This window comes from Archocentrus centrarchus, chromosome 22, assembly GCF_007364275.1.
Source record: "Archocentrus centrarchus isolate MPI-CPG fArcCen1 chromosome 22, fArcCen1, whole genome shotgun sequence".
NCBI lineage: Eukaryota > Metazoa > Chordata > Actinopteri > Cichliformes > Cichlidae > Archocentrus > Archocentrus centrarchus.
The window spans coordinates 16,771,311-16,881,625 of record NC_044367.1 but is presented as its reverse complement, the minus strand read 5'-3'; the positions used below and the strand labels follow the sequence as shown (position 1 = coordinate 16,881,625).

Genomic DNA, 110,315 nt, shown 5'->3' with positions numbered 1-110,315 from the left:
GGGGAACCAGCACCAGAGGGGGAACCAGAGGGGGAACCGGCCAGACGGGGAACCGGCACAAGAGGAACAGAGGGGGAACGGCACCAGAGGGGGAACCGGCACCAGACGGGGAACCAGAGGGGGAACCAGAGGGAGAACCGGCACCAGAAGAAGAGGAACCAGAGGGGAACCGGCACCAGAGGGGGAACCGGCACCAGAGGAACCAAAGGGGGAACCGGCACCAGACGGGGAACCAGAGGGGAACCGGCACCAGAGGAACCAGAGGGGGAACCGGCACCAGAAGAAGAGGAACCAGAAGGGGAACCAGAGGGGGAAACCGGCACCAGAGGGGGAACCAGAGGGGGAACCGGCACCAGAGGGGGAACCGGCACCAGAGGAACCAGAAGGGGAACCGGCACCAGAAGAAGAGGAACCAGAGGGGAACCGGCACCAGAAGAAGAGGAACCAGAAGGGGAACCAGAGGGGGAACCGGCACCAGAGGGGGAACCGGCACAGAGGAACCAGAGGGGGAACCGGCACCAGAAGAAGAGGAACCAGAGGGGGAACCAGCACCAGAAGAAGAGGAACCAGAAGGGGAACCAGAGGGGGAACCAGCACCAGAGGGGGAACCAGCACCGAAGGGAACCAGAGGGGAACCCAAGCACCAGAGGAGGGAACCAGAGGGGGAAACCAGAACGAGAGAGGGAACCAGAGGGGGAACCGGCACCAGAGGAACCAGAGGGGGAACCGGCACCAGAGGAACCAGAAGGGGAACCGGGCAACAGAAGAAGAGGAACCAGAGGGGAACGGCACCAGAAGAAGAACCGGCACCAGAGGAACAGAGGGGGAACCAGAAGGGGAACCGGCACCAGAAGAAGAGGAACCAGAAGGGGAACCGGCACCAGAACCAGAAGGACTGGAACCAGAAGAAGAACCGGCACCAGAAGAAGAACCGGCACCAGAAGAGGAACCAGCACCAGAGGAACCAAGGGGGAACCGGCACCAAAGGGGGAACCGGCACCAGAGGGGGAACCGGCACCAGAGGAACCAGAGGGGGAACTGGCACCAGAGGAACCAGAGGGGGAACCGGCACCAGAGGAACCAGAAGGGGAACCGGCACCAGAAGAAGAGGAACCAGAAGGGGAACCGGCACCAGAACCAGAAGGACTGTAACCAGAAGAAGAACCGGCACCAGAAGAGGAACCGGCACCAGAGGAACCAGAAGGGGAAACCGGCACCAGAACCAGAAGGACTGGAACCAGAAGAAGAACCAGCACCAGAACCAGAAGGACTGGCACTAGAAGAACCGGCACCAGAACAAGAACCAGCACCAGAACCAGAAGGACTGGCACCAGAAGAACCGGCACCAGAACAAGAACCAGCACCAGAACCAGAAGAACAGGCACCAGAACAAGAACCAGCACCAGAACCAGAAGAACAGAACCAGAAGAACCAGAAGAAGAACCAGCACTAGAACCAGAAGAACCAGAAGAAGAACCAGCACTAGAACCAGAAAGGAACCAGAAGAACTTTCCTTGGTTTGTAAAATGGAGCCATGGGTCAGGTCATGTCCCAAAGGGGGAATGCTATGAATGGTACCTTGAAAAACAAACTGGCCAAATGTCGTGAAGAGATGGGACTTTCCTGGGTCAAAGCTTTGTCACTAGTACTCATGTACATCCGAAGAAGAGCAAGAACAAATCTTTCTCCTTACGAGTCTCCTTTTGGGAGACTGCCGTGGATGGGGGGAAAAGCCCATCCACAATCAAAATCTTACTACAGAGTTGTATGAGCATGATATGTTAACATACTGTCAAACTTTGTCAAAAGCTGTTTTTCAGAACCAGGAGAACACAGAAGGAAGTGCTGGAGAGCTCTGAGGTGCAAGGCCTGTTCTTGGTCTCATTGACTATATACACTGCAGTGAAGGTCGCTGAAAGAGGCAATGTGGGTTCATGCCAGCCACTGCAAACCCTTCTTTGGACAGCCCCCAAATGAGAAGGGAAACAACTCAGAACATCGTTGAGGACGACAATGGCTTATCACTGTGCTGAGAAACACTTCACTTGCACTATCTTCACCATCACCTTTGTTTCCTTGGCCATTGCCTTGTGGTGGTCTCTTGCGGGAGACCCATGCTGAAGTATTCCACATCAGGAAAGAGAGACACATACACCACCTAGAGCACACTTCTCCAGATAGTGAGAGATGGTTCAGCTATTGTACAGTGGAGACTGAAACGGAGCTGGAAGGGGAGTAATACTGTGATATTACTACATATGGACAGTAAAGTGAATTTGTCAACTTTTTGTGAGGCTCTTTCTACTTTGGGTGTTAGGTTTATGGAAAAGTTATTTTATGGGTTCATGTCATTTTCTTATTGGGGTACTATTTAACAACAGTAGTTGCCCTCATTTGAATTGTGCATCTTTTGCATTTTTGTTTAATTAACCAAGAAATGGATATTAGACGTTACACATGAAACACATTGTAAAGGGCATAACTAGTTATTCTGAGTCCGTTCATGTTTGTTTCTACAGATGTTTGAAGCTTAGCAGGTACTTCAGTTCACCTTCAGTAATTGCTTGAGAGCACTCTGAGTTTGGAAATGGTAATCTAATCTTCTGTCAAGTGAGTTGAGATCTTGATTGCCCAATAGCCTCAGGCCTGGTATTGCGTGGACAATCATAATTCAGATTTATAGAATTGTTAGAAATGAATTGTATGATTTAGGATCAAATAATGAGTGTATGTGTAACACAGAAATGACAGTTAAAGAAATGTATTGAGGAAATTGTGAAATCAGAGCTAAGGGTAAAATGAGGAACTCGAAACTGTTGCTGAGAGACGAACAAGAGCAAAGTTAAAAACATGTAGAGACATGTCCTAAAATGGTAAAGAGCCTGAAAGACCCATATGTTAAATAGAATGGAGTGATGATTAAGTGTGACACCCCAGTTGGATAAAGGCGATGGGGTGATGGTCCTGTCATGGTGATGTATGGAAGCTAGGATGTGTCTTAGATGTAGACTATAAAAGGTGATGTGCAGAAGCATCAAATGAGAATTGCAGGAGTTTCTTCCCCGGACAAGAACTGCGCTTTAGAGAGGACCGAGCCAAACCCTCTGTGGATTCTAATTTGACTTAGGACAGATCTGCCGGTATTCTCCCTGCTTCTCAGTTGAAGTTGGATGTGACCTTGCTGTTGGATTTCTATCTTTTGGACTTTATACTGAGTCAGAGAAGATTTCTGGATTGCAGCGTGAGGATTATAAAAAGGACAGTTGACAGAAGGACAGAAACGTCTTCCTTTTGGACTTCTCCTTTTTCCCCACTTCACGGAGGCAGCTTTCAACAGACTGGATTTGGGTGTGGTCGCTTCGGCCGAGCGGCTCACTCGAAGCCTTTCCTTTCCTAAAAGGATTATTGAACAAAATTGGACATTTCCATCCCCCTTTCTTCAGCAACACAGCTCATAAGTAATTCTTTTCTGATTGAAATTTAATTGTTTTAATATTAACCATGATTGGTTTAAATTGATTTTGAATTATGAATTTTGAGTTAATTACTGGATTTTAAGGATTAAGAATTGATTTTGATTTATTGCTAATTGCTTGAGCTGAACCTGCATAATAAAATTTGACTCTAAAAAGTCAGAAGAGCTCTTTTGATAGTTATTTCTCTCCTTACCGGTACACTCAGAGCTAGATGTTAAAGCTAACTTACCTAGAGTTTTACTATCATGAGACTATTTGATCACACTAGTCTACAAATCCACTTAAAACTAATATATGTCCTTAGGGCTTTCTGCCTAGCCTTTAAATTTTAACCTGGCACATAACAAGTGCACGGATCCATAGGGGTAAGCCACCACATCTGACGGGACTGAACTTCGGGTCCAGCTGCAGGACGCCTCCTTGACTGGTCATTCCGAAGAATCAGAGGGAGCAGGGCAGATGTCAGGATTAACGGTGGTAAGAAGCCAGGCGAGTTACCCCGCCACAGCTTTAAGTAGTGCTACATTGAATCATTTGGGGTAATACTCCACTGAAAGTGTAGCCAGGACCCTGTTAAATGGAGAAACTGTCACAACTGAACCTGTGGGATCTAACACTTGGTAATGGTTTTTTAGTATTCATTTTGGGGATATGCATAAACTATTCATACATTTTTCAGTTTGTAAGTACTGATAAGCTTTTTGTTTCATGGGTTTTTACACTGAACAGTTCATTAGGTTATGTGATGTGCAAGTGTTCATGTTCTACAATAATTAGTTGAGTGTACAGTTTGTTACAGTTTGTCTAATGTGCTTATGAAATGTGTTTAAAAGGTAAAATTTTTATATACTGTAGTGTGATTAGTAAATCAAAAGGGTGGAACTGTGATGGAAAATTTTACTTTACCCTCTGTGTTAATGGGGTCACATTCTTTAATTTTATTGTCCTTTTGATTAGTCTTTCTGTCATGATCTGCTGTGGCTGGCAGGAGTGAGGACCTCAAAGCAGACACCAAAGACACGGGAATAAACTCAAAAACACAGCTTTAATGCTGGAGACAGGAATGCGGACACACAAGGAAGCAAACTAAAACTGACTGAAGACCGCAGGACAAGCACAAAAGACAAACACTGACGACAATGACGCGACAGGGACTGCCTGAAACACAGACCATATAAACACACTAGGTAACGAGGGGATAAGGAACACCTGGGAGGGAGACACAGGAAGGAAAGCTAAACACACTACACTAGAAATCAGACAGTACCAAAATAAGACAGGAACTACATGAATGAACAAAACCCAATACAAACTGGAAAACATAACAAGGACTCAATAAAAACAGAAACCAAAAGAACTAAACACAAAATACTGGGCACACAGCCCAGGATTCAATTCAGTTCAATTCAATTTTATTTATATAGCGCCAAATCACAACAAACAGTTGCCTCAAGGCGCTTTGTATTGCGGGTAAAGACCCTACAATAATACAGAGAAAACCCAACAGTCAAAAACCACCCCCTATGAGCAAGCACTTGGCAACAGTGGGAAGGAAAAACTCCCTTTTAACAGGAAGAAACCTCCAGCAGAAGCAGGCTCAGGGAGGGGCAGTCATCTGCCGCGACCGGTTGGGCTGAGGGGAGAGAAAAGACATGCTGTGGAAGAGAGCCAGAGATTAATAACAATTAATGATTAAATGCAGAGTGGAGTATAAACAAAGTAAATAAGGTGAATGAGAAGAAACAGTGCATTATGGGAACCCCCCCAGCAGACTATGCCTATAGCAGCATAACTAAGGGGTGGTTCAGGGTCACCTGATCCAGCCCTAACTATAAGCTTGATCAAAAAGGAACGTTTTAAGTCTAATCTTAAAAACAGAGAGGGTGTCTGTCTCCCGAATCCAAGCTGGGAGCTGGTTCCACAGAAGAGGGGCCTGAAAGCTGAAGGCTCTGCCTCCCATTCTACTCTTAAGTATCCTAGGAACCAGAAGTAAGCCAGCAGTCTGAGAGCGAAGTGCTCTGTTGGGGTGATATGGTACTATGAGGTCTTTGAGATAAGATGGGGCTTGATTATTCAAGACCTTGTATGTGAGGAGAAGGATTTTAAATTCTATTCTAGATTTAACAGGAAGCCAATGAAGAGAAGCCAATATGGGAGAAATATGCTCTCTCTTTCTAGTCCCTGTCAGTACTCTAGCTGCAGCATTTTGGATCAGCTGAAGACTTTTCAGGGAGCGTTTAGGACAGCCTGATAATAACGAATTACAGTAGTCCACCCTAGAAGTAATAAATGCATGGATTAGCTTTTCAGCATCACTGAGAAAGGATGTTTCTAATTTTAGAAATATTGCGCAAATGCAAAAAAGCGGTCCTACATATTTGTTTAATATGTGCATTGAAGGACATATCCTGGTCAAAAATGACTCCAAGATTTCTCACAGTGTTACTGGAGGCCAAAGTAATGCCATCCAGAGTAAGTATCTGGTTAGACACCATGTTAGTCCCTACTGCTGTGTAATTCATTAAAGTAAATGTAAATGTTACTAAGAAATGATCAGACAGGAGGGGCTTTCAGGGAATACTGTTAAGTCTTCAGTTTCTATGCCATATGTCAGGACAAGATCCACAGTATGATTAAAGTGGTGGGTGGGCTCCTTTATATTTTGAGAGAAGCCAATTGAATCTAACAATAGGTTAAATGCAGTGTTGAGGCTGTCATTTTCAGCATCTGCATGGATGTTAAAATCACCCACTATAATGATTTTATCTGAACTGAGCACTAAATCAGATAAAAAGTTTGAGAAATCAGACAGAAACTCTGAGTAGGGACCAGGTGGACGATAGATAATAACAAATAAAACAGCTTTTTGATTTTCCCAATTAGGATGGACAAGACTAAGAGTCAGGCTTTCAAAAGAATGAAAACTTTGTCTGGGTCTCTGATTAATTAATAAGCTGGAATTGAAGATTGCAGCTAATCCTCCTCCTCGACCTGTGCTTCGAGCATTCTGACAGTTACTGTGACTCGGGGGTGTTTATTCATTTAAACTAACATATTCATCCTGCTGTAACCAGGTTTCTGTAAGACAGAATAAATCAATACGTTGATCAATTATTAAATCATTTACTAATAGGGACTTGGAAGAGAGAGACCTAATGTTTAACAATCCACATTTAATTGTTTTATTCTTTGGTGCAGTTGATGAAGCTGTATTATTTATTGTTTTTGAATTTTTATGCTTAAATAGCTTTTTGCTTATTTTAGCTTTGGTGTTTGGTGGTCTGGGAGCAGGCACCGACTCTATGGGGATGGGGTTTTGGGGGGATGGCAGGAGGAGAGAAGCTGCAGAGAGGCGTGTAAGACTGCAACTCTGCTTCCTGGTCTCAACCCTGGGTAGTCAGTTTTTAGGAGGGTTAATAAATTTGGCCAGATTTCTAGAAATGAGAGCTGCTCCATCCAAAGTGGGATGGATGCCGTCTCTCCTAACAAGACCAGGTTTTCCCCAGAAACTTTGCCAATTATCTATGAAGCCCACGTCATTTTTTGGACACCACTCAGACAGCCAGCGATTCAAGGAGAACATGCGGCTAAACATGTCGCTCCTGGTCTGATTGGGGAGGGGCCCAGAGAAAACTACAGAGTCCGACATCGTTTTTGCAAAGTTACACACCGAGTCAATATTAATTTTAGTGACCTCCGATTGGCGTAACCGGGTGTCATTACTGCCGACGTGAATAACGATCTTACCAAATCTACGATTAGCCTTAGCCAGCAGTTTCAAATTTCCATGAATGTCGCCTGCTCTGGCCCCTGGAAGACATTTGACTATGGTCGCCGGTGTCTCTAGCTTCACGTTTCTCAAAACAGAGTCACCAATAACCAGAGTTTGTTCCTCGGCGGGTGTGTCGCCGAGTGGAGAAAAACGGTTAGAGACGTGAACAGGTTGGTGGTGTACCCGGGGCTTCTGCTTAGGACTACGCTTCCTCCTCACCGTCACCCAGCTGGCCTGTTTTCCCTGCTGCTCGGGATCTGCTGGGGGGGAGCTAACGGCGGCTAAGCTACCACGGTCCGCACCCGCTACAGGGGCCTGGCTAGATGTAGGATTTTCCAGGGTGCGGAGCCGAGTCTCCAGTTCAAAAAGCCTGGCCTCCAGAGCTACAAACAGACTACATTTATTACAAGTACCGTTACTGCTAAAGGAGGCCGAGGAGTAACTAAACATGTGACACCCAGAGCAGGAAAGTGCAGGAGAGACAGGAGAAGAAGCCATGCTGGTAGTGAGTCGGCTAAGGGCTAAGCTACTAGCTGAGCTAAGCTAGCGAATTTCTAAAAACAAATAAAGTGAGTAATGTGAATACAGGTGATTCAGCAAAGAGTATGCTATTTAAAGTAGGTGAAGATTACACTAAAATATGTTATTATCCAGATAAATCGAGTTATACAGATATAACAGCTAACAGACAGCAAAACACTGTGCTCCGGAACAGGAAGTGATACAATACCGCAGTGAGAGCCAACACCATACAGGTAGAGAGCTCCTGAATTCTCAGGCAGCAAAAGCCAGAGGTAGCCAGAAGTAATAACTTGGTCAGAAGGAAGTTTTGCATCATCCAGATTTTTGCATACAGGTGCTCAGAAACCTCTCCCAAACTATAAACAGGTGTCACTTACGTGGAATACATTTTTCCTGCTCAGGAAAGAGTAAACATGTAGCTTTCCACACAGTCTCTGTATCTGAGGCTGTCACACTGAATCTCACTGATATAGGCCGGTCCACCTTATGTGGGCGGGCACTTGCACCATATTAATTGTGGTGAGGTTTGGTGGTGTTTTACTCGGACAGGTGCCGAGATGGGTACCCACTCCTCAGTCCCAGCAGGTGAAGTTGGAATATTTTATATACCAATATACCAATCAGGTTGAAGTGGTTTCATTATTGGAATTTCATGTCGTTTCTTTTCACAGGGGCTCCTCTGAGAATTGTGATGGTTGGGAAAACTGGAGTGGGGAAAAGCGCAGTGGGTAACACCATACTGGGCCGGAGGTATTTCAAGTCGTTGTCGAGTCCCCAGTCTGTGACAGAGACATGTGAGAGAGAACGGGTCCACTGCCACAGACAGATGCATATAATCGACACGCCCGGCATTTTGGATACATCTAAAAGTGCTGAGAACATAAAGAAAGAGATTGCAAAATGCATCCACGTGTGCACTCCGGGACCTCACGTCTTCATCCTGGTCCTTCAGATTGGCAGGTTCACCAAAGAAGAAGAAAACTGCGTGCAAGCCCTGGAACCCGAGTTTTCTAAGTACGTGATTGTCCTGTTCACGCGTGGCGACGAGCTGAAGAAGAAAACCATACAGCAGTATCTGCAAACCGGGCACCCCAAACTTCAAGAGGTGATAAACAAGTGTGGTAACCGTTACCACGTCTTCAACAACAAGAAAATGAGGAACAGAGCTCAGGTGGCCAAGCTGATCAGGAAGATTGAGATGGTGTCAGCGAATGGGGGAAAGTGCTGTGCTGTGATGAGCTGTTTGAGCAGTCCTTTCAGCAGCAGCTGGATAACAGTGATGCAGTGAGGCAGCCGGATAACACCGCCTCCATGTATGACCTGCTGCAGAGGGTGATACTGTTTCAGGCAGCTCTGGCCACCTCCTCCCAGAACAGCGCCTGCAGCCCGGAGCAGTGTGACACCGCTCCAGCGTACTCGCTGATCGGATAAGATTCTGATTCTTTTCTCGGGCTTCGGCTCCTCTTATAAAAAAACAGCTCAGTCAGATTAGCTGCTGGTTTTTATCAGCACGTTCATTCTTAGTTCTTCAGTGGGAGGCTTTACTGCTTTTCTCTGATTCATGCCTTTAATCACTGAATCTCCTACAGTTACCAAATGATTAAGCTAATAATACATCTACTGTAATACCTAATCAATACCCAATGTTATTTTATAATGAAAATGATCCTGGTAATGCAAATGAGTCAAACCTCTTTATTTATCTGTGTTGTCTCTGAATTCAGCTCCTGTTAATTAGACTAATTATTAATTAGTCTGCTCTTTAAAATAAAACTGCTGTCACGCTGTCTGTTCATTCAAAACATCAGCAATAAAGTTACCACTGCTAAAAACGTGCTCTCTGTGGTTCTTTACTGTCACAGAAGGCATTAAATAAATCAATAGCAGTTGCAGCACATTGTAATACAAGTACTGATAATTGGCTAATATGATACTGCTGTATAATATAATGCATGTGGCTGTGGCTCAGGAGGATTTGCCCCTTTTGATGTATACCCTCCTGTTTTTACCCCTTATGAGTTTCTCCAGATTTTCAATCAATAGCTGACTCTACTAATTGGAAGGCTGGTGGTTCAATTCCTGGCTGCTCCAGTCTCAAACTATCTTTGGGCAAGATGCTGAACCCCAAGTTGCTCTGCGACGCAACCGTCGGAGTATGAATGTGTGACTGTCAGTAAGTAAGCTTGTGTGAATGTGTGTTGGTGGGTAAATGCAAACATGTATAAAGTAGAGTTACAGTAGAAAAGCGCTGTATAGGAACGAGTCCGTTTACCATGTGTTGTGATTGACAGTCTGTTGTAAGGTGAAGCCACCACACCTGAAGCCTTTAGAGTCCCTCTACAGATTTTAGGGCTGCTGGAAAATCTTGACTTGAGGAATTTTGCGAACTCACTGAGAGATTTCCTGATGATCGTCTAAGTGGTGCAGGGCTGTCGAGGCTAGAATAAAGAACATTCATACATGCCTTTGCTTTTCAAATACAAACGGTTACATTATATTTGGTATGCAAAGGTTGTAGTGACACATTGTCCACAAAAACAGACCAGACTGCTATTAATGCATGGTAAGGTTTTAAAGAGAAATAAATACTTTGACACCATATATGTGGGTTAGGTCTCACTGTCTGTTACATGATGAACTTGTTAAACAAAAACTACAGATTGAGGTGGTGCTGTACTTACTAATGTCGCCTGAAGCATGAAGGGTTTGATTGTTTCCAGAGATGCTGAGGAGGAAAAAAAACCTCTAGGTATAAAATGTTGTTTGCATGTTGGGGGTGATTGCACTGGGCTCCAAATAGATTATTGAAGGTGTTTGGAGGCAGAGATGTCACTGAATTATTATTGTATCTATTTTTTTTTTTTTTATCGTAATCACGATCGAGTGGTTGTTTGGCGATGCTGAAGTCGATGACGATGGCGATCGTGATCGCGATCCCCGGGTTCGCGTCGTCGAGTCCTCGACCTGCGATTGCAGCGGCCTTTGCGTAGCCTCGCTTTCGGTCCGGTCTGGTCCGGTCTCGTGTGCTTGAGTGTGTCTGTGTCTGTGTGTGTGAGTGTCCGTGTCCGTGTGTGTGTGTGTGTGTGTGTGTGTGTATCTGTGTGAGTGTGTGCGTTTGTGTGTGCGAGTGTGTGTCTGTGTGCGCGCGCGTGCGTGCATGCGTGTGCGCGCGAGTGTCCCTGTCACACGCGGTGCAATGACTATCACTGGCCACTGGGGGGCGGGGGCAATAGCACACATGCAATGAATGTCACCGGCCACAGGGGGTCCCGTTGAGCTGGGAGACCTGGGGTCACCTTGACCCCCACCCCGCCGCCGCCATTGGGAGACCTGGGGTCTCCTTGACCCCCACCCCACCGCCGCCATTGGGAGACCTGGGGTCACCAACCCTAATCCAGCCAAAAAAAAAAAAAATAGGCTCATTGTTAGGTTGTTGCTAGGCAGCATGACATTACGATATCTGATATAGATAAGAACCTCCAGGCCCCTAATATACCTGTGTGCCACGTTTGGTTACTGAAATCCTGATTGTGTAGGAGGTGTTCGCGGACAGACAGACAGAGATTTGGTGTATTAAAGTAAGATTTGTCTCGATATGCTTTAGTTAGAGATCCTAAGAGGGTCACACCACAATGCCCAGAAAAAGGAAAGGTTCTTCATTATCCCGCAGCACGAAGGATGCCATGCGGAAGAAGAAAAACAGGGCCAGTGAATCCCAGCATCAAAGAGAATCTAGACTGGAAAATGCCAGATTAGCTCAAGCTTCACGGAAACAGCGAGAAACCAGCGAAGAAAGACAGCGTCGTTTGGAAACTGCCAGATTAACTCAAGCTTCGCGAAGACGACGAGAAACCAGCGAAAAAAGACGGCTTAGGTTGGAAAATGCCAAACTGGCTCAAGCTTCGCGAAGACAGCGAGAAACCAGCGAAGAAAGGCAGCGTCGGCTGGACCATGCCCGGTCAGCTCAAGCTTCACGAAGACAGCGAGAAAGCAGCGCGGAGAGGCAGTACCGGCTGCAACACGACCGGCTGGCCCAGGCTTCGCGAAGACGCCGAGAAAGCAGTGAAGAAAGGCAACTTCGCTTGGAAAATGACAGATTGGCTCATGCTTCACGAAGACGGCGAGAGACAGGCGTGGAGAGAGAGAGGCGGCTTGAAAATGACAGACAACGGCACCGTGAACATTATAGATTTGAAGTGCAGAATGGTTCCCGAAACAGAAATAGACTTGGCTGTCCGGCACCTGTATGGGATTTCCGCGAGTCAGCTTTTGAGGAGGGGCAGGTGCACTCTGAATCACCATCACTCTTCACAGTAAACATCCACAGTTTTGTCTGCGCTTGATTCTGGTTTTTAATGTTTATATGCATGCTTCTCCATCCACGTTGAAGCCTCTCGATTCTGTGTATCACAGTGCCTTGCGATTTATCACAGGTGAATCTCCACTTACTCGCCATTGTATCTTATATGAAGAAGTGGGATTGTCCTTAGCTGATAGAAGGGAGCAGCATTGTTTGATGTTTATTTACAAGGTTCAACTGCAAAGATTACCTGCTTATATCAGGACATTTTAGCTGTATCTCTTATTCACACAGAGCTTGGAAAAACTGGATTGCTGCCTATAAATGAAATGAGCTACAAAAAAATATGAAACTACATTCTCTGATTTCATGTGTCCTTGTGTTATGTGGCTGTTTGAATGTTTGTATGTTTTTTGTTTACCTCTATAAATAAAGGATTTATTAGTAATATAACTACCAAGCATATAAGTGGGCTGAAGTAAGGCCAGGATTTTGCTATCAAAAGGGATTATTATACTGTAGCATGGGCATGCACTAGTTAACACAAAATCCCATAAATAGGTTGGCTCTTAAGTAAGTGCAGCTCATAAAGAGATGTACTGATGGATGCATCAATACTGAAACCTAATAAGATTAGCAGAGAGCAAATTGGCTGAAATGAGAGTTAAAGTTTAAGAGCATAAAAATAAAGTTTAGTTTCTATTTATGTATATTGTATTTACTTTGTGAGGGATCTGTGAGTCAATGCCAGACTAGTAAGCGATTTGCATAGTTGTTTATTTACTTTTTTTTTTTTTTCAATGTCAAACACATTAAAATTGGTTTATCAGCATTAGCAATGTGTCCCACACAAACATACCCTTTTTTCCACATTGGCCACCTTTATACAGCTGTGGTCAGAAGTTTACAAGCATTCATCATGGGCAGGAATGTCATGGTAATTTGGGGCTTTTAATGATTTCTTTGAACTGTTCTTTTTCAGGGTGGAATGATTGTACAGCATACATCTTTAATGACTTTAAAAAAACAACAATTGGGCACACAAGTTTGAATTTATTTTAGATTTTCTGTAATCCAAACAGGGTCAAAAGTATACACAGGCAAAAATATATGCATGCACCCCCACTAATATTTGGTGAAATGTCCCTTAGCAAGTTGGATCTTGAGCAGGCGTTTTGGGTAGCCATCAACAAGCTTCTGGCATAATTCTGGCTGGATATTTGACCACTCTTCTTGGCAGAATTCATTTAAATTGTTTGGTTTCCTGGCACGAACCCAGTCTTTTAGCATAGTTCACAAATTTTCATTAGGCTTGAGGTCAAGGCTTTGGAAAAAAAAACATTCCAGAAGCTTAATGTTAGTCTCTTTTATCCATTCCAAAGCTAGTTTTGTGTGTATGCGGTCAGTGTCCAGTTGGAACACCCAGTTTTGTCCAAGTTTCAACTGTCTAGCTGTTGAGTTGAGGTGGTCCTCCTTTATTTTTCCATCTGCTTTGTGCAATATACCAGTACCACTGGCAGCAAAATAGCACTAGTGTATGATGTTGCCACCACAATACTTGACACTATGCATAGCATCATGCTCTGGGGCTGTTTTGCTGCCAGTGGTACTGGTACTTTGCTGGTTGGTACAGTGTTCTTAGGCCTGAAAGCCTCACCACTACTCCTCCAATCATACCTCTTGTCATTGTGGCCAAACAGCTCAATCTTTCTCATCTGACCATGAAACTTTTCTCCAGAAGGCATTTGGCTTGTCCATGCGGCCAACTGGAAATTTCAGTCAAGCTCAAAGGTGGTGATTTTGGAGCAGGGGCTTTTTTTTTTGGTCGGCACCCTCTCAGTCATGATGTAAAACTCACTTTCACTGTGAACGGCGATGCTTGTGTTCTAGCAGTTTCCAGTTCAGGGCAGGCTGGAGCCTTGGTGGTTTTTAGCTTGTTACTGAACATCCTAACCGATTTCCTGTCATCTGAGGGTGACAGTTTGGGTCTTCTTCCAGACTTTGGCAAAGTGGTGACACAGTTGTTTGAACTGATGATCTTGGAATCTGCGGCTGTTTAGAAATTGCTCCAAGAGACCTTCCCAACTTATGTAAATGTATAATTCTCCTTCTTAGATCTTCACTGAGTTCCTTGAACTTTCCAGTTGTTCTGAATATTAGTCAATCCAATGAGTGCTGTTAAACAAATCCATTTTATGCTGGCAAAGTGAGACTACCATTTATAGTTAATCATGATCACTAACGAGAAACTAATAGGTCTTAGGTTTTATTGTCAAATTAATATACAATTCAGCACCACTTATTAAAAGATTTTAGTGTGTGTATGTATGTATTTGAGCATGTATGTATACTTCTGACTCTGTGTGGATTAGACAAAGTCTAATATAAATTCTAAATTGGGCATCCAATTCTTATTTTTTGAAGTAATTAAAGATGTATGCTGTACAATCATTCCACCCTGGAAAAAGAACAGTTCAAAGAAATTATCCAAAAGTCTACCATGGCATTCACGTCTATCACCAGTGTATGTAAACGTCTGACGACTACTGAACGTCTGACTTTCTTAAGACAAATAAGTTAAAAGAGTCCAAGCTATTTCTAATAATAATAATAAATTAAAATCCAACTGAGCATTACATTTAAACCCATTCTGGAAACTAAGTCAAACTATACTAAACTGAAAAAACATTTAAAATGAATGCCAGTTAGAACTACAGAACTACAATAGCTGCGACTTACAGGTGGTTTGTTATTGGGTTTCTTTTGCGCGCACATCAAGAGGTTTCGCGTGATCGAGTATTTTGCAGAGATGCGCGCTCCCGCGATTTCCCAAACCACGTGGTCTTTTAAGGTCCAATGGCTTATTTGCAGCAGCGGTCTATGGCGCGTACTCGTCAGTAGGGGAGAGGAGAGGACAGAAGGCGGCAGAAAGACAAATAAAGCCGAACTAGCAGATTTTTCAGAAAACCGCAACACGAAACCCAGTCGAGATGTCAGAGGAAAAGCCAAAGGTAATATATTTAGATTCATAGAGCTGCTTGTTTGTTATGATGGCTGATTCGAGCTCCTGCGAAACCGTCGCTCAGATGTGCAATCTAAAAATGGCCTGGTTTTGCACGTTTCTGTAAATCGGCGCAGTGTTTGTTTCGCAAATGAATGAGTACCCGCATATCCATATCTGCGTTTATATGCGCTCACACAGGCCACTGTAGGTATAAAACGGAAGAGATGTTTTCCCACTAATTATGAGTTAAAGGGTTGTGAACATAAATGTCAATTACACCATGATTGCTATTTGCGGATTTTTTTTTCTTTGTCGAAACGGGACCACGCTACGTCCGCAACGCCGCAAATGCCGCAATTGCAGTAGTGGCCGAAGAGCGCAAATTGAGGTGACGCACCGCCTTAAAAACTGATGTGACCACGGTATACTGGCAGGTTTTTTTTTTCTTTCTTTCTTTCTTTCCGTTGTGGTGCTCGTTTTACTTCAGTACAACAAAACAAAACTGCTAGCAGCGTTAGCCGGCAGCTAAACTCAACACTGGTTCTGAGCCTAGCCTGGAGCTAATCATGCTAACATTAGCGCCTGTGAGTGCCCGGTAAGCACAGACGGTAACCTGCCTGCATTATCCAGCTCAATGCACGTTTGTTTCGGTCAAAGCATTTGCTGAATAGTATGGGGTTAATTCAACACAAGTCACACCGGTATTTTCTGAAAAAAGCTATTAAAATTGGAGGCTATATGTGGCTTACATTTTACTTTGTATATATGCCTTAGCTAGCTGGGCTGCTAACTGTATTGTGTATGTCGCTTAAAGAAAACATGTATTTCTGTGATTGTTAACCCACTGGTTTTTCTACGCTGCAGGAAGGAGTAAAGACTGAGAATGACCACATCAACCTCAAGGTTGCAGGGCAAGATGGGTCGGTGGTTCAGTTCAAAATAAAAAGACACACACCTCTCAGTAAGCTAATGAAGGCGTACTGTGAACGACAGGTAAGCAAGCCGCTGTACGTCCTTAAGCAGCATCATTAGTTGCACACTTAATTTTCTTTTAATTAAAATTCTGCATCTTATTCTGCAGGGACTCTCAATAAGGCAGATCAGGTTCAGGTTCGATGGCCAGCCGATCAATGAGACGGATACACCTGCACAGGTATGTTATTGCCACCATTATAAAACTTATTTAAATTAACTTGGAGAAGTCTGCCACAATTATCAAGATGCTTTCAGTTTCTTTTTTTCTTCAAAACATGACCAGCACACTTTGTAACTCCCTGAAATCACTTGAATATGTTTGCACCACTAAAAAAGTGTGAATATTCACTATATGGGACATCTTTTCCCCCTATTTTCTCAGCTGGAAATGGAAGATGAAGACACCATAGATGTTTTCCAGCAGCAGACAGGCGGGCATTGCTAAGCCCTACCCACCTCATTGATGGCCACCCTCAGACAACGCCCTCAACCACCTTCACTGTTCATCCCTTCCCCACCACTCCTCTCAGCTTATTATTATTATTATTATTATTATTATTATTATTATTATTATTATTATTATTATTATTATTATTATTATTATTATTCCTTAAGTTTAAAGATGTCTGTCATGGTTTTCGTCAGGTGTGGGCGGGGGCCTCGTCAGCTGTTTATGTGCTGTCTCAGTCAGGACTGAACATTTGTGTGTGTCAACAGTCTCTCTGCTGGCCAGTCAGGACACCGATTTTGTTCTGGCACCGCAGGCTGTGATTGGACCAACAGCTCATCACAGCTGTTCCTGGTTTGTCACTGCTTTTGGTTCACAGTGCAGTGAAAGCTTAGTATCCAGTAGTTTCACTGTTTTCATCCATCAGGGTTGAACGCGAGGCTCTGCGAGTATTTTGTCAGTGGGCATGAAAATGGTTTGAAGTGGAAGCACTATCTGAACTTAATACACACATGCTTTCCATTTCACTTTATTTTTGTGTGTGTGTTTGTTGTCTGAATGGTGACTCCTGCTTTTTTCTCAAATGCATTTTAATTCTCTTTGCATTTTAGGTGCTTCTGCAATTTTTCTTCTTTTGTAATTTTTTTTTTTTTTTTTTTTGGTCAGTTATTTTAAGTGTAACACCCATGGGGCATATGATCGGCATCTTTTTTTTTTTTTTTTTTTTTTTTTACTTTTCCACCCCCTCCTATACAGCAGTATCAGAATGGGTGTTAGATAAATGTTGTGGGGCTTGGACCAATACTCCAAAAAACTGAACGTCTGCTTCATATTTGACGTGCTTCTCTCTAAAAGCAAACTTCAAGGTGAAAACTGTCATATTTAAAGGCGTTTATATTGCATCAGTGTTTGCTTCCTCCTAGATGGCTACTAACTGAACGATTGTATCTGCGGTACACAGATAAATGCTTATTCAGAAAAATGCTTGTTTCAGGGGAGAGAATTCATTAATACCACATAAGTGCAGCCACAGGTGGAGTTATTTGGCATTTGATTTGGTAAAGAGTCTCTTGGTGCAAAATATGTAACTTTTTAAAAAAAAAAATTTATTTTTTTGTTCTGTTTTTCAAAGTGGGCCAGTGACCAGTCTATGATAATTTTAAAAGGTCTGCTTGTGGTAGAGGGCGGGATGTGGGTGGGAATAACTGAAAGGTTCTTCCTCAGTGCTATTTTGAGTTCAGGTGTCTCATCCCCTGTATTGCCCTTGGACAAGTAGGCTGACGAGAAAAGGGATTTTTAGATATTTGAGGATGAACAGCTTCAAATTCGAGCAACGCCCAACAAAAGTTGAAATGTTTTTGTTAAGACACCAACACTTTCCACTGCTACGCCAGCTGCTGAGATGCTGTCTGCCTGTGTGTTTTGCTGCAGTGTTACAGTGGCAGTCTTTCAAGTGGTGATGAGTGTCTCACTATTTTTACATTCTGGAGAGTGAAGCATGCAGTTTGTTGCATATCAGGTCAGGGAGGTCAGCCAATGGAGTTTGGGAGATAAGTCTTCTATACCCACAGGGCCCCGTTCTTCGTATGTGGGTAACCAAATTAGCCCAAATTAGCTTTGAATGTAAATAGTCTGAAATGAGCTTAATTTTTTTTTTTCCAGTTCAGCCACGATTCCTGCAAAAAACACCCAGCTTTCTTGAAGTTAGTTCAGAACTAAGTTTATTTAAAATGGTTATTAGGAAAGGCTGTATCTTTCAGAGTTAAGTACATGTTAAAATACATCAAAATAAAATCAATACAGCTAATATTAAAACCTACAGTCTATATTTTGTGTCAAAAGCTATATCTGAATATTTTCAGCAGCTACAATACATGTTTTTCATCTTTTATTTGAATAGTTACGAGTCAGTGCCAGTACCGAGACGTTTCTTTTTAGTGAGGAAGTAAAAGAAATCTTATTTCCTTACACGGCCATCAGCAAGCATCTGTCAATATTGTGTGGCACAGCGACATGTTGAGTTTTTGTGTGACCTGCATCTGCACAAGCTAGTCACAAGCAGCGATCATGACTTCAGCTTTTGTCACACAAAGTAAGAGCACACTTTACAACACCAACAAGTCAGCCCTCCGCTCGCATTTTAAGAACTGAGTGAGCTGGACGAAGATCAGCTGAGCTTAACTGTAAAGTACGAAGAACGGGGACCAGGTCTTGTCATGTTATGTTTTCTCTACTGATTTGTACATTATTTGTGGTCTTTTACTACTGTATACAATAAATATAGTTTGGTACTCAGATTTTATCTTGCAAGCTTTTTCTTTTTTGTGTGTGTTTGACCAATAAATCTCAGTGTTTTTAGATGCTTTACAATTAAGTCCTTTCAGCTGCAACCCTGTGGATTTAATTCATATTTGTTCCTCTTGGCTGTGCCTTTTCAATTAGCTTTTTTGTGCTGCAGCCAACTCTGAGATGGGCCATATTTGTGTCACTATTATACATTTTCACTTGTCAGAATATGTATATAATTTATATTTGGTAGGAATGTGGCTTGTTTTAGCAAAAAAGGTTTAGTTTTTATTGAGGCCTTGCGTTCTAATGCTCAAAAGTAACCATTAGGTGGCACCACTGGTCCATAACAATCCTGCATCTTAAATGTGTTCAAGAATACATGAAACAGCAACCTGTAGCAGTATATTAGAAAAAAACAAATAAAACTGAAGCATGATTCAGAAAATACAACAAAAAACTTTTTTTTTTTTTTTTTTTTTTTTTTTTTTTTTTTCTGGAGTGGTCCATTTCTTCCTGTAGTAGACAAAAGATCACTAAGGTAAATGAGAAAAAAAAAGATGTCAAACGCTGATTATCATCTCGAACTTCTTTATTACCCAAGTCTGAATTTAGAACTCAAGATCTCATCTGATAGTCTGAGTGAATAGTTGCGTTTAGTACAACCGGAACAGTGATAAGATTAATCGCAGTGGTTGATGAGTCAAACCAGGAATAAGGAAAATCGGGCACCAGTGGACAATCTACATCTACTTTTTCTTCATCTAAACAGCTCCAGGAGTATAACAACCATTCAGTGTTGTGCCTGGCAGTAAGAGAGATTGATGAATGGATAAAGAAAAACATGTTCATATAAATTTTGCATTCTTGATAAATGTGGCACCCATGATCTTAATGTGGGCGTGAAGAAGAAAGAGTCATTTGCCTTGTAAATGTGCCGCTTTGGTGGATGAGATGATTCTGTGAGATCTGACACAAGCTGAAATGCCGCTGTTCCTCATGAGCACCCGGTGACCATCAAAATAAGATCAAACAGACCTGAGAAAAATCAATCACTGTAGTTTCTGAGTGACTAAGAACACTTTATACTCCTCTGTAGAGACTGTGTATAGTAAATTTGCAGACACTCCGCCGTGATTGACTTGGTCCAGTCAGGTTAAGATACATGCAAATATGCATTATTTGCAAATACTATTTGACCAACCTGCTCTCAGTACAGTGTCCATTACAGTCTTCACTTAATTTAATACTATTTTCCTAATTCAAAACATATATTTGGTTCTGTATACTGTATAATTTTACTATCCTGAAACATACTTTTTTCAATATTTGCACAGCTTTCAGGAAACACCCAGATGTCATGCACATACCTCGTTTCAGGCAGTAATGTGGGATAGCAACTAATATGATAAAAGCTCAGCTTATATGGACTGGTGGACCAAAGCTCACAAGGGTTGTGTAGTTTTCTTTCGATGGCCTTTTAATTTTTTTTTAAAAACAGCCTTTAGACACACATTTTCCATATATAATCACTTTCAGATATTGTGTCTGTCTGCTTGTCTGTGAGCGCACACACGCATAGATTCACAAAGTGGAGCAGCTCACCCCTCTGGCAGGTCTGTGTCATCAGATCTGTGTGGTTGAGGGAGGATGACTGACAGGCTGGTTAGTGATTTGCATGGATCGGTGTTTAAAAGGAGCTGCAGGTGCAGGTTTTTCCACACTTGTGAATGGATCTCTCTCCAAGCACAGATGCTGTGGGACTTTACATCTAATGCGAATCTTAGGTAGCCAGTTTAACTTTAATGATTTTCAGCAGAGTTTCTTCATAGACATTTTTGGTTTAGAAGCTGGATTTCTAGGTAGGCTCAGCATGAAGAGCACACAGCTTTCTGGTGTGTATTGTCATTTAAGATAGACAAAGCAATACCTTCAATATGGAGACATTCCTATCAGCTGGCAACTGAAGCAAACCAACTTTCTGCAATGTCAACGCTGATATTTGTGCAGCTCCTTCTCCTGGGGTTAAGGGTAACTGACACAGCCACAGACACATGGAGGCAATGTAAAGGTATTACACCATTTTTATTCCATTTCATCTCTCTGAGTCTCAGCTCAGTTTAACATATCTAATGTTTAGTTAATTATTATACAGTGAATGACTTACTGTCTCATCTAAAACCCAGGAAACCCCTCTAGCTAAAATACTTTTTGGTAATTCCAGCTGTCTGCATCTGCTTACAGTGCAGTGGGAGTGCTTGTCTGTGTGGATGTGCATGCCACTTTAACCTAAATTAACATCCATAAACAAGTACAGGCATTGGGTGTGGTTGGGATTCCACAACAATCCCATACACATCGAAATATCAGGCTGTACACAGCGCATGTTTACGTGATGTCTCATCAGTGTGGGAGTATTTCTTTTTCACCTTTCACATTAGGAAAGAGTATCTTTAAGGAACAAAACAAAACAATAACAACCCCGTCGAAAACTCATAAAACTCCACCACCACCTAGGGCTATTTCTCACACTCCAGGGTGTGGTGGTGGCAGTGGTGCTGGGGCATTAAGGAATTTATTAGTTTCTAGCGGTTCCTGACCTTTTTGGCTTGTGTCCCCTTAAAACAAAGCTGTGGCTACATTTTAATGGAAGCACAGTGGTTGAAGATGCTCTACCATACTAAGTATCTGAGTATAATCAGAAAAAAAACCCAGCTGAAGTATTAAAATGTTACATGTTATATGAATAAATACTAATCGTGGATACATTAAAAATATTTGCCATTTTAGTTTATGCTGATGCACTAATCATTTCAGCTCAACTTTTACATACTGTTAGATTAATTTTTTTGAAGAAAGCATCATGTTTTATGATCTTTTCATTGCAAAAACTAAAGTTATCAAATAATTCCAGTGTACTGAAGTTGAGTGAAAATGTGAAATTAGGATGAATACCTCAAAATTACTTCCACTGCAACCTGAGAGTGATTTTGTATGAAAACACTTTAAAAAACCTGGGGTTTTGATTCTTCTCTATCCCATTAATCATCCCAGAAGTCCTGCAGATTTACTTTTATGACTCCAGGAAGTTTAAAGTGTGGTAATAAAAGTCACTGCCATCCTCTTTATTTGCTTATTGTGTTCAGATTCACTTCCCCTGGATCTTCTGTCTTTTGTCCTCGAGCGAGACCCCTCCAAACTTGTGCCAGGGGTGCACATGAAGCAGGCTGATGGGGTGAGGGGCATTCATTTCTCAAGCCCTGATACCTCACTGAGCTTTCCTTCCTCCCAGCTGCTGGTGAACTGTGACCTCTTCCCGAAAGAATTCTCCATTGTTCTGACATTAAAAGTCACTGACGGTGCACGCAAGGTAAGCATCTGACTGAAACATCTCAGTGCTGGATGACTGCTGGAGTGTGAAAATATGTAGAAATGTGTTGCAAGTAACAACAGTGGATTACTTAAGTAAAACACATGTTCTACCACTTCACCCTGCTCTGCACATTGGCTTAAGGAGCTGTTGTCTGTTATATACCTGTAAAAACTGTCTTGGAGCCCCTTTCTGTTTCCGTGCCATGTTGCCCCTGATAGAAAAGATCTAGATTTTATTTTGTTACACAGTTGTCTGTATTGCTCATTGCTTACTGCTTTTTGATTTGCAATTAAGCTTATGTGTACATAAGTTTTTCATAACTATATTTTCTTTTAGTGTAACTTAGTGTGTGCAAATGCAATGTAATTCATCAGCCAGAAACTACAGCTAAAAAACACCTTTCTGAAGTGCCATTTCTTTGTCTCTACATTACTCGAGTATATTTCCTTTGTTACTTTTGACTGCTGCCAAATTCAGTGTGTCTGAAACTTTTTCTTGTCTCTCAAACAGGGGAATGAATATGTTTTTTCTTTGATGGGGCCGAAAAGAAGACCAGTGGAGCAGAATGAAGAGGAGAACGATGGAGGAGACAGTTTGAAGAGGAATAAAGAGAAGAGCATCACTGGAGGAGAGCAACACAGGCAGAAGAAGAGAGTCAAAAGTAATGGGAAACATGGCCGGCTCATTCTTGGACTAAAATCCTCTGGAAAACACCTGCACTTCCTTTTCAAAGGTCACGGAGAGGTCATAGAGCACTGGGTGTTTCGAAGCACCCAGCTGGCTGATAGCCAGTGGCACACTCTTGTTTTAACCATTGGTAGTCATCATGTGAAGCTCACAGTGGATTGCAGCTCACCAGTGGAAATGTAAGCACAACTTCTCTCCCCTATTGCTCCTCTCTGTTCTCTGGGTGGATACATCTGTCTCTCACTTTCCTCTGTTCCTGTTCCCTCTAAATTCACCTTGAGGCATAGTAGATCCTTCACCACAATAAAATCGTCCTGTTCGAAATCTGCTCATGCCCTGCAGCTATATAATAGTAGCCTGACAGTACGTGATAGATGTTTTTTTTAGTGGAAACTCCCTCTGGCACCCAGAATGGAGGAATATCAACACCCACACAGCACTTAAATGTGTAATATAATTCATGCTTCACATTGGGTCCTGAAAAGAGAAGAACAGAGTGAACTACTTTAATTGTAGAGAATTTAGCTCATTTAGAGAGGAATAACAAGTTACTTCAGCTATTAGAAATAATTATACATATCTTTTATGGCAAACAGTGTTCCCTCCAGGCCTTTCCCTTCAGACCTCAACATACAGGGATCCAGATTCCACATTGGCAGTCGGGGGATATGGAAGGGCTTGTTTTCAGTAAGATGCCTCTCTTCATGTCAGACTATAGTAGGATTTGTAAAGCAGATTTGCCATGACCTTGGAAATGATTGCCTCTTCTGTGACCCCATATCCAGGGTCTGCTGCGACAGCTGGTTCTGGTGCCAGGTTCAGATGCTACCCATCAGATCTGCCCGTCTTCTGACCCGCAGCTAGCAGCTCTGTCAGTACCACCACTTCTTTTTGACCTGCCAGTCGTAGGGACAGAAGGTGATAGACATGTGACTACCTATGGTAATTTGCGCATGGATGTATTTTTAATAAGTCTAAGTAAGACATTACGTGTTTGCTTGCATCTTTGATTGCTTTCTGGGTTTAATATAATTGTCAGAAACCGAAGCTCGAGTGTCTGTGGGGTTGGAGAAATCATGCTCGGAGCAGCTACGAGGCCAGTTGTGGTTTAACCCGCTCAGGAAGGGCCTCTACCTCTGCGATGGCACAGTTTGGATCACTGTGTTAGAGGGTGAGAATACAGCATCCACTTATGTTTCTGTTCTTGTTAGTTAAAAAAAAAAAACACATAACTCATTCTTTTCTGTCAACACAGATCACAAAAGGCTGGACTATTTGTTGGAACATCAGGTGCTCACCACCAGCTCAGAAACCCATGATGTAGAGGTATTTATTCACCATTTGTTGCTAATAATTTTGTTAAAGAAACTTACTTAGGCCTAACTGTCTAATGCAAAACACTTACTTTTGTTGCTACTTTGTTACTGCATTTTAATTTGAGATTTCCTATACATAAACCCACTGTAATTATGCTTTGTCTTAATTGTCAGCTGATATTTTTTTTTAATCCATTGTCCAGGTGTTCCAGGTACCTGGCATGGGTCTGATGGCTGCTATGGCCCATCGGTCCACAGCATCCGGCTCTGCTGTGTATCTCTGGACCCACACAGGTTTCCAGCTGTACCAGAATATCAGCACGTATGGAGCCCTGGCTTGGAGACATTTCACCATGGGAGAGAAGGTATGACAAGTTAGTGGAGAGATCACACTCTATTCTTATTGAAGCTTTGAACCTATACTCTGTCTCTTTTGCTGTTTTAATGTAGATATATCTGGTGGTGTCTAATTCTGGGGCAGACAAGCGATTTAGCAAGGAGTCAGAGGCAGACTTTTCTGTGGTTTACAAGTGGAGCAAAAGGAGAAAACGATTTGTGCAGTTCCAGACTCTGCAGACTCACTGTGCACGAGACTGGGAGGCATTTAACATTAATGGACATACTTATCTCGCTGTGGCCAATCATAGACAAGGTAAAAGCTAAATATACAGTAAGTGACTGCCTGTTAACTTCCTCAGCTCCTGGCATGGCATCTTTTGCTTGTTTGTCTTTCAGGTGACAATAATCACACTATAGACAGTGTGATATACAGATGGAGCAGATTATCAAAGTCTTTTGAGGTCCACCAGATGCTCAAGACTTCAGGGGCGTATGACTGGGAGTTCTTCACTGTCGGACCTTACTATTTCCTGGTAGTCGCGAATGCTTTTGATGGAGTGACCACCTCTGTAGACTCTGTCATCTACGTTTGGGTCAATGGAAGCTTCCAGGTGTTCCAGAAAATTAAGGTCTGTGGTAAGAATAAAATACCCCCAAAAAAGACTAAAAATATTTTCATATCAGCTCTTTGATACCCCACTACAACACCCTCAAATTTTTGAGGGTGTTTGAGGATGACTTTGTAGTACTTTAATCGTAGTGTTTTGCTGGATTTCCATACCATTCATCTTCTTACCATCTGGGCTTTGGTTTCTCCTGATGAGATCTGTATCTGTATCTGACATGATTATGAAAAACTGCCTTGTCTCTAATCACACTGTGAAAGGAATACAAATGGGGAAAGATAAAAGGCTAATGAACGAGAGATGGGGTCCAAGGGGTTGGTGTGTCTATGCATTCAAGACAGGGCCAAAAATAGAATGTGGTTTGCTATGATTTGCTTGCGCGATAACAGTGCTTTGACATGTAACTGATAGTGAATCGTATATTTGAATCAAACCACATCTGATGTGAAGGTGTTGACACATTGATGCTCACACAAGAAAACAGAAAGAGATTTGTAATTAAGGGGAACACCACAGTGAGATGTGAAGATGTACAAGAACACCTCAGGGCCGGTCCAAATTAATTAACTGAAATCATATAGAAAGCTGTGAGAAAACATATTATCTATTTGAGTCTCGTGTGGACCAGACCAAAAACCTTTACTTTTGATGAAAAGAAGAACAACACTCTGAAAGTCTTGACATTTAATAAACCATCTATCTACAAACTGATGAAAGGCTTGACATGTCTTCAGAAAAAGGTGTTTTAACAATATCTTAGTTTTTTCTTCAGTTTAATGCCATTTACTTTAATTACAAAGAAAAGCTACAGTCGTAAATCAAAACCCATCGGCGCAGCTCCTTGGCTTAACCATCTTCAGTGTAGGATGGCAGCTCATGGGTAATGTCTGCGATTAATAAGTCTGCAGAGCCAGTGATGATTTAGAAATCTCTCACGGGGTGATCCATGCTTAATGAGTAGCACCATTACATTTCCTGGTATAAAATACAGTGAAAAGTCCTTGTTCTCTGAAGCTGTCCAGTGGGCCTGGATGTTTGACATCCCCATTTGATACTGTCAAATTCTGGACATTTAAGATCCCAAGACCATGACATCTAATGGTATTGGTGACCTCTGGAGGTCACCAATACCATTAGATATTAGTATTGGTGACCTCTGGAGGTTCCCTCTAGCTCATTATTAGGTTGACATGGTGTGGTTTTTCAGTGACAAGTTAGATTGTGCTAAAATCCTAATAATCCTCTGACTTTTCATCTAGCACTGTCCTTAAAGGCAAAGGTTTCACCTATAAGATGGTACAATGCTGTGTAGAAATATTAGTAGTTTCCAGATGATGAACTCTATGGTCTTGTAATAATGTCAAAAACCAAGCACGCCCTTATTGCTTCCAAAGGAATTAAGAGGGTAAGTAGCAGCCAGGTGCTGCTAATCAAATGCACTTGATTAACTGATTATCAGCAAGTGTGAGCATCTCTATTAAATCGAGCAAAAGTAGTTTTGGAAGTATTTTGCTCTGGAGCATTCAGGTGTCTTTTTAACACAATGACATAATCGTCTCAGGAGTGCATGTCCCAGCAAATTCACCCCAAGGTCAGACTGTGCAGTGCTCAGAGAAACTGCACAAAAAACAAAACAAACAAACAAAAGTTACATCTCAGTTGCTGTGTTGAATTTTAAAGTTCATGACAGTACATTCATAAAAAGACTGAACAAGTATAGCTTGTTTGGAAGACTTCTGGAACAAAGTCCTCTGGAAAGACAAGACCAAAGTGTTGAGGTCTGACCATAATGCATAGCACCATACTTGAAGAAAACCAGCACATCAGCACAAATACCTCATAACAAATGTCAAGCACAGTGGTGGAGGGATGATGATTTGGGCTTGTTTTGCAGCCAAATTTATCAGCAAATTTACAACAGAATGGCTAAAAAAGACAACAATCAAAGTGTTGCAATGGCCCAGTTAAAGTTTGAACCTCAACCTGATTGAAATGCTGTGGCTGGATCTTAAGAAAGCTGTCCATAAATGAATGCCCACAAACCTCAATGAGCAGGCCACAACAATGTGAGAAACTGATAAAGTCATGATTTTCTGCAGTTTCATCATTCAGCATTGTTAAGATGTTTTTTTTTTTTTTTTTTTTATGCCAGCAGAACTATTCTCAGCAGCAATGTGCAAAATAACTTCTAACTGTACGGCATGAGTTGCCCCTTTGGGGGATGAAGTATTTGATTGATTTATTGGTTACTGGTTCTTTCAGACATTCTGTGCCACAGACTGGGAAATGTTCCAGATTGACAGCAGGGTTTTCTTGGTTGTTGCCAATGGACACAGACTCCACGGTAATGGACCGAGTCAGTACACCATTAACTCCACTATCTACGAACTGGACATGAGTGCACAGATGTTTGTCCGCTTCCAGGACATTGTCACTTACAGGTATAGGTGTTCAGTTACAAGATAACATTTTCCAAGTGCACGTGCTGAAACTGAAACATGAAACTTTGAAGACATTTTCTGGCTGTGTCTGCTGCCAGTTTATCTGTTCATCGTCTCCACATACCTTCTTCTTTCTTTCCAGTGCAGTGGATTGGGAGTTCTTCAGCCTCAGGCAGGAATATTTTCTGGTTGTCGCCAACTCCTTTAATGGAGTATCCTACTCTCTCAACAGCATTCTATACAGGTATTCAACTTGTCAACAACACCCCTCCCAGTGCAAAATAATTCCACCTGATTGCCTTTTGGTATCTGTCATGAAACCATTTCAGAAGTCATATACACCCACACACTGTTGTAATATAGATTTATTTTCTTTCTGTGAGAGCAGATACTGCACTAATGGGATTAAACTTTTCTGTTTTGTTTTTAGGTGGCAGGGATATGAAGGATTTGTTCCTGTTCACTGGCTCCCAACGATTGGGTGCAGTGACTGGGAGTTTTTCAGTGCTAACGGAGAATCATATTTAATCTACTCTAGTGCTAAGGCACCTCTCTCCAAAGTGTTCATGCTGAAAACCTACTAGAAAAACAAACGAAAAAAAATGTGTGGCTTTGTGTCTTGCATTTATGTATTTGCACATTTGTCCTTCACTGTAAGTGTCCTGTATGCATCTCTCTAACCTTTTTGGAGCCATCGTGTATAGAAATAATTTGCAAAAGTTAAATGAATTATTTACATTTTATTGAATTATTAAATTATTGACTGCTTGGAAATTCCCCCAGGATGTTGGCTGGGGTACCTGTTCAGTGATCAGCCCTGCAGACAGTCTCCCGCTACACAGTGCTATATTAACAACTGATGTACCTCATTTTAACTCAAAACTCACATGGACCAGAGAAAGTGTGTTTTAAATATCTATTTGTGTGTATCTTGTAACAGAACTTAACGCAAATTTTATCTTTCTGCAAGAGCATTGATATTTTAATGATATTCTTTTCACTAACCGGAATATCACTTCTTTAATGTTTATTATTATATTTTGCTTCTGACTTCATAAATTGTATTTGAAAAGTGACAGTAAATTATTTAAATTTAAATAAACCATACATGTTATGCTTATTTGATAAGAGTTGTTTATGCAATAAATAATGTTGTTTAGAGCTTGAGGAGAAATCCTGTGGGGCAGCAAGAGTGCCCCACAGGATTAAAAGAACACAATATTTTATTCCAGGTCTTTTTTCTTTTCTTTTCTTTTCTTTTCTTTTCTTTTCTTTTCTTTTCTTTTCTTAATCATTTATATGGTGCAGTTTACACACGACCTTATGCACGTAACTGCACATTGATCGCTACAAAAAACTGACCACATCCATGTGTTTGTTCATAAACGACTACAAGTCCCACAATGAATTCTTAACGTTGACCCGCAGATTTACCGGAAATGTAGTTTTTTGCACAGAATTGTTGTTTCTGTAAAGAAAATGTAGATACAAAACGTAACCGTTCTCCGTACCCGTATCATAAAATTACAGAAAATTACAGAAATTCGACTGGTTAATTATGGAAAATAGGTTACGTTACTTTTATTTCAGTGTGCGCCTTAACCAAGTTTGGTACTACAAGAACCATAATGCATCATTTCAGTCTTTGCCAGGAAGAAACATGGCTGCTCACTGTTCAACGACGGTATTTTTTATTTACGTTTCGTTTGTTTTCTGCTTTAAGACAAATAGAGGAAGACATGGCCTGTATCCGTAGGGATTTTGAGTAATAGTTCAATAAAATAAACTGTTAGAGTTTCGGTAAGACGGCGCTGTTTTCCCAGTCACTGACCGTCTATGTTACCGACAGTGTGATTTTTTTTTTTTTTTTTCCTTTCTTTTAATTTTCGCTGAGCTGTCAAGCTGCTCATTGGTGTCGGGCTGCGACTGATTTGCCTTTGTTTGCGTGCTAAGCTACCCCAAAAAGACTTCAAATTCCATCCGGTGCTAGCCGCAATGTTTAGTCCCGTGAAGTCTTCTTACTTCAGAGTCAGCCCGGCCATTGTCAATAGAGAACTCGGCAAAACCAAGATGAGATAGCAAGAGGGCACGTCGGAGTGCGAACACACGATTTGCTGCGAGGCATAACCGAAATACAACGGAGTAATAGCAAAACAAACCCCCAACACAGCATGTTTGGGAATCTTTTTGAAGAGGAGGAGGAGGAAGGCTTCTCTTCGACTTCCTCCAAGGGAAGAGTTTCAAAGGTGGGAGATGAGCCACCTCCACCTCGAGGAAGAAGCAATCTGTGCGGCATTAAAAACCAGGGAGGGACCTGCTATCTGAACTCTCTGCTCCAGACCCTGATGTTCACCCCCGAGTTCAGAGGTGAGGACAGGTGACCTTCCCCCCTTTACAGCACATAATCAGAGGACAGTTTTGATTCTTCTTAACATATTTGTTCTTTGGTGTGTGTGTGTGTGTGTGTGTGTGTTTCAGAGGAGCTTTTCAGTTTGGGCCCAGAAGAATTAGGATGCCTGGAAGACAAAGAGAAACCAGAGGCTAAAGTATGTGTATGCATGGTTGATGTAGGTGTAAGCATGATCTTGATGGGTCTTGGTAATGAGGTTTGCTGTTTTCCTCAGGTCAGAGTGATCCCACTGGAACTTCAGAGACTCTTTGCCCATCTGTTGCTTGTGGACCAACAGAGTGCCTCCACTGCCAGCCTCACTGACAGCTTTGGCTGGAACAGCAGTGAGGTCTGTGCCCTTTATTTGCTTCACCGCGGATGAGAAACAGAGGCTCAAGTTACATTTCTAAATTTAGTGATGGATTTACCTACCCATATTGTCAAATGCTAGAGAACGGGCAACCGCGGTTCCAAGAAATGGAACTCATGACACACCAAAATTTGTACTTTTCATGTCTTTATTGAACACATTGAATAAGTCCTCACAGTGCAGGCCAGACTTGTTCCACAACATTTCTGGCGCTCATGGTTCAGGGCTTCTGCACTACCTGGAGGCCAGGATGCCTTGCAAGTAGTTGAGGAAAGGGCAGTGCATGATCTGGAACTTAGGAGATGTTGTTTGATGCAACAAGACAATGACTCATCATACATAAACATTAACAACAGAATTCTGTGGCACAGTTTTTTGGGAGCATCGATCTAAAATTCTTCCTCAGCTACAAGAAAAATGTTGTTTTTCATGCTTCTTACCTAGTGTATAAAGTAAAGACATGACAAGGCCACCACCAACTACTTTGTTAGATGCATCTGTTCACCTGTTCTTTAACTCAAGTATCTAATCAAGCAGCCAATTCAGCTCAGTTCAGGTATATTTATATAGCACCAAATCACATAACAGTTGCTTCAAGGTGCTTTATATTGTAAGGTAAAGACCCTACAGATATCATGAAAAAACCCCAACAATCAAATGACCCCCCTATGAGCAAGCACTTTGCAACAGTGGGAAGGAAAACCTCCCTTTTAACAGGAAGAAACCTTTGGCAGAACAATGCTCAGGGAGGGGCAGCCGTCTGCCATAACTAATTGGTGGGTGAGGGGAAAGAGAAGAGGAAAAAGATCAAAGATGGGGCAATCGCATGGCAGCAACTCAATACATTTAGGCATGTAGTTAAAACTAAGCATCAGAATGAGGAAGAAAGGTGGCTTAAGTGACTGCTGATTTACTGGGATTTTCCCACATAACCATCTCTAGGGTTTACACAGAATGGTCAGAAAAAGAGTAAATATCCAGCGAGTGGCAGATCTCTGGGTGAAAATGCCTTGTTTGGTGCCAGGGATCAGCAAGGCAGCGGTAACTCAAATAACCACTTTTTGCAATCAAGGTAGGCAGAAAAGCATCTCTGAATGTATAGCACATCAAACCTTGAAGCACATGGACTACAACAGTAGAAGACCACACCGGGTGCCACTCCGCAGCTAAGAACAGGAAACTAAGGCTACAGTTTGCACGAGCTCACCAAAATTAGACAATGGAAGACTGGAAAAATGTCTGGTCCGATTATTTTTTTTTTTTTTTTAATTTCTGCTGCATCATTCGGATGGTAGGGTCAGAATTTGCTGTAAACAACATGAAAGCATGGATCCACACTGCTTTGTATCAATCGTTCAGGCTGGTGGTGGTATAATGCTGTTGGGTATATTTTCTTGGCAAACTTTGGGTCCCTTAGTATCCAAACCCTGCTTGAGTATTGTTATTAATTCCATCCTTTTGTGACAGCAATGTACCCATCATCTGATGGCTGCTTCTAGCAGGATAAAATGTCCTGTCACAAAGCCCTAATCATTCCAAATTGGTTTCTTGAACATGACAAGATCTCAATCCAATAGAGCACCTTTGGGATGTGGGGGAACAGGAGATTTGCATAATGGATGTGCAGCTGACAGATCTACAGCAACTTTGTGATGCTGTCATGCTAACATGGACCGAAATTTCTGATCAGTGTTTCCAGTGTGTTGTTGAATCTGTGCTTGAAGAATGAAGGCAGTTCTGAAGGCAAAAGCTAGTCCAACCTGGCACCAACAAGGTGTACCTAATAAGGTGGCCACAGTGTATATGGGTACTAGGCGTTAAGCTGTGGGAGTTAACAGACAAGAGTGCAGATTTTACTTTCTTTTGTTTGTCTCTAGTTACTTGGCAAAAAACTGTAGCTAGCCAGGCATTAGTGTAAATTGGACAGGAGTCCAATTTGTTATTTTTTTTTAAATTATTTATTTATTTTTTAAAATTTGGAATACTTAAAGAAACGGCTCAGTTCCCTCAAACTACTCACGTGTTTCCATGGTGCATGGGAAAGATGATAAGATCTGAAGAAGTTAAACTCCAGCATCACTTGCAACATTAAGAACATCTTTAATTTTGTTACAGGCTTTCAGGTAATGGAGATATTTCAGTAGTGTAGCTCAAACACTCTTAAGTGTTAATATTTCATAACATGAACACCACCCTCTGCCTCCAGTAAGAGCACTACTCAGTCTATGCTGTAGCTTTGGTGTCTTCAAATCCAGCATTGCCTTTTGTTGTTTATTTCTGCTGACCCAACAATCTAATTCTGTATGCATATCAAAGTTAACAAAAACTTGATTTCAGACACACTAACTTTAGTCAACCCATTACTGGAATTCCGTTTTGTCTGGAGCCTGTTCAGCCACCTAGAAGCAAAATTAATACAATAAGAAAGAAACAGAATTTGCCACAGGGCATGCACACATGTTCCAAGTCAAAACTCTACATTCTGTGATATGTTTAAACTTGAAGCAGCATTCTAAAACCATCAAAATGCAAAGTACAGGAGAGATTATGAACTGTTGAAGAAAAAAAAGTTGCTGTGTGAAAATTGCTGATTTAAAGTAAAGAGTGACATGCTGTTTTCCTTACTACATACCATTTTTACTGTAGTTAAAAAATATACTGTATGTAGCGAAGTAACTGATAAAGTAAAAGATTTAAATGAGTCCAACTGATATATAAATTTGCCTTATTATTTGGCTGTCATAGATATATTGGCATTTTTTAAAATTTATAAAACATGATGCACTAAAGGTTCCTTGGGATAATTTAGAAATGGTGTCATCACATAGTTTGATCAGAAGAACTGCTGACATTACTGTTTACAGCACCTATCACTGTCTGCAGCACACGTAGCAGAGTAGCATCACACCTGAGGACGGTGTACAGTCAAGCAGTGTATTCACGTTAAGTTGAAACCTATATGAAATACACTGCTGTTAAAGTTAATGAAAAAATCACCCCATCGTTTTTCTTTTCATTTCTTAGCATTACCTCTCAAAAATCCAGCTCGATTCATGTTCTCCATACTTTTGTCCCACATTGGATTGAACAAAATAAATTAATACGGAACAAAAAAATATTAAACAAAAAATAAAAATAATACAAGCCAATTAAAAAAAATGGCAGGGGGGCAGAAATGTAAGCAGCGAATTGATTATACTTTTTAGTAAGGTTAGATTGAGTTTCATCTATTTATCCATGATATGGAACTGTGACACATTTCTTTTTGTCCCTGAATTGACCCTTTTTCTGTTATAATTCTTTTTTTTTTTCTTTAAGGGAACAAATCAGCATGATGTGCAGGAGCTGAACAGGATTCTGTTCAGTGCATTGGAGCACTCTCTTGTGGGCACCAGTGGCAGTACATTTATTCACCGTCTCTACCATGGAACCATTGTCAACAGTATTGTGTGCAAGGAGTGTGGAAATGTCAGCCAGAGACAGGTGTGTGCAATCCCTGATCATTCCTTTTGTGACATGATGCAACAGAATACATCTTAAATGCAAAGACAGCAATAATCAATTAACCTTGTTCCATTGTGAACATGTGCTTATCTTCTACAGGAGGACTTCCTGGACTTGACGGTGTGCGTTTGTGGTGTGTCCAGCCTGGAGGAGGCTTTATGGAACATGTTCGTGGAGGAAGAGCTATTTGAGGGCAATAACCTGTACCGCTGTGCACAGTGTAACAGATTGGTCACTGCTGCCAAGGTCAGCGCCAGCTTTCAGACCGTACAAACACAGTTGTGAAAATGATAACACAGTTAACATTTTTACTTTTTGAACAAGTTCTAAATTACATGATTTCAAAAAGATGCTTTATTTATATATATTAAAAAATATGTAATTTGTTGTTTATTGCCTTTCTTTATTATTCAGTCTGCCAAGTTGAGGAAGCTCCCTCCGTTCATGACTATGTCTTTACTGAGATTCAGCTTTGACTTTGCTAAATGTGAGCGATACAAGGAGACAGGACGGTACAGCTTCCCCCTCACCATCAGCCTACGACCCTTTTGTGAACAAGTACTTGAGAAATTTTAACTTTAGCTTACACAAAACACTTTGTTGTACCAAAATGGCTTGTAGACAGTTATATTTCTCCCTCACAGGCTGATGGAGATGATTCTGATTATTCCTACGAGCTCTTCTCTGTGATCATCCATAAGGGTGGCTGCTATGGTGGTCATTACCATGTTTACATCAAGGACATTGATAAACTTGGTCGATGGGAGCCACCGGTGAGAAAAAGAGACAAGCAAAAAAAGAAAAAAAAAAAAGCACACCCTCTTTTAATTCAAAGGTTTTCACATATCAGAACATAATAAAAATCGTCTGGTCCTTACCAGGTCTTAAAATTAGGTAAATGCAATCTCAGATGAACAGCAACACATGAAATATTACACTGTGTCATTATTTAGGTAACAAAAGATCTTAAGGTCTATTGCTGCTATGCTTGGGATCATTGTCCTGTTCCATGACCCAGTTTCAGCCAAGCTTTAGCTGTCAAACAGATGGCCTCACATTTTGGTTGACTCACTGACTGCAAGGTGTTCAGGTCCTGTGGCTGCAAATCCAAATCATCACCTCTTCAGCATAATATGGTGCATTTGGTTTTTGACAAACATGGCGCTGCACATTATAGCCAAATGTCTCCACTTTGGTCTCGTCTGTGCAAAGAACTTTGGTCCAGAAGTCTTGTGGTTTGTGGTTTGACTAGGACTAGATGATTTTTATTATGTTTTTATATGTAAAACCTTTGAATTGAAAGTGTGTACTTTCTTCTTACCACGATTGCATACTAAGCACCTGTTACTAGTATTTTAGAATATAATACACATTGGTAACATTTTCTTTGTATATTATTATCAGCAATGTAAGAAAAGCTTCTCGTTGTCAGGAGGAGGACTGTAAACCGAAAACTCAGAAGAAAGCGAAAGTGGAGGTCAAGGAAGTGCTGGAGCCAAAACTTCAGGAAGATGACCCTTTGTCCATCCTTACTACTATTATTGCCCAGGTACAGCATGAACAATCCTAATTTTGATTTTCCTTTCCCTTTTTGTCTGTTACATTTTCTTTTTGCATTGAGACACTGGGCTAATAATAATTAATGAATAACTATTGTTTCTTTGCTGTCCACTAGGAGTCATCAAAGAGTGTCCTGCTGGACCAGTTGGGCCAGAAACTCATGGATAAGATTGGTTCATCATGGAGCAAAAAGTTCAGAAAACACTATGGTCCTATTGGCAAGGTATTATTAGTTTGTATTTCTGGCTCTTTCACTAAGCTTCCCTCATATAAATCTTGTTACAATGCTTTTCCTTTTACGATTTAGTTCCTGCAGTCCCACAATGATGTTTTCATGTTGGTGTCCAATGGTACTCGAGTGGCACTGAAGGCAAACCCACCAAGCCCAGTGACTGAGCCCCCCAGCCCCGCAGAGCATGCCACAAACCCTGATCCTTCACCAGTTCCAGGCTCAGGAGCTTCTGAGCCTCAGCTTGCACTAAACCAGAAGCCAGAACTGGAACCAGAGGTACTAGAGCAACAAGCTTTGTCTTTGTCAAGCTTTGAGTTTATATTACAGTCCAGTCTCGAGTCTTTTGAACCCTCAAGTTTATTTTTATTCAGATTCCTGGTAGACATCTTGTGATTACTTTGATGCCTGTTTTCTCACGGAGCATCCTCCTGTCTGTCAGCAGGGTAGCCACTGGTTTGACCTCAATGACTCCACTGTGACCTCCATCAGGGAGTCGGACATAGAGAAGCAGTTCCAGGGCAAAGAGAGTGCCTACATGCTGTTTTACAGAAAAACACAGCTGCACAGGCCCAGTGAAGGTAATGAATACCATGTTTTGCATTTGTAATGGAAACATTATATCCGCCTAGTTGGAGTGGACAAGGAAATGGGGGAGAGGTGAAGTTAAAGAGTTCAGGGGGTTCTTGTTAACATAAGGATCAGTTAATTGTTGATTTGATTTCATTTAAATGGCTAAATACAAGATGCAGCAGTAAGAGTAATAATAAAAAGACTGGCTAATTTTTATATTTTCTTTTCCAGCTCTGAACAATCCCCAATATAAAGCTCCTTCTCACCTTATCCAGATGGCTCAGGAGGAGAATATCAGACTGCAGCAGATGCGGTATAGCAATTAATAAATTAACAGGATACTCTCATCAGTTCACCTAAAGCTGTGCAGTATCTGACTCACAATCATCATAGTCAGGCTGTCTCTTAAATCCTTAAATTTAAACCAACCAACCAACACATAGAAAAAAAGAAGAAATGTGTCTTTAAAAATGTTAGTTATACAAGTTATTCATAAGAGTTTGTTTGTTTTTATAACAGTGAAGCATTTGAAGCCACTAATAACACAGTGGAGCTGCATCTGCACCTGGTTCCCTGCTATAGGCTAGAAAATGGAGCCCTTCAACCAGTCAGTAAAGAGCCAAATGGGAGCACTGCTCTGAGTTTTGACCGTAGGAAGACTGTGGGAGACCTGCGATTAGCTATTTATCAGGTATTGTCACTTTGAAAAATTACTGCTGTTGCATTTTGAAATCCTGAAGGAAATAATAAGCATAAGCTGTTTGTTTAGATGCAGGAATTCTGGGAAGGAGATATGGCTCTGACTGTGGCCAAGAGTCTTCCAGCAGGTTTACACCTCTACAATACTCTTACAGGTTAGACCCTTAAATAAAGGCTTAAATAGAGGGTAGAAGTGCTCAGTGATTTATTTATTTTTGTAACTACAATCCGTTTTCTTCTCTGTACAGATGACAGTGTTTCCCTGTACAGTGCAGGCATCTGCTCAAACACAGAACTGTTTGTATGGAATGGCAGAGAGGTGAGGGGAGGCATAATACATCACATCACTGGTACCCGCTTTGTTGTCAGATAACTGACATCTGAAATGTTTTTTTTTAATGATTTTTTTCAGGTGTGCGGTGCAACTGTCCTAACTGGAGCTGAGTGGGAGCCTGTCTTGCTGACCGTAGTGCGTCCCTTTTTGAGCGATGATGTGGATCAAGAGGTGAAGGATGGTGTAGAGAGTGAGGAAAGCAGAAAAGGTTTTGAAAATGGGGGTCCAGGGCTTAAGAGGGAAGCAAGAGGTTTTGCCGGTGGTGTGACTCTTGGGGAGGTGAGGGAGGCACTGGGGGAACCGAAGGAAAGTCTGCTGTGCCAGGAGCATAAGGGAGGCAAAAAAAAGGAGGAGGGGGCAGGGGAGGGTGGAGGTTCAAGCGGATGGAGAGTTATCCCCCCTCATGACATGCAGCGGACACTGAAGGAGCTGTCGCTAAAAGATGGAGATGCACTGTTGGTGTTGGAGCCACAGTCATTTGACAGCAGGTACGTTTCCTGGGATGTATTACACACATGGAGGGTTTTCTTTATGTGTTTGTTTTAAAACCTTCTTCTTAACTGTCTTTAGCATGTTCACCCTAAATGGAGATGTTGTCACTGTGACTACACCATCTGACTGCCGCTGGCTCCAGGTGGAGTTCCGGCCTCATGCAAAAGGAGGTGAAGGGGAGAAGGAAGAGGAGGAGATTAAGAAAATCAAGGTTCCTGCCACAGGAAACATGGTCAGTAATTTTTTTTTTGGATTGCTCTTTTCTGGATGTCTCTACTTCCTTTGTATCTCTGTTTAAGTGTCATGTCGTTTCCTAAAATGACTTGATGTCTCTTTCCTACAGCTGCTGTCTAAGGTAAAACAGAGGGCCATAGAGGAGCTGCAGTTACAGGATCAACCCCCAGGCAAGATGCTTAGTGTTACGGATAACTGCAACACTGCAAGAGCACATGAGTAATTAAAAACTGAAAGTATATAAAATGTAATTTAAATTAGGAGCCTAACACAAAGTTTTATATGCTTTTGCCTCTTTATATTTTTGTATTTAACAACTAAATACACAGAAAACAGTTAGGGTCATGGATTTTTCAAAGCAGAAAAGGCGCAGGTGCAATAAATACCATTAATGTTGGATGTATTACATATATGTAGGTGAGTTAGACTTTGTGCTTTTTGCCTTTTGGCTCTCTAGTGAGGCTTTCTGGCACTTAATGCAATAGATCCTTTGTTAATTTAAGGAGTTCAACCTCTATGCTTTGAAAAAGGTCTATTAAATTAATGCAAAAGAAGACCTGTGTTTCATTTAAAAACTATATCATTAATCTGAAACCATGGGGCAGTAAACTGGAACAATTTAGTGACTTGAGGTCATCCTTCTTCAGGTGTTTAATAATGCCTGTGTTTTGTAGATACACACCCTGTGGTGACTATATTTAGTATACACAATTCAGTAATGCATTTCAATAAAGTTGTAGTTTCTGGGTATATACTGGATCTGTGGATCCATTAAAATATACCTACAGCTGACTATGAGAAGTGGTTTGGGACTGGTTTTCAGTTTCTTCAAGTAATATTTGTCTCCAAGTTTCTATTCAGGCAGTGACAGAATGTATTTTTGTGTTTAGTTTTTTAAATGTAGGCTCCTAACCCAGCCATTATTTCTGTTTCACTGACCAGGTGCAGAGTACTGTTTGAGGCAGACTGACTGTAGTGGGAAACTCCTTCCTCCAGGTACTGTGTCATTTGTTACCTGGGGATAATTTTAATAGTGCAGATCACTTAGAGCTGGAAATCCCCCTCATTTCCCCAAAATATTTATATTCACTTTCCTTTACAGTGTTCCCTTATTAAAAGTTGAAGTGGTACTCCCCCTGCTTTTAATCTTCTTCTCATCATGTGTCTTTGAAATCTTAAAACACATTTATGAATTGCACTTGTGTCGTCTCATTCTGGTTTGTCTGACAGTATGTGAGGAGTTGAGCGTTCGGGATGCAGGGGTGCGACTCATGACCACACTGACTCTCTGTCCGGGTACTAGCCCCAAGGCATCGCAGGTGTGTCTTTTATTTGAAATCTTCAGCAACGTCTCTTTTACTTGCAGGTGCACTGAACAAACTTGCAGAACCTTTAATCAAGACTTACATTTTAAAATGACTAAAACAAAACACGGAGCATTTAAAACGCTTGTTTGAAGTTTGGAAATTTTCACTTTGGTTTGCAGCTTTTCTTGCACTTTACTGTGGGTGAAGCTCCCTCTGCTGGCATGGAGATGGCCATAATTGTGGAGAAAACTAGCACTGTTAAAGAGGTATAAAAAAAAAAAAATGAAAATGCACATCTACTTCTTAAAATCTGTACAAAATAAAAAATATATAATATTTTCTTGCAGTGTCTAAAGGCAATGCTGGATGCAGTTGGGCTTGATGGTAAAACCTTTTTTCCTGTAGTTTTCCTAATGTACTGCATGCATTTGTGTTAGACTCAGGTTTTGTGAATTTCACAATGATTTTCTCCACCTTCATAGGATTATATGCTAAGATATATTTACCATAGTACTTTGGTTTTTATCCTCTTTTATAAATGTGTAGGCACATGTTGGCACTTGAGGAGGCTTGACTGGTGTGAGGAGGTTGGAGAGCCGCTTACAGATGAGGTAAAGGAGTGAGTTAACTGTTGTAAATAATATGGTGCGCTTAAATCAAAAAGCTCCTTTTGCCCTGCTTCCCAGAAGCAGGGCACTTGGTACTTTCTAAGTACCAAGTCAAAGAGCCTTATCTGAAAGATACCAAAACACTAAATTCTTAGATTATTTAAAATTTAAATGTTTTTAGACAAAAATAAAATATAGCTTTGTAGGTTGACAGATGAGGTCAGGCAGGAGTGTCTGTGGACTATGTTGTTTGTAGATGACATTGTAATCTGTAGGGAGCAGTTGGAAGAGAGCCTGGAAAAGTGGAGGGAGAGGAGAAATGAAAATCAGTAGAAGTGTGACAGAATACATGTGTGTGAATGATAGGGAGACCAATGTAATACTGAAGCTGCAAAGAACAGACATCATGAAGGTAGATGAGTTTAAATACCTGGGGTCCAAAGTAACAGACATTGCACAAGAGATGTGAACAAGAGAGTGCAGAGTGCAGTGGGGGGAGACGAGTGTCTGGGTTAATTTGTGACAGAAGTTTAACAGGAACATTTGCAAGATGGTAGCGAAACCTGTTGTGATGCATGGTTTGGAGACTTTGGCACTAAGAAAAAGACAGGAGCTCAAGCTGGAGGTGGGAGAGTTGAAGATGCAAAGATTTTTGTTGGGAGTGACCAGAATGGACAAGAAATGACATAATCAGAGGGACAGTTCAGATTGAGCCATTAGGAGACAAAGTTAGAGAGGCAAGGCTGAGGTGGATTGGACAGAGGAGGAATAGTGGATACATTGGACAAAGGATGTTGCAGGCTGCCAGGCAGGAGGAAGAGAGGAAGACCAATTCAATTCAATTCAATTCAATTCAATTCAATTTTATTTATATTGCGCCAAATCACAACAAACTGTCGCCTCAAGGCGCTTTGTATTGTGGGTAAAGACCCTACAATAATACAGAGAAAACCCAACAGTCAAAACGACCCCCTATGAGCAAGCACTTGGCGACAGTGGAAAGGAAAAACTCCCTTTTAACAGGAAGAAACCTCCAGCAGAACCAGGCTCAGGGAGGGGCAGTCATCTGCCGCGACCGGTTGGGCTGAGGGGAGAGAAAGACCACAGAGAAGGTTCATTGATATTGTGAAGAAGGACATGCAGAGGAGGATAGGGTGAGCACCAAGAAGAAGATGATGATTATCTAATTCATTGTTTAAAGGGAAATTTCTTTACATAACATTAAAACAGTTTCATTATTTGTCTCATATTTTGTACTCAGCAGAAGTTATCCACATATGTTCCCAGAGCAAATAACCTATAAATCTTTATGACCTTTTATCCTCAGGATGCTACTCTGTCAGAGTTGAAGATCAGCAATGGAGAGACATTAGTTGTCACAGAAGGGCATTTGCCTTCGAAGGTACTTCAGTGTTTTGAGTGTATTTGTGAGGTTAATGATATGTTTATAGATTTATGTAGCGCTGTAGCCTTTGTTGTATTTTTTTTTTTTTCCGCCCATCAGGGTTTCCTCAAGATATCTATATGGCTGTTTTGGGATCCAAAAAACATGGAAAGAGATTTTAATCACACTGAGAATGGCCCTGCTGAGGGGCAGATGCTCGAGGTTGTGCCTGCAGGAGCAACACACAGTCAGTCACCTCCTCTCTGTAATGGAAACACTGCAGAGCTGAGACATGCGGGGCAGATAGAGATATCAGATGAGGTCACTCTGGAGGATCTCAAAACTCAGGTAAAACATTTTGGTTTTGTGTGTCCAAAACAAGTGCTGGCTGTGTCTTGTAGCCATTAGTTAGTTGTCATTTTCAGATGATGATATGAAAAGGTGCTCCCTTTGCTGTTTTAGGTTTTGACGCTGCCTGCCCTTCAGGAGGTGTGTGTGCCCACCACTGGGTTCATGCGTGTGTGGCAGCTGGAGGGACGGAAGCTGGCACGTATCCTCAGAGGACAGCAAGTCACACTCAGGTTTGAACACTGTGGTCTCAGAAGTTTTGTTTCTACATTAATGGTTACCAAATTATTTGAATTATCAACAGATGAAGAACACTAAGTAATTTCTTCTTGTTCAGGAAGTTGAAGCTGACCAGTGGTACAGAACTTGGTGTGCAGCCACTTCTGAAAGAGGAAGATCTTTTGTAAGTTTAAGGTTACAGCTCTGTTGTCACAACACATAACCCAATATAATATCTAAATAATTCAGGATTAAGTCCATCTGTTGGACACATTTTCTACTTTTAGTTAAATTTTTAAAGACTTTTCCTTCTTTAACTGTTTCTTCATCACAAGGCCAAAAGAAGTGCTGCTGTATGTTAAAATGGGAATACCAGGAGAGAGGTGTTACTACCCTTCAGAGGAGCTGGTTTGGAATGCAACCCATGATTCCTCTCCTCGCTCTTTACGCACTTGCCTGGCTGCGCACTACGGCCTCTCTCCAGACTCTCTGCTGCTGGCCAAACACCAGCCAGACAAACACATCTGGGAGGAAATCTCCAACTGGGTACGATTAAAAAGAGGGAGGTTTCTTGAGAAGGAACCTGGTTGGTGTTGATCCATGTACTGTATATACTTGCACTGTCTTGCAGAATATAAAGGATGGTAAATTTGATAATAAAAGGAATGTTTAGTGCATTAAATTAGATTTGACCTCCAGTAAATAATTTGCCTGTTACTGTCAGACGCAACAGGTTTCCAAAAAGAAAAAGAAGAAAAAAACAGAATCACTCATGGGAACACCATTCCACCTCAAAGATGGTGACACGATTGGCATCAAGGTAAACCTCTGTTTAATAAACTCTATTTTGTTTTAGTGTCACATATACTCAGCCTGTTCTCAATGTTTTTTCAGAATCTTTTGATCGACAACAACAGGGACTTCATCACCCTGGAGGACGAGCAGGGCCAGCAGAGGCTCAGAGCACAGGCTGAGCAACGCAGGAAAGGGTGAGAGCATGTGGACATATGTAGCAGTTGGGAAAAAAAATTTCTTATTTCATAATAAAGTAGTATTAGTTTTTACATTAAAGGGAAAATCATCAGTAGTTTTACAGCAATGATGCAGTCCATACAGACTGTTCCCATCTACTTGCTTATTTTCAGAGGACAGGCTACAGGTGCTGATGAATCACAGAAGAAAGCTGGACAGACCAAATCCAGGAAACCAGAGGTGGCACTCTCAATCAGTGTTGGGGAATTTAGATAGCATCCTTCTTCTACTGGTGCAGCTCAAGAGGAGCTGCAACACTACGTGCACACACAGTGAGATGCCACGTTGCATTTCGGACAATACAACTGACATCAGCTTTGTGCCATTTGTTTTTCGAGTACTGTTTGCATACTGACTCTCCACAAATCTAAATCAAACCTTAAATTGCTTCCTGCTTCTCATCTTTCTGACGGACAAAGAGAAGGAATTTTATTTTCGGCACTTTGATTTGCTGTTTTGTGATATTTGTGATAACTGACTTTGATTTGAATTGTTTCCACGCAGCATTTCTGTTTTTATTAGATTACCCTTGTTTGTCTTGATTCCACCCTCTACAAGCTTCCAAAATTTCAGCTGGTGTTTATGAAGAAATTCCTGTCAAGAAAGCACTCTTTTTTTTTTTTTGTTTTTGGTGTGTGGATCATATTTTATATTCTGATACTGTTAGTGTCTTAGAGGGAAATTGTTGAGTCCTTTGTCTGCTCTGGGTTGGCGGTTATCAACTGATGCCTGTGCTAGCTAGAGCTCCTGTTAACCATGAGGCGGTCCAGGTCAAAATTCATACTTAAGCCACAGGCCAGTGAGCTAAATTCTGGTGTTATGTTGTCCTGTGTGACTAGCCAGTGCAGTAGGCAATTGCCTTCATTATGTCATAATATTCTTCATTAGGTAACCTGTTGTATAGTAAATGACTATTTTTTAGTTTTTATAACAAACCAGTCACTGTGCAGCATGAGCAAAAATGTTTCTCTGGATCAGCCGCTGTATTGATTTTTAGGTTGATAAGGGAGAGGAGAGACGGGCCTTAATGTGGAGAAGCCTCAGTGCTGCTCTGTCCTCCCTACCTCACTCTCTGCCTCTCTCACTGTACCTCCTCTGCCCTGTCATTTTTCTTCACCCTCTAATCTTTCTGGTTTTTAATCATTTTATTTGTTTAACCTTAAACTGTTGCCCTGCTCTATTACTGCAAAGTACCACTAAGTATTTAGGCAATAATGCATTGGTTACATTTTTGACTCTCTGTGACTTGATGCATCAACTTGAGTATAATGGGAAAATAAGTAAGAATTGGACATTATCTAGTCTTTTATAGTTGAAGATTAAAACAGGATGACCCCCCCCCCCCCCTTTTTTTTTTTTTTTTCTTTTTAACCATTTTATTTCAAATTCAAATGAGCTGTATGGAGCAGATACATAATTTTGTTATGGAACTGTTTAAGACACCAGTGATCCAGATATATACTGTTAAACTGCTCTCCTTGATTGTGTAGATGTGAACACTCATGAAGTGTCTTTGTGGAACATTTATTGTTTTTGTTGCATGCACTATATGTAAACTTCAGGGAATTAAAAATAATTCTTTAGATAGGTTATTTGAAAAAAGTAACAAATAGATACATTACTGTATGAACTATGATGTTTTGGGTGTGGGGGGGCTTAATTTTGGCATAAAAGATTTTCTAAGCTGCTTTGTACATTAATCTGGCCTTGACTAGTGCCAAGAATTTTCAAGTAGAAATGTTTTTTTTTTTTACTGTTTGAAGCAGATGCATAAAACTGTTCTACAGTATACTCAGCAATACATGGATTTCATTTTGTATTGTGGTATAATTTACTAGGGTTAATGAATGCATCTTTGGTGTTATTGATAAGGACTGATCTGCTGCATTGTACCAGTGGACAACTGTTTGTATCCATGTCAGACTGTATTTGCAGAAAGTATTTTATGAACAATAAAGGTATACAATCATTATTGTCAGTCATGCCATGTTAATTACAAAGAATAGAATAGAATGCCTTCATTGTTATTATACACTTTTCATTATACACATTATACACTATACTCTGTGAATGAATATTGCACTAGTGAATGAATATTGGATATTGCACATTATAGGAGTGATAGATATTGTTCAGTATGAATGATATAAATATTGCACAGAGATGTGGGTATTGCAGTTAGAGTAGGTGTGTGTGAGTTCAGGCTAAGAAACTGTTCTTAAGCCTGTTTGTTCTGGCTTTGATGCACCTGTAGCTTTTGTATATCAAAAGTTAATGTTGAAACTGATTCTCATGAAATTGTGTTATAGACATTAACAAATCAATTATGTTTCTGAAAATGGTTATTCAACATAGTGCATACATTTACTTTGGATACTTTAAATATATTTTGATTTTACAACTTTTGTTGGCTTCTAAGCTCCTTAAATAGGCTTATAACTTTTACTTAAGCTGCTTCATTTTCTTTCAGCTGCTCCCTTTGGGGTCGCCATTGTGGATCTCACCTTATCCCTAGCATCCTCCTCTCTCACACCAACCCTCTGCGTGTCCTTCATTGCATCCATCGATCTTCTCTGCGGTCTTCCTCTTTTCATTCTGTGTGACAGCTGAATCTATAATCTAAATATTTGTTTTGCCACATTGCAAACAGCTGAACAGGGCAGAACATGAGTATGAAAATAATGCACAGTGTTTTCTATGCTATTTTCTACACAGGATTTACTTCTGATGGAATATTGTAGTTTCCTGTGCACCATGTGCCACACCATTTAAAGTCATGTAAATATCTATTGAACTGATTGCCATGAGGTTTAGTAGCCTACTCCACGGGAAGAATTTAGGAGATCCCTCAATTTTTGAGATTTTGTTTTGTGACTACAATTTTGTCAGTAGAAGCAAGACAGAATACATGTGTGCGAATGAGAGGGAGCCAGGTGTAACAGTGAAGGTAAAAGAGTGCTGGCTGGGTGGAGTGGATGTAGTAGTGAGACCTGCTATGATGCATGGATGCAGATGATCTGCTGTGGGGAAAGGGAGCAGCTGAAAGAAGAAGAAGAAGAGATAAAAATGGTCAGAGTTTTGTTGCATCGTCAGTGATTGTTACATATATATAACATCTGAGTGCCCCTGGTTCTCCCAGGAGGAGACACAAATCCCTCTGGGGTTGCGTCAGAAAGGACATCCGGCGTAAAAAATCTCCCAAATCAGCGCAATCACCCGCTGTTGCGACCCCTGCTCCCCGAAAGCAGCTCTACAATATTTGAACGTCCCATCTTTATCCTAGATATGTTAAGAGCACAGTCCATTTCGACCAATCACAGGCTTCGAACGTTCAGGAACACCCAATCAGCTTTTCGCGCCACTGCTGACGTCCCTGCGCTCAGTTACTGAATTTATTCAGAGAGGCGGGCTCGTTTCTGCGGCTGCTGGATTTAATCCACGGAAAGTAAAGAGACTGTCTGACAGCGTGACACCGAAGTGGACCAACAACATCTGCAAAAATGGTTGAGGCTTTCTGCGCTACATGGAAACTGGTCGACAGCCAGAACTTTGATGAATACATGAAGGCACTCGGTGAGCAAAAATATGTTTTCTCTCTGTCAGTTTTACAGTTAAAGTGATGTTTTAATATTTTAACTTTAAAGAGAGAGAGAGCAAAAAAAATATTATTTTTTTTTTTTTTTTTTCAGGTGTTGGCTTTGCCACAAGACAAGTGGGCAATGTCACCAAACCAACAGTAGTGATCAGCCAGGATGGAGACAAGGTGGTGGTGAAAACTCTGAGCACCTTCAGGAACACTGAGCTCTCCGCCAAACTGGGAGAGGAGTTTGATGAGACCACGCCTGATGACCGGCATGTCAAAGTAAGCGGAGCAAAACTTCAGGGTCTAACTCTTCACTGGTGCTCACTGATGACCTTCTTGTGCTGGTTATAAATAAAGTTTTGTTTCTGCCCTGCAGTCTACCTTCTCCATGGAAGGAGACACATTTGTTCACGTGCAGAAGTGGGATGGCAAAGAGACCAAATTTGTCAGAGAAATCAAGGATGGCAAGATGGTGATGGTAAGATCACATGTTCTTTTGTACTTTGGTGATTACTTTTATCAGTTTAAGGGGACTGTTACAAACATCTTCTCCAGGGTGGCTGGTTTATTTGCTATCCAAATAACCCAGCCTTGCTTTGTCTTTGCATATATGCAGTAGCTCATAACCTGTGACCTCCAATAGACTGAAAAAATATCTGAATAATCAGATGCTAATAGTAACTGCCAGTGTGTCTTTTTTGTTTTCTCTTCTCTGCCTCCAGACGTTAAACTTTGAAGGAGTCCAGGCTGTCCGCACATATGAGAAAGCCTAACTTTTACCATCCACTTGAAAGAGCAAGTCATTCCAGCTATCAGTGAAGGTGTTTTCCTTATTATTATTTTTTTTTAAGAAAAAAAAGTTTTTAGAGTTTGCTGTGATTCGCACTTGTTCAAACATGAGAAGTATTTTGGGGGTTATTTTTTTGTAAGACCTTTTGTGAATGGCCTCAATAAAAGGGAAAATAAACTTCTGGACTAAACTTTCTCAGTGTCTCAAAGCCCCATCAGTACTGCTTTATCTCAACAGACTATTCACTTTTATTCAGGGCATATTTCTTTCTTTGCAAATTTGAATGCAGTCCCACATTTCTGCTCAGACATGTCCGCATCAATCGTGGGAACAGCCCGGTCCCTGTTAGGGTCTCTTCCAGGTGACAGCTGCAGGGTGACAGTGCAGGCCGGAGCCGACCGTGCAGCAGCAGCCACTCTGACCGTTGAACTTGCTGTGTGAATGTCCTTTAGTAACCCCCAGATGGTCAGAGATGGCAAGGAGCTGGAGGGGAGGTGGGGGTGGTGATGTCACTCGCCTCAGGATAATCCGGTTAAACTTGTGGTGTCATTACGTAGAAGCATCTTTCGATGCTGTGTGGACCAACCATGACTGAATCCTGCCACTGGCGTGATGATGACAAGAAACCATGCAGGATTTAGACAGTTTGCAGTTTTCAGTGGTTAGCATTTTTAAAGTCTACAGTTAGTTTGTCTGTCAACCTTTGTCCAGCTGTGGGTTTTTATATCTTTAATCCAAACAGTATTCCACACAGTTTTAATGCTGCTCTTTCCCACTGTTTAAGATGCTAAAGCCTCCCTTTTCAGCTCTGTGCTGTGTTCAGCCTACTGAACACTGACTACAAGTGGCCATTCTTCTCATCTCAACACACATGCTGTTCAGTTTCTGGCCACCTTTGAATAGCCCGTGACACAAAGAAGCTGTGGTAACTGGAGTGGAACTCATTTGGCAGTTGCCAGATGAATTAATTTAACTTAAAGTCTGTCTTTATGCTCCAGTTATAAAACACTGAAAAGTATTTAGGCTGCATGTAGTGAAAAGACAAGTTCAGCGGAGTTAATTTCACAATTTTCACAGTGTCACAATCGCATATAAAGGGGAACTTGCAACATTGTCTGTAGCAGAAACAAAGAGGGATAACAGTGGCGTGTAGCTTCTTCTGTACTCAGTGTTTGCTGTACTCTCCCTGGGAGATCAGCAGGGGTTTCCTCTTTGTGAGGAATCTGTGTCAGTGGTGTTAGCTGACCTGCAGTAACCCTTCTCTGGCCTGATTAGGGAAACAGAGTGTATAGTCCTGACCATCTACTGTATATCCTCTTTGGTTCAGTTGTCTAACTGCTACAGTCTTTCATTTAAACACACTCATCAGGGGTATAGATACCATTGAGACCACAGGTCATGTCCTTTGCTAATAATTAGCATTTGTGATGCTTAATAACATTACAAATTTAGGTTAAAAACAGATTTTTTTAAATTAATAAGATAAAATAGATTAACACTCAGTGCCCACTTCATGCAAATACAGTAATTTATGTTCTTTAAAGGCCTTAAAACCATGCTTTTTTTTTTTTAAACTGCTGATACTAAAAAGATCTTTAATCAGTAGCAGCATTCAGGGGATTTAAAAGAGACTCAGCTCAGTGTCCTCATGCAGTTTAGAGATTAGCAGGTGAAAAATGTTTTGACATCAACTTTCTGAAATCACATGGGCAGTCCTGCAGGGAATTCATCACACCAGGATCAGTGGGTTTAACAGGGAAGTACATCTGAGTATCACCAGCATGACAATGAAAAGAAACACTGTGATGTCCCATCTTTCTCATGTGTTTCATTGCTCCAGTGTTTAGTCTCCTGGTGAATTTGATCTCTGCTTGCTTGTTTTCCTGGACCTTACCTTTGTCTCCTACATGTCAGATACAGTTGCCTGATCCTGAAATGACTCCTGGTTCGTACAGGAAAAAATAAAATTGGTCCCAGAGCCGAACCCTCTTGTACAACGGAGTACTTTCTAGATGTGAATGCTCTGAGGTATTTTCTTTATACCTTTCTTGATATGTGGACAAAAGACTTTTACATTCAGATAGATTTTTTTTATCCTTTATGCACTACACATAAAATATGTACTATAACATACAGTATAAAACTCTTCAGCCAGGAAGAAAAGCTCCTTTTTGTGTTAGAAATGTTGGCACCTTTAAAGAAAAGTCAAACACTTGCTTTGCAGTGTTTTAATGCCAATTCGCTCTGTTCACAAGGGTTTAAGTGACAAATGATACATATTATGGTTTTACTGCAGACAAAGAGCAGTTTCAGGAATAATGAATCATGGATAAAACAATCTGTTTTTCTATATATTCAACTATTTACATCAAGATCTTTTTAACACAACTTGTATGAAGTTACCAACACCATACAGAGACACATGTCAGCTTTTGGTACCAAAGTCACTGATTCCTGTGTTCAAGTGTTTACACTGTCGGGGACAATTTCACATAAAAACATTTAAGAGCATAAAACAAAAGCACACACATCATGCATACTTCATTAAAAGACTATCAGACAAATATAATGTGCCTTGATCTCGACTCTGAGTATTGCACTTATTTACCTGCTAAATGTGAGGCATTTATATACATTTAGATTTTGTCACCGTGAATAATGATAATAATAAAAATCAAATAAATTTTGGAACAAAGTGTCCACAACTTCATCAGTGACACTGAAGCACTGCCATAAGTCTCTGAGCTCACCGAGCGCTGCAGAGGGTTTGCTTTCATCATCCCTGGACTGGCAAAGAGAGCAGTGTTATTACTTTAATTTAAGAGATAAACAGATTTACACTTAAATAGCTCCAGCATTAGTGCCACAAGCTGTAATAACTTCCCTCTGTGCAATATATGGAGCAAATACAACAAACTATACGTAGCTGCTATGAGAAATGTTTTACATCTGAGATCATCTGCCCAAACATGTGACACCCTTTGTAGGGACTTACAGTGTGATCACATGATGTGCCAGTATAATCAACAATGTAAAGTTTGACATTAGACTTTACAGAGGCTACACCAACATTGCTTTTACGTCATTAGAGTTTATCAAGTAGAGATAACAGATAACAGTTCAGATAACAGAAATCTTGTTTGTATTTTGCTGCATTTTAGCAGCATAAATCTGAGTTGTCCTTATACAATAGTCATTAATATGCCTGTAGAATATTTAGGCTATATTACTTGCTTTCTTTTTATAAGAAACTGCTCAATAGGTTTCTAAAACATGTCAAGTTTCTACTTTGTGCACACAGTGCAACAGTAGCGACCAAAGTCAGCAACAGTGTGTTTTTGGTCAGTCAAGGAATTACAGAATTAATCTGATACTTGATTTATTGATGTTTTTGATTGAGTGAAACAATCAAAAAAAGAAATCCAATTGAACTCAAACCTCACTCTGAGAGTTCAGGCGACTGTTCTCGTTATTAACACCAGCATCAAAATAAGGAGCTGGTGCAGATATCCAGATGGTACGATTTGATAAGACTTTACACCTTTCAGGTACTGTTCCATCAGTAAGTTTGGGAGCTCTCATATACAGTGCGTGGTCATTCCTTTGGATGCATAAAAAGAAAATAAAAGACAAAAAAAAAAAATTGCATTCATTAATGTGATATCCTTTGTGTCCCCATTTGAGAAGAAAAACAGGAAACTGAGAGAGAATCATGAACAAGCGCTATAAATTTCCAGCCATTTACCATGTGGTAAAAAAAGAAGCCGCACAAATGTACAATTACTATACAAACCACTTTTCAAGTAAATGTGGGCTAAGAGGAACTTAATTCCTGTCTGTCTTGGAGTAGCAACTGTGACAATTGTGTACCCTTTTAACCTCATAGTGTAACTTATTCTAGACTTTGTAGCCACTTCTGGACCTATTATAAGAAAATAAACTATAAATATGTAAGGGTTTTAATCCACATAAGTCAATAAAGTAGACTGTTCCATTTAAAATATTCAAAGGAAGTAAATACATAAAACAAAAATTAAAAAAAAAAGGAATGACACTGACTGCATGTATTTGGTATGAGAGCTCAACCAATTCTGGAAAAAAAAAAGTAACGGTCCATCTCATAAAATAACCCATCATCCCCTGCTGTGCAGGGTTTTCTGCTGAAGGCGAACAGCAGCACCCATGTTTCAGCAGCGCAGGGTGTGAGGTGACCTTGTCCTTATCAGTAATTTGACTAAATTGTAAACATCAGACTACAGATTGAAGTGTCAAATCTGCAGCGGCGAGAAGGCGTAAAATGGAAACTGGGCCTCGTCCTCATCCACGAAGAAGCACTGAAAATAGGGCAGCTCATCTGTGAAGGGAGCGAAACAATAAAGAACAGGATGTTTGTTCCCCTTTCTTTAGCATCTGGAGAGAAAAGTGCCTGCAATATGTGACAATTTAGTCTGTACGTACCTTCCATAAGAAAGCTGTCTGATAGAGAAGGCTCCACTGTTGAAATGGGAACATAATGTTAACTAAAATCTCAATACAGTGTTACATGACTGTAAATTGCAGCAGCTACATGGTACCTTTAACTTTCTCCTCCTTGTCAGCTTTCTTCTCGACAGTTTTTCCTGCAGCAGTTTTGAATGCAGTAAATAAAAGCTACACACATATATATGACATATTTTGAATACTCAGAAATGTGTCGCTTCATAAATACCTTTCTTTGCAGACTCCTGTATCTCCTTGAGAACCCTGTCTTCTGTGAATGACAGCAAGACATAAAAAAAAAAATCAAACACTGAAACGGTTTCTCTACAGTGTTTAATTTTGATATATTTTTCATAAACATTGTATTATTTGAATAATTTAAAAATTAGGTTGCTTTTTTCTCTACAGTTTTCTTTAAAAAACAAAAAACAAAACCCAAAATGAAATATTTTGTGAATATTTTATGTATATCTCACTCATACTTGAGAGGCTAAATCTTTTTGCATGAGACATGGCCTGAAACACCCGAATATTTACAGAGTTGTAAATTAATTTCCACTAACTGAGTAATTAATTGAATAGTGGTTTGACTCTAGTTTGGTTATTAATAGTCAGTAATAGCGAGAATATGCTTTATACTTTATGTTGGTTTCTCCATGTTGACTGCATACCTTTCTTTACTGCAGTGGGCTTGCTCTTTTCTTTTAAAACATGAGGCTCTATTTCACAAACACGAAGAAAACACAAATAGGCAAAAACATATACAACAATTATATATATGAATATATTATTGCAGGGAAGAAAAAGGTGATGCTTTAGAATAAGTGATTTTAAAGATCAAGTAAAGGTAAAGAGGCTGTTTGTTTTACAGATGCAATCTAAGGGAAATTCACATTTTAGTTTTAGGATGACTTAAAACCTCTTATGAAAAAACATACACCCGGGGCAAAGCGTAAAATAAAGCAACGCTTCCTAATAAGGTACCATTTACAGTAAGACTTATAAGTCATAGTTTTTTCATTATGTGCTAATGCTTGATATACACAGTCTCACTTCATTAGGTACACCAGTTCAACTGCTCATTAAGGCAAATATCTAATCAACCAATCACAAGGCAGGATTGGATTGTTAGCTTGCGAAAACTTGGCTTTTTAACGTCTTTAAATAATAATAATAAAAAAGCTACACTTGATTTAGACCAAACTCTGTTTGTTTTTATAGCTTAACTACAAATTTGATGATTTATATATAAAAAAAAAAGTTACAAAGCACATTAACAGTTAACTAAATACATAACTGAAAGCCAAATTTCTCAGACTCTAAATTTGTTCTGCAAGCTTAGTTCATAATTCATTGATAAGGAAATAGCACATTTATTAATGATTAATTTACGCCTTCTGACTTATATATTCTTTATGTAAGGGGCCTTATTAGAAAGTAGCAGTATGTTCTCAAGGTTGTACTAAATACCAGCATGCGTGTTTCACATACAAATTACTGTGAAAATGTTAAGCTAAGCAGCATTTGTTATACATTAACTTATAAAAAAAGATTGATAACAGATTGAAATACTTCTACTGTAATTAACTGTGAGTTCATTTTCTTGCTGGCTGTAAAACTGCCTATAATCTTTGGTAATTTTGAATTTTATCCTTAAACTCTTCATTTAGAGGACCGGTTGATCATTTCACACCCAGCAGGAAAATCTTCTCAACCATCAGCAGCAGCCTGTTTAACAGTATTACTTATAAGCAAAATAACTGTTTCCCCTCGAGTAACCTAATATCTACAGGAGCTTTCACACTGTAATCAGATTACCACTGCTGCACTGAAGCATTACGTGTACCTTTCTTCACGTGGATTGGTTTGGTCTTTTCCCTCAAAATGGCTGTGCCATCAGGGACAAAAGTGCAATTGATAAAACATACAGTTTGTGCATTTGCAGAAGTATTTCAGCATATTTAAGAGATCACAAAATCTTAAATTTGCACCAATGTCCTTACATGTAACTTCTTAAATAAATTCTAGAACTTTGTACTGTACCCTTCTTTGCTGCAACAGGTTTGTACTTTTCTTTAGGAGTTTCCAGTTCTGTAAAAGGAAAACTTCGGTCAGACTTTAGCAATCAGCATGCAGAATTTTACAGAAGAAGCCACAATTAGTTTACTCAAACAATACTTAGTGCAGCTTGAACCAATTTCTGCAGTGTGGAAGCTGCAATTATTTTTTTTAAACTACTGAGTTGGTCTATTCTGCACATTTTTATTTGTTTTTGTCCTCTCTTCATATATGAAATGGGCATATGATGTTATTTTAATTATAAAAAAATGTTACTTTTCCTTAGTAGAAACTACTTTTCTCTGGTTTGACCACGTTTGATGTTTTTGGCTTTGTGCAGTGCTTGTTTCATGGGTCCAATTCAGATTTCCAGAAATCTAAGTTAATGGTAGGATAGCAGTTATAATCAGGTACCAGACCACTTTTCTTTCTTTATAGTTAGTTATTTATTACATTCTATTTTCTTAAATTATTGTAATTATTTACAAATGTAGACTGTACATAGTTTCTTTTGCAACTTGCACCGGCGGGACCTCAGAATCTGAATTTAATTTGTCATGTTTTATATGAGAAGAATGACAGTAAAGTCTTTGAATCAGTGCAATGTGTTGCATATCTGTCAGTCCACCTATGGACAAACTGCTTATCACAGGAGATCCATATAAGCATAATCATAATGATAAGGAGGATATTAGGATCTCTGGAGCTTGAAAAAGGCGACTGGACTTCTTTTTGTTTCTTGAAGACGTTTCACCTCTCATCCGAAAGGCTTCTTCAGTTCTCAACCAAATGGTGGAGAGACCCAGGTATTTAAACCCCTGTGGGCGTAGTCCCCTGGAGGTGGTTATGACCCTCTATTGATCATGTGCGTGAACACATGTGCCCAGGTGTGAAGGGGGCGTGGGTCATATTAGATCAGCGATGTAGTGTATGCTGTTCAGTGCAGTGAAGAGTGCTCGGACCTCTACATTGGTGAAACCAAACAGCCTCTTCACAAACGAATGGCACAACATAGAAGAGCCACCTCGACAGGACAAGACTCAGCAGTACATCTGCATCTGAAGGAAAAAGGGCACTCTTTTGAGGATGCCAATGTTCACATTTTGGACAGGGAAAACAGATGGTTTGAAAGAGGAGTGAAAGAAGCCATCTATGTCCACTGTGAACAACCATCATTGAACAGAGGAGGTGGATTACGTCACCAACTTTCCCCCGCTTACAGTGCTGTCCTGAGCTCCCTTCCCAGACGTCTCAACCCCCATTCACACCTTTGTTCCAGTGACCTCAATAGGCCACAGGAAACAATGGAGCGGAGTCCTAAATTGGTTTCAACTGAAACCACTGATTAAATATGACCCACGCCCCCTTCACACCTGGGCACATGTGTTCACGCACATGATCAATAGAGGGTCATAACCACCTCCAGGGGACTACGCCCACAGGGGTTTAAATACCTGGGTCTCTCCACCATTTGGTTGAGAACTGAAGAAGCCTTTCGGATGAGAGGTGAAACGTCTTCAAGAAACAAAAAGAAGTCCAGTCGCCTTTTTCAAGCTCCAGAGACTACTATGACCTGGATGACTGAGAATCTACACAGACAGGATATTAGGATATTACAAATCACAACTGTTGCCAACTACAGCAGAAATCCTCCGATAGATTTTATCTACTGAGGACTGACCCAAGAAAAGCACTGTTTTTGTGGGTGTAAATCTACAGTTTACTCAGTATGTAAAGAATAAAATAATCACACCAAGTTTTAATTATTTACTTTTATTGGTTTGACTTTTTCATCTGATACTTTTGACTCTAAGTAAATATAAAAAGGTATGATTTTTGCGAGTAGCTTCAGTGAGTAGCTTTGTTTTTGTCTACAATATTGTCATTACAAGTTATTTTGGAGTAGTTTTCTACTGCTACTACTACTACTGAATAATATACTAAATGATAACTACAGAAACAAAAATATGTACTATGTACTACGAAGTATGTGCAAATGGCAGTCTACCTTTTGTCTTTAAAAGTGATTTAATCTTGTCCTTCTTTGCTTCAGGCTCTGCTTTAGGAGCTAAATCAAAAGAAAAACAGCAATTTAAATTTAAATAAAATAACTAATTGAACAGTATAGGGTAGAGATGACATGACACCTAATAAATGACCTGTGAGGAAATGGAATATGAATTGAAAGGTATAGAATATCTAGCTCGTGACTATTTATATAGTTTAAATCAAACATATACCTTTCTTTTCAAGAGCTGGTTTCAATTTTTCCTTTATAACCTCTGGTTCTGAGGAAAAAAAAGATGAAAGTGATTTTAGTTGTGTTAATTATAATTAATTTAATAAATAATGATGTATTATAACTGAATACCTTTTTTGGCAGGGACCGGCTTGGCCTCAGCTTCTAAGGAGGAAGAAAAAAAAGAGGAAATATGAGAAAAGTGATGAGTGGCATCACGGGTGGCTAATCGCAAAACTAAAGCAAAACAGTCTTTGAGCTTAGTCTATAAATCAGCACACAGTGAAGAATGCTGAAACATGAAAATGACCAACTTGAAAAGGACCAAATTCAGTGGGAATATATTGAGAAAAATAAAAGACTTGATATTTTGAGCATTTTTAGTTGGGTCATTATCACGTGTCATCGAAGCATATCCTCAGCAGCTGCATGGCAGTGAATCCGTTGTAATGTGGCTTGGCTTGAACGTGACTGGTTTAGTATCAGCACAGTACTGCTTATAATGTATCTACAGCAAAACGACAAACGATGTTGCTATATACCTTTCTTCTTTTTAGCAGGTGATGGTTTTGCCTTGGTAACAGGTGCTAGAATAACACACGCTCCAATTAATTTAAATTATATCTACAGAAAGGTTAGAAACCACTGAAATACTACTGTTGTATATATTATATGGGTAGGAATAAAAGAGGAAAAAAGTGAACAAATGAAAGGATGCAAACCTTTTTTGTGACTCACTGGCTCAGCCGCCTTCTTTTTAAGAACCTCAGGTTCTAAAGCAAATAAGAACAACAAAAAACACTTCAGGTTTTTGTAGAATTTGTCATAGGACAACAATCTGATTTTTACTGTTACATCACAACTGATTATTCCAAACTATGATGCTGTGAAAAATTAAAAATCTGCAAAAAGATTTACTCGTGATTAAAAAACATGCATAAAAAATACAAAAACTTCACACACAATCAAATTAATAAAATTTATAATAGTATTTGACTAGTAAAATTTTCAGTCACTGTTTCTACCTTTTTTGGTTGGTTCTGGTTTGACTCTTTCTTTCAGTGTCACAGGCACTAAGGTGGAAAAAATGTTGCCAGTATGAATTTGGAAACATTCAGAAAGTATTCAAAATTTATATTAAAAATTGTTGAACAGTTCTCATAATAAGGGTGTGTGGTGGTGAACACACAAACTCAGCTGCTTAAACAAAGAGATGTACCTTTCTTCAGTGGCACCACCTTCACCTTCTCCTTTGTTAGAGTAACATTTTTATGTGGTACTTCTGCCTCTGTAAGAGATCAATGAGTATGACAATCAAAAGCTTGATTACATTTTTAAACTATTTACAGCAAACTTTAACATCCTCTTACCTTTAACTGGTGCTGGTTTAGTCTTAATTGGAGCTGGTTCTAAGTAAAGAAATTTTAGGTTTAGTGATACAGAAAACAAGAGGCAATGAAACTCAACAATAACTATTTTTTACCTCTCTTGGTTAGAACTGGCTTGAGCTTCTGTTTTGAAACCTCAGCTGATAATAAAAACACAGAACATGATGTTCAGTATAAAAATCTAAACCTCTTCCGTGTTATTAAAATTACGAGTTGGCTATTGTTGTGATTTGGTGCTATATAAATAAAACTGAATTAAACTGAATCTTTAACATCCAGACAACTGTGCTGACTGTGTTGTTTTTGGCATATTTTACAGATTCAGCTAAAGAAACGGGAACAAATTTTAAGTTTTAGCAACAGGCTGCTACAAAGTTTCCAGCACTGCTACAGGTCCCCTGGTTGATCAAATAGGCCGTATACCAAAGGCTAGCATACGGGCCCGGGTTCAAGTCTGCCCTGGGTTGTTTCTTCAATGTCTCATTTCTCTACTTGCTTTCTTTCTTGTCTCTGTACTGACCTCCTGTCTAATAATGTTTAATATTGTCAAAACAAAAAACAAACAAAAAAGTACCTAAAGATTTTATCTTCTTTGTTTTTACAAATTATCTGTTATGTGCTGCTACAACACTGGTTCATCCCTTCAGTGAGGTGCCATTTTTAATGCTTGAATGAGTCATAGGTCAGTGATAAGTGGCTCAACAAACAAACAAACATTCCTCTGAGCATCATCTGGTACAAGGGCTGGACTGAAAGTGAGTGAAAAAGCAGCAAATGTCCAAAGAAAAACTTTGAAAGACCTTCAGAAAGTCTGGAGAGCTATTGTTCAAGACCACTTTAGAAAAATTAGTCTGGCTCATTCAAAGAAAAATATGAAGAAATGAGAGAGGCACAACACTTTTGCACAGTACTGTAGATAAATTATTAACACATAATGCCCTCATATATGATGTTAGTACCTTTTTTGGTTGGTTCTGGTTTGATTCTTTCTTTCAGTGTCACAGGCACTAAGGTGGAAAAAATGTTGCCAGTATCAATTTGGAAACATTCAGAAAGTATTCAAAATTTATATTAAAAATTGTTGAACAGTTCTCATAATAAGGGTGTGTGGTGGTGAAGACACAAAATCAGCTGCTTAAACAAAGAGATGTACCTTTCTTCAGTGGCACCACCTTCACCTTCTCCTTTGTTAGAGTAACGTTTTTATGTGGTACTTCTGCCTCTGTAAGAGATCAATGAGTATGACAATCAAAAGCTTGATTACATTTTTAAACTATTTACAGCAAACTTTAACATCCTCTTACCTTTAACTGGTGCTGGTTTAGTCTTAATTGGAGCTGGTTCTAAGTAAAGAAATTTTAGGTTTAGTGATACAAAAAATAAGAGACAATGAAACTCAACAATAACTATTTTTACCTCTCTTGGTTAGAACTGGCTTGAGCTTCTCTTTTGAAACCTCAGCTGATAATAAAAACACAGAACATCTGAAATCACTCATTTGCTTACTTTCCCAGTTTGGCTGTTTCTCTATTTTACATCACTTCCACTTTTCCATGCTGTCAAACTGAATGCTGACTTCATCACTTCTAGTCCAATCATCTTTCTGTCCACCTTCCTTGAGCCAATCAGCCTTTGCTCAGTGTGCTTTAAATATCACTGCTCATCTGTCATTCTCCCTTTCAGACTTGTTAGTGCAACTCTCCTCCTCCCCTTCTGCACCACCCACGAGCTGCTTCCAAACCTCCATACTGGTCTCCAACACCACCAGTATCTAGACTCTCTTCTCTAGATTTTCTTCTGCTTCGATGGGCCATCATAGTCTAATCACCATATAGCTAATCATTTTTCTTATCAATAAATTATGTTCAATTTGTCTTAATGATCTCTCCTTATTCAAATTTCTTTAAGCAGCCTTCAGGAATAGTTCGCTAGGCTTCTTGAAGGATATTCAAAGCTTTTCTTTGGATGCTGACTGCTTTTTCTCACATTGCTTCAATGATGCTGATGTTTGGGCTCTGGGGAGGCCAGTCCATGGCTGATAGTTTTCCATTGTGTATTTTTCTATGCAAGTATGCTTTTACTGCATTGGTAGTGTATTTGGGATCATTGTCATGCTGAAAAATTAAGTTGCTGCCAATCAAAAGCTTTCAAGATGGTATTGCATGTCAGATTGGAATCTGATGATACTTCTGCTTCATATTTCATAGATTTTGTGAAGATCTCCAACTCCACTGGGTGAAATGCAGCCGCAAACCATGAAGGAGCCTTTGGTATATGAACTGTTTGATCAAACATTCCTCTGAACATGGTCAGGTGCAAGGACTGGACTCAAAGTGAGTGAAAAAGCAGCCAAAGAACATTTTTGAAAGATCTCCAGAAAGTCTGGAGAACTCTTGAACAAAACCACTTAAAAAAATATTAACACATATATATACGACTATTTCTACCTTTTTTGGTTGGTTCTGGTTTGATTCTTTCTTTTGGGGTCACAGGCACTAAGATGGAAAAAAATGTTCCCAGTATGAGTTTGGAAACATTCAGAAAGTATTCAAAATTTATAATAAAAATGTTAAACAGTTCTCATAATAAGGGTGTGTGGTGGTGAACACACAAACTCAGCTGCTTAAACAAAGAGATGTACCTTTCTTCAGTGGCACCACCTTCACCTTCTCCTTTGTTAGAGTAACATTTTTATGTGGTACTTCTGCCTCTGTAAGAGATCAATGAGTATGACAATCAAAAGCTTGATTACATTTTTAAACTATTTACAGCAATTTTAACATCCTCTTACCTTTAACTGGTGCTGGTTTAGTCTTAATTGGAGCTGGTTCTAAGTAAAGAAATTTTAGGTTCAGTGTTGCAGAAAATAAGAGACAATGAAACTCAACAATAACTATTTCTTACCTCTCTTGGTTAGAACTGGCTTGAGCTTCTGTTTTGAAACCTCAGCTGATTTAAAACACAGAACATGATGTTCAGTATAAAAACCAAACCTTTTTCATGTTATTAAAATTATGATCTCTAACATCTAGAGTGGAAAAGTCTTGAGGTGCCCACCAGTTCTTTCTATTTTGCTAGAAAAATTAGAAATAGGTGCAGCAGTTTACTGAATCATCTGCAAACACACTTGGAATTACAGTATATAAGGCAAAAACAGATTTTGTACAGTTCTAATGAGCTTAAAAGTCAATATTTGGTATGATCACCTTGATTCTTCAACACAATCTGAACTTTCTTAGGTAAACCTTCTTGTAAAGTTTCTTTAAGTAGTTTACAGGAATAGTTCTCCAGGCTTCTTGAAGGATGTTCAAAGTTCTTCTTTGGATGTTGGCTGCCTTTTGTTTTGTTCTGTCAAAATGATCGCACACTGTTTCAATAATGCTGAGGTCTGATGGTGCGCCATTGTATGTTTTTCCAGCCATGTGCTTTGACTGCATTGACAGTGTGTTTGGGATCATTGTCATGCTGAAAAATGAAGCTGTTGCCAAATAGAAGCTTTCCAGATGGTACTTCTAGATGGTATTGAATGATGGATCAACTGAAGTGCCAGATGCATCTCATAGGTCCTGTGTCAGGAGATACTGGAGATACTGCACACCATGCTGAGATATGCCAGCATTTCAGCTAACAGCTCCTTAGAAATCACCTTGCTGGTGCAATAATACTATTTTATGCCTGTCAAACTGTATTATCTTTGACATTTTTCAGATTCAACTAAGGAAATGCAAACAGATTACATGTTTTTGCAACAGGCTACTTGTAACAAAGTGCTCAGCACCACTACCATATGCTATTTTCTGTCAAATAAAAGTTAAAATGCTAAAAAAAGAAACCCCCAAAGTGTCTGAAGATTTTTTTTTTGCCAAGTTGTCTGTTATGTTTAGTCATTTCCTGTTTTACTTTGTTAGCTCTTGTGTTTTGTATTCAGTTTTACTTCCCTTGTCCTGTTGGTTAGATTGGGTTCAGCTGTGCTCCCTGGTGAGTCCGATGGCCCTGATTTCCTCTGTGTGAGTATATATTGTCCGCGTCTCCCTTGGTTCCTTGTCACGCCGTACTATCATGTGTTCTGCGGTGTTCTGTTCCTGCTCCTCACCTTGATTCTACTTCCTGTCAGCCCTGTTTGTATTTTGTTTGAAGAATAATACTTAAAGTAGCCTTCCTATCACATTTGTCTCCTGGACACTGCATTTTCACTGTGAGCTTGCCTGCATTCACTGCATGTTATGACACATCCCTTCAGTTAGGTGCCATTTTTATGCTTGAATGAATCATAGATCAGTGATAAACAAAAACAAAAAAAAACCACTCCTCTGCAAATAGTCAGCGACAAGGACTGGACTCAAAGAGAGTAAAAAAGCAGCCACTGCTCAAAGAAAAACTTTGAAAGACCATCAGAAAACCTGGAGAGCTATTGGACAAGACCACTTTAAAAAATAACAATTTGGGCGCACTGGAAGCAAAATTTAAAGAAATGAGGCTTGGCTTCACACTTTTGCACAGTACTGTAGATACATTATTCAGACTGAAAACATAATGCTCTCATATGTGACTGTTTCTACCTTTTTTGGTTGGTTCTGGTTTGACTCTTTCTTTCAGTGTCACAGGCACTAAGATGGAAAAAATGTTCCCAGTTTGAATTTTGAAACATTCAGAAAGTATTCAAAATTTACTTTTTAAAAAAGTCAAAATCAGCTGCTTAAACAAAGAGATGTACCTTTCTTCAGTGGCACCACCTTCACCTTCTCCTTTGTTAGAGTAACATTTCTATGTGGCACTTCTGCCTCTGTAAGAGATAAATGAGGATGACAATCAAAAGCTTGATTACATTTTTAAACTATTTACATCAAAGTTTAATAACTGGTGCTGGTTTAGTCTTAACTGGAGCTGGTTCTAAGTAAAGAAATTTTAGGTTCAGGGATAGAGAAAATAAGAGACAATGAAACTCAACAATAATTATTTCTTACCTCTCTTGGTTAGAATTGGCTTGAGCTTCTGTTTTGAAACCTCAGCTGATTTAAAACACAGAACATGATGTTCAGTATAAAAAAACAAACCTTTCATTTTATGAGAATTCTGATCTGTGACATCTATATCATATACTGTATTTACTTGTCTTTGTAGAGACAGCTCTGATTTTCTCTTCTGGCACCTTGACCACTGATAAACAAAGAGCAGATTAAGGAGGATATTATTAGGAAAAGAGGGCTGTAATAATCTGAAATCAATGCATCATAAAATAAAATTAGATTACCTTTCTTTATGGGCACAATTTTAACCCTCTCTTTCACCAGTGAGGCATTTCTAGCAGTTCCTTCTTGTTCTGTTAAGAAAAATCTAAGAGTGAGATATGCATGCTCCCTGAGCCTGGTTCTGCTGGAGTTTTTCCTTCCCACTGTTGCCAGGTGCTTGCTCATAAGGGGTTGTCTGTTTGTTGGAGTTTTCTCTCTAATATTGTAGGGTCTTTACCCTACAATATAAAGCGTCTTGAGGCAACAGTTGTTGTGATTTGAAGCTATATAAATGAAATTTAATTGAATTGAAATATGTGCAGTTAGTTGGGTGTTTCTTTGCGTATTAGGACATGCACAACTCTTACCTTTTTTCAAGATGACTGGTTTGGCCTTTTCTTTTGGAGCAGCAGCTTCTGTGTGTCAAAGAACAAAAAAAAACCCCAAACCCCTTTTTAACAGCATGATAATGCAGTTCCCTCAGTAACAAACATTTTGCCCTTTGTTGATCATAAGATTATCAGTGTAACTTACAGTAAAGTATAATGCAATATAATATAAATGCTACCTTTCTTTGCAGGAGGTGCTTTAGCCTTTTTCTTTGGTGCTTCTGTTTCACAAGACAAGTGCATACAATTACAATAACTCTGGCTTTGATTGGTTATTTTTATAGTTTAGATTAAAAAACATCTGCAGTGTAATCATTATTGATGTTCATACAACTGATGCACAGGAACGCTCTTCATAAGAGGTAGCAGGTGTCAGTAGTTGTGTCCACTTATTTTGATATACCTTATATATATTATTATATTTGATATAACTCTTCTGCTTTAAAGTCTTTATTTATAATGCTTATATGATGTTAATTTTTTATAAAGGTCATTAGTAAATTTACCCTTCTCTGAAGGAGCTTGTTTTACTTTTTCCTTAGTAACCTCAGCATCTAAAAAGAGAAAATAACACAGGAATTGTTAGGAACATGAAAGTTGCTTGTAATAAAGTATGCTAGATACATAAATACTGCATATAATTTATTAAACTCAACAGTAGACAGATAATCTCAATTAGTACTGCAGTGAATGTAAAAAGATCTTGACCTTTCTGAAGCAGTGTAGGATTTGGTTTAGTAACTTTACCAAAACAAACAAACAACAACAAAACAAAATGTGATTTACAGTTTATTACTATCAATTTCCACATTATGAAAAACTTTTGAGATTAATCTTACCCTTCTTAAAAGGGGTTATTTTCTCCTTCGCTGCATCAGTATCTGTAGGATCACAAAAAAATCTTAGCTTGATGTCTTTATGTTATCAGTTAATCAGTATAATACCTCAACAGCATTACCTTTTTAATTACTATTAACTTTATGCCCTAATACAAGAATGTGTTCAGATTTTGGGTGTCAATGGAGTTTCATGTTCAGTATTTCAATTCCATTTCCCAACTCTACCAACAGATCTGCATTACCTGGTTTTATAGGTTTAGACTTTATTTTTAGCGCTGGCTCCTTCTTGGGCTCCTTGGGAGCTGCTTCTAATGGAAAATGAGATATTGATTTATAAAGATCAGCGCTCATAAATTGACACTTTCTTCTAATTTTTATGTTCCGCACATGAAAATCTTATCTCATTAACTAATCTTTGGCATTATAGAGTCACTATCAGTAAACACAGTATGAATTTTCTCTAATTAGAACATGCTTAAATTTATTTCTTGAACTGCTTTTAAAGATAAGTGAGGCACTAAGTCTTTAATCATCTAAACAGCTTTAAAAAAACAAAATAAACACTGGTGAGACTATAAGCATGCTCATACCATTTCTTTTAACTGACACATTGCAGAGAAAATGCAGCGATTGATATTTTACATACGAGGTGTGTCAGAAAAGTTCCAGGACTGAGTGTGCTGTGTTAGCTGTGAGTGGGGAAGGGATTGGCAGGTTGTTTCGCCGTGTCCAGGGAGCATACATTTGTCATCTCAGTTCTCTGTAGCCATTGAATTTTAACATGCTTTTGAATAGATGCCCTCTGTTTCAGATTGTTCAGCAATGAACAGAGGAACAAACCAACTTGGAATGTCTGGTCCACTTGGGGAAAACTCTGTCAGAAGCACTAGGAATGCTGCGGCAAGTGTAAGACCCCAGGAGCGTAAGGCCTTCAACAAGCAGGACAACTTTAAGCATGTCAGGCAGATGGAACATGGGGAGCCTAATCTTCAGTGATAATCTTCCAGACACTGTCCTGGTTCATACCCAGCTCATTGGCAATCAGCCAAACAGTCAACTGACTATCCCTACGCACCATCGACATGCTCAACGTTGGACTCAGTCTTCTTTGTTGAAGGCCTTCCAGTCCTTCTTTCACGTCCCTCTTTGAACGGTGACACAACCCTGCCAATTCCTTCCCTACTCATAGCTAACACAGCACACTCGGTCCTGGAACTTTTCGGACACACCTCGTATATTAAAGAATATTCTGCCATATTCTCACCTGCTTTTGTAACATTGAGATGTTCCTTCTTAAGGACAGATGCAACCTCCTTCTTGACTACTTTAATTCCTCTTACAGGGATTTTGGCCTCTGAAATAAAAAGTAAAAGCTGGTTTGACCATTTTCAGAAATTCCACAGAAAGAAGAATTATACCGTCCACTTAACAAATGAAGCCTATTAATCTATTTGCCTTTTGGGGCTTCGTGTAGGTTTCCTTCTATTCAACCAATGCTTCTAAATATTATATTGGCTTGTTTCACACAGGGGATAAAACTGGGGGGCTGCTCCAAGGCACACCATCACATAAACATGTTTAACTGACTAAAAAACTCTGGCCTACATGTACCTGTCTTTGTGACTCTTTTCTTCACAGGTTCTATGTCTTCTTTGGGAAGCTTTTTAAGTTCTTTTTCTAATTTGTGAATCTCCTCTTTCTTTTCTTTATAAGGTTTCTCTTGGACAAGTTCTTTAGAGAGCTTTGTTGGTTCTCTTTCTTCTTTGGTAGGCTTCTTTGGTTCTTTTTCACCCTCTCTAGAAAGTTTTGCTGGTTCTTTAATTTCTTTGGAAAGTCGCTCTTGTTTTTCCTCCTTTGGTACTGCCCTTTCCTTAGAAGGTCTCTCTTTCTTTATCTCCTCTTTCACCTCTTTAGAAATTTTTGCTGGTGGTTTCTTCTCTTTTGGAGGTTGAATGGTTTCTTTTACTTCTATAGGTTTTATTATAGGTTTCACCTCTTCCTTTTCTTCTTTGAGAGGTTTTTTAACTTCTTTATCTTCTTTGAGAGGTTTCTTCTCTGCCTTTTCTTCTTTGGGAGGTTTCTTCTCAGCTTTCTCTTCTTTGAGAGGTTTCTTCTCCTCCTTTTCTTCTTTGGGAGGTTTCTTCTCAGCTTTCTCTTTTTGAGAGGTTTCTTCTCTTCCTTTTCTTCTTTGGGAGGTTTCTTCTCTTCTTTCTCTACTTTGGGAGGTTTCTTCTCAGCCTTCTCTTCTTTCTCTACTTTGAGAGGTTTCGTCTCAGCCTTCTCTTCCTTAAGAGGTTTCTTCTCAGCTTTCTCCTTTTTGAGAGGTTTCTTGTCAGCCTTCTCTTCTTTGGGAGGTTTCTTCGCTTCTTTTTCTTCTTTGGGAGGTTTCTTCGCTTCTTTTTCTTCTTTGGGAGGTTTCTTCGCTTCTTTGTGAGGTTTCTTCTCTTCTTTTTCTTCTTTGGGAGGTTTCTTGTCAGCTTTCTCTTCTTTGGGAGGTTCCTTCTCTTTTTGAGAGGTTTCTTCTCTTCTTTTTCTTCTTTGGGAGGTTTCTTGTCAGCTTTCTCTTCTTTGGGAGGTTCCTTCTCTTTTTTGAGAGGTTTCTTCTCTTCTTTTTCTTCTTTGAGAGGTTTCTTGTCAGCTTTCTCTTCTTTGGGAGGTTCCTTCTCTTTTTTGAGAGGTTTCTTCTCAGCTTTCTCTTCTTTGGAAGGTTTCTTCTCAGCTTTCTCTTCTTTGGGAGGTTTCTTCTCTTCTTTGGGAGGTTTCTTCTCAGCTTTCTCTTCTTTGGGAGGTTCCTTCTCTTCTTTGAGAGGTTTCTTTTCTTCTTTTTCTTCTTTGGGAGTTTTCTTCTCTTCTTTGAGAGGTTTCTTCTCTTCTTTTTCTTCTTTGGGAGGTTTCTTCTCAGCTTTCTCTTTTTTGAAAGGTTTCTTTTCAGTTTTCTCTTCTTTGGGAGGTTTCTTCTCTTCTTTAAGAGGTTTCTTCTCAGCTTTCTCTTCTTTGGGAGGTTTCTTGTCAGCCTTCTCTTCCATAAGAGGTTTCTTCTCAGCTTTCTCTTCTTTGGGAGGTTCCTTCTCTTCTTTTACTTCTTTGGGAGGTTTCTTCTCAGCCTTCTCTTCCTTAAGAGGTTTCTTCTCAGCTTTCTCTTCTTTGAGAGGTTGCTTCTCAGCTTTCTCTTCTTTGGGAGGTTTCTTCTCTTCTTTAAGAGGTTTCTTCTCAGCTTTCTCTTCTTCAGGAGGTTTCTTCTCTTCTTTAAGAGGTTTCTTCTCAGCTTTCTCTTCTTTGGGATGTTCCTTCACTTCTTTGAGAGGTTTCTTCTTTTCTTTTTCTTCTTTGGGAGGTTTCTTCTCTTCTTTAAGAGGTTTCTTCTCAGCTTTCTCTTCTTTAGGAGGTTTCTTGTCAGCTTTCTCTTCCTTAAGATGTTTCTTCTCAGCTTTCTCTTCTTTGAGAGTTTTCTTTTCAGCTTTCTCTTCTTTGATAGGTTTCTTCTCTTCTTTTTCTTCTTTGGGAGGTTTCTTCTCAGCCTTCTCTTCTATGAGATGTTTCTTTTCAGCTTTCTCTTCTTTGGCAGGTTTCTTCTCAGCTTTCTCCTCTTTGGGAGTTTTCTTCTCAGATTTCTCTTCCTTAAGAGGTTTCTTCTCATGTTTCTCTTCTTTGAGAGGTTTCTTCTCGGCTTTCTCTTCTGTGAGATGTTTCTTTTCATCCTTCTTTTCTTTGAGAGGTTTCTTCTCAGCCTTCTCTTCCTTCAGAGGTTTCTTCTCAGCCTTCTCTTCTTTAAGAGGTTTCTTCTCAGCTTTCTCTTCTATGAGATGTTTCTTCTCTTTCTTCTTTTCTTTGAGAGGTTTCTTCTCAGATTTCTCCTCTTTGAGAGGTTTCTTCTCAGCTTTCTCTTCTTTAAGAGGTTTCTTCTCTTCTTTCTCTTCTTTGAGAGGTTTCTTCTCAGCTTTCTCTTCTTTAAGAGGTTTCTTTTCAGCTTTCTCTTCTTTAAGAGGTTTCTTCTCTTCTTTAAGAGTTTTCTTCTCCTCTTTCTCTTCTTTAAGAGTTTTCTTCTCCTCTTTCTCTTCTTTAAGAGGTTTCTTCTCTTCTTTCTCTTCTTTGAGAGGTTTCTTCTCAGCTTTCTCTTCTTTAAGAGGTTTCTTCTCTTCTTTAAGAGTTTTCTTCTCCTCTTTCTCTTCTTTTAGAGGTTTCTTCTCCTCTTTCTCTTCTTTAAGAGGTTTCTTCTCTTCTTTCTCTTCTTTGAGAGGTTTCTTCTCAGCTTTCTCTTCTTTAAGAGGTTTCTTCTCAGCTTTCTCTTCTTTAAGAGGTTTCTTCTCTTCTTTAAGAGGTTTCTTCTCCTCTTTCTCTTCTTTGAAAGGTTTCTTCTCAGCTTTCTCTTCTTTGAGATGTTTCTTCTCTTCCTTGTTTTCTTTGAGAGGTTTCTTCTCAGCTTTCTCTTCTTTAAGAGGTTTCTTCTCAGCTTTCTCTTCTATGAGATGTTTCTTCTCTTCCTTCTTTTCTTTGAGAGGTTTCTTCTCAGCTTTCTCTTCTTTAAGATGTTTCTTCTCCTCTTTCTCTTCTTTGAGAGGTTTCTTCTCAGCTTTCTCTTTGAGATGTTTCTCCTCCTCCATCTCTTCTTTGAGAAGTTTCTTCTCAGCTTTCACTTCTTTAAGAGGTTTCTTCTCCTCTTTCTCTTCTTTGAGAGGTTTCTTCTCTTCCTTCTTTTCTTTGAAATGTTTCTTCTCAGCTTTCTCTTCTATGAGATGTTTCTTCTCTTCTTTCTCTTCTTTGAGAGGTTTCTTCTCAGCTTTCTCATCTTTGAGAGGTTTCTTCTCTTCCTTCTTTTCTTTGAGAGGTTTCTTCTCAGCTTTCTCTTCTGTGAGATGTTTCTTCTCTTCTTTCTCTTCTTTGAGAGGTTTCTTCTCAGCTTTCTCTTCTTTGAGAGGTTTCTTCTCTTCCTTCTTTTCTTTGAGATGTTTCTTCTCAGCTTTCTCTTCTATGAGATGTTTCTTCTCTTCTTTCTCTTCTTTGAGAGGTTTCTTCTCAGCTTTCTCATCTTTGAGAGGTTTCTTCTCTTCCTTCTTTTCTTTGAGAGGTTTCTTCTCAGCTTTCTCATCTTTGAGAGGTTTCTTCTCTTCCTTCTTTTCTTTGAGAGGTTTCTTCTCAGCTTTCTCATCTTTGAGAGGTTTCTTCTCTTCCTTCTTTTCTTTGAGAGGTTTCGTCTCTGCTTTTGGAGGTCGGGTGACTTCTTTCTTTTCTACAGGTGGTGTCTTGGTTTTTTTCTCCTCCATTCGAGGTTTCTTTACTTCTCTCTCCATTTTTGCTGGTTTTCTGACCTCTTTCTCTTCCTTGGGTGGTTTCTTGAATTCCCTCTTTTGTTTAATTGGTTCCTTTTCCACTTTAACTTCCTTTGAAGGTTTTGTTTCTTCTTTCTCTTTTTTAGGTGGTTTCTTGATCTCTTTTTGTTCTTTGGAAGGTTTCCTGACTTCTTCCTCTTCTATGACTGGCTTCTCCCTTTTCTTTTCTTTAGAGGGCTTCTTGAGTTCTTTTTCTTTCTTTGGTGGTTTTGTTGCTTTGACCTCTTCATGAAGTGGTTTCTTTACCTCTTCCTTTTCTTTGGGAGGCTTTTTCACTTCCCTCTCATCTTTAGGTTTCTTTACTTTTTTCTTTTCTTTGGGCAGTTCTTTCACATCTTCTCTGAGCAGCTTCTTCACTGGCTCTTCTTCTAAAAGCAAACATGTGTCAGTTTATCACTATAAAAGAACATCATGTATTCTTTGTGGTTTCCAAATACAGTATTCATGTTATTTTTTGAACAGTATTATGCAATTTCAGATTTTAATGTGATTACCTTTGTCCCTCTTTTGTTTCATTTTAAGGGGTGTTGTGTCAGCTTTGGGCTTGTCCTTTAGTTTTACTTCTTTTGGTTTTATCTCTACAGTTTCAACAACTTTGGCTTCCTTGGCTTTTTGCTCCTCCATCTCAAGTTCTGCAGCTTTGAGATCTGCAAGCAGCAATCCATCTTCATAAGATTATCAGTTTCATAAGGGCACAATTTTTTACAATTAAATATCAGAAAATGTCAAATTAATCTTAGAGCTGAGAAAAATGAAGAATATGCACAGTTTCAAGAACATTACCTTTAATAATGGCATCTTTAACTTCTTTTAATGCATGTCTTTCCTTTGCCTCTTTCAGAACTAAAGTATATCATATAGAAATATGTAAAAAATATTCAACATATAACAGTGCATTTCTAGCCAGTAATTAGACCTGTAATATTGTTAACATGATAAATAATCATGCTTGCAAAAGCACTAGAAGCATAACAGTGTTAAAAACTCTATGATCAAAACCACGCCATAAGTATTATTATTATACTGTTAAAAATAATCAGCTTGGTCTTTTATAGCTAGAGTACAGAGAAATATAGAACAGTAATAATAGCTATTTGGTCATCTTTTTTTATTTTATTTTTATCAGCTTGCTAACTCCATCTAACTTCTCTCTGGCTCTAACTCATAGCAAGTGCAACAGCTACACTTTTTTAAGGAGGAACACTTTAGCACACAATTAGCACTGAATTTGTTTCTGCTCAGTCATCAAAAAGATCCTTTTCCAGTGCAGCTGTTACACTTGAGTTAAGATATGTTTCTGAACTAAATAAATCTCGGCTTGATGCTTGAACCAAAGATGCTAATTTTAATACTCTATCATTTAGATCTAAAAGTAACACCCCAGTATTTTTGGAAATTTGCTCATGTCTTATCTTTGGTCAGATGAGAATATCAGTGTAATTTTATCACTGTGGATCTGGTATAGAAACTGATTAGGTGCATATATTTTAGGTGCAAATATTTTTCTGGGATCAGAATGATCAGAAAATGTAAGGACATATGCTTACATACATAACAATCAGTTTATTTCTCACAAGTGGGGCATTATCACCTAAAGAAGCATTCAGACTGAATTCAAAGCAAATTTTCAGCGGTATTACAAAAATTCAAGGCACAGTTATACGATTATGAGCCTCCTTCTGGTCAACATCAATCTGGACCACACAAACTGATGGAAACTTAGTGATTCAGCACTTTTCCTTAGACACTTTAATGTAATTCTTGTAGAAATTATATTGTAATTCTTCATACAGAGATAAAAAGGAGGGCTGGAAGAAAGTAACAGAAATAATTTGAAAACATGTGATTTGAGGACTGTAATATTATCTTTACAGAATGTCGGCTTCCATGGTAAAATCTGTATCCCTTTGCATTGATTTTTAATTGTGATATATTTCTTAAACTACAAATGACAAAATAAAGTTTCACTCAGGTGGCTGAAAAATGACACGTCAAACTGCAGTTCTTCAGACGACCACAAAGCGAATCAGTCCCCATAGATCTTAGCAGAAAAACAAATATGTCAACAAATATCTGTTGGTCATCCATCCATCCATCCATCCATCCTCTTCCGCTTATCCAGTTCAGGGTCGCGGGGGGGCTGGAGCCTATTCCAGCTGTGATAGGGCGAGAGGCAGGGTACACCCTGGACAGGTCGCCAGCCTGTCGTAGGGCTAACACAGAGAGACAGACAACCATTCACATTCACACCTATGAGCAATTTAGAATCACCAATTAACCCAATGCCTGTTATGGTCATTATACCTAATTTCCCCCTTCATAATAACTCAACTACATGTGTGTTTTTTTTTTCCTCCCATTTAAATGTGATTAAAGTAAAGTATTAAAGTAAAAATATCCCTGCTATATTCTAGCAAACTGTGCAGGGTTTACCCCACTGCTGGGATAGGCTCCAGCCTCTGCATTAAATTGGATGGATTAAATTTTGCATTATTAGGGGCTTCACTGCTTTGACTTACTGGTCAATGCTGATATACTGTAGGTGGCTATTGCAGCAAATTATGTGCTAGTGATAGACTGCATATAAAAGAAGTACGTAACTACTATGACGCCACCCAGTGGTTACTGCAGTCATGCTGTAAGCATGTGGAAATATTCCTTAGGTACCCAAGAACATAGGATTTCATTTTCAAGGTAAAAGGTCAAGGTCACACGTATACAATTCATATTGCTTGTTTTTCTTTCATTTAGTTTTTTTTAGAGGATGCTATTAGGGTACATGAACTGAATAAAATGTATCCAGACTATATATATGCCATTATCTGTTCATGTTGATCTAATTTTTTGAATAAAAATAAAAAAATTATATTTTACTGTTTTTAAAAGCTAATAAAATAAATTTCTAATCTTTATGATCTAGTAATTTATGATGGAGTTTGTCAACATTGGGTGGTATCTATTGCAGTGTAGTATCGGCAAATTTGGGGTGGGTGAGGTATGTGCTCTACTGAGTGCCCTTCTAGTTGTCCTTTTTGACTCTAATGAGGTCAGTATTTTACAACATGAACATCATTTTTTTATTCAGTAAAACTTGAAACTGGCAATTGAGACCACAAAATCATTAAAAAAGCTTTTATAGAGGTCACAGATCAAGTGAGTGAAGCGATAAGCATGTTTAAGATAGAGCCCGACTGATACAGCATTTTTAAGAACTATACCAAAATTTATTGATTTAAAAATTTGTTATATTAGCCAATGTTTTTTTCTTTCAGACACACAAAACATAAACTTGCTAACATGTGCATTTTGTTAAAGATATTTATGAGTCCTTACTAAGATGGCAATGCAATTTGAAAATTGTTTTGTTGTCACAAGTCATGGATTACTCAGTTATGCTCTGCTTGCCCAACTGTGCTGTTGTCAACAAGCGCCCTCTGGTGCACAAAGTATGCAACATCAATTCTTTGAAGGGTGTTTCTTCCGTCTCTTATTTACTTTTTAAATTTACTTTTAATTCTAGTTTTTCACTTGTCATACATCCTTCAGCTGTCTTTTTTTGGACACAGAAATTAATCTGACACCAACCATCTCCTCATGCAAAAAGTCTGAATAAGTACTTTTCTACTTTTAGCAAAATAAATAATGCTGATGTCCTACTTGATGATTAACAAAGTCACAAGAAAAATTCACATTTCTTTAATCATTCAGCAGATTAACTGTTAGGTCCTAATAACTTTAGTCTTGTCACAACCAACTACTCAAAGAACATGTAAAGGAACACTGCCATTCCACATAAAACATATACTCAACGCACGTCATGTATTTTCAGTCTCACAATGAAAAACACGATAACTATGTGATGACAATGGGAAGAGTTTGGTACCTTTCTCGTATTTGTCGTGGCCTTCAGCTTTGTGAGACAATTTGAGTTTTCCAGATCTCTCAAGGGGAACATAAGCCTTCCTCTTTTGCTTAGGTTCAGTCTTTCTGCTTTCGCTGTTGTTGTTATTTTCATCATGGTCACTGATGATGTCGGAATATTTATCCTTGTTGTAAACAGGCAGTAAAGTTGTTGTCTTTTCCTCTTCGCCATCATCAGATTCAGGTACAGCACTGTCATTACCAAAGTGTTTCATTGATGACTCATCCACCTCAGTGGCGATTTCTGTATCATCCAGTGTTTCTCCTTCCTCATCATCATATTCTGTTTCTATATATTGATCATCATCATCGCTGTCAGTTATTTGGATAGTTTGTTCATCAGAATGAAGATCTGCATCATCAATGTCCAAATCTTCATCTGTTTTTGTCTCTTCCTCCTCCTCTTCTGCCATTTCTTTTACTGTTATTTCCTCTTCCTCCACATCTTCTGCCAGATCTACCATTTTGGCCTCCTTCTCTTCTACATCATCGTCTATGATTTTAATCTCCTTCTCCTTGTGTTCTTCAAAAATGTCTTCAATGTTGGTCTGTTCCTCAGCAGATTCTACAAAAATATTGTCAGTTTCTTCTTCCTCCTCCTCTTCCTCACTGTCCACATATTCTACTGCATCTTTAGTTTTGGTCTCCTCTTCCTCACTGTCTCTGATTTTAGTCTCCTCTTCTTGAACTTCAAAAATATCTTCAGTTTTCATTTCCTCTGCCTCCTCAGCTTCTAACAAAGTATTGGCAAGTTCAATCTCTTCCTGTTCCCCCACCTTATCCTTCTCTTCATATTCTACCAAAACATCTTCATGCTTGGTCTCTTCTTCCTCCATCTCAAATTCTACCAAATCATCTTCAGTTTTGGCCATATTCTCTTCTACCTCATCATCTATGGTTTTAGTCTCCTCAATGTTGATCTCCTGCTCTGTAGCTTCTATTAAAACACTGTCAATTTCTGTTTCCTCCTCCTCCTCCTCTTCTGCCATTTCTTTGGCTATTGTTTGCTCCTCCTCCACTTCTTCTACCAAAACATCTATAGTTTTAGCCTCCTCTTCCTCCTCCTCCTTATATTCTACCAAAAATTGAGGTTTGGCCTCCTCTTCCTCCTCCTCATATTCTACCAAAACATCTTCAGGTTTGGCTTCCTCTTCCTCCTCCTCATATTCTACCAAAACATCTTCAGGTTTGGCTTCCTCTTTCTCCTCCTCCTCATATTCTACCAAAACATCTTCATATTTGGCATCTTCATCTTCCTCCTCCTTATATTCTACCAAAAAATGAGGTTTGGCCTCCTCTTCCTCCTCCTCCTCATATTCTACCAAAACATCTTCAGTTTTGGCCTCCTCTTCATCCTCCTCCTTATATTCTACCAAAAAATCAGGTTTGGCCTCCTCTTCCTTATATTCTGCCAAAACATTAGGTTTGGCCTCCTCTTCCTCTTCCTCCTCATATTCTACCAAAACATCTTCAGGTTTGGCCTCCTCTTCATCCTCCTCCTTATATTCTACCAAAAAATCAGGTTTGGCCTCCTCTTCCTCCTCCTCATATTCTACCAAAACATCTTCAGGTTTGGCTTCCTCTTTCTCCTCCTCCTCCTCATATTCTACCAAAACATCTTCAGGTTTGGCATCTTCATCTTCCTCCTCCTCCTTATATTCTACCAAAACATCAGTTTTGGCCTCCTCTTCCTCATATTCTGCCAAAACATTAGGTTTGGCCTCCTCTTCCTCCTCATATTCTGCCAAAACATCTTCAGGTTTGGCATCTTCATCTTCCTCCTCCTTCTCATTATATTCTACCAAAACATCAGTTTTGGCCCCCTCTTCCTCCTCCGTATATCCTGCCAAAACATCAGGTTTGACCTCCTCTTCCTCCTCATATTCTACCAAAACATCTTCAAGTTTGGCATCTTCATCTTCCTCCTCCTCCTCCGTATATTCTACCAAAACATCAGTTTTGACCTCCTCTTCCTCCTCCTCATGTTCTGCCAAAACATCAGGTTCGGCCTCCTCTTCCTCATATTCTACCAAAACATCTGCAGGTTTGGCACCTTCATCTTCCTCCTCCTCCTCATATTCTACCAAAACATCAGTTTCGGTCTCCTCTTCTTCCTCCTCATATTCTACCAAATCATCTTCAGTTCTGGCCATTTCCTCTTCTACCTCATCGTCTATGGTTTTAGTCTCCTTCTCCTCATCTTCTTCAAAAACATCTTCAGCGTTCTCCACCTCTGCAGCTTCTACCAAAACATTGTCAATTTCTGTTTCTTCCTCCTCCTCATTACCAAAACCTATTTCAGTTTTGATCTCCTCTTCTTCATCATCTCTGCTTTGAGTCTCCTCATCTTGATCTTCAAAAATGTCTTCAGTTTTTGTTTCCTCTGCCTCCTTCTCAGCTTCTACTAAAACATCATCAGTTTCACTCTGTTCCTCCTCCACATAGTTTACCAGAATGTCTTCTGTTTTGGGCTCAGCTTTCTTCTTCTCCTCCTCAACTTCTATAACATCTTCATGGTAGGTCAGTTTTGGCTCCTCCTCCTTGTGTTTATCCACAATAGTTTCTTCAGATTTGCTCTCATCTTCTTCTTCTACAAAACTGTCTTTGGTTTTGGTGGTCTCCTCCTCCTCTTCTAAAATATTTTCATCTTTTACCAACCCTTCTGCTGACTGTATCTCATCATTATTTGCTTTTATCACAAACTCATCTGTCTTAATGTCCCTCTTTTCTCGGTGTTCTTCATCTCTACCATCACCTTCCCCTTCTTCTATCTCCTCTTTGTGGTCTTCTTCTTTTACCAATTGTTCTGCATCCTCCTTTGTCTGAATCTCCCCTTCTTCCTCATTATCAGCCTCTTTCATTTCCTCTTCCTCCATGGAGTCATCATCAAGCATGGCCTCCTCCTTCAGTGATGGTCCCAGTTCTGGTTCTTCAATGTGGACATGTCTCGCTAGTGATGTGACAGCAATAAATTTAGTGTCTGTTTTCAACTTAATGAATGTGACTGTTAAAAAAAATAAATCATGTGAATACCCTCATCTTCCTCTGCCTCTGTCACATCTGCTTTGGTGGCCGCTTCAGTGGATGCCATCTTTGAGGCTTCTTTTATCTCTGCAGCAGGAGTGGCTTCTTCTTTGGCAGCGTGCAAGATCTCTGTAACTGTATTATGGACCTTGTCATCCCTCTTATGTGATTTTCATATTTTTATAGGGTGATTTTAATGGGGTGAAATGATAATAACAATTCATAACATTACAGCATGGTGCACACCACAGGTTGCAGCTAGTGGATTTTAACATTTGCTTATGAGATTAAAATTGCATCACAAGTTGAAGCAGGAATTATTTTATACTTTGCTTCTTGTCAACAAAACTTACAATGATAAAATGAACTAGCCGAGCTCTGTATGTGAATTTCTACCAAAATCTTAAAGTTTTAAATGCTTCTAACAAAGATATAGCTTCTTTTAAAATGATTTTAAATTCCTTGTAACTTCCTGAATCAGCTGGTATCTGTAGTTTTCTTCGGCTAATCCTAAGAAAATGCAGCTGAGCTGTACTTTCAGTCATGAATTAGGATTCATGTGATGATACCGCAGCAGAGTACTCCATCATAATAAGCTGCAGTTCTGTGATCATCTTAATGCAGGAGCTTGTCACATATTGAAACAGTGTGGCTCACTGATGGGTTAAATGTTTTTTGTAAAACAACAGAGAAGAAGAACATGCTATATCAAAATTGGCTACTATGGTAGACAATGGTTAAAATATTTTGAATACTAACTTTGCAGCATGTGGTGTAGACTTGTGTGACTGCATGCACAGATAAAATGAAATATTCACATGTAATTCAGTCCAGACATTCCAGTTAAATACATATGAGAACAATGTAAAGTATCAAATACTGAAGGCAACCGGTCAGTGGCACAGAAGATGCGGGAAAGAGCAACAAAGGAATGCAGTTCAGAAGGACTCACATGGTCATGCACAATGTTACACAGAAAAACATGATGACTGAATAAAGACATATCAGTTCAGTTCTGTAGATCGTTACAACAAATGGTCAATGTGACAAAGACAGGGTGGAATGAAGTCACCAAATCCATAACAAAATGAACAACAGATATGATGCATATTTGTCCATGCTATAATGTAATAATTACAAAAATGAAGTTGTTTTTTGCAAACATAGTGGCACACAGTTTCGTAGGTCCTCAGGGTTACACTAAACAGTAAGGCATACCAAAAATCAGACTTAAAAACTGTTTGAAAAATGTCCCACCGCATGCATGAAAGAAACAAATTGTAAAAAAAAAGTCAATAATCAAAAAGTCTATGCACTCTAGTTGCTTGCAAACACTCATTGCACATGGTTAAAAACAGATTTTAAAGGTCATGTGCAATTAATGAAGGTATTTTCTTACCTTTTTCCAGTGGAGGCATAAATTTTCCTGCATTAAAGAACAAATGAAGAAAAACATTTAGCTTGTTTTTTAAAAGTTATGTTTGCTTTTCTATATTATTGCAATGGACAACAGAAAAAAGCCCTCATCACCTTTCCTTCTTACTAAATTGATATCAGATGGGGAAGGTACAGCTTCATCTAAACAAACAGAAACAAAAATGTTTGATCAAACACCTGTCAGTCATAAATATTTATTTTTAATAAGTTGTATTTCTGGTTGTATTAAAGCAGTAATTATAAAGGGAAACCTTTTTCTGTTACTACATTTACAACTGGAGTGGTGACAGGTTCACCTGAAACAAAGAAAAATATTTAGCTGATGGATATTTCCCAATCAATAATTTCAAACATCTAATACAAACAGCCGTACCCTGATCACCAACAAGCATGCTTGACATGTAAGCTAAGAACAAATCCTTCTTGTCGGTGAACTCCAGCATAGCATCTTCAACAACTTTCATTGGGTCAAGAGACACTTCAGGCATGATTCCTGAAAATCAAAACACCAGACAGTCAATAAAAGCTGCTTTCAGACTATTTCTGCTTTGCCTTCATTGAGAAAATTGTATTAGTTGCTGTGCTGCAAGATGTAAAATTTTTTCTGATAATACTGTATGTTAAAACAGACCTTTTTCACCAATCAGCGTTGAGGAGACATAGCTCATGAGGAGGTTTGTCTGTTCTTTGGTTATTTCTACTGCTGACTTCAAAGCTGACATGGGGCTAAATCCCAAGGCATGCTGGATATCTAACCAAAAGAGAAAATGAAACAATCAGTCATGAAGTCTGAGAAAACTGCAGGCAGCAGGCTACTGCAGTCTGTGCATTATATCAGGACACACAGGGTCAAAAACTTCAGCAGATTGTGTACCTTTTAATGTATCCAGAACCACATCCAAGACTGCGCAGAGCACGCCCTGGATGTATCCTGCTATTCCACTCACAAAGTCATTAACAACAGTGAAGGCACTTCTGCCAGTAATGACAGGGTCAATGAAGCTAAGGTCAATGGTTCCTGAGAAGGACAAACACATTCAAGGCAAAGCATCAGTGAATTACTTCATTAAACTTATGCACACACTTCTTACATAAAAGGCATTTTCCCTTACCTGTACCTTTGAATATATCCAGTATAGTGTCTACGATGGCACAGAGCATGTCCTGGATGTAGCCCACTATTCCACTCACTGTGTCATTTGTGACATGGAAGATATTTCTGCCAATTACCACAGGATCCATGAAGCTAATGTCGACAGTTCCTGAGAAACACAAATAGGAAATGAATAAGCAAAGAAAGCTTGTAAAGCCAACAAATCCCAGATATTATTTTATTTCGTTTTTAAGAGTTTATGGGTTAAACAAGAGAGAGAGAGTAAATACCTTTCACTACATCCAGTGTAGTGTCCAGTATGGAACAGAGCACACCCTGGATGTAGCCCACCGCTCCACACATGAATTTATTAGTAACATTAAACACATCTCTGCCTATTATTACAGGGTCAATGTAGCTAAGATCAATTTTTCCTGGAAAACAAAACAAAAAACAACAAGGGCATTTGTAAGTTCCTGAATTCATTAATTTTAATAAGTATTAAAAATATACTTTCCAAAGACAGATTAATTAATTAATTCTATGTAAAACAGGAGAATCAAAGTTGAGTCAGAATAAAGCATTAAAATATTAATTACATACCTTTTTTTATATCCAGTATGGTTTCTAATATAGTATCCACAACAGCACACAGTGTTTCCCTGAAGGAGCCCATTGCTCCACATATGAAGTCATTAGTTGAATGGAAAGCTTGTCTACCAATGATCACGGGGTCAATGTAGCTCAGGTAGAAATTCCCTGTGGTTTGGGGGAAGATTATTAGGCGTTTATTAAACAGCATTTTTTTTGTTTTGTGTTGTTTTTTTGGGATGAGTGAGTTGTCATACCTTCCTCATCCGAAAAGTAACGAACAAACTCATCTTTGGCTTCTGATATTTCCTCAGCTGTGTATCTGGCAACTGACACCGGGTCACTTAAATCTGGCGCACATTCTGCAAAAGTATAGTGACTCATGCATTACAGAGCTTACACTAATACACATTAAAAACTGTGCCAACATAAATTTCTTAGTACCTTGAAACTTATTGAACAGATTGGACATCTCATCAGCGGCGTCATTTACAGCCTGAACAGGGTCCGTTATGATTTGCTGGATGTCTAATAATGATAACAAACGTGGGTAAATTCTGCATAACTGATGGCTGAAATGACTTAGAGACATACATTTTCAGGTATTTGTGACTCACCAGGGACCGCTTTGTACTCTACAAAGTCAAACATCACCACACCTACAACCAGCCAGGACAAGAGAGCAGCCAGGGCAATCAGCAATTCAACAGACATTTTGACCTTCCTGAGCAACCCCAGAGCTTTGGATCTGAGAGAGCTCGTCTGCGGTGCTGCTGCTGCATCGCTGGACCCAGTGGCTGCAGTGCGGGAGGCAGATTTGGCTCCTGTATATGGAAGCCATAAAGGCATAAATGTTACTCCCTGCTTTTGTTCAGAGTACTTATGCTTGCAACACTGTTTTATATTTTTGCACTGCTATGGCAACTACAAGTATTTCAGCACTTCTTTGATACCCACTGCCTGCAAAACCTGTGCAAAACCTATACACAAGATAATTAAATTAGTAGGATAACATCAGCTTTGCATATACATATTTATTGTTGATTTTCACTAATGATAGGTAGCAAGAACTTGTACTATGGTAATGGCTTATCCTGTATCAGAATTACATAGTTTGTCCACCAGAGGGAACTGACATTTTTTTTAGCTGAAATCCCTGCATGTCTCTCCTTCCACCATGATGGAATCCTTACGAATGTTTCTTTATATTATGCTCCTATAACAATAATAGTATCCCTCAATATGTTTTTATTGCCATCAAAACAGAAACAAAAGCAAAATATGAACACATTTGGACTGTCCACAATTATGCAAAGCATGTATGTTTATTTAGGAGCTCTGTCAACTGTTGCACATGTTTTTGGCTTCTATTATCTCAATCCTTTGTTTTCAAATGACACAATATTCAGAATTTCATCCATTGCTTCAAATATGTGGTTTAGCAGCGGAAAGTGATGCCCATTTTTTGTGATCCTTCTAGTTTTAACATCCACACACTGCAGGTAAACCACGACAGGAGGAAGGCATTACACAGTACACAGACAGCACATGTACTGTTAATTTTTTGACTCATCTCTTACTATGAGTCTATATTGTCTCTCTATTTCCTTAATTTTTTTCTTATCCGAATCAAAAATTTGTAACACCATGTCACACTGAAGAGTAGAAAAGGCAGGAGCAATCTGGCATTCCAATTTTAGCTGTGACATTTTCCAAATGTATTCACACATTTTCCACTGGCTTAGCACCGTGAAAAATGCCCAAGACAGCATTTAGTGACTGTGTTACCATCATTAAATGCTGTACACAGGATGCAAGATGATCTTTACTGGTTTACTTTCCAACTTGGACCTGGTGTGAAGGTGTCACGAACACCTTCACACTACTGTGAATGAGCTTTGAACATGTCCAATGCATGACTTGCTTTCTTATATCCAAATGGCAGGATATGAAAAACAAATGCAAACTTAAACTTGCTTAACTAACTAACAAATGTTTATTGTGGACACTGATCAAGTTCACTGGCATTAGAAAAGAAAAGAAAACAAAAACCTACAAGCCCCCCCAAAACAAAACACTTGTTTCAGTGGATTAAGCATATAAAAATACTTTAGATGCTGAAATGTGTATGAAAACTGGCAGTAGAACAGCAGTAATAACATAAAGTGAGGGTATTCCTTCCTTTTAAGTGTAAACAACATGTACAATACATTAGAAATGACTCCTCATAAGTAAAGTGTTGGAGCACTTTGCTCTATTTTAAGTGTTAATGAGTTATTTATTGTTTCAGTGTCCATTCTAAACTCCTCAGGTAGAAATGCTACTTATACACACTGATGTGTCAGTATTAGCAGTCTTATGCATTAATATATCAGGCAAAGACAAAATTTTACTTCACTAACAATATTTACTTTTACATAGTATTTTGAATGCAGGACATGCATTATTTTTGTTTTTATTTATTTCTTCTTTTTTTATATAAATATATTTATATATATATTATTGAGGTCTTCCACCCTGGCTGAGGTCAGCACTCTGTCAGAGGAGAGCAATGCTAATACTCTGGTGACTTGATAGCTTGTATTTATAGCAGCGGACTTTCAACACATCCTCCTAAGAGGACGCAACTTATGAAAACAGTGCCATTTATTTATTACGTAGAATGTATTACTTTGGATTTTTGAGCTGCAGCAAACACTTCATTTGACCTGTGCTCCTTGACGATACAGGTGTAACAACCCTACCTTCAGCCATGGTGATGTGTAGACTATCTTAGGTAGGATACTTTGTACTGGGAACAAAGCCTCCTCATGAAGAACTAACTTGTGACAGCTTCAGTAAATCCAGTCTGAATCCACGTTCATAGGAAAAAGCGTCCCAGGCAGTAAATTATTCCATTGTCACTTGGATCACTCACAGCCTTGTCTTTTTATCCATAATATCCACAGGTGGAACTTCTCCAAGATTAAAAAAAAGGAAAATCAAGCATAAATTGGACGCTTACATATATTGGGGAATTTGGAGCTGCCTATGAGGCAGCATTGAAAAGGGGGGTCTGGGGACAGCGGGGCAAAGTAACGCAACGCAGGGAAAGAAAGAGCCAAGCTAAGCATAAGGCTGGGTAGGGTGAGGGGAAACACAGAATGTCTCACCCAGTGTAACTGGTGCCTCACATGGGGATAGGTCAGCACAGAGAGCAGGACAGCTTCAAGGTAATTCTATCCCCCGGAAAATACAGGTTATTCTTAGCTGGAGTTGTGCTCATCAGCCACTCTGGCAGACCTTTTTTGGCGTGTGCAAGAGATCAGCTGGGTGAAGTGGGCACCCCTACTGGTTGCCACTGCACTCTGCCCACTAAAAAACACATCACAGGCTCTAGATCAGGGGTGGACAACTACAGGCCTCGAGAGCCGGTGTCCTGCAGGTTTTAGATGTGTCCCTGACCCAACACACCTGAATCAGTGGCTGAATTACCTCCTCAGTACGCAGTCAAGTTCTCCAGAGTCCTGCTAATGACTTCTATATGTGATTCAGGTGTGTTGGATCAGGAACACATCTAAAACCTGCAGGACACCGGCTCTCGAGGCCTGGACTTGTCCACCCCTGCCCTAGATCAATGGACAGAAAACTGTCTTCAAAGAGTGTTTCCCCTTCTACTTGCATGTTAGGTTGAAACTGCATTTTTCAGTCTTAAGATCAGACTTTTCTCCCCCATTTCAATAATAATGATCATAATAAATGTTTCATAATGATCTCCAATACATTTCCAGACCCTTTCATGTCAGTGCCATACTGGAGGAGTTGGACTACCTGTGGGACCTCTGTAGGGTGCAGGTATTGACACATGCTACCAGTAGTGACACTGACCCTACCCAAATGCAAAACTAGTGAAGAAACAGTCAGACAGGAGAAGGAGGGAAAAATGTCAGTGGCATCCACCTGTAAAACCATTCCAGCAAAAGGCAAAACAAAGATCCATATATTTTATAAAATCATTATTTAATATATGCTTATTCAGTAAAGTCTCCTTGTTAAATTCCACAAGTATGCAAACATTTTGTGCTAGATTGAAAAGATTTTTTAATTTATTTATTATTTACACTTTGGCAAATTAATATCACATAAGTTTTCTCCCAGAATTTAACACCTTCCTATAAGTTGTGCCTAAGAACACATAGAAAAGACTTTATTGACTCATCTGAAAAAAACAGCTGCACATAAGATAAAATACAACTCTGAACATGAGCTTATATTGACTTAAACAGGATCAAACTATAGATTTTAAAATACACTTGCTGGATTTTTTTTTTTTTTTAAAGCAGAAACATTAAACCCAGACACCTGCCCAAACACCAGTGTGTGTTTACAGTGTAACTGCATCACTAGGAGTAACAGGCCTGATGAACAGACTGAGCTCCACAGGTACAGGAGGAGGCATGTATCTCTCCTCCCTCAGCAGCCGCAGTAACAGATCCTCATTGTCCTGCGGCCAGCGGTAAGCGCAAGTGTTCTGGAGCCATGCTGGGACATGTTTCTGTAAGGAGTTTCCATAGATTCTTATTTATTTTTGTTGTTGTAATAAAGACAAGTTTAATACAAAGGGGAAAGTAAGGAACATTTTTGGGGAAAATTAGTAAAAAAAAAAGAAAAGAAAAAAAGTTTTCTGTTTTCTGACCTGGGATGCACAGGGGAAGAGAACTGGTATGAATCTGAAATTCAAGCTGCCCTGCTGGATGAACTCATTCTGCATCTAGAAGAATTAAATATACAATAAAATACTATACATTTACCTATGAGCATTATTGCACATTGCATATTATTTGTAACGGGAAATTTGAAATTCTTTTTTGGTGTTTCTTTGTGACACGCTGCTTGTAACAAAGTGACTACGGATACAATTTAAAACAGTTTATTTGCTAAGTTGTCTTTTTAGACACAACACTGGTCCAGCCCTGGAGTTAGATGCTTTTTTTTTTTTATTTTATACTTGAGTGAGTCATAGGTCAGTGTTAAGTAACTCAATAAAATAAAACATTAATTTGAAAATGGTCAGGTACAAGGACTGGAATACTTCCTCCACTGTTGCTTTATTCTCACCATTGAGTGAATATATTTAGTGTGCAAACCATGGCTGTCTGCTACAGGTCCTTCAATGTCCTCCTTGTATTTTGGACTGATGGCGATAATGATCAGGGTTAATGGCTGTTTAAAAACACACACACACACACACACACACACACACTGGGTATTAGGTAACAATATAAGTATGCATACATGTAGTTGTGATAATTACTTACATCTTTAAGGTAACTGTCTGTCCACTTGTTGATGTCCATACATCTGATGGAGCTGTAATATAAGTCAATCTGTGAAATGAAAATCAGAAGTAGATTGTTTAATGTTCCACGTGATATTGAAAAGAGGTAAAAATTATTGTGCACACAGGGTGGAAGCTTACAGCTGGACGGAAGCCTTGCTTTGTGAGGAAGTCTACGAAGGGGACCATCTCTGAGGACACGTCTGAAGAGTAAGTGATGAAAATGTTTCCTGCGAACGCACAAAACTCAAACAATCAGAATCTTAAAGCTTTATATTAAGTGACAATCGCTGTATTTCTATTTTCTGTTATGCTGTCTTTTTATTTCAATGTGAATAAAAACTCAAACAAGTTTAGTTGGTCTATAAAGACAATAAAATTAATAATTATACAGGTTACCCTCCTATTAAACTATTTCCTGCATTTGCATGAATTGTTTTGGTGATGAAATATTTCCAAAATACTCAGTTAGGTGCAGTCCTTTTAACTGAGATAATAAAGTGACTCACGACACTCATCAGGCAGACGGATGCTCCGACTTTTCCTGTGCTCATGTGAGACAGACTCCTCTGCTCCTGCCGAGCACACATTCAACATGCTGACCTGTGAGACACCCTCCACGGGGGGAACGGAGAACTGAGGCACGTTAACTGACACACTTCCCGGAGGCATGATGTTATTCATAAAGTTGTCATGAAGCTGGAGCCTGAAGCAGCAAGAAAGAAAAACTTACAAAGACTAACAGCTTTCACATAATCTAGCTCCAGGCCAAAATTTTTAAGGAGTAGGAATTGGATGTTTACTAATATATTGTATGTGTTAAAAATGTTAATTTCTGAATTTGTCATCAACTGTTTTTTTTACCTATTTTGGGATTCATTCCAAGGTGTCCAGTGCTGGCAGGGAGTAGAGATGTGACATGACTGGGGATGGTATCTGTTGATTGGATTGAGATTGCACAGCCATTCTCCTGCAGAGCATTAAGTTCATAGCATGATGAAGGTCTGTATTTACAGTCGGAACATTTCTATGGGACTGTCTGTCAAAAATGATTCAGTAAAAACAACTTTCCAAAAAGTTAAAATACACTCTGAAGAGCAAATCTTGAGTGAAAGCTTTAATCTCATTAATCTCATGCAAGTTTCAACATGAGCCTGTAGTTATAAAGAATACAACTCATTTTTTTTCCTTTTTCACATCAAACAGCAAATACTAGTTATTTTGTTTCCCTTTAAATTCACAACAGGTATAAAAACAAACAAAAAAATAAATACACAGCATTCTGATAAACTCTCACAGTGGATGTTATATAGTGGCCTATAGGTCATCCTAATATTTAGATCTTCAGATTAACATACATAAGGGTTGCTAAAATATTATAAACACCTTTAAATGAAATGCAATGACAGCACACATTGCCAATGAAAACTAAAAATGAGCCCAGAAAAGTGATACATTTGGATCAAGGAGCTTTCCTTTGGATGATGTTTCCTAGTCATCCAAGTGTTATATACACTATCCATTCTTAAGTTAAACAGAATCACACTCAGTGGTTCCTGCTCTTATATTTTAGGTGACCTTTCCTATATTTAATCAAGCAACAGATGTGAATGCATGGCAAGGCTGTCTCTTCCAGATACAACCATATTTATATTGATGTACACCCAGGGGCTGACTGAAACAATAATACAGGCTAGGACATCATCTCAGACCACTCTGTTCATGCAAACCGGACTACAGGTTAACCATACCTGTCGTTTAGGGATTAGGGATCAGATTTTCATTATGTGTGACCAAACTATCAGAAATTAATGCATTCACTTTCATTTAAAATATTTATATTAGGCCAATTAATTTTTCATTATCAAGTTAATTACACTTAAAATAAAGGAGAATGAGAGTGTCTGTAACCATTACTGTAGAAAGGCTATACAGAAAGAACAGTTATTAGAATACCACCATAATAAACTATAATTGATGGTTTAAATATTGTAAATTTTGAGTTTTCAGAGATTGACCATGACTGTGGTTGCACCAGTCAGCATTTACTAGGATTACACCAGTTAAAGCACATTAATGTGTACAAAGCCAGGAATACAGAATAATACAACACTTTTTCAACAATGTGTGAGACTCTACAAGCTTGTGCACTGTGAGCAGTGAGAGGATTTCACATTGAAATATCACGCAAAAGTGCCAAAATGCTCTCTCAGCCATCTTTTCCACCTGATAATCATGTCTAACCTGTTTAACTTCGCCTGCCTTGCTGAGTGAGAGAGAGGGACCACAGGTATGCTGTAGGCGTATGCAGGTGCCACAAACATGGAGTGCTCACAGGCTGTTTCATATTTTCTCTTATGCTATTACACAAAGGGAAAAATGGAATAGACCACTGTGCCACTTTTCTTACCGCAGCTATGCGTGCAGTGGCGAGGAAGCAGAAAGGGAGTGTAGTGTCCCCACTCATTGTCAGCTTTCAGTGGCAGAGGAGGCTCAAGTTCCTCTTCTACATCACTCTGAAGTTGACCACTGCATTCATCCTTCTCTCTGAATGTTAAAAAAGATTTTTTTTTTCCTGAATGTGCCTTTGATAATTAACCCAATGTATAATGTTTGCATAGTCACCTGGCTGTATCTCCATTTGCAGGCTGATTTGCTGCACAGTGCTTTGTTCCACAGTGCCAGTAGCAACTCTCTCTTTTTGTTCCATTTGGCACGCTTGCTCGGGGAAAGCAATCATCAGAAGTTTGCTGCTTTAGATCCATCCTGGAAGAAGTTTCTATGGGCCGCATCGGCTCCACTTGCATCAACGTTGGTTGATGCATTTGATTCGCTGTTATTCCAGAGCTCATAAGCTGAAAGTTGTTTTCTGACTGTGGTTCTTTTCTGAATTTCTCCATTTTATTTCAGCTTGAGACAAGTCCCATACCAGAGCAAAATTAGATGATGTGCAAAAAAGCTGAAATGCATAATTTAACTAAGACATTTCTGTGTTTCCATCAAAAGACTGGTCGAGAAATTATTTCACATGCAGGTATTTAAAAAAAAAAAAAACAACACATGCAAGTACATTCTTATAAAAATGTTTTTTGTAAAGGAGCAGAAAGAGGACTTGGTTAGAATAGAAAGAGTCATGACTTACCTGTTAAAAGGCTGAGTTATGTACTCCTGGGGACGTACAGACTTGCACTGGAACCTGCTATATGCAAATTCTTCACACCTTTTACTGTGTCCAATCAGAGCAAAGAATGTAGTTTGTATTGCTATGCCAAATTGGACAGGAAAGCTTGCCTGCGTAAGATAAGGTCAAAAAAAGAGATCATGCTCTTGAAACCCCCCCCAAAAAATCTTTTTAAAAAAAAAACAAAAAAAAAATCACAGCACAAGATAAAACAGCTGTAAGCTAGGCAGCGGATTGCTTTGCATAGTCAGTCTTGTCATCTTTACATAAAATTCACCTTAAGCGAAAACCACAAACATTTATTCTTACAGACATTATGTTTATTTCCACAATAGCGATGAATGTCTGTGTCTAATCCTCCGTGGTGCTGAGAAACTGAAACTTGAGAGATTTCTAGAGAATTAGAGCAGTCAGGCAACTTTTAGAACCAGTGTTAAATATGGCATCATAATGGCAGGGGTCTTTATTTCAAAAACAGCTGTGTACAAGTAACAGACTGAGACAATAAATAGAGACCAAAAGGATTTGAATATCTACTAAATTAGGGCACCCATTCCACCCATGGAGGGCAACATAAATACGCAGAAATGGCACACTGTCCTGGAATTACTCACTGAAAGTGAGAGAAGATTGACACTAAAGGAAGATGAAATGTCATCCAAAGCTGATTGGAAATAATCACTTATTAGTGCAGTCTTAACAACTGGCTGAAATGTTCCAAAAAATGAAATTAAAGGTATTTGGTCTCACGAACAACGTGTTATTTTCAAATACACATTATGGAGGGACAAACACAGGTACACGTCCTTCATTCTCTTTGTGTAAGTGGCAGTTTGCTTGGCTGCTGAAGCAAAAAGAGTGTGTGGAAGTCTTACACAGCCGGCCGCCATATGCAACATATATTTAAAAATACTGTCAGTATACTAAGTAGTCAGCTGAACAATGATTGCAGTGAGAGAGGAAGTCAGTCCCTGTTTCAACTACATAAAGCTCAACTAAAAGTCACTTTAAGCCAGTCTAAAAAAAATCATTGGCTGAAGCTGAAATGCAATGAATGCACAATATTAGTGCAGATGGCATACAGTTTGGGAGGAAGAGTCCATGATGCACTGAGTTAGTGTGTGTAAAGCATGAAGGCATTCCCTTACATTATAATATTACTAAACAAGAAAAGGCAAGAACAGGTGTTATAATACATCTAAAGTCCTTGAGAAGAGGAGAAAAGTATCATTATATTAACCTTGTAAAAAAAGGTCAGTGGACTCCCAGAAAAAATTTCAGATACACTTTGGTCCACGGTGTCTAACTATTACCATTCCTACAATTATTATGCCAACATCTGTAACCAACTTGTGTGCCTCACATATTTCTCTATGAGCCATAACTCTTAAACAAATGTAACCTTGCATTTAAAAAAAAGAGGGAAAAATAAAATCACACGTTTCCAAATTATCAAAAGGAATACAAAACAGAAAAACAAAAGATAAGTAAACAAGCAATTTATATTTACATTACATACAAGTTAAACAACAGAACTCATGTCGCTCATCCATGGCAGTCATTTCTAATGCTGATAGTCACTTTGCTGCACTCTCGGTCCTGTTTTTATGAAGCTTGAAGATTGAAAAGTCAGTCTGTGAGCTTTTAAAATCATTAGGGCCACAGAACAAGAAAGAATATGTGGTGTCAGGCTCCCTCTGGTGGAAAGTTGGTGAAATGACATGAGACGAGGGCCATGGTGCTCAGAGATTATCCCCCGGCTGATACTGAGGCTCAGTGGCAGTGAAGTAGTCCTCCAAAAAGGCTTGCAAGTACTCAAAGGTGGGCCTCTCCTCTGGGTCTTTCTTCCAGCACTGTAGCATTAGCTCATGTAGGGACAAGGGGCAGTCCTGGGGGCATGGCATTCGGTAGCCTCGCTCCACTTGCTCCAGCACCTCCCGGTTGTTCATGCCTGGAGAAAGAAAAACAGAAAAATTCACATTCCCGCCTCAGTCCGTGAGCACTTAGGACTGTGCTGCCATCAAATCTCCAAGTTTGTAAGAGCTCTTTCTGCAGAGTTTCCAGAACTTTGTATTTTTGCAGACTTTGCTTAAGAGAATTACAAACAGTTGGTAGCACTATAACGTCATGATGGGGTAACAGTGGATGTCCTGAAAGTATTAGGATAAAAAAGGAGGAGGAACAATCTATAATTTTTCCAGAAGAAAAAAAAAAAAAGTTTAGATGAAATGAGAGAAATGGGGCTTATACTTTGTTATACACTGGGTACATTTATTCAATTTAATTCAGTTTCATTTATATAGTGCCACATCACAACAACTGTCATCTGAAGGTGCTTAGGAAGCCCCAACAATCAGCTGAACCCCTATGAGAAAGCACTTGGCGCTAGTGGGAAGGAAAAACTCCTTTTTTAACAGAAAGGAGCCTCCGGGAGAACCAGGGTTAGGGAGGGGCAGCCATCTGCCATGAACAGTTGGGGGGGAGGGAAAAGAGAAGAGAAAGGGATAGAGGGAGGATTTATCAAACATGTGATGCTGTTTTGACCTGAACCGAAGCACTAGTGATTCACACAGAGGTGATGTCACCTTACAGCGGAGACTGAAGACACCGCAGCAATCACAACATTGTTTAGAAATATTGGACACTGGATAGCTCATTTAAATGCTGAAAATATAATTGTAGTGGCAGTGAAACTAGAACAATTCACATCTTCACAGTCAGCCTGGAACATTTCTCTGCATAATGCACAGTGTAATGTACATTATGCAATGTGCTGCTCTTTTTTTAGCATACAGAGCCTAGTGTCTGATCAGACTCAAACATGCACCCAGGCTGCATTAATCAAATGTGACTGTTAAACTGGAATTGAGAAGTGATTACATAATCCACAGAGCTCAGCGCTCTCACTCACCTGGATAGGGCACTCTGCCCTTGGTCACCAGCTCTGTCAGCAGGATACCAAATGACCACACGTCTGACTTGATGGTGAATTTCCCGTAAAGGGCAGCCTCAGGAGCGGTCCACTTTATGGGAAACTTTGCACCTAAAATAAATTCAGGTGACAGGTGATTATTCGTTTCACGAACATTTAAAATGGCCGCAACATTTATTTTGCTGTCTGCATTCCTGCGGATATACAGAAAGACACGCAGCAATGGCCTTTACCCAAACCTAAAGAGTAAAGTAGGTCAGTCTTCACTGTTCTGATTTTTTTTTCCTTCACTGATTTGATTAGTGCAGGCACATAAGGACATCATTACATTCCACCAGGGAAATAACGGAACCATTCCATTATCCATCTCCGTGTCAGTTTGCACTTGGCCCAGGTTGAGCAAGTAAACATTTCAATTTCTACCAAATGAGTGACTGAACATGTTGACAGAGTGACTAACGGAGCCTGGAAGTCCTCCTGGTGTGGTTCATGTCTGACTCTGGGGAGAACAACACTTGAGTGATTCAGATTTTGGCTGCTTCCTCCTCATCCCTCAAACGAGAAGCACAGTGGCAGATTGATTTTTGTGTAAAACAAGTGCACTTTTAGGAGGTCTTAAGTCCAGCACTGTACCCTCGTATGAACACATATTTGGTTGTCTTTGCACAACCACATGTGCATCCTTTTCCCAGTGACTTCATCAGGACAAATTCTTGTTCAAAAAAAGCAGTGTGGTCCAAGCATCACTCATGTTGTGGGGAAATCAAGAACCCACAATGTAAATCAGCACATTGTAAGGTGAAGGCATGTCATAAGGTCAGGGGTCAAAGTCAGGAAAGTTTAGGTTTTTGTTTCCATGAAATTAATTTCGTTTAATGCAATGTCCTCTGAAAATACCAAAACATAACTGTGTGCGTTTCTGTGTGGAACTTGACTTGGAATAGAGAAAAATGAAATAAGGTATTTGCCAAGCCACCAACATTTTCCCTCTGACGACAGTTTTCAGGAGATGCTGTGGTTGGGGCGGTTAATGAATCCTACAGAAACATTAAAGTCAGATGAAACACATGTAAGCTAGTCTCAAGTCTAATCTTTAGCTGATCTGACTGAAAAAAAAAGAGCCTAACAAAAACTACCACTGGACTTCTTTGCCACTGAATATACATTTTTATAAACTTCTGTTAAGGGCAGTGTGAGTGCAGGTCAGTGATGGTGGGTGGGTTGGCGTAGGGTGGGTGGGGGACAATCATGCTCAGGCATGGTATGAACCAACTGCATGAACTGTGAATACACCCCAAAAATCAGACTGCACTGAAAACAGATGTGTGTGTTATGTCAGTGTGTTCAAATGTTACTGCATCATGACACAAAATCTGGTGCTCAGTTTAAAGTATGCACCAATACACATAACATAAAGTCATACCTATATTTACAGGCACTGGCAGTTATTTTATTTAGTTTAAAAGTTATGTTTATGTACTGCATGTTGTTGGTTGGTGGTGCAACCTGATGCAGGAAGCCTACCTTGTCTTGCTGTGTATTCATTGTCCTCAATGAGTCTAGCCAGACCAAAATCAGCAATCTTGCACACCAAGCTGTCCCCAACTAGGATGTTGGCAGATCGTAGGTCTCTGTGGATGTAGTTCATCCTCTCAATATATGCCATGCCTGCTGCCACCTGGGAAATTGAGGGTTTTTTTTTCTCTGTTGAACATCAATTCAATGTACATCTTCAAGGTCATTAAATCAGTGCTAAGCAAGATTTTACACAAATGTTATCGCCCTAAAAAAGTGGGACAGCAAAAGAGAAGCATATCTGTAAACTGTAAACCCACAGATTTTCCATAGTGGCAAAATAAACTCCAGTGTAAGGTTATAAAACTTAATCAGTTTCAAAATTAAATACAAGGAAAAATCCATAACTTCAGGTAGCCAATTTTCTTATTTGTCTTGATATAAAGCAATCACGAGCTTGCTTCCTCAGTAAACAACAATGAACCACGTGGAATTTGTGCAGACTTTTAAATACTTGCAATTTGGTCTCCTAAATTGAGAATTTGCCTCACAAATCTGCAAAAACTCCCAGATTACCAAGACAGAAATGGCTTCAAATGAGAAGTGCGGAGATTAAATGATTAAACTGGTAACTGTTGGAGAGAATTAAAGTCAACTAAGCTCTTAAAGCAAAAATCTCTTTCCCTGGTAACACATTAATAGAGCATCAAGATTTTCAGCACCTGAGCTGCCATGTCCACTAGATTTGGCAGTTTGAGGCCTCGACCTTCTCCGTCCTTCAGGAAATCAAGCAAACTACCTAAAAAGACACGGATTTAACAAAAAAGTCAGCATATCAGTTTTTTGTTTTGTTTTTTTGAGCTCCCACTTCATTACAAGCAACATGTTGTGGAAATGTTGCACAACAGTTTTTGGATTTCTGCCTAAAATGTAAAATCTGTGTCAGATGTTTGTTAGTTCTCGCTGTAGTAACTGAAAATTTCAGTTTTTCATAGCAAATCACTCCTGCCCAACTCTCACAATGTGCAGTAAATTCTATTTGCTGCAATATGCACGCTATGCAACAAAGCAGGACATGTGTTCTACTTGCAGGTGCATAAATTATACAAACACTGTGTAGGTGCATGCATGAATGCATTTATGCAATAATGAAAATGTTAAAGCAGCCTCCACCTTTGCTCATGTACTCTGTGACTATATAGATGGGCTCCTCGGACACCACAGCATAGAGCTGCACCAGCTTATCATGTCGGAGCTTCTTCATTATCTGAGCTTCCTCCAGAAAGGACTCAGGTGACATAGTGCCGGGCTTAAGAGTCTTCACTGCCACCTTGGTGGTGCCATTCCACGTTCCTGAGGTTAAAAAAAAAAAAATTAGAAGAGACTGTTCAAGGGCATTTCTAATGGCCCACATTTTGATGTTATTTTCAAAGCAAGACAGCAACATAAAAAAAAAAAAAAGTCTTCTGATGAAATAAAAAGTGGGTTAAAGAGGGAGAAAATGGGCTCTGCTTCTTTTCATTTAATGTGTAGAACACATAACTGGAAACAAATACTCCCTGAAAGCTGCTTTAAGTCACAGTATGACATAACAGATAATAAAAACTGAAGTTTGCATGTTTTCTCTGGGTTCTCTCCAGGTACTCCGGTTTCCTCCCACAGTCCAAAGCCATGCATTGCTTGTCTGTCTCTCTGTGTCCTGAGCTGGTGAAGTGGTTAAGAAAATGTATGGATTGATGGGGAAAACTAACCAAAATGTGCCTGCTTGTAGCTGTTATTTAATGATGAATTCGATGATGCTAAAATATTCTAGTAACTTGTTTTTTTACCTTTGAGTTTGACTTAAAAGTTGTAGAATCATAATAAATCATTTATCTTAATATTGGACTTAATCTGTTTTTGTGTTTTAACTGGTCCAAAATCCCTCCCCAAATCCTAAACCCACTCAGAAATCACAACAAGTTCAAAAATGGTGTTCTAGTCCAAATGGAATTTTTGGAATTTAAGGACTAAGATACACACCCATCCAGACTTCTCCAAACTGGCCATTGCCGAGGCGTTTAATGAGCTGCAGCGACTCCCGCGGGATCTCCCACACGTCTTTGGTTTTGACAGACAGGTCGGTTAGACGAGGCATGCCTTTGTGGCATGGCACGATCAGTCTGCAGCACAGGCCTGCAGCCCTGGCTGAAATGACCATGCAATTTGAGGTCATGTGAGAAATGTGCAAGTTTAAAAGAGAGAAAAAAATAATATATGGATCTGTCCTGTTGAAATCTTTTTGCACACACTGAGCAGCAGAGTCTCACCAGAGTAGTGCTGAACTAGCTGCTGGAGTGTCTCAAACTGGGCCCTAGTGGTGATGTAGTAGCCTCCATTATCCAGTTTACGAATTTTATAGTGTTTAACGTGATCTCCCTTGACATCATCCCAGTCCTGGATGGAGAGAGAGTAGGCCCCTAGAACAGAGTGGTTGCAGTGTTATTTTTAAATGAGTATGTTGAAGCTTATTTAGGACAATCAAACAATGTTTAGTGTGATGACTTATTCCAAGTTCATAAATAATTTGCTTCTGCTTGCACTTTGACGGGCTTCTAAATATTTACTTGCTCACAAACATCTGTCTGTTTTCCTAAACTTTAAAAGCATTCAAAATGTCACCATCTTAGTCGCTGCTCATTTTAAGCACCTTTAGTTGTTTCACTCTCACGGATGAGGAAAGTGCCTCTGGCGTTGCCGTTGGAGAGCAGTTGCCTCTCTGCATCCTTTCGACCTAATTTACCAAAATACCAGCTAAAGGGGGAGAAAAAGAGAAAAAGAAGTGTAATACTTGTTTACAGTGCTTTCCTAAATATTCTATTTGTACTGTGCATGCAACCATGTCACATCTAACAAAGGCAATGAGATGACTTCTCAAATATTTATGCTCTCTGGTGATGAAGCTGTCGTGCCTCAGAGACTGAAGCTGTGTGTGTGAGAGTGGGCTCAAATGAAAAAGTTTCACTCACTCCTCAGCTTGGATAGAGTCCACGGGAGCTACGTAATTGCTGGGAATATATCCAGTTCCACCTGTAGTGAGAGAACGAGCCTCCCACCAGTCTCCCTCGCTGAAAAATGAGAGGGTGGATTTAACAGAGAGCTAGAACACCATTTACTCATCATGTAAACAAGCAGAGTGGACGCACTACATTTAAAAAATGCACCGTTCTCTCTCTTAGATATGCACAAAAACAGCTAAATTCAAAGCAGTTGTTTTGTAATGTAGAGACCCCTGCAGCTTCTGTGAATGGTCGCTAAAATTTAAATTATAAACTCAATTTCTGTTAATTCATAAATTTTATTAGAAATAAGTGGCGACTCTGGAACCAAAGAGCTTGAATTAAAAATATCCACAGACAAAATGGACAAAGTGGCCAGCGCTGCTGTTCTTCATTCCCAACCATGATTTGAGTGCTTTGTAACTTTTAGGACACAGTTTGGACAGTCTGGTGTTTTCACCACACATGGACTTAAGAGTGTCCCAAATATTATCTGGTGGGAAACACCTATAACATTAAGTTAGGCTACAGTACTGTGCAAAAGTTTTTAATTTTGACAAGGTCTCCAACACCACTGCTCCAAATCATAACAGAGCCTCCACAGTGTTTTAAAGATGGCTGTCACACTCAGTGTTGTACCTCCTTTGTACATCCTGACAACGATTTAAACCAAAAATATCAAATTTGGATTCGTCACTCCATCAAACCTGTTGTCACTGATTTTCAGTCCAGTTCTTGTGTAATTTCACGTACCCCAGCCTTTTCTCCTTCCCTTAAGAATGCCTTCTTGACAGCCACCCTTCCACTGAGACCATTTCCGATGAGGCTTCGGCAAATAGTAGATGGATCAACTGAAAGGCCAGATGAATCTCTCAGGACCCGTGTCAGTCCTTTTTCATATTCCTTTTGTAAGGACATGACTTTCAGATACTGCTCATCTGCTGTAGATACAGCTTTCACGAATTTGGTGTAAATAACGTGAAAGCATAAAAGCATTCTGTCTTGTATCAACAGTTCAGGCTGCTGGTGGTGTAATGGTGTGGGGGGATATTTTCTTGGCAGATTTTACACCCCTAAGCACCAAATGAGCATTATTTAAACACCACAGCCTACTCTTTCATTAGCATGCTTGCTTGTCCATCCCTTTATGACCACCACTGGACCCATCTTCTGATGGCTGCTTCCAGCAGGATAACGTGCCATGTCACAAAGCTCAAATCATCTCAAACTGGTTTGCTGAACATTACAATGAGTTCACTGTACTCAAATTGCTTCCACAGTCAGCAGATCTCACTGAAGTTTGGTTGTTATGAGAAGTGGAGATAACTGGTTTGGTTTGGGCAAAAGGCTTGGCTGAGATTCAGTGTAAGAGAAAACACAGAATGACAGGGAAACAGTCCAACGACTGTTTCCCTGTCACAACACAACAGCAGCTCTCAGATGTCATTCAACATTTGCCAGGGGAAACACACTCAGAGCTCGCAAGATATGTCTGAAAACAGTTTAATTCTCTGTTAAAAGATGTGAAAACAAAAGTACTCAGTAGCAACAAAAATCACTGTAGTTACACAAAAGGTGAGGAGAATTTAACAACCTGTCACAAAACCATTAAAACATGACAAATCTGTCAGATTCAAAACCCAGTCAGATCAGTAATCTCTGCTGGTACTGGTGTAACATTTGTTACAAAGAGAACAGCGAAGGAAAACACAACCACCACCCTTTTTACTGCTGTCATGCAGATGCTTTCACACTTACGTGCTGTTGAGGATCTGGAACCTCTCCCCTTTTCTGAAGCTGAGGTCATCCTCGGTCCTGGCTTCATAATCATAAAGAGCCACAAAAAGAGTCACCCCTGCAGGAAAACAAAATGTTACATGTGGCGGTTATAGGGGTGAACTATTATGCTGGGTTTTCATTGCATTTTTACTGTGGGGTTTGGTCATCTGTCTAACACATGGGGCTGCCTCTTATGCAATGCAATGCAATAAAAATTACTGCCTTCTTTGTTTATTCTTTGCACCCCATCTGCTGCATTATTTTCAGCTTAGAAACAAAATATAAATTTAAAAATATATTTCAGATAATTTCATGTCCAAATATACATAATCTACACTTTCCACTTACACGTTTTTTTAAAATTTGTGTGTGGCATTATTCAGGTTGTGGTAGTGAATGTGAGTCTTACAGTGACACTGTTTTTGCAGTTGTTGCGTTCTTTCAAATTAATCTATCGAAGGACTACAGGTACTGCACAAAGCACAGTTCACAGAAACAAACTCACAGAAAACTATCACCTGACATGAGATTCTTTCATCCATCCATCCATCCTAGCATCTTTCTGCTAACCGATTTGGATTCATGCACCGATACCTTAATGATTTCTGTTTTCAGGCCCAGCAGGTGGTTATTTTCAGCTGTATCCTCTCTGTTCAACACCAAGAAATGAGCATTTAGACTCTAAAGAGGCAAAAATGTATGTAGAAGTTGGAGTGGAAAACATGGAATATTTGCTTACATATTGCCAGTAGCCAATAAATGATTAACCAATTAATAAAACTGAAGGGTGAACAAGCAAATATAGAAACTACTTGCTTTGCAAATAATCCAACACATCCTCTACGAGTTGTGATTAAACAGTTGCTACCATAGTCTAGATGAGGGAAGCCAATCAAAAGTTGATATGATAAGAATGGCCCACGAGTGCCTGTATCTATTAATCGGCCTAAAACTGTAAATGTTCATTTTCTGATTTGATCTAAATCCTCTCTGGACAATCCAAGCCGCAATCCTTATGTCGACCAAAACTTGCACACTGTCCGAAATGTTGAGGTCATCACAAAAAGATCAGATGAGGTTTCTGCTCTACATCGATCATAGTTTCATTTTTTTTTTCCCCCCCCTTCCGTTCTCAAGTCCTCACTGCACAAATTAGACATGGATTTTATTTCACATTCCCCTCACAGAGAACTTTCTCGGTGGCGCCGATTCCACAGATGCCGTCTTTATTGTCACAATAAAACGTCTCAAAATACTTCACACATCAAAGCAGGAATGCTGTTAATTCATGCATCACACATGATACGTAGCTTTAAAATCTCAAGCAAGAGAAAGTAAAGCCCACTGGAAGCACTTTTGCACTTTTCAGCAGAATGTCTGCTCTCTCATTGTCAGATGTTCCTCACAGAGCACTGATCATCAGAATGAGGACAAAAGGTGACTTAAGTGATTTTGAATGTGGCGTGTTTGTTGGTGCCAGATGGGCTGAGTATTTCAGAAACAACTGATCTCCTGGGATTTTCCCACACAACCATCTTTAGAGTTTAGAGAGAATGGTCAGGAAAAGAGAAAATATCCAGTGAGTGGCAGCTCTCTGCGTGTAAATGCTGTGTTGATGCCAGAGCTCAGAGGAGGATGGCCAAACTGCTTCAAGCTGACAGGAAGGCAACAGTAACTAAAATACCTGCTCATTGACAAATATTTGTCTTTAAAAATAAGAATCTAAATGGCTGTAAAGAAGCAACAGCCTTTAAAAATCTGTGGTTCAACTGAACAATAAAAGGCTACTAAACTTACACGCATTCACAGTCAGCCAACTTGCTCCACAGACTTTCTGTATTTAGGGGAGATTTTTTCAATCCTACCTGTACCTCCCCGAGAACGAAGGGTCCCAGACTGTGAGGACGTGTGGACTCCTCCGAACACAGTCACTCCCTGTGTAGCCGCGCTGTGGAAGTTGTTGTAGTTGGGAATGGTGGTGACCCCAAAGCTGGGGTAGTGCTGCGGAGTGGGGTCAGACCCATAACGGTAGCCTGAGTTGTGGGAAAGGCTGGTCTCTCGGTCATCAGTGAGTTTTGCTGCTTCTTTATCCTTACATTGGACACAGCCCATTCTCTACTGTCTGTGGGTGGAGAGAGAAAGAGGGAGATGGAATTAGCACTTAGATAAAATAATAGCACAAATGTCGTCTCCACTGGGGAAATTATGATTCAATATTCCATTATTTCAGAGCTTCCTTTGAGAGTTAGTGTCTTCTGAAAAATCTTTCAATTAGGCTGAAATTAAACACGATGCTTTAAAATGCATTACTAATTAAACGGAGGAACATAATGCACCGCAGCTGTATGTGCTCAGCAAGTATGACCACTGCGTACGTACACTTGCATGCTAATGCTTTATGCTGAGAATATCTAGTTAAACTGGCCATAAAATAATTTAATGGCCCCACTTATCACAGTTTACTTTTCCATCTTCTTGCATGACCACACTGGGGATAAGAATCCACACTGAGCCACTTTACATGTAAACCAAGCAAAAATAAAGTAAAGGCTCACAAGGAGCCATGCAAGCGCGCGCACACACACACACACACACACACACACACACACACACACACACACACACACACACACACACACACACTGATGGAGCGTTTGTTCTCACTAAAGCAAAGATAAAACAGTTTCTGAAATAAGGGATGCAATCTGCTTTGTTAATTAAAAAAGAGCCTTAGTGTCTTTGTAGACCCAGTTAAACTAATGAACATTTTGACCCCCACCCCCCCAAGCCCTGGAAGCTCGCAAAACCAGTTCAGTACGTCTAAGAAGAGGCCCCTGACAGCAGCACTGTCTTTCAATGGCATAAGCAGGCAGCCGACTTCAGAAGCAGCTAATTGGAAACATACTTGTTTACAGTGTCGGGGAATGGAGAGAGGTGGCGCTCGGAGCAAAAGTCAATGCTGCAACAGACGGAGGACGAGGGGAATCATCCCACTGGTCTTTGCCCCAGCTAAAGACTCAATTATGCCCCACCCCAGAAACCCCATTTGCCTTTAATACAGGTTTTACTTCAGGTAATAGCGCTAATATCTGAAAATAACCACGTCTTTCTAAAGAAACTATTTTCCAATCAGAAAATAAGCAGGAACCAGAGGCATGTTTTTGAAGCACTGGTGCTCATTGCTTACAAGCAAAGCTACACAGTCTAAGATCAAAGCCCTTCAGGCCTGTTTTACATTTACTAGCAAGAAACTTAAATGCCTACACAGGAAAAAAGTGCAAACAGATGTGTCACTTGCTGCATGCTGGGAGCTCTGCAGAACGTAACAAGTTAAGCGCTAATTATGTAGATGAGGAAGAAATACATGTATGCATTAAATTAATAGAAAATAGAAATGCTATCTTTGAGGGGAGGCCACATGATGGTGGAGTTCCAAAATCTTGATCCTTTTCAGTCACATAGATTATGGTAAAATACCAAATTCCAGCTCTAAATTCCCCTCTTTCAAATCACTAAACATCAGTTTTAAAAGTTTAAATTGCTGTAAAATTGCTTCAGTTATCTGTGGTGAAGTATTGGAAGAAATACTTTTACTTAGATGAAAGCAAACTATGTATTCATAACTGTTAATTGATGCAGATATGGGCAGCCCTACTGTATATCAGAGAGAACAGTTTGGTCCAGAAGAAGCTAAGCCTGAGGTCAGATGCGTCTGAAAAATCACGTTAAATCTAACGAGTTGTGGCATGATTAATCAGCCAGGAAAATTTATTCTACTACATAAAATTGTATTCATTCATTAGACCAAAAAGTGCTATGAGGGACTCAAACAGCAAACAGTTTCTCTCCTGCATACAGGATTTCATTTTTTCTACGCTCTACAGCGTTTGCTCCAGTTTGCTTAACTAACAGAAGGAGGTAACTACTGCAGAGAGAGCAGCATCGCTGTGATTCATTACTGCCAATAAAACCCCATAAAATACCCAGAAGAAGAAATGAGCCCAGTGGCAGCATTACAGTATAAGCTCTGACCAAAGCAGAGACCACAGACAGAAATACAAGAAGCATGGCTGCTGTTGCTTCTCCAATAATCCTTCAGATATCAAATAATCTCCTTTGCCATCTATATTTATACCTCCAATCTTCTGGTATTTACAACACCCTGCTCCAAAATACAGCTGATGTCTTTAAATGAAAAAAATCCTACACATAAACGGACGGCTATTTCCATTAATGAGCAAATGGATAATGTATTGATTAGTCAAAAAAGAAACACAAATTGTTAAAGTAACATTCAAATCAAATATGTGCACTTCAGTGCTTCCACATCAGGTTTACCTGTTTTTATCTTTCTTTGCTGGACAAAGCAAACAAATGAAGACAGGATCCTGTCATGGGTATTTTCTGACATTTTATTCACATCTGACAACTGATATAAAAAGGGATCTGCTCTAATAATTCACTAAGGAAAAGAAGCCTCAGTGCTACAAACAAACAGCAGATTGAATTAATTTTCCACAGCTGCAAGAACGAGTGCAGTGTCTGTTTACCATGTCGCAGTGATATCATAAGTATTGGGACAGCTGCTAGTACCCAAAGTCAGCCTCCAAACACTGGTGGCAATGAGTTACACCACTGTTAGATAATTAGAAAAATAATGAAAGCCATACCTCCAGTAGGTATTTGACAGTCACTGTTGTCACTCGGCAAGGCTTCTGGAACAATGTCCTTTGGACAAATGAAACCAAAGTGGAAATGTTTGGCCATAACACACAGCGTCATGTTTGGAGAAAACCAAACACAGCATATCAGCACAAACACCTCATACCAACTGTCAAGCACGGTGGGGGAGGGGTAATGATTTGGGCTTGTTTTGCAGCCACAGGACCTGGGCACCTTGCAGTAATTGTGTTGACCAGGAACTTGTCTGTATACAAAAGTATTCTAGAGTGAAACTTCCTATAAGTACTGCACTACTTTATGTCCCCTGCAATACCCAAACTCTAAATAAATGTGCTATTAACAACATTAACGTGTTTGACATAATTTGCGGAGAACTGCAAAGGCAGGAGAATATTAACTGAGCGGGTGAAGTCTGTTTTCTGGTGGATTTTCTTTTTAACTCAAGTGATTGAAATAGCACTGCCTCCACTCCTGCAGGGATCACAGTAAATGAGAGGAAATCTCATGTCGTCGTGCTGCCTGTGGGGATTATGAAAATCTTCTTGCTCTTCAAGTAAAAAGGCCAGGGACTACTGCAGCTTTAACATATCTGTAACCATTCTGCTGCACACAATCTGTAATATTTGCATTAATATACTGTACATATATGTTCCCTCTGTGGTCTTTTTTTAGTACAGTGTGTATTTTGTAAACATTTATATTAAAATCATGGCTGTGCTGTGATTTTAGTCAATCACCTAAATGACATAGGAGTCATTTAGATGAATCAGTGAATCAGCAACTTTTCACATTTACACAGCAATTTAATAAGAGTGTCACAAGCATTCAGATTCAGTTCTGCTATTCAGTTACCCACGAGTCAACGCCATGTATCATATCAAAACAGCAGTTTTAGGTGGGTGCTTTCCCTGCATTTCATCACAGTGGAGATGCACACAGACATGTGCAAGCCCACTCACTGCTCAGTGTCTGACGCCCCCCCCCCGCCCCCAAAAAAAAAAAGGCAGATGATGGCATCAGAGCCTCTGGGCTTGTTCCCTTTCATGCCACAGCCTGGGTATTGCATGACCACCTCAGCCTCTGTAAGAGCAATCATCATGATATTTTCAGACCCAAATGGGCAGCTTGCTGGAAAGTGAGTGACAATGGCGTGATTAAGAAGCTACTATTGGGACAGGATTGCAACATGTTGTAAGAGTTCATTCAAAAACAGGTTAATTCACAAGAACATAATAAAATTCCTCATTTCATTTGTTAAATGCTATTTGCCATAAGTTGTAGAATGGACTGGGATTGTCTGATTTTGGAGCCTCGAGTGGCTGCTGTAGGAATTGCAAATTTCTGCAATTGCTGTTTTTTCATTTTCCAGTCCCTGAAGTTCTCATATAGTCTGTTATACTTAAAAAAAAAAAAAAAAAAACTGTGAGGCATTTATGGAACATTGGTAAACTGTAGCATCTAGCAACAAGTGTGTGTTTTTGGAATGTTTGTGAATATATTTGCAGAAAATCTGGGTTACACTCTCCCCTTGTAAACTACAGGACTCATCACAACTACAACCACAGGTAAACCCACAACCTATTTTTGCTCATTAAGCTTAAACTGTTCCCTATCTTTAGTAACTATCAGCTTTCACACTATTTTAATCAAACTATTTTTATCTGCCAATCCCGAACAGGCAATTTTTGAATGGGTACTGAACACACAGTAACAGGGTCAGTGCTACTTCATCTGTCACAACCACTGGGTTCAACTGGAACTTAATTTACCCAAACGACAGCCTTTATTTTGATGCTGCACAGGCTTGAGTGTTAATCATCCATAATAGTAGTCATAGTGCTGGAGGCCATAATGAGATACTGGGTCATTTGTAGTAAAGCTGCAATCAATATGCTGCATTAAAAGGACAGACATGTCACAGCCACACAGTAACTAACTAATGGATGGAACTAACTGATGGAGTTAACAGGAGAGAGTCGGTCGGCCCCGAGAAACAAATATATCTGTGGTCTGATTTATGTTACAGACCAGGGAAAAAAAGATAATTGGATGTGTAAGACTAAAAAAAGACTGAAATTCCCTAAACAGATAAAATTGTTTCATGACTAATTACATTGATTAATAAATGAGCATTTGTAACATTTGCAGCTTCTAAAAAAAGGAAAATCTGATGATTTCCAAACAAGATTATGAACTAAATATCTATAACTGCAAAACAGAAACTTTGAGAAGAGAACTATGTAACATTATGGGTAACTGACTTTAGACATTTTATATACTCACTAGTCCTTCAGTCCTTCTGATGCATTATTCCACATATTTTTTTTCCCCCTTTTCTTATAAATGCTGTAACTTTAATTTTCCTCTCTGGAGATTAATAAAGTCTTATTTTGTCTTAATGCTATAATATAATACTACAAAAGAATAAGACTCCAGACTCCTCACCACATGTGAAACTAATGGTGACAAGTTTACATTATATGTTCAGCTCAGAAAAACTGATGAAAATGTGGCTTGGACTAATAAACAGTGGAATTATGGTCAGCTGGGCATTACATCTGGCAATGTCTTGATTATTTAACCTCGATGAACTTACAAATCCCACCAGAACACAGCCTTTTCTCAGTCTCTTTTGCAATTCAACACATCTTCTTAAAAGGCACCTTGTTTAATTTGAATTGTGGGGTCCCTTTACACTCAGATCATCGACGAGGCACAAAACAAGGTCAAACTTCCCACACGCCTCCCACTGGCATCACACTTGCAGTGACCTTATTCAACTCCAGAATCCAATGTTCTGATCATGCAACAAAGATGAGACCAACAGAGGACCTTTTTTTCTTTTTTTTTTTTAAAGCTGTGTGCCATTTGAATGCACGTGAAACCCACTGCTATGTTTACTGGATGTGGTACAAAACTGACAATCTCCTCCTTATGGCTGAATAGTTACAACATTTGCTTGTGTCAGACAACCAAGTTCATTCAGTGTATCAACAACGAGACAATGGCCACTTTTCACTCTGCTACAAGATTATGAGCACAATGAAACACAGTGTTAAAGCTTTCAAAGCATTCTTCATGTGCTGAATGAACAGAGCCAGTTATAAAACATGCAGCTGAGATTCATACAGCATGTACGTGTGGGTTTAAGCCTAGCTGTGTTTTAGTGCCACAATGTCCACAGTTGAGTTGAGTCGTATTGTTAAATCACTGAGTCCATTGTATATGTCTATGCAGTCAGCGAGACCAGTGCAAAGTAGATGAACATTAAAACAAAAGATTTTCCAGATATAGGAGCAGATTCTTGTTGCTTCTGCTTGACAGTCTGAATGGAGGGTTTAAAGGATTCTTTCCAAATCTTGTGCCAGTGGAGGGCAACGGTCAGCGCAAGAATCCAGTGGAAATAATGACGAGGTGGGTTTACAGGATGGAAGGATTCTGGTAGAACTAAAAATCACACTTGAGTTGATGGAAAGTGTAAAACAATGACATGAGCTACACAGCATACAAGTGCTGGAAGCAGAACCGCAACGATAAGCCAATTAGCAGATGCAAAAATAAATAAATCACTGGCAATTTGTTTGACTTACAATTTTTTTTTACAAAAATACCCCCCACCCCCCAAATGTGTGAGCATTTGCTGTTTTTCACTGTTTTATTATAAACCAATATAACTGAGTATAAGGCACAATTTGGCGACTTAAAGCAGTAACTTGCTTAAATACAAGGCAGCAACTAAAACCACCAACCCTACCATGGTCATACCGACTGCAACGTTTTTAATCCAGATTAATCAAACATTCAGTATATTAGTTGAGTAAATAATAATAAGACTAATCCACAATGGTGTTTTCCTAACTGCTTAAGCTATGGATTACTTTTTCTATTATTCATTTACTGTGTCAAAACAATAAGAATACAGTAAAATATACCCACTCCGATTTCCATCTCCCAAAGCTGATGTCATCAGATGTCTGACCAACAATCCGAAACTAAGCTTTTCATAACATTTCGACAAATTAGCAGAAAATTGTCACATTTTAGAAGCTAGAACCATCTTCAAAAGGTGGCTTAATGATTATTTGACAGTCACCATGGATGCCAATATGTTTTCTGCTGCTTGACAAATTAACTTTAAAATGATAATCATCACAGCAGAAGCCCTAGTGTGCATTTGTTGTCTGATGTCAAAACAAACCAACACTTGCTAAATATCTTGAAAACCAGCAAAATTTGCTTTGACTGAAGTGATCAACTAACCCTTCCTTTGACAAATAGATGCACTTTCTTTTAACTTACTCGAGGTGTGGCAGCTTATCTGCCAGTAGGTTGAACAGTGTGTGGAGAGAAGGCCTGAAGCACAATATACAACTCCTTTCATTCAAATTTGATACATACCGTGTGCAACAATTGTGCAGTCATGGACAGGCTGAACTGAAGGCTCCATGGAGCTGATTGAACGTTTAACAACCAAAACACCAACTATTGCCTAACTTATTGCACATGGGTAACAGTGGGGATAACTCACACATATCATCCCCAGTGTTTGCTTACAAGATGGATGGCTGCACCTCCAGACACATCAGATAACCCCACTGAAACGCCTATAATTGGATATTTAACAGTGTGACAATGCAATTAACTCAAAGCATATGATAATTCCTGAGAAGGTAAAAAAGTAAGAGGCTGTTATGGCGTTTATTACGTGTGTGTGTGTGTGTGTGTGTGTGTGTGTGTGTGTGTGTGTGTGTGTGTGTGTGTGTGAATGGCCTCAGTGGTCAGCTCTGTTCTGCAGCGCATCCATCCCTGCTGCAACACAAGAGCCCCCTCTCCAGAATCACTGCAAAACATCATCCATAATTACCATCACCGCTCTCAGTTTTTCCTCTCCGAGGGAAATGTTTACGCAAATCAGATAAAGCTACCCCTTTGAGGAAGACTGAAGTAACGACTGGCGTGACTGCAGCCACTCAAAATATGTTATTTTTCTCATCTGCTCTCCCTCTCTCTCTCGAGATGAATTCAACTCGCTTTCTACAGCGCAAAATAGGGGACAAGGCGGGCGCACCAATTGAAATTCAACATAAGGAAAAAAAAAAAAAAAAAAAGCGTGCTCACCGCAGAAAAATCAAATTAATCCATCGGAGTTTCCAGAAGGACCTTCGTGGACGAAATTCGCGGACGTCTTTCTTCTCTGTCAGTATTTTTTTTTTCTTCGCACAGACAGAGAAAAGCAGTGGGAGACCCGTCCCTGCCGATTCAGGAGCTCCTGTCGCTGCCGTGTGTACAGATGATGACGACGGCGGGAGGGTCAAGTTCACTTCAATAAAACTACAGCTTCCGCAGAGCACTATCAAAATAAATCTCCAGCGTCTCAAAGCTTTTTGTAAAATCGAAATTACTCGTCAAAACCCTATAAGGCACTCTTAGTAAACCCAAATTGATTCAAAGTATTTCAAGCTTTAGGAGTTCCACTACTTTATGGCAGTCACATAGTGATAAGCCACTAAAAATGCTTGATTAAAAAAATATTTTTCTTGGTGGTTTTATTTTGGACAGCATGTGCTGTTTTATTTTTGGGTTTGTCGCCGGTTGTCTTGACGCAGCTGTTATTGCGTACGCTTGATGCGGATCCACACCGACCAGCGGCTTCGACTGACATCGCTTTCCTCCAATGAGAGATTACAATGTGTGCCGGGGCACCTCCTCATCTTCGGAGTGTGACTGAAAAACAGGGCAAGGTTGGCAAATTCTCTGTTTTTGTTCAAGTCACTCACCCTTTCAGTGTGAGTAAAACACAGTTGCGCAGATATAACCTAAGTGCAGTGTACTGAGTAGGATGTTAAAAAAAACAGAACTGAAATAAAAACAGAAATGAAATAAAACCCCTCTCTTTCTTTTTATTATTTTAGCAGTCATTCCCACTACGATCTGTTTGCATGAGTTTTACTCCCTGAAGGACTTACAAAAACCTAAATAATCTGTTGAGATTTTTTTTCTTTCTTCGCATATGATGAACAGTTGTTATAGGTAGGATCCATCAAGGTGTTTTTCTTCTGTTGTGATGCTGAGACACCAGCAAAATTCTGCCTCTGAGTGGGAATATTTAGTGAAAATTATTTAGAATAGACTACTGATACTTTAGGAATGAATCACAATTCTGACCTCTAACCTCCATTCACTTGACATTCCTTCAGTTTTGGACCTGTTAACCCATTCAATCCCAAACCAGCCTTTTCCAACCAACTTTAAGGCTCTGATAGCATTATTGGGTGATTTATCAACACATTTTTAGCTTGTAAAAAAAAAAAAAAAAATTAATAATCAAGAGGTTCAATTATAATGCATATGCTTAGCGCAAGCTGCCTGCAACAAAAGGTTTGTGATGTTAACATAAAAACTCAAAATTTCAGTTGTCAACACAATTCTGTATACACAGACCTTAGAAATATATAAAAGACAGATTAACAGACTTATTCAAACTACTGTGATTACAAACAAAATATAACTTAAAAAGCTGCATCATCATGGCTCCTTGGCTTGTACCTCTTATTTTCTTCTTAGTAAAAATAAAGTGAAAAAGTCCAAAAACTGTTCTCCATTGCTGCAGTTTTTACACTTTGCAAAGTCATCCAGTGGACCAGATTGGCCCTTTTTGACAAGCCAGGTTTGGTCCACAGGCCCTATGTTTGACATCTCTGGTGTAAATTAATCACAGGACTTCTATAAAAGTTTTAGAGTTGTCACAGTGACAATGTTAAACTGACTATTGCGCTCGAGAGGAAGTCCAAATGTCACAATAAACTTACAGTAGTTATGTTTCAGTGAATGCTGCACTAAAGCAACAGTGTTTCAATGTACACTGATCAATCACCTGTGCAGGTCCCTTTGTGCTTTGAGAAAAGCTCTGACCCACTGAAGCATGAAATCCACAAGAGCTCCGAAGGTTTCCTGTAATGTAAAGAACCAGTACACCAGCAGAAGTTCCTTTAAGTTCTTTGAATTTGGGGGGCCTCTGTGGACCTGACTCCAGATTGGACTGAGATCTGGGGAATTTAGAGGCCAAGAACCTTACCTTGAACTCTTTGTCATATTCCTCAAACCACTGTGTGGGTGCACTGATATCAGGAAATGCTGCCACCATGGAGAAATATGTGTTCTGCTGCAGTGGTTAGGTGGGTGGTACATGTCAAAGCAGCATTCACATGAAAGTCAGGTCACAGGATTTCCCAGAACAACACTGACAGGAGCACTACACTGCCTCCACTGGCTTGCCTTCTTCTCATAATCCTGGTACCATCTTTTGACTGGGTAAGCAATGTATAAGCACCCTCCTCCACATACATGACGAGAAAAAAAACATGAATCTCATTATTTCAAAGGGAAACTAATGATAAATAATTTGGACATTTTTATATCATGCATAATGAATCACAGTGCTAACCTCTGGCCTCCATTCACACAGCATTCCCTCAGTTTTTCAGTTAATATTTGTCGACCCACAATAAGAACAAGAAACATTCAAAACCATCAAAAAACAATACACACTTTTGTATTTTATTGACTTGCTCAGATACAAACTGACATGTGGAGAGGAGTTGGAAACCAAACTAGTAAACCCACCATTACCAAATGACATAAAATATGAACAAAAAACAAATCAGCAAACAAAACAAACAAAAGAAAACAAATCAGTTCAACATAATTATCCAGACATCAAATTTCATGCTAATTTTGTACCAATGGACTAATTGCTTCAGCTCTTTATTGTAATGTGATATGATTTAAAGCACATGTTGATAGTCTAAGCAAACCTGTTATATATGTCTATCTGCAATATTCATTAGAAAGACTCAACTCAACTGGCCACTGAGATAAAAATATTTCTTTCTGGAAATGATCTTAAAATGCTTCATGTAAGTTCTATTGTCTTGGCTTTTAACATAGCTTTTAACAATGAAAAGAGATAAGTGTTATTATACTGAAACCATAGCACTATTTAATATTTTTATCTAACCTTTTATTTAACCTAACATGACTGCTCAGTCTTGGGCAATGACAAATGAGCATAGTAATTAGGAGATACTGACTTTAAAAAAAGGTGGCCAATTAAAAAGAATGAAGGTAAAAAAAATTTAAAAAAAAAATCCTCTCTATGTTTTGTTCCCAGGTTGTCATATTTATGGCAGCTCACCATAATAGTTAGGCTACAGCTTTGCATCTAATCAAAACATCACAACAATGAGTGTGGCCTAGTTTGCCTGCTGAGGGTGGGTGAAATAAGTCAGCCTAATCCACAAACTGCTGCGTGCTTTCCTGGATAGTCTGCACCCCACTCTCACTCTGCTTCTCCACCACCTGGAGTCACGATCTCTAAAGCCCCTCTTCAGCAAATGCACAGTCTCTTGCTTGGAGCCATTTTGGACTAATAGTAACCATGGAGATGTGGGTCATGCAGCTATAGCAGAGAGAGGAGACTTGTGGCTGGTGGTGGAGTTAGAGCACTGCAGGCTGCTGGAGCAGACAGCAGCAGAGAGCCATAAACTCTCATTATATCTGGGTCACTGGGATGCTCCAGCTGCAACAAGCAGACAAGACACTATTATGCAAGAAGAGGGATAAGAGAAGTTGTGGGCA

General features: G+C 39.6%; 7 protein-coding genes and 1 pseudogene across 9 annotated transcripts; 6 read left to right on the top strand and 2 right to left on the bottom strand.

Moving 5' to 3' along the window:
• Positions 1 to 8,020: 8,020 nt before the first annotated feature.
• On the top strand, positions 8,021 to 9,545 carry LOC115772806 (GTPase IMAP family member 7-like; annotated as a pseudogene).
• A 1,475-nt stretch (positions 9,546 to 11,020) lies between these two features.
• LOC115772807 (cancer-related regulator of actin dynamics homolog) lies at positions 11,021 to 12,453 on the top strand. The gene has a single exon (XM_030719195.1). The coding sequence runs from the start codon at positions 11,403 to 11,405 to the stop codon at positions 12,111 to 12,113; it is 711 nt and encodes a 236-aa protein (XP_030575055.1). The 5' UTR covers positions 11,021 to 11,402; the 3' UTR covers positions 12,114 to 12,453.
• Positions 12,454 to 14,944: 2,491 nt separating this feature from the next.
• sumo3a (small ubiquitin like modifier 3a) lies at positions 14,945 to 18,807 on the top strand. The gene is made up of 5 exons (XM_030718555.1): positions 14,945 to 15,081; positions 15,939 to 16,067; positions 16,156 to 16,227; positions 16,432 to 16,580; positions 16,629 to 18,807. Exons 1-4 carry the CDS (start codon positions 15,061 to 15,063, stop codon positions 16,492 to 16,494), a joined length of 285 nt encoding a protein of 94 aa, XP_030574415.1. The 5' UTR covers positions 14,945 to 15,060; the 3' UTR covers positions 16,495 to 16,580; positions 16,629 to 18,807.
• A 1,747-nt stretch (positions 18,808 to 20,554) lies between these two features.
• On the top strand, positions 20,555 to 28,567 carry LOC115772359 (thrombospondin-type laminin G domain and EAR repeat-containing protein-like). 2 transcript variants are annotated; one of them, XM_030718554.1, is made up of 13 exons: positions 20,555 to 20,854; positions 21,930 to 22,153; positions 22,667 to 23,022; positions 23,440 to 23,530; positions 23,629 to 23,761; positions 23,883 to 24,014; positions 24,099 to 24,169; positions 24,363 to 24,524; positions 24,610 to 24,811; positions 24,895 to 25,127; positions 27,387 to 27,565; positions 27,708 to 27,809; positions 27,996 to 28,567. In XM_030718554.1, the coding sequence occupies exons 1-13, from the start codon at positions 20,770 to 20,772 to the stop codon at positions 28,147 to 28,149; spliced, it is 2,124 nt and encodes a 707-aa protein (XP_030574414.1). In that variant the 5' UTR covers positions 20,555 to 20,769; the 3' UTR covers positions 28,150 to 28,567. The 2 variants fall into 2 exon arrangements, with proteins under 2 accessions (XP_030574414.1, XP_030574413.1); XM_030718553.1 differs by having other exon boundaries at positions 23,629 to 23,785.
• Positions 28,568 to 29,223: 656 nt separating this feature from the next.
• On the top strand, positions 29,224 to 44,799 carry usp40 (ubiquitin specific peptidase 40). 2 transcript variants are annotated; one of them, XM_030719522.1, is made up of 31 exons: positions 29,224 to 29,932; positions 30,044 to 30,111; positions 30,190 to 30,303; positions 33,643 to 33,807; positions 33,928 to 34,074; positions 34,243 to 34,386; positions 34,473 to 34,601; positions 35,261 to 35,377; positions 35,504 to 35,611; positions 35,696 to 35,896; positions 36,063 to 36,198; positions 36,422 to 36,503; positions 36,710 to 36,881; positions 36,960 to 37,044; positions 37,138 to 37,208; positions 37,302 to 37,711; positions 37,794 to 37,947; positions 38,059 to 38,119; positions 38,892 to 38,945; positions 39,180 to 39,268; positions 39,436 to 39,522; positions 39,604 to 39,640; positions 39,803 to 39,867; positions 41,192 to 41,266; positions 41,369 to 41,596; positions 41,711 to 41,829; positions 41,934 to 41,999; positions 42,151 to 42,361; positions 42,540 to 42,635; positions 42,710 to 42,804; positions 42,961 to 44,799. In XM_030719522.1, exons 1-31 carry the CDS (start codon positions 29,737 to 29,739, stop codon positions 43,061 to 43,063), a joined length of 3,885 nt encoding a protein of 1,294 aa, XP_030575382.1. In that variant the 5' UTR covers positions 29,224 to 29,736; the 3' UTR covers positions 43,064 to 44,799. The 2 variants fall into 2 exon arrangements, with proteins under 2 accessions (XP_030575382.1, XP_030575381.1); XM_030719521.1 differs by having other exon boundaries at positions 36,060 to 36,198.
• A 1,460-nt stretch (positions 44,800 to 46,259) lies between these two features.
• fabp7a (fatty acid binding protein 7, brain, a) lies at positions 46,260 to 47,397 on the top strand. Its single transcript, XM_030718415.1, has 4 exons — positions 46,260 to 46,420; positions 46,537 to 46,709; positions 46,807 to 46,908; positions 47,153 to 47,397. Exons 1-4 carry the CDS (start codon positions 46,348 to 46,350, stop codon positions 47,201 to 47,203), a joined length of 399 nt encoding a protein of 132 aa, XP_030574275.1. The 5' UTR covers positions 46,260 to 46,347; the 3' UTR covers positions 47,204 to 47,397.
• Positions 47,398 to 49,467: 2,070 nt separating this feature from the next.
• On the bottom strand, positions 49,468 to 82,298 carry LOC115772729 (trichohyalin). The gene is made up of 53 exons (XM_030719124.1): positions 81,978 to 82,298; positions 79,851 to 80,057; positions 79,678 to 79,761; positions 79,491 to 79,595; positions 79,246 to 79,401; positions 78,933 to 79,076; positions 78,662 to 78,811; positions 78,424 to 78,567; positions 78,181 to 78,300; positions 77,923 to 78,042; positions 77,801 to 77,845; positions 77,643 to 77,690; positions 77,512 to 77,538; positions 69,662 to 69,814; positions 68,739 to 69,535; positions 67,359 to 68,324; positions 66,825 to 67,109; positions 66,058 to 66,339; positions 65,452 to 65,992; positions 65,105 to 65,194; positions 64,083 to 64,148; positions 63,841 to 63,882; positions 63,508 to 63,555; positions 63,181 to 63,222; positions 62,981 to 63,028; positions 62,636 to 62,704; positions 62,494 to 62,541; positions 62,349 to 62,393; positions 62,099 to 62,167; positions 61,944 to 61,991; positions 60,289 to 60,333; positions 60,176 to 60,214; positions 60,026 to 60,094; positions 59,832 to 59,879; positions 58,801 to 58,845; positions 58,689 to 58,727; positions 58,538 to 58,606; positions 58,344 to 58,391; positions 57,480 to 57,524; positions 57,367 to 57,405; positions 57,216 to 57,284; positions 57,022 to 57,069; positions 56,719 to 56,769; positions 56,129 to 56,161; positions 55,998 to 56,045; positions 55,766 to 55,825; positions 53,743 to 53,790; positions 53,546 to 53,587; positions 52,371 to 52,418; positions 51,929 to 51,970; positions 51,795 to 51,839; positions 51,679 to 51,714; positions 49,468 to 51,574 (listed from the first exon to the last, which is right to left on the bottom strand). The coding sequence occupies exons 1-53, from the start codon at positions 81,985 to 81,987 to the stop codon at positions 51,489 to 51,491; spliced, it is 6,141 nt and encodes a 2,046-aa protein (XP_030574984.1). The 5' UTR covers positions 81,988 to 82,298; the 3' UTR covers positions 49,468 to 51,488.
• A 5,881-nt stretch (positions 82,299 to 88,179) lies between these two features.
• fyna (FYN proto-oncogene, Src family tyrosine kinase a) lies at positions 88,180 to 106,957 on the bottom strand. Its single transcript, XM_030718335.1, has 12 exons — positions 106,797 to 106,957; positions 98,861 to 99,117; positions 96,975 to 97,071; positions 95,187 to 95,285; positions 94,868 to 94,971; positions 94,488 to 94,637; positions 94,201 to 94,365; positions 93,352 to 93,531; positions 92,901 to 92,977; positions 92,188 to 92,341; positions 90,643 to 90,774; positions 88,180 to 89,682 (listed from the first exon to the last, which is right to left on the bottom strand). Exons 2-12 carry the CDS (start codon positions 99,105 to 99,107, stop codon positions 89,474 to 89,476), a joined length of 1,614 nt encoding a protein of 537 aa, XP_030574195.1. The 5' UTR covers positions 99,108 to 99,117; positions 106,797 to 106,957; the 3' UTR covers positions 88,180 to 89,473.
• Between the last annotated feature and the right edge of the window lie 3,358 nt (positions 106,958 to 110,315).

Excerpts from the sequence above, each read along its gene's own strand:
- LOC115772807 (XM_030719195.1), top strand. The coding sequence starts at position 11,403 with ATGCCCAGAAAAAGGAAAGGTTCTTCATTATCCCGCAGCACGAAGGAT.
- sumo3a (XM_030718555.1), top strand. The coding sequence starts at position 15,061 with ATGTCAGAGGAAAAGCCAAAG. Across the intron at positions 15,082-15,938 it reads TGTCAGAGGAAAAGCCAAAG|GAAGGAGTAAAGACTGAGAA; the intron begins GTAATATATTTA and ends TCTACGCTGCAG. Across the intron at positions 16,228-16,431 it reads AGACGGATACACCTGCACAG|CTGGAAATGGAAGATGAAGA; the intron begins GTATGTTATTGC and ends CTATTTTCTCAG.
- LOC115772359 (XM_030718553.1), top strand. The coding sequence starts at position 20,770 with ATGTCAACGCTGATATTTGTGCAGCTCCTTCTCCTGGGGTTAAGGGTA. Across the intron at positions 24,170-24,362 it reads CAGAAACCCATGATGTAGAG|GTGTTCCAGGTACCTGGCAT; the intron begins GTATTTATTCAC and ends TCCATTGTCCAG. Across the intron at positions 24,525-24,609 it reads ATTTCACCATGGGAGAGAAG|ATATATCTGGTGGTGTCTAA; the intron begins GTATGACAAGTT and ends GTTTTAATGTAG.
- usp40 (XM_030719521.1), top strand. The coding sequence starts at position 29,737 with ATGTTTGGGAATCTTTTTGAAGAGGAGGAGGAGGAAGGCTTCTCTTCG. Across the intron at positions 33,808-33,927 it reads GAAATGTCAGCCAGAGACAG|GAGGACTTCCTGGACTTGAC; the intron begins GTGTGTGCAATC and ends TATCTTCTACAG. Across the intron at positions 37,209-37,301 it reads TTGTATGGAATGGCAGAGAG|GTGTGCGGTGCAACTGTCCT; the intron begins GTGAGGGGAGGC and ends GATTTTTTTCAG.
- fabp7a (XM_030718415.1), top strand. The coding sequence starts at position 46,348 with ATGGTTGAGGCTTTCTGCGCTACATGGAAACTGGTCGACAGCCAGAAC. Across the intron at positions 46,710-46,806 it reads CTGATGACCGGCATGTCAAA|TCTACCTTCTCCATGGAAGG; the intron begins GTAAGCGGAGCA and ends TCTGCCCTGCAG. Across the intron at positions 46,909-47,152 it reads AGGATGGCAAGATGGTGATG|ACGTTAAACTTTGAAGGAGT; the intron begins GTAAGATCACAT and ends CTCTGCCTCCAG.
- LOC115772729 (XM_030719124.1), bottom strand. Across the intron at positions 64,149-65,104 it reads TCTCAATGTTACAAAAGCAG|AAGCAGCTCCCAAGGAGCCC; the intron begins GTGAGAATATGG and ends ATTTTCCATTAG. Across the intron at positions 56,046-56,128 it reads GCCGGTCCCTGCCAAAAAAG|AACCAGAGGTTATAAAGGAA; the intron begins GTATTCAGTTAT and ends TTTTTTCCTCAG.
- fyna (XM_030718335.1), bottom strand. The coding sequence starts at position 99,107 with ATGGGCTGTGTCCAATGTAAGGATAAAGAAGCAGCAAAACTCACTGAT. Across the intron at positions 94,638-94,867 it reads TGAGAGTGAAACAACTAAAG|GGGCCTACTCTCTCTCCATC; the intron begins GTGCTTAAAATG and ends ACTCTGTTCTAG. Across the intron at positions 94,366-94,487 it reads GCTAGTTCAGCACTACTCTG|CCAGGGCTGCAGGCCTGTGC; the intron begins GTGAGACTCTGC and ends TGGTCATTTCAG.